The sequence below is a fragment of the Carassius carassius genome, chromosome 43, assembly GCF_963082965.1.
Source record: "Carassius carassius chromosome 43, fCarCar2.1, whole genome shotgun sequence".
NCBI lineage: Eukaryota > Metazoa > Chordata > Actinopteri > Cypriniformes > Cyprinidae > Carassius > Carassius carassius.
In genome coordinates this window covers 11,459,398-11,603,576 of record NC_081797.1, presented here as the reverse complement: position 1 = coordinate 11,603,576, position 144,179 = coordinate 11,459,398, and the positions used below count along the sequence as shown (strand labels likewise).

At 36.3% G+C, this 144,179-nt stretch overlaps 6 protein-coding genes across 19 annotated transcripts; 3 read left to right on the top strand and 3 right to left on the bottom strand.

The window, feature by feature from the left end:
* The first annotated feature begins 2,997 nt into the window (after positions 1–2,997).
* cart2 (cocaine- and amphetamine-regulated transcript 2) lies at positions 2,998–4,156 on the top strand. The gene is made up of 3 exons (XM_059536193.1): positions 2,998–3,267; positions 3,444–3,527; positions 3,825–4,156. The coding sequence occupies exons 1-3, from the start codon at positions 3,097–3,099 to the stop codon at positions 3,930–3,932; spliced, it is 363 nt and encodes a 120-aa protein (XP_059392176.1). The 5' UTR covers positions 2,998–3,096; the 3' UTR covers positions 3,933–4,156.
* Positions 4,157–8,306: 4,150 nt separating this feature from the next.
* On the top strand, positions 8,307–44,966 carry map1ab (microtubule-associated protein 1Ab). Its single transcript, XM_059536895.1, has 7 exons — positions 8,307–8,531; positions 10,796–10,897; positions 32,019–32,101; positions 32,282–32,419; positions 32,543–42,881; positions 43,647–43,876; positions 44,134–44,966. Exons 1-7 carry the CDS (start codon positions 8,372–8,374, stop codon positions 44,287–44,289), a joined length of 11,208 nt encoding a protein of 3,735 aa, XP_059392878.1. The 5' UTR covers positions 8,307–8,371; the 3' UTR covers positions 44,290–44,966.
* Positions 44,967–52,603: 7,637 nt separating this feature from the next.
* On the bottom strand, positions 52,604–88,684 carry ppip5k1b (diphosphoinositol pentakisphosphate kinase 1b). Of its 13 annotated transcripts, none has more exons than XM_059536825.1 (32): positions 88,546–88,684; positions 84,291–84,709; positions 84,009–84,201; positions 83,627–83,717; positions 83,451–83,536; positions 82,273–82,427; positions 82,102–82,203; positions 81,863–82,024; positions 81,621–81,742; positions 80,609–80,710; positions 80,378–80,464; positions 80,016–80,091; positions 79,501–79,610; positions 78,105–78,128; positions 76,600–76,685; positions 76,398–76,523; positions 74,589–74,630; positions 72,707–72,828; positions 70,575–70,757; positions 70,346–70,487; positions 69,985–70,208; positions 69,774–69,901; positions 68,689–68,812; positions 68,490–68,597; positions 68,300–68,416; positions 68,082–68,219; positions 66,866–66,962; positions 65,204–65,311; positions 64,087–64,149; positions 58,825–58,962; positions 58,287–58,397; positions 52,604–52,885 (listed from the first exon to the last, which is right to left on the bottom strand). In XM_059536825.1, the coding sequence occupies exons 2-32, from the start codon at positions 84,453–84,455 to the stop codon at positions 52,791–52,793; spliced, it is 3,627 nt and encodes a 1,208-aa protein (XP_059392808.1). In that variant the 5' UTR covers positions 84,456–84,709; positions 88,546–88,684; the 3' UTR covers positions 52,604–52,790. The 13 variants fall into 13 exon arrangements, with proteins under 13 accessions (XP_059392808.1, XP_059392809.1, XP_059392813.1 ...); XM_059536826.1 differs by having other exon boundaries at positions 68,689–68,803; XM_059536830.1 differs by lacking the exon at positions 64,087–64,149.
* A 7,145-nt stretch (positions 88,685–95,829) lies between these two features.
* acanb (aggrecan b) lies at positions 95,830–109,559 on the top strand. Its single transcript, XM_059536333.1, has 17 exons — positions 95,830–95,993; positions 98,258–98,340; positions 98,419–98,802; positions 98,902–99,076; positions 99,251–99,378; positions 99,467–99,760; positions 99,992–100,288; positions 100,815–100,998; positions 101,123–101,250; positions 102,600–102,893; positions 102,983–103,078; positions 103,185–104,777; positions 106,317–106,475; positions 106,563–106,645; positions 106,749–106,893; positions 107,144–107,326; positions 107,436–109,559. Exons 2-17 carry the CDS (start codon positions 98,262–98,264, stop codon positions 107,519–107,521), a joined length of 4,308 nt encoding a protein of 1,435 aa, XP_059392316.1. The 5' UTR covers positions 95,830–95,993; positions 98,258–98,261; the 3' UTR covers positions 107,522–109,559.
* Positions 109,560–111,877: 2,318 nt separating this feature from the next.
* On the bottom strand, positions 111,878–116,823 carry hapln3 (hyaluronan and proteoglycan link protein 3). The gene is made up of 5 exons (XM_059536784.1): positions 116,596–116,823; positions 116,000–116,169; positions 114,942–115,313; positions 114,334–114,636; positions 111,878–112,882 (listed from the first exon to the last, which is right to left on the bottom strand). Exons 2-5 carry the CDS (start codon positions 116,124–116,126, stop codon positions 112,596–112,598), a joined length of 1,089 nt encoding a protein of 362 aa, XP_059392767.1. The 5' UTR covers positions 116,127–116,169; positions 116,596–116,823; the 3' UTR covers positions 111,878–112,595.
* Positions 116,824–119,389: 2,566 nt separating this feature from the next.
* On the bottom strand, positions 119,390–143,894 carry mfge8b (milk fat globule EGF and factor V/VIII domain containing b). Of its 2 annotated transcripts, none has more exons than XM_059536782.1 (10): positions 143,688–143,894; positions 134,821–134,946; positions 134,584–134,715; positions 128,075–128,188; positions 127,681–127,862; positions 127,422–127,577; positions 125,785–125,929; positions 124,308–124,510; positions 123,232–123,387; positions 119,390–121,109 (listed from the first exon to the last, which is right to left on the bottom strand). In XM_059536782.1, exons 1-10 carry the CDS (start codon positions 143,767–143,769, stop codon positions 120,966–120,968), a joined length of 1,440 nt encoding a protein of 479 aa, XP_059392765.1. In that variant the 5' UTR covers positions 143,770–143,894; the 3' UTR covers positions 119,390–120,965. The 2 variants fall into 2 exon arrangements, with proteins under 2 accessions (XP_059392765.1, XP_059392766.1); XM_059536783.1 differs by having other exon boundaries at positions 124,308–124,492; positions 143,688–143,893.
* Positions 143,895–144,179: the final 285 nt, after the last annotated feature.

Genomic DNA, 144,179 nt, shown 5'->3' with positions numbered 1-144,179 from the left:
CTGACCCAGAATCGAGGAGGGCGGAAATTGGAAGAGACACATCAGCCGCAGTAAGTGTCACAACAGTGGTGAGTGGTTTAATTGAATATCGTGAAGGAAGGATGGCACTCACCACGGGACAAGGAGGACGAACGGGGCACCCAGCTATGGTATGCCCCGGGGCGGCACAGTACAGACAGAGATTCTGGGCCAGCCATCTTTGACGCTCCGCCATAGTGAGGCGGTAGGAGTCCACGAGCATGGGCTCGCTGGCTGGTTCTGGGGAGCTGACGTTCTCTGGTCGGCAGAGCGGAGAGGAGGAATGCGCCTGGCCCTGGTGCTCTTCTAAGCACGACTGCATACGAGTGGCGAAGCGGATGGACAGCTGGATGAATCGCTCGAGGCCGATGGTATCCTCGTATGCAGCGAGATGCAACCGCACTCTGGGCTCCAATCCTTGGCGATAGGTAGTGAGAAGGGCCTGTTCGTTCCACCCACTAGAGGCCGCCAGAGTTCTGAACTGCAAGGCATAATCATTGACAGACATATTCCCTTGTTTCAAGTTGTATAATCTCTCACCTATTGAGGAGTCCCAGGCAGGTTTGCCGAAAACTTCCCGGAAGTGTTCGATGAAGCTAGAATATGACTGGGTTACAGGATTATTCTGGGTCCAGAGAGAGTTTGCCCATTGTAAAGCCTTGCCTTGTAACTGGGAGATAATGAAAGCTACCTTAGCTCGATCCGTTGGGTAAGAGAGCGGTTGCATCTCCAGGACCAGTGAACACTGAAGCAAGAATCCGCTTCATTCCTCCGCCGAACCAGAGTAGGGCGCTGGCCGTGCCATGGGACTGGCGTGCACGGCAGGTGAAGGAGGGATGATGGGATCCGCGGAAGTGCTCGCTGGTGGTGGTGATGCAGGTGCTGACATTAGTGTACGGCGGAGTGCATCTACTAATTCTTGGAAGGGATCCGTGAGGCTCATGCTTGTGTCTCTTGGTGCTGGTCCGGTCATCTGTTACGGATCACTCAGAGACAGAGGAGTAACAGATGAAAGATGTTCTTTATTGAATGGACACAAGCAGAGGAGCGGGAAGTGAGGAGTGGATGGGTGTTGGGATCCGTGCCGGGAAGGAGGGGACCACACACACGCACCGTGGGGTTTTAGGAGGATCTTGGAGGTAATCCTTGGAGAGAAGATGGAAGAAGAGTCTTCGGAGGTTATCCTTGGAGAGAAGGTAAAGAGGAGTTAGTCCTAATAGTTAGCGCAGGAATGATCTTGTCGCGAACGTGACCGGACAATGACTGGGTGCGTGTGTGTGGCTTTTGAGGTGCTGTGGTGGATGATAGGTGATGCGGATCAGGTGGTGATGATTAGTATTCAGGTGAGGGTGTGCGCCGTAATTGTGTGGAGGTGGAACCTGGCGTGTTTGTGACACTGACATGTTCATTGACACAGATATTTATTTTTGAGCGATTAACTAAGGATTTTGAGCAAGAGACTGGCTTTTGCAGGTAATCCATGGTGTTTTGCTATTTGTATGATTTTGTTGTTGTTTTGAGAAATGCACTTACTGTTTTGCAAATTGTTCGTTTGATTCGAGAAATGTACCAAAGCGACTGAGAAAAACTGTAACACACCCCAGTCTGGGTTTTTTAAGCCTTTTTAAGTCAGAGTTGTATGGGCACAGGAGATTGGCTGAATTTTTCTAAAAACACTTGTTTTTTTTGGCATTGATCGGTTATGTTTTGATACAGATATGGACTGAAGAGAGTGAGTCATATGCCTGACGCCCATTGTTGAAGGGTCTTGTTGGGAAATTAAAAAACATCACCTTCGGATAAAACTCTTGTGCATGTTAATCCCCGGCATATAGCTGACAGAGAACTTATTTTATTTCCACAACACTCTAACTTTGAGAAATTCATGATTAATGTGAATGTTGTCGGGCAGAAATTGTTTGATCTGCTAATACACAAATAGCCTATCAAATTCAACCTAAAAATGATTTCCTCTAAAAATGACGTCACAGACGGGCAAAAATATTAGCCTATTACATCTAACCAAGAAAAAAAAAGCTTTTTATTGGAAAACCTTTTTTTATTTTAAATAAAAAATCCCTATTCACATTCCAGTGAGGCTTAGACTAGTCTAGACGTGCTGAAGTAGTGAGGTGTCTACACTCGTAGAGTGCAGATGGCTCTTGGCCCCTTGCAATTAAACACGTAAATGAGAAAATTATTAAGCATTTCCCCAAATCCCTAATAAGAAAACTTCCTCTTCACATTAGCAAGTGCTCATTTGAAGTTTCTAGGAACTGTAAAGATTGAAGTGGAAAATAAATTGAATAATAGACATTTAATTTATGCAACGATATAATATCCTTCACAGTTTAGGCATATGGTTCAAATATAGTCAGATATGCCTATTATCATTACTGTAACGCCAGGAGCCCATTTCTATTATGTCCTTGCTGTGTATATGAAGCATATTTAAAGTCAAGCATCTGTATTTATGTCCTGGTGTACAACAATGATTGCTGAAGACTGCACACACAATACAGAGATAGATAGATAAATAGATAGATAGATAGATAGATAGATAGATAGATAGATAGATAGATAGATAGATAGATAGATAGATAGATAGATAGATAGATAGATAGATAGATAGATATAGAATTGTTATATTTTAATAGACATATATGTACTAAGTCTTATGCAATCGGATTTAAACAGCCATGCATTTTTCCAACGTGCTCCAAAATGTTCAAACGCTTTCTTATACAACCGACAGAGCCTGCAGTAAAACACATAGACGGATGTGTCCTTAGTGAAGTAAAAAAAAAAAAAAAAGATAGAAAAAAAGAAACCTTCCGGTGGCAACATTAACGCATTTGATGACTTGTCTCCAGCGCATTTACGCAATGAATGATCGCGCTTACGTGCGAACGAAATCAATGTTAAAGGCGGGGCGACACCAGATCACATAAATGCATGCAGTTTGGAGCACATAAAAGGGTGCAAGGCTGTCGAGATGGTTATTTGCGCCAAAACTTTGCATAGACACATACAACGGCGTTGCGCTCTCAGGTGCCAAAGCTCCCTAAATTCAGAACCATGGAGAGCTCCAGACTGAAGACGCGCATGGCTGTGTGCGCGCTTCTGATCTGCTTGTTGACCGGAGCCAAAGCGAACGAGTCAGAGCCAGAGATAGAGGTGGAACTGGACACAAGAGCCATCAGAGACTTCTACCCCAAAGACCCAAACCTGACAAGTGAAAAACAGCTTGTGAGTAATGCATCTTTTGCTACGCAATAGATATTAGGCTATACACAAAACTTACAGAACTTTTAAAAGTTTTTGCTTGATTTTTGTGTGAATTGTTATATAGCCTTAATTTGGCGTGATTTGATTTGAAAAAGAGATTGAAAGAAAACTTCTTTCCAAATGTTTTGTCAAACCAGCTCGGGGCTCTGCAAGAAGTTCTGGAAAAGCTGCAGACGAAACGAATTCCACCTTGGGAGAAGAAATTTGGTCAAGTTCCCATGGTATATATTATTATACATTTTAACTTGTGCTGGCAACATTGACATTACGCAATTGCATGGATATGCGTCTTGGCTTTTTTTTGTTTATGCCTGCTTATGATTTACATGTAGTGAATTATCTCCTAATTTGTTTATTTATCAATAAATAGTATTTGTTAAATGGAAATTCTTTTTCTTGTTTTTTAATGATCCATTACGTGTCTCCAACCATTAGCTTTAAACAAGTGCGCTTTTACGCACTAACGCAAATGCTGCAATGGCAAAAGTAACCCGATCTCTCCTGTTTTCTCCTGCCAGTGTGATTTGGGGGAGCAGTGCGCGATCAGAAAAGGTTCTCGAATCGGCAAGATGTGCGACTGTCCGCGCGGGGCTTTCTGCAACTTTTTCTTGTTAAAGTGTTTGTGATGGAAACACACGATTCTGAATGGATTGTAATGGGAATGAGTCCATATATGCATTATATATCATATCTACAGTTTGATTTATATTAATATTTTTTTAAGTGAAGAGACTGAAGACACTGAAGCAAAGTTGTAAAGAAATTGTTCTTCAAATATTTGCGTGATGTAAACGTGAAACTGTCTTATTTAATGTTAATCTGCTGTGCATTAAAGTGCAATATAGTGTTTTGTAAAGTTGTCTGTCTATCAGTTATTTTTATATTTGCATAATACGAATAATAGAATTATGTTTGGGATAATAATATAAGAATTATTTTAAAGATCAATTTAAAAAAAAAAAAAAAAAAAAAAAAAAAAAAAAATATATATATATATATATATATATATATATATATATATATATATATAAATGTTATAAAACTTTAAAATATAAAACTACTATTAAGCTGATTAAGGTTGATTCGAATTATTTGGAAAGTTTCCATAAATCAAAAAAAAATATATAAAAATACAATTTAAATAAATACAATTTAAATATAAAATGTAAATAAATAAATGAATAAAAATTTATTAATAAAAAATAAAATAATAAAAAATAAATAAACTCACAGCCTATAGTTGAATGTGATCCATGCGCTCTGTATAGTTAGTTAAATCATGAAATTTTGCATTGTTAAACTTCTGAACGGCTGTGTTTTAGCTGGATAAAAATGTCCAGAATAAAACCGTTTATTGTTCCTTCATAGCTGGATTTGCTATGAAACATTAATGATGCTGCATGAACATATTCTGTAAAATAAAAAAATAAAAAAAATAGACAAAGAAAAACAAAAAAACCCATCCCTCATTAGTCACTGTCAGTCACCGAAATAAACTGGCCAATAACTGTGAATTGCATTGTGCAAAAATCAATTTCCTCATCTGTATTATATTATATTATATTATATTATATTATATTATATTATATTATATTATATTATATTATATTATATTATATTATATTATATTATATTATATTATATTATATTCATATTTATTTATACATGATATTTACCTTTATTAAATGATACAAAATGCTGCAGGTCCACTGTAGAAACACAAAATTTTGTGATAAGGAGAAGTAAATAACATTAAATTCAATCTGTAGAGACCTGAAAATATTTCTCTATCCTTTGCCTGTAAGTGTTGTATTGATCTCCTCTTTCTCTTTTTGGAATCAATTACTTGCCACTTGTTCCAAACCGAGGCTAAATGTGACAAGTGGCATATGTTGAGACATCACTTTGTTACTTTGCTTTTGCGTAGCGAGCTCTTAGCCATAAGAGTCAGAATCAGATTGTTCTGATCAGGGCCTTCAAAGTGAACCCAAAATCTGAAGCAAAAAGGGGAACAAAAGTTTGTTAAAAAAGCTCAACTTCTGAATTGGATATTCTCTCTGACTGGTCTAATGATGACAAAATTGCCTCTCGTACAAATAATACGTCAGAGATGACAATTAACATAACATGAATTGATGGCTTCACAGAAAGAAGCTGTAAATCTATCTTTGAAGCTTCTTTCTTTGGCTCAGCTGCCAGGAACCGTTTCAGACAGACAATTTGGTGGTGATGGTTATTTGTTAAGATGTGTTATGTCCAACACTGGCTACATCCATCCTCACCTTCTTTAAGGTGCTTATGTGTGCCTTCAGACTTATTGCTCGGCTTTGTCACTGATGCCACATATGTATGCTGCCCCCCAAAACCTCTTTTGCAGATCAATATTTCATCATCTTTTGGATGAAAGAAAAGTGTGATGTTGCCCCCTAGAGACATAGAAGTAAAGTAGAGCTAGGCTTTATACGGCTATGAAAAGCTGAAAGCCGGCAGCGCCAAATTACTTGTACCATGAATGGATTTCTGCTGCCGTCATTGTGGAGGATTGAAAATGCTCATAGCAGTAATCACCTGGTGGTTGTGAGCTTGATTGAATGGCCACTTAATCAGGACAGTAACTGGGAGGAGATCATGCCTCTCGAGTTTAACTGACATTGGCAGAGCTCAATTATTTGCTAAATACTTATAAGGTTCTGCTTCAGAAAGAGCCAATTTGATCTGAGATCAGATATAATTTAACACAGTAATGTAAAATATATTCAGAAAAATATTTAAAATTGTTACGATGTTTATATTTAAAAATAAATGAGGATATATATGTGTGTGTGTGACAATATAAATTGTAAATTTAATTTAGAATATAATAAATATAATATAAAAGTAATAACAATTATTTGATTGTTTAATTCAAACAAAATAAATATAAAATACATTTAAAAACACTAAAAAAAAAAAGGATTCGGCAACATATGCTACTGTGTTTTGGGTGACACATTTACCCATATTTTTTATGAATTCTTAGGAACTTTTTTTTTTTTTTGCTTTGGATCTCGAGCACAACCTTCACACTTTGCTTATTTCTTCCTTCTTGCATTCTGTGTGAGTCTTCCTAATGACTGATAATATAATATAGCTTAAAACATTTGGAACTTGATATAAATAATATGTACTGTACAATATATTAATAAATATCTTAAAAAGTAAAACAACATAAATAAAACATGTAATACAATTATTATTTAAAAATTTAAAAATGACATGAAAAGATCTCAATAATGTATTAAAATGTATTATGTAAATAATTTTTAAATATATATATATTTAATATTTCACTGATGTTGAGATTCCAGTTCTGATGTAATTTCTAATTTTTTTGCTTGCATCGGTTGAGGCTTTCTATTGACTATCTACTATGGCAGCTTGCAACTAAAAAAATCTGAAATTAATATAAATTATATCTGTAATATTATCATAAATAAAATAAAATAATCATTAATTATAAATATATGAAATAGATATGTTTTATTTGAAATAAATTAATACATTTGAACTTAATCATTATATGAAAATAAATATTAAAGAAATAAAATTATTATTTGAATTGTACTGATGTTGAGATTCAGGTTTTGACCTCAAGCACAACCTTCAGATAACTGACCTCGCTTAATTATTTTTGCTTGCATTCTGGGTGAGCCTTTCTTATGACTATCTAATATGGCAGTTTGCAGCTAAAAATAGCAGCATCACCTGATGGATCAGAGAGTAGGACTGCAATGTCATCCTACCTGTCATCTGGATTTCTGAGGTATTTGCTCTACAGCTTACGTGAAAAACTGCCAGATCCATTTCAGCTCCTCAGCTCAGCATTTAAGTTGGGAGGGTGCTGGCCAAACAGCAAAATTTTGGACTTGTCAGTCATAGTGTCTGTACTTTAAATCCCAAAGGTGCTGAGGATCTGAGGAATCAGACAACAAGAGAATTGATGAGGTTGCAATATTGTTCAGTAACTGCTTTGTCCGAAGAACTTGTACCTGATATCTGATATGTTGTGTTTTTAGTCCGTTGATTTTTAAGTGTTCTCTAAATGACAAACAACGAATACATCTATAAATGACCGAATCGGTTTTATTTGAAATATATATATTCAGAAATGTGAGTAGTGCACTTGTCTATAATGTCCAGCAGAGGGCAGTATGAGCTCATTTCTATTAGACAAACAGACTGCTGACTCACTGTAAAATCCAGCCTGTGACCAGACAGGTGCTTCTGCATCTCAACTCACCTTCAGAGGGAAAGCCCAAGCTTTGAATTATTTATTTTTATATCATCTCCCTCCCTTTTTTCTCTCGGTTTTAAATATTTGGTTGCATTACACTAACAAAATTTGCGAAATTACTGATCTAGGCAGATTTAAGGATGTATGAAAAAATGCATATAGAGTATGTTCTTTAAATAGCTTCTTTAAAAATATTTTTTGTAATTTAATAATTTTCATAATCTTAAAGTATTATGAGATAGGATGCAGTCACTCTAGAAGTTTCCTTTCACATATCGTTGCTTTTTTTTTTTTTACTAATTGTAAATAAAGCAAAAACAACAACAAAAAGTGTATACTAATTTTACCAGAAAAGAAAGAAATGAAAAGATGATTAAGAAAATTCAGAGGGCAACAAAACATGGACTATGAACTATTTTTTTATTTTATTTATATTTATATGTTGTTCATAAAATATCCATTAAGAATTTTGATTGCTCAGCAGTGCTGCATTCACATCTAATCTGCATTTCATTTAACTTATATGTATTTTGTGGTGTATATCTTTAAGCTTTTAGCCTTATCTGAATCCGGCAATGAAATTCAAAATAATGGCAACCAGATACATTTGAGATAATAATGTTGCGTCGTATTTGCATGGCGACGCTATTTTCTGGCATCGAGCTGTGACATCACACAGCTGCATGGTCTTTTAGCCAATCAGACGCAGGTAAACAGCGCCTAGTTTCGCACAGTTTGAGCAGCAGCCCTCGCTGTCTTAACTTTGCAGCAGGGCAGGTGGCAGCAGTTGTCATGGAGATAACTGCAGGCCCGGACGAGGACCGCGGGCAGACGAGCACCGAAGAGCGGCTCCAGTCGATCCCCCGCCAGGGAAACTTCTACATGCTCATCGTGATCGGAGAGATCGCGACAGAGCAGCAGCTGCACACCGCCAGACACCACATAGAGCGTGGTGAGCCTCTTACTGAAAGCACGCCTCATCTGACATGATATGGCTTATTTATTTATTTTTACATCAAATTATTTTATTGAATTAATATTTATTATCCACCGTGAATTGTGACAGACAGCCTACCAAATTTATTCTTATGCCTATTTAAATTGTTTTAGTCGTTATAGTATTACATGGTTTTATATTGTCAAAAAATCACGGAGATGTCTTGCATACTTCATCTTGACTTGACTTGACACCTATCTAGGCTGCACGCTGTGCTGCGGGGGGCGTGTTCATCTAATTACTGACGCACTTCAGTCCCAAACAAACGACTAATGTTAATTTCCAAATGATTGCCAATGATATAATTTGCTTAATATAAATAAGTAAGTAACTTCTACAAATCGCCTGTCATGTGTACTTGTTTGGAGCGTTATATGATTATGCTCTGATCAGATCATTGCATACTAGCTCCAGCTCCAGCAGCAGCAGCACACTGCGGCGACCTCGCCTGACTGCACGGAGCACTGCGCCATGAATTGTGCGTTTATGGATGAAATTGATGAAGCTGCGGTTTTTATGGTCTCTATGGACGTTGATCTAGAGATATTGTTGTTGAATATGTTTTTTATTTACCACTATATTTTGAGTAGGTGTTGTAACTTACTATAGGCCGGTGATTAATTATTGCAGTAGGAGTGTCCCTATTAATTTTTCTTTCAAACATAAAATAGTCTAGGAAACTGTGTATTCAATAAAAAATAAAAGGTACAAAGCTGTCACTGGCTGCAATAAAAACCTATGGTACAAAAGCTAAAAGTTATTTATCTTTTTTACCCCTTAATAATACATAGTAGCACTTTAAAAGTACATATTAGTACTCTAAAATATGATTTATTATTTATCTGCCAACTTTTTGTTCTCATAAAAGTTGGTTTGTTGAATGAACATTTTCTTTTCATAACTATACTGGCATTTTGTCTAATGATTGTGAAGCTTGACTTTGACTGTAAAACATAACTATTAAATAACTAATCAGAGCTGCCAACTGCACAAACCTGTGAAACAACCAAATTAGAACCTAATATTCAGGGTAAACTAAACTTGTTATGCTACTCACATTCAGTACATTATCCTGACATGCTCAGTCTGCAGGATTCTCTTAATGATTGAACGTCTAGAAATCTGAGGATTATCTCATTCCTCCTGACAGACTCTTAATCAGAAATTAGCATATCGATGAGAATGAATCAATACTGTAAGGAATGTCTTGTGTTTCTATAGGCTGTGTGAATCTTATTCTGAGAAAACAGAGGTATCGGTTCATCGCTGCGGTCATTACCTGTTTCAAATTCCAATGACACAGCATTTCTGACTGCAGTGTTTGCAAGATTTACACTTCATTTACAAAGCAAAACAGAATCTGAGGAAAATAGTCCTTCATCTCTGTAAAGAACAGAGGAGGAATGACACAGCCGAGGAGAGTTCAGAGGCTTAGAGATTTCATTTCATTCCCTAATTCTTCAATTTAGACTTTGAAGTTCAGCGCAGTAGAAACTTAAGGCACATCTAACATTTTGGGATCTTATATAACACTCAATGAATATTCTGAGCACAACACACTTAATCTTATGTTCAAAACTATATGGCAGTTGTCTGAGACCATGCTTAAAACTGGGGTTGAAAATTACAAATTAAATATAAACTAAAAGTTTATAAAAAAATAAAATACTTTAATTGATTAATTAAGTAATTCATATAAATATTTGAATTATTATTGTCACAATTATGTGATTACAATTACAGATAAAATTAATCAAAATATTAATATGAATAAAATATTACATTGAAATGTATTTTAGTTTTCAACTAATTTTTTACTCAAATTGTAATATAAAATAATAAGTCATATAATTGAAATTAGTAAATTGGTATGATATACATTGTTATACACTATATATGAAAAGAGGAAATCTGTGAAATTTTGATCTCAACTTTCCAAACAAATTGAATAAAAAGTTAAAAGTAATATCATTTGTAATTAATTAAATAGTATAATATATGTGAACATATGTTATACATATGAAAAGAGGAAATTTGGTCATTTTTAAATCAGCTTTTCATGCATTATCAACGAAAATAATTATTATATATATATATATAATAAAATAAGCTAAAGCTCATTATGTGAAATGAGTATGTGAATGAACATTGCGTACATATGTACAGTTCAGGAACTTTGCTCATATTGATCAATGTGGCATGTCTCTCTGTACCTGCAGGTATTCGTTCCTGGGACATCAGTGTGTCAGAATGTGACCTGGACCAACAGCTACAGCTTTTCATAAGCAGACATTCCGCCCAGTTCTCAGCCGAGGTCAGAGGTCAGTCCGATTGAAAGGAAGACATCTTGATCCTGCAGTAGAGTTTAATTCAAATGAAGTCAGAAGTTTATATGAAAATATACTGTATGGAAAGATAAAGCTCAAGCTAAATGAACAATTGCAAGGATAAGACACAAATTTCCATTTATTTCCCAGTATGCCACACATAAATAAATATTTTCATTTGGAGCCAAGCTGCTCATATGGTCAGCCCAAGGACACACTGCAGATCTTGCCTACAGAAAGGCTTACAGATAACACACATGATATGCAGCTAATGCAGCACTGAGATCTCTCCATGGGGAGTCCAGCATGTGTGTTTGCACGGGTCCTGCTTCCACTGTACTGCCTGGCACAATGGTAATCAAAGAGCTGTGTCAGGAGGAGGAGAAGAGCTGCAGAGCCAGTGCTTGAATGCTGCAGTGTGTGTTGGGCGGGACGCACCTTGATCTGTGTAGTGGGTTGAGATGAGGCAGAAACACAAAGGCTCAAATGTGCCTCAGTGTACGAAAGACTATTCATTTCTTAACTGCTGAGAAAGTGCTTTAGTACCTATTTTAAACCCTAAGCTGCTGTCAGAGGAGGTGAATGATACAGTAGCTAGAGACAAACTTAATGTGAATGGAAATGTAATTTAGCACAGATTCTTTTGTTCTGAATATATATAGCCATGGGACTGCATGTGATCACTGATTATGTTCAAACCAACAGTGACTGCCAATTTCATAATGATTTCATATAACAACAGAGCACTGCAGAGATGATGTATTTCTGTAAGCCAAAACCCTTCAGACGATCATTTTAGCATTCTGGTTTCATCATTCTGAAGTCATTTGAATAGGTTTTTGGTAAAATTAGTGAAATAAGGTTTGTGGTTAACACAAGCTCAGGATATTTTCACATTTATTATATGACATAAAATACATTGCCTTGTCATTTTTACTTATCCTTATGAGGGTGGTTGTAAACAAGTGGCCAAATGGGACAACAGTGGGTGTTGGGAAACATTAAACTTCAACGCACCAAATAAGAAACCTCATCTATTCACTAGCTTTCACAGCATTGCGTTCATGAATTACTCACCCTCATGTTGTTCCAAACCCGTAAGACCTTCGTTCATCTTCAGAACAGAAATTAAGATATTTTTGATGAAATCCAAGAGCTTTCTGACCCTGCCATATACAACAAGGGTTCTACCACGATCAAGATCCAGAAAGGTAACAAGAACGTCGATAAAAAAAAAAAGTCCATGTGACATCAGTGGTTCAAGGGAGGAGAATTGTTGAATAAAATAGTTTTTTGTGTGTTTTGTTGCGCACAAAAAAGTTTTCTCGTAGCTTCATAAAATTACAGAGAGCTCTCGAATTTCATAAAAAATATCTTAATTTTTGTTCCAAAGATGAACAAAGGTCTTACGGGTTTGGAAATGCATGAGGGTGAGTAATTAAGGAAATAATAATTTTTTTATGAAACAGTTTCGGTGAACAATTCAGTGACTCATTCATAAAAACAATGGCTGCATCTGAAATCACATACTTCTCTACTAATATAGTAGGCGAAAAACAGTTTGTGAATAGAGTAGAATGTACTCAAACAGTTGACAGAAAGTCCCAGGTCTACATTCAAAAGATTCTTATGTGTGAATCCTATGAACGCTTTACTGTCCTATTAAGCCACAGGAGAGTATTTGTAAATGGCAAACAAAAAAGCAATATTTAACGCTGGTAGGTCATATGACAGTGACAACATGACCAATGAAGTATGTCTGGATTAAATTCATACTAAACACAATCATAGAACAAACCTTTTATGGGCCATAAAGTATTTCTTATTTAAAAGAAGTACTTAGAGATTTTGGATGCAGGCAAAGACTTGTTTTGTTCCTAAATGAACAAACTGTTTAAAAGTACGATTTTGTGACTCACTCACAAAGACAGTCCCTTATCGTCACCTATTGGTGTCACAATGTAACCTGCAGAAAAAGTTGCCAGGGTTTTGCTACAGTTATGTATAAGTGTTTTGAGTTTTTTTTGTGTTAATATTATTGCAAGCCTGGCAGAAAAAACCCCAAGCAAGACCAAAAGCTTAGAAAAGTAGCACATCTCTCACACATTACTTGAAGTGTCATACCTGTCTTTAAGTTTTAGTTCATCCAAAAATGTAAATTCTGTCATTAATTACAAACCCTCGTGCCGTTCCAAACATATAAGACCTTCATTCATCTTCAGAACATAAATTGAAATATTTTTGATGTAATCTGAGAGCTTTCTGACCCCCCATTGACAGTAACGCAACAGAGTATAAAAAAATTATTCTCGTAACTTCATAAAATTAAGGTTGAACCACTGATGTCACATGGACTATTTTAATGATGTCTTTACTATGTTTCTGGGCCTTGTACGTAGTAGTTGTGTTGCTGTCTATGCAGGATCAGAAAACTCTCCGATTACATCAAAAATATCTTAATTTGTGGTCAGAAGATGAATGAAGGTCTTACTGGTTTGGAACAACATTATATATGACATAATTAATGACAGAATTGTAATTTTTTGAGCTATCCCTTTAACACAATATGGGCCTAGTAATACTATGGTTAGAACAAAAGAGCACTAATAGACTGCAACAACAGTTAATGGATGGAATAAAGCTTGGGAGGTGGAGTGATGCCCTCTGACCCTGCTGAAGGGCGTGATGTGTGCTTAGATCAGATATTGATGACTGGTCTGTGGGGTGATACAAGGTTAACAACCACTAAAGGTTGATGTCTCAGATTGTGCTTTTCTATGGCTCAAGGCCTGTCAGACATGAGGCTCCCGCAGTATCATATTCAGCATCTGTCTGTCTGTCTATCTATCTATCTGTCTTTTAAAGAATTCAGTAATATTTTGACCATTTTGTAATTGTAGACACTCCTTGCAATCCACATCTAATTTCTCATCTATTTTGGTAAGTATCAGTTATAATACCTGATTATATCCTCACAGCTCTTGGGTGTGAACTGAACTGAGAGTTACTCCGCAGATTGAAGCCCTTTGAGAACCGAGAGCTGCTCCTTTGCGCTTTTCCTGGTAATGAACAGCAGGTGGCTTAAGATATACTGCTGTCATTCCTATTATGCAGCACATTTTCAAGTTTTCATCATGTATGTCGGAATAGATTAGATGAAATATAAAACTCACTCATTTTAAAGATGGAAATTATATGTATCATGATATTAACTACAATTTTAAAAGCCTGGGGTCAATAATAGTTTTATAAATGAATGCTTGTTCATGTTAAATTTAAGTTATTAATTGCATTTTTTTTTCAAATGAATGTTCTTTTGAACCTTCTATTCATCCTGCAGAGTATCCTGAAAAAAACATGACATTTTCCACAAAAATATTAAGCAGTGAAACTGTTTTCACCGTTAATAATAACAGTGAATGTTTCTTTAGCATCAAATCAGCACATTAGAATGATTTCTAAAGGATCATGTGACATGTGAAGATTGGGGTAGTAATGCTGAAAATTCAGCTTGGCATCACAGGAATAAATTATGTTTTAAAATATATCAATATAGAAAACGGTTATTTTAAATTGTAAAAATATTTCACAATTGTACTGTTTTTACTGTACTTTTGATCAAATAAAAAAGTGAGTTTGGTGAGCATAAAAAAAGTCAATCCCTCCCATTGGGCTAATTTCATATATACATTTTTGTGTACTGTACTTGTATATAGAGAGAGACAGTAAATAAAATAATATGAATCAAGTGCGTCACAGCAAGTATGACCTCGATCAGTTAAGTTTAGCTGTGGCTGGTGGGAAGGTTCAGGCCAAGGAAATGGCATGATCGGTGTTTTCATTTTTACTGAGTCACTCAACCTCCTCTCTTCTTCTACTATGTTTCCATGGTGAGCTGCATCTTGGCATGAGTCAAGGTGAGGGTTGATGTGAGGGCGCTTGTGAGGTGAGAAGTACTATGTGCACATTACAGCGACTGTTAACTGTTGTTACCCAACTAATATGACACTATATGGACTTAATGTATTTTGAGGAATGCCTTGAGACGGAATAGGGGCATGCAGTAAAATGAATTGTTTGGTAATGTCAGATACTGGCATAATTGGCTTTTTATTAAACTGTGACCACCACTGCATTAGCTGCTGACAGGCTTCATCCCCTCAAATATCCTTATAGAGAGACCGAATGAGACGTTTCTACCACCGTTATGCTCTATGAGTCAGCGGTTGGGAAGACCGGAGTAATGGTCTGGAGAATAATTTTCTTATATTTCCAGTCTCGTCTGAGTGACATGTTCCCCATAAGTCTGTAATACCTAGAGAAAACTATCCGTTAGCATTCCCATTCATCACAAAGGCAGTTTTTATCTGGCATATGTGAAGTAACCAGTCAAACCATGCCCTCTTGACCTTGTCTATCACTTCTGTGAATGTCCTGGCTAACAGCACTTAGCTAGCGCTAACCAAAATCTGACCCAGACATTCCCTCTCATGGTGTCTGAAACTATTATCAGTCGGAGACCCCAAACACATTTTGCTTACATTGCTGATGAAATTTAGCACGCATATACAAAATCATAGCTTTAACCATTTAAAAGGAAGAAAAGGGAGTCATTTCCTTTAATAGAGTCACTGGGAGTGCAAGTTTATGTCGGCTATTTGACTCTTTCCTTTTTCTCTCAGCATACACACACAAAGGAAATTGGTACTCTAGAGCTGAAGCCTCAAGCAGGACCTATTTATAATATAAGCACTGAGCCATAATTATGAATTTCTCTGATGCTGAGGGGGAAGTGAACGATCACATGATTTTCAGACACACTGATAATTAAGGCCCAAAGCCAAAACTTCATACCTCTTAAAATTCTAAAAGCTCTTTTGAAGTAGGCTTATGTGTGTGTTTATTTCTGTTCAAAAGTTTAGGGTCAGTAAGATTTTAATTTGGAAATTAATACTTTTTAGAGCAATGAATGTGTTAGTTCAGCAATTAAAGTTAATTAAAGATAGCGTAATGTTACAGAAGTTGCCTCAACATGCCTTTGTCCTAAAATTGCGGAATTTTAGACAATGACATAAATACAGAATACTTAATTAAAAGTGCTCAGGAAAGGGCTGCTGCTCTTGACACCAGTAAAAGATTCAAACACATACATCGTGGCCTTGAGGTGGAGTTCAAGAGGTAAATATATCCACTAAATTTTATTCAGCTCTAAAAAAAAATAATTTATCTAGTTCTGGGCTGTACAATATTTGTAAGTGCTACAAACACAATCCCCTCAGTTGTTTGAGCAATCTTGAGCACGCTTTTGTTTTCTACTGACACAAAAGGCCAGTGAGACGTTCGTGGCTACGCACAGACTCTTACATGAGGAACAAAACAAACACTCAAGCTGATAACACAGATTATCATTTGTGTTTTGACTTAGAAACATTTCTGCACTATGCGGTTTTATGCATTTTTTTATATTTAATTTTATGAACATCACCTAAATCATGTTTCACACTTTTGTGAAAATGTTTATGTGACTGCAAACAAAGTAAGTGAAGTGAGCAGATGCTGTTACAGTTTGGTAACTAGCCTTCACTTTGGAAACAATCACTGATTTTGGTTTATATGGAAGAGTTGTATTACCTACCTACCTTTCAAAAGTTTTATTTTCAAAACTTTTTTTCAGCAGTGATGAATTAAACTGCTCAAAAGTGACAGTAAATATGTTTATCATTTTACAAAAGATTTGTTTCAAATTGAACACTAAGTTTTCAACATTGATAATAATAATAATAAATGTTTCTTGAGCAGCAAATAAGCATATTAGAATGATTTCTGAAGGATCATGTGACACTGAAGACTGAAAATTAAGCTTTTCTATTACCAGAATAAATTATATCTTGAAATATTTTCAAATGATATCCAGTTGTTTTAAACTGTAATAATACTCCAAAATATTACTGTTTTACTGTATTTTGATTAAATAAATGCAGCCATTGTGAGCATAAAATACCTCCAAAAACAGTTTTTAAATCTGCTGAAAACAGTTTTTGTATTTAAGTTACTGACCATATTTTTTGGTTCAAAGAGACATACTAAAGTGTTTTACAGAGCCATTCATTCATGTAATTTGTGCTGACATCCTGAACAGCAGAGGGAGGTCAGTCATGCATAATTGAGGCTGCTCAATAATTTATGATTTGGATATTGATAACACTGCAGATTCTGTTCGAGTCAAAGCACTAATCCAGAGAATAAACAAAATAAAAAATACCTGGCACTGATTTTAGCATTACTTCATGTAGTTTTTAATGAATCATTAGATGGATGCATTGGTAATAAGTTTTCCAGGGCATTTTAACATAATTTAATCATTAATTATATTAGATGAATGAATAAACTACTCAGAGGGAAAGTAAGAGAGAAAATCGTTTGTTTGCTCTATTGATTTCACAATCACAACCCAGATGAATGAGAAATAAAATAAGACATTTAATTTTCATAAATTGAGCCTTTGCTGATTATCTGTGCTGATCTGACTGCGAATTATGTCTGGAAAACATATCAAAATATATCAGGATTGTTCCATAGAGGGGGGAATTGAAAATATGGCCTGTCTGGCAGAATGGGCACAGCAGAAAAAACACTGCACCACAATTCAGTTCTCTTATCATGCCATAAAGCCATGCAGTGCCTACAGCAACCTTATTCAGGTCAAGCACTCATTCAGTAAGGCTGTAATAAACTATAACAAAAACATGGGCAAAATGTATGGCAGAACTTGATTCAGTCCATCAAGAACTGACTAGATTGTGAAAGTGGTCTTATATAACAGGTGGTTGAAATGGAAGGGCTGGAAATAAGAGGGCTTGTTGAAAGAGAGAAGGCTTAATTTTGATATCATATAACGACTTTTTGGCATTTATAAAAATTGAAAAACAGATCATTGGAAGATGCTCAGATACTCGGATGGACACTTTACCATCCCGTAAGGTCAGAAAATAAATTTCAATCTAGTACCTACTCAGACAGTATACAACATCTTTTTTTTTTTAAGTTGCAATTACGTTTTTAATAGTTAAGTGTTGCGTGTTTTAGACTCTTAAAAAATAGCAACACAAAGGTCAAATATGTCGGTCTAGCTTTAGGCACCTTTTGCACATGCTTTGCAGTGGAACAAAAAAGTTTTTAAAGGTAAAAGGGTCATATGACGATGCTAAAATAACATATTTGGTGTAATGCAATGTGTTTACACCATTTAAGGTTTAAAAAAACACGTTATTTTCCACAAACCATACATTATTGTTGCTACTCTCTGCCCCGACTTTATAAAAAACATCAGTTTTTACAAAGCTCATCGTTCTGAAAAGTGCGGTGTGCTCTGATTGGCCAGCTGTCCAGTGTATTGTGATTGGCCGAATACAGTACCTCAAGCGTGTGACGGAAATGTCACGCCCCTTACCATATTTGGAAACTCACAGCGTCTCCACGACATGGTAGCGGTGGAAACAATGCTACAATGAGAAAAAAGTTTCACCGCCTTTGTTCGCATATACATTAGGGTGGTGTTATGCAAATCATCCAACACAGTGATGGAGATTTATGGGGGCGTGTTTGAATGTGGTGTTTTTAGTGACTTAACTTTTATAGAGAATATCTCTTTGGGTTTAAGATTTTAGTCTTTGCAACTTTACGGATCTTATATATGCAGGAACAGCTTGTGACATTCCAAAGACAAGGGAAAACTTGAAATCGCATCATGTGAATCCTTTAAACTTCTTTTAACTAATGCCGCAATTTTAGTATGCAATGTCATCATGAACTAGAAGATGTTACCGCAGCAGTCAAACATGTCCGTCCGTCTTGCGCATTTACATAGAAAACAATGGGAACCTTTTTGTGTGAGCGATCCCTTATTTTACATTGAGCGGGCTGTCTCTTAATGGATGCCACATATTTGCATCACATGACTGTGATGTAATGCGCAGCTGATCAAATTTATCAGGCTTTATATAGAGCTTGAGGGAGGTCGGTGCAATGCAGCTCAATCACAAACTAACAATAAAACAAAAAATCAGTGAGACCGATTCCATGAATGTCAATTATATGCATGAATAGATACAAAACAAAAGACACACAGCTAAACTTAGCAATAAAGCATGTAGCATAATAAAAAAACTGCTTTTGGAATGAATAGGTACCAGCTGGATTTAATGTATACTAAAAACTCAGCTGTATCAGTTCATTACTCACTTATTTAGTTTAGTATGAGAATGGATGACAGTTGTTTATAATGGGCCTAAAGGGGTAAATTGCATAGGCTATAACATGCCTATGTAATGTAATATAATATTAGGCATGAAAGGGTTACTTGCGGTGCATTTAAAGTATCAATAACCCCCCCCCCCCCCCCCAAACCCCCAACCCCTCTTCTTCAGACAGTAGCTGCATCTGTAGTTTAATCCCGCTCTGCTCGAGAACCCAAATCTGCCAACCCACACACACTCTCCGGCCCCTCCCACACACACACACACACACAGCAGCGACTGCGCTCCCGAACACCCATCAGTCGAGAGACACACGACGCTCTGTTGAAGTGGCCCGCTTCAAAACACGGTATGTATCACTTTCTGTCATGCATACTACAGAGACAGCGTTCTAGCGTGCGATGCGTTCTCTGGCGTGACTTTTACGCAGTGTCGCAGTGGTCCGGTGGTCCGGACAAAGAGTCTTGCGATGCAGTCAGTGACACTTGAGACTGTGACGTCGCGGAGGGTGCGTATCCTAATTTGACCGCATATTTGTCTTCTTCTTGACGTTATTAATGACTTTGATCGCGTACTCTTGGCTTATGGGGTGCGAGACATACGCATTATAATGCGTTTCAGTCGCGATAGGCTACACAACGACGAAAGAATTAGGTAATTAAACGTCCAGACAGTCGTTTAAATCTACCGACATATGTCTGAAGGACAGTGTACGATCAACACCTTACTGTGCTTTATCCAAATTAACTGGATTAATTTAGGTGATGGATGGAGGTTGGCGGAGAGCTCGCGCGGACGGTTTAACTTTATATGTTGCGATGAATTTTTTAGTAGCTATTTGAAGTGGTCTTGTTATTTTATTATTTTGTGCTTGTGCTAACTGACCACGAGAAATCATTATTTGCTGCATGACGCACTTCTACATTGAGATATTTTAGGAAGGCTGTGTTAATATGCTAAACGTGTACGTCTTTGTCTGGAGAAATATATTATGCTCAGAAGTTGTGAAGTATGATCTGAAGTGTCCATGTTAGAGTTGGTGAAATTAGATGAACGATTTTGGTTCATTAACGATTCTTTTAGTACTTTTGTAGAATAAAATTGGAAAAAATATATTTAATTAGGCTTTTAGCCTATTGCTGCAGATCGTTTTAGATTTCCACAAAATATTCCTGTGAAAGGTATGTTTATTGAAACTTAGGGTTCACAGATAGATTTTAGATCAATTAAACGCAATAAAATATATATAAAAAATAAAAATATGGTAACATTTTAGTTAATTCCAAAAAAAATCCAATAAAACGTAGCCCATCTTTAGGCGACAGACAGTGAATGTTTCAAGTCTTATTATCTCTACTAATTATTACATAGCACAGGTATACTCGTTATTTCATGATGACATTACATAAAGTAAAACTTGCGGTTTATTAATGAGTCATTTGAGTAGTACATCAACCGCTCCGACTCACTTTGTTTCATCAACCGCTGTATGTTTGGATTCATTAAAGAACCGTCTCAAATGATTCATTCGTTTGAGAATCAGAAAACACTTGTCGCGCGATATGTTCACTAAAAATAACTGACTCAAGATTTTTTGATTGATGAGTCACATAAACACAATGTGATCTTTACCACAATGATTTACATTAAAGACCCAGCTCATAAGGACTGCTATGATTTGATTCAGTAAAAAGAGCCGACTCAAAAGAGGCATTCGTTTGAGAATCATTCTGCTCTGGTCACACGTTTTGTTTTGTTTTTACTTTAAAGAACTCTAATCATTTGTTCTGGTATCTGACTACACTGTTCACACATCCGTTTGGCAATCAGACTGCACTGACTCAAAAGACTCATTCGTTCTACAATAAAATTACAACCAAAATAATGCAAAAAATATTGTCTCGGTCTTAAAATCTAGTAAGATGCCTTTCTTGACAGCATTCCACGAAACCTATAATGCTGCTTGAGTAAGCAGTTTAGTTCAGATTTTTTAAATCAGTTTCGACAGTCATCTCTATCATTTTTATTTATTTTTATTTTTTGTTAAACAGTAATTCCACTAAATTCAGGCTATTATGTACTGTAATTCAACAGTTACAATTATACAAAATCTTGATACATTTATAAACATTTAACAATTAAGTTTTGACAGCCACTGATTCGTTTGCTGTTCTGTGACTCAGCGTTGCTGTCTGAGACTCCCCTTCTCTTCCTTTATGTTTGCTATACGTTTGTGCATCTGGCCGCTTAAGGACCATTCACGAAAAATAATGACTAAATGGATGACTCGCTCCATGTTTGAATATCATTGTGGAGGCCAATTAAACCCACAAACGACTCTTTTGCTTTATTTGGCACAGCTGACGTTTCAGTCAGAACGTTCAACTGTTTTACTCTTAATTTAAATTGAGTACAAAAAACATCAATGAAGCAAATGAGACCTGCTTAAACTAAATGATCTCTAAGTACTCTAATTGATATAATAAAGAGGTGATGGTGTTGTTAACTTTAAAGGAGATACTGGGGACTATTTTAAGTACATTTGTTTGTCATCTCAATGCTGAAATGATTCAGTCATTCCTTAGTTTTCTTTTCCGATGCTGGGTGGGATTTTTACATAGAGAAACACCCACTGACAATATTAGCTGCTGAGTCATTGTCCCTTTGGTACTGCTTGTAGCTTAACGGTGCAGAATGTTTAGTGTTTTGAGTGTCTTTATTATAATATGAGATGAAAGTTCCTTCATAATACATAATCTTATTTAATTGCGCCTGTTGTGTGGCAGTGTGCTCTGTTATAGGCTTTAGAAAGATTCTTTATTAAGCTTTCATGATATCATTGATGTGAGGCTCAGCTTAGGACACTGAAGGGCACGTCCATCTCAGGCACGTCCGACACAGAGTAAAAAACATTAAAGACAGGGCGATTGGGCTTTACCAAACTGACTCATGCTTTGTTCCCGTTTGACATTGGAAAATCTGAGAAAGGAACAGCCATTTTAGTCCTGCAGTTTCCATGTACAACATAAATGAATGGTCTGACATAGAAAATATTAGCAACTCAACTTCAGATTTATTGGATAATCCTTCCGGATTTAGGAACGTCATTTGAGACAAACAACCTCTCATTGGTGGATTACTCAGTGGAAAGGGCCACATCTTAAGTGGGAGGTGCCGTCTGTGGAATTACAATTGAATCTCTTAGACAGGTATGCAGGTTTGTCTGTCTGTGTCCTCAAAAATTTGACCAAAATGATTGCTTTGCTGCGGACAAAACAAACTGTTAAATTGTAATTTACTTGTTTACTCCGAGTCAGCTCAATAACCCATTTAAATATATACTGGTAGAACTCTATATAACGGCTCATAGCAGCTGCTCATTAAGTTTGTATTAAAGCAGCTTTCCATATAGGGAGATTTTGAGCGGTTGACCTGCACAAAAGCGCACACTTGTTGTGGTCGAGTTAAACATGTTGAAAATATGAGATGTGATGTCACAGGCTCTTGGTGTAAACTGGTCACGGTCATAGCAAGGTGATATGATTGTTATACTCTCACATTTGCTCCAAGCTCACCCTTTAGTGACATATTTCAGTCTTTTATTCAGTTTTTTGAAGGCTCTTTATGTTGGCGGGTATGTGGGTGAGTGCACAAACGGCCATCATCCCTGGGAGTTTGCAGATTCAGTGTGGGAGGATCACCCTCTCTTTCCTCTAGTGCTGCAGGGAGAATTCCTCCACTGCTGTTGAATCACTTTGGTCTAAATTGGCCTGTAAATTGTTGCTTGTTCTGGTTTAAGATATTTTACCTCACATTATGTTAATCATACAGATTGCCTTAGGACATGTTCTGCCTTAAATGTTGTTTATTTGGTACTGTTTTTTGTGTGTGAAAATTGTCACTGGGGCAGGACTGGGATATTGGGAATGTGGAATGTTAGAGCTTAATAATACATCTTTAATTTATTAAATGAGTAGTTCTCTTTCAGAATGAAAATTCTGTCATCATTTGCTCACCCTCCACTTGTTGCAAACCTTTATGAGTTTCTTTCTTCTTTCACAAAAGATATTTTGAGAAATATTAGTATCCGAACAGTTGATGGGCATCATTGACTTCCATAATATTGTTTTTCTCCACCATGGAAGTCAATGGTGCCCATCGACTGTTCAGATATTAAATTGTTTTCCATTAAATTGACCTACTATTTACTTTGATATTTAAGATAACAACATGAATATTTCTAGAGAGATTATCAGATGTCACTGATTAGATGCATGTGTTTTCAAAACAACCCATAATCTGTTTAAGGGACTGTGGAAACGAACATTTCAGATCAGATGCTGAGTCACAGAACAGACCCATGTACTCTCTTAGATCAGAACGTGTCCGCTACTTATACTGTACTCTGTTCTACATGCTTTCATTAGCACTCCTCTATATTGCAGTGAAAACCTTTTATTAACATGTGTCCGTTACTTGGTATGTACTCATGACATTTTCTTTTATTTGAACTGCCTGCCCACTATTGCGCTGGGTATATATTATATATTTGCACAATTATCAGGATTAAAAGATGCACCTATCAAGCTTCGAGTTTCTTTATTCTTTGGTTCCTCCCTATTAAAATGCCAGATTTATGTGGACATATTACATCTTTGTGGTAGCCCGACGTTGTTATAAAATGCTGCAGTGTTGTGGAGTTTCGTCAGTGTTGGAGAAACATCCAGCCCTTATTCAGGACCACAAAGATGTGGCTTCAAATGCTAATGAACTGGCTGTGTGGTGGCATGATCTCATAGTTGGCTCAGGTTTAGATTTGAGTTTTCTGGACCGCAAGGAAGCAGTGGTACAGCCCCAACAATCTAATCTTACCTTTTTTCTTGCTTTAAAACTTGCCTAATCTTGCTTAATTTGCTCTTTCCACAATCCTGACACTGAAATCTATTTATATTGTATACATAGATATCTAATGTAAATTTGTGCAAAAATGGAAAATAATGAAGGTGAAAACTTTCACTGTTTATGAAATCTGAAACGGTCCAAATGAGGCATAAAATCACAACATGCACTCCTGCTGGGTCACTGCCAATGCCACACCCTTTACCCAGGTGACTGACCGTCTGAGATTCAGTGACACATCCGTGATAAAAGAGGCTTTCATATGCTTAACAGCAGAATCATTCGGCATTGCCAAATCACAGGACTAGGATTACCAGAAGAAACTAGGACATTTGCTTCTTGTGTAGATGCAACCGGGAGCCAGCGTGTGTTTGTCTTGTTTTTCTCTAGTCTTTTGTTTTGATGGTGCCTAGTGGTGTAATTTATGTAATTACTTTTATTACTTTCTGGATTTTTCAAGTTTCCCATCAACCAGAGGACTGGACTAAGACTGGATTAATGACACATTTATGGGATTACAATAAATCCCTCAAAAGTAACATTAAATCCCTCCATTCTGAAAAGCTAGTTAGATAACAACAAACACCTGTGGTGCTTTGTTTAATGAAAGTTAATTTAGCATTTTTAATAAAAAGAAAGGCCACTGCATGTACATGAAATGGGAATTAAATGGCTTGTTCCACGGGGACAAACAGATTTAGTGTTGCTAATACAGTGTGCTGCAGCAAGACGTGCCGTTCACAAGGTTATTTGCTCCCAAAAGCGCACAAGACGGTGGCATGAGGCGATTCTGTTCCCAAACTTCCACGGGCCTCAATCTCCTGGGTGACCATATCTAGAGCAAAATATCTGGAGCAGTGCGAATGCTTGGTCTGTCTTCTACCATAGCACTGTTTGAGCTTATTTTAACAGAGTGCTCTCATTTTTAGAGTCCCTGAGCAGATATTTATATCAAGCGGGTCAGGTGAGGTAGGACTGGATCGCTACACTGAGACCTTCTTAGAAATGACTGTTTTATGATGCTAATGCGATAAAGATGTTTGTGCCAAGATGTTGTGAGAAGTCATTAAGTAATAATCAGTAGTTATGAAGTTTCTTGTCCTTTAATGGATTTACTGGATTTCTTGGACTACTGTTACAATGCTACATTCTTTTGTGACTGTGGAAAAGTGCCAAAGGGAGTAGTGGAAACTAGAAGCTGGCTAAACACACCGCTCTCCAAAACCATCTGTTTATTTAAAACGGCAAATTAGTTTTGTGGTTTTTAAGTCCATTTGAGATCAATATGCTAATGTACTTGAAAATGTTGTTTCCAGAAAAAAAATCACTATATAAAAATATATATTAAAAAAAAATATGTATAAAAATCGCTATAAAATATATATATATATATATGTTACTCCCCTCGAGTTTAACAAAGGCTCAAGTCGTTCCTGGGTTTTAACGGGCATTTATTTGGTGACATAATCTTCAAACATGTCTTTACATGTTCCTTTATATTGCCATATTGCCGTCAGAACTGGTATAAATAAAGTACAGAAAAAACATAAATTAACAGTAAATTGTAAGCATATTTTGCAGACAATACTAAACGAAATCACATAGAAATAAAGTAATAAAGCATACATTTATGTCATGTAAAATAATATCGCAATTGGCTTGGTACAAACAAAGTATCGTGTAATACAAATAAATGACAAAGAAAGAAAATATACCTCATTGGCCGCATGATCCCGAGAGGGTAATCTTAGATGAGGAATACATCTTCAAACTTTACATACACAACTTATATGGAAACTTTTAAATCTTCTTGGGGCTTTTAGACAGCAGGCTCGCAAACCGAAGCACATTTCTCTCTCTGCTCTTAGCAAGTGCACCCATTTAGCGTCCCCATAACAACAAATAATAATTTCCATGTGGAACAAAAAATAAGTTCCCCCTTTTTTCACAAGGTTTTTAACAAAAGGAAAATAAACATGAAATTATTATGTATTGACCATGATACATTATCATATGATTTTTAACCCTTTTGTATTTTAACCGTGAACCATATTGAACTGAAATATATGTATGTTTTCTTTGATGGCAGCTACAATATATTTTGTGACTCATCCTGCATGTCCAATCAAATTCTCTCTAGAATGAGAATGTCCTACCCCCAATGCCATATGTGACTAGCAAATCATGGTTTGAGGTTCTGATGCAACTAAAGCCTAACTGACTATTTTTAAAAAGTAATGAACCGTTTGGTACATCCTGCCAAACATTCCAGTTTGAATACACAATATGTGAATACAGGAATTCAAATGTGCTTTTTAAGCTAATCAAAGTATAAATGCCACTGAATAAATCTATTTTTTTAAATGGTCTTCTTTAATTTTTTTTTTTTTTAAATTAAATTCAGTGTAAATTCATTACTTTTTTTTATTAGTTTGTAAATTATTTTTTATCCTTGATTTTATTTTTCAGCTAATTCAGACTTTTTCTGAGTTTTCAAAAACGTGTAATTTTCATCACCTACATTTGTTATCCTTTTCATCAGTCAACAATAAAGAGCACACAATGCATTCATTACAAGGCCAATAGACCCATGTAGCTCTGGGCATTATGCCTAACGCCATAGTAGAACAAAAATGGCGGAAAGGTTGGAAAGGCTGACAGCGCGACACCCTGAAATACTCCCTGAAATCCTCACCGTTGTTCAGACGCAGCTCACCCACCAGGCGGTGAAACTCCCCGTACTGATACCTCTCTGCCAGGTAGTATTTTACCCACATGGATCTCTTTTTTTTTTGCTTGCTTCTCCAGTATAGGAGAGCAACAGCAAGAGCATTGACAAGTCTACGATTAGCCATAATATAATTTTATTATAAAATCATTATTTATTTTATTAAAAGTTAAGAATTCAGGTTTGTTTATCAGTACCATAGCAACGCCAACTTCCGCTGGAATTGTCGGATAGGAACCGTCCGTAGCCTTTCGCAAGAGTTCAATTTTTTGAACGCATCCGGATGGCCAACGGACACGATTTTTTTCGCACCGCACTCGTTCGCACCTGGTTCGGACCCATTCGCATGCGGTCTGCGAATCTCCATAGAAAATTAATGACTTCCGGTCGTTTCGCTGCCGTATCGGAGCTGATTTCAACTGCCAGTGTGAAGGCGGCGTAAGGCAGAGCAACTGCAGTGCCTGATACTTTCATACCTCCCTCGTTTCTTTGTACTTTGTTACTTTGCAAAGGGCAGCAGGGTCGGAGCTACCAGTTTCCGTGGCAGCCTGTATTATTTGCATTCAGTGCGCCCTGGTGTAATCTGTCTCACCGGTCTTCACATATGTTGTACTTTCACTTCTGTACTTCCTTCTCATACCATATGGCTCATAGAAGCAAGGCTGGGCTTAGGCCAGCTTGGTCCAAACCCCAGTCATGCTGCGTTCAGCAGCTCTTTGATTATCCCACTAATTCCTCAATACACCCTGCTCCTATAACACTCTTTATACAACTGAAATCACAGGATAAATGTGTTTGGACTGGACTTTTGAGACGATGTAGACTTTTGTTGCATTTGTGTCATGTGGTTTTTCCTTATTAGATTTGTATAGATATCCTCTTATCGTAATTTACACTTAAAACCCTAAACCCATTACTCATGACTGTAATCCAAACATCCATGATGTCTCAGGACTGTCCTTGAGATACATTGCACTAACTCTTTTAGCTGTTATAAGTTGTTCTGTACATCTTGGGAGTCCTTCTCTAAATGAATGAATATTGATGTGAGTGATAGCTATGCCTTTCTGTGTAACTCCTGCTGCAGGGACATTCAGTTTGCATAACATTATTCAATCGTACGACTCCTATGTTTGACTTTCAGGTGAACAAATCAATACAATGTTGTTAAGTAACATGCTTTAAAGGATTAAGCTCTTGCAACACAGCAAATTTAAAAGAGTGAATTTAACTCCCAGAGTAAATATGGGATCCAATGGTAAAGTGTTAAATTAACACTTTTGAAAGAGTTAACATTATTAACACTCTGACAGTGTTAACTAACAAACTTTTAGAAAGTGTAAAATATTAAAACGAGAATGGATGATGAGAACACCAAAGTTGATGTTCACAGTTAACACTCATGGATTAACTGATCAACACTGCACCATTGTTCAGGTGAAAATATTAAACAAATAAACCCACAAAACAATACACGTTCACATTTATTTATTTTCTTTTATTGAAACATTTTTTATCTTTTCCCCTGAACAAAAATGTCTTCACATGCAATTTTTTCAATACCAATTCTCCACACCGCAGACTGAGGACAACTTCACAATGACCGACGCACACTCTTTCTCCTCCTTCTCCCCACTCTCAGAGATGGACGTCTCCAAACTTCTCCTGTCCAATCATCCTACTACTTGTCCACTTGATCCAATCCCCACTCACCTCCTTCAAGCAATCTCTTCTTCAGTCATACCTTCGCTTACTCACATTATCAACTCCTCTCTTCACTCTGGAACATTTCCCTCAGCATTCAAGCAGGCTCGGGTAAGCCCACTGCTCAAGAAACCATCTCTAAATCCAGCGCTTCTTGAAAAATACAGACCGGTATCCCTTCTTCCATTCATTGCAAAGACACTTGAGCGAGCTGTGTTCAACCAGCTTTCTATGTTCCTTGTACAGAACAACCTCCTGGACAGCAACTAATCTGGCTTCAAAAGTGGCCACTCAACTGAGACTGCTCTGCTCTCGTTTACTGAAGCCCTGCGACTAGCAAGAGCAGCTTCAAAATCCTCGGTACTCATCTTACTGGACCTGTCTGCTGCTTTTGACACTGTTAATCACCAGATTCTCCTGTCCACCCTCAGAAAGATGGGCATCTCTGGAACTGCACTCCTGTGGGTCCTACCTCTCTGACAGATCCTTCAGTGTGTCTTGGAGGGGTGATGTTTCAAGTCACACCACCTTGCTACTGGGGTTCCTCAAGGCTGAGTACTTGGACCACTTATCTTCTCCATCTACATGATATCATTAGGATCTGTCATTCAGAAGCATGGCTTTTCTAATCCCTGCTACGCTGATGACACCCAACTCTACTTCTCATTCCAGCCAGATGACCCGACGGTAGCTGCTCGCATTTCAGCCTGTGTGAGTGACATTTCTAGCTGGATGAATGACCATCACCTTCAGCTTAACCTTATGAAGACAGAACTCCTGGTGATTCCAGCTAACCCATTGCTTCATCACAACTTCTCTATACAGTTGGGCTCATCAACCATTACTCCTTCTAGGACAGCCAGAAACCTAGGAGTTGTGATGGATCATCAGTTAAGCTTCACAGACCACATTGCTACAACGACCCGGTCCTGCAGGTTTGCCTTATACAACATTAGGAAGATTAGACCCTTCCTGTCAGAGCAAGCCACCCCAACTTCTTGTCCAAGCTCTTGTTCTCTCCAGACTGGACTATTGTAATGCTCTCCTGGCGGGCCTTCCTGCATGTACTGTCAAGCCTCTGCAATTGATCCAGAATGCAGCAGCGAGGGTTGTCTTCAATGAGCCGGAAAAAGCTCACGTTACTCCTCTCCTCATCAGGTTACACTGGCTACCAGTAGCCGCTCGCATCAAATTCAAGGTACTGATGCTTGCCTACAAGACGACCACTGGCACGGCACCAACTTACCTAAACTCACTGGTTAAATCTTATGTGCCCTCCAGAAGTTTGCGCTCTGCAAGTGAACGACGCCTTGTGGTGCCATCCCAAAGAAGTTCAAAATCACTCTCACAGACCTTTTCCTGGACTGTGCCCAGCTGGTCCTGCCAATCTCAATTCGTACAGCTGAGTCTTTACTCATTATCAAGAAACATCTAAAGACTCATCTTTTTCGCATGCACTTAACCAACTAACACTAGCACTTTTCCTTTTCTTGTCTTTTCATTTATAAAAAAAAAAAAAAAAAAAAATGTGTTATGTGTTCTATACTAGACTAAGACTATGTGTTCTATACTAGACTAATTGAGACTTGTCATGGCACTTGTATACTGTAGTTGTTCTCTTGTTGACCTGACTGCTTCTATTGTTCTCATTTGTAAGTCGCTTTGGATAAAAGCGTCTGCTAAATGATTAAATGTAAATGTAAATGTAAATGCATTCCATTTAGGGTTGTGCCGATAGACAATAGTATCATGTATCGACGATAGTCAGAGATATTGACGATAGCAGAGGTCTCTGTCGATAGTCAAGATGATATTAGGCTCATTCTCCTATTAATGTATTAAATTATAACACTAATTATTATTTTTATAATTTTTTTTATTAGACTGCCTATTATAATTTGGCTATCAAACTGCCCAGTTATTTCACTTCAGCACCGCGTTTCTCACACACACACACACACACACACACACACACACACACACACATACACACACACACACACACACACACACACATGCAAATGAGGATTACAGCCTGTAGCTGGTGAATGAGTCTCCATCCACAAACAAACGTACGTCGTCTTCAGATATAAGGTATTTTATTGCACTTTAACAAGTAATCTGAATGTCAAGTCAAGTCACCTTAATTTATATAGTGTTTTAAACAAAATACATTGTGTCAAAGCAACTGAACAACATTAATTAGGACAGTTCAATAATGCAAAATGACAGTTAAAGGCAGTTCATCATAGAATTCAGTGATGCCATCATCTCAGTTTAAATAGTGTCTGTGCAATCATTTGCAATCAAGTCAATGATATCGGGGGATTTTTTTTTCTCCTCCCCTCCCTCATGTTATGCTGTATTTCTTCCTTAATCCCCTGTCTTCCTGTCCTGTCTACCCCTTGTCATATTGTATGTATGGACAGGTTGATGGCTAATTTCGCTGGTACCTGTGGCCAGTGACAATAAAGGGCTACTACTACTACTAAGGAATTTTCTGAACCACAGACAACGTCAGAGACGTCTTACCTGGGCTAAGGAGAAGAAGAACTGGACTGTTGCCCAGTGGTCCAAAGTCCTCTTTTCAGATGAGAGCAAGTTTTGTATTTCATTTGGAAACCAAGGTCCTAGAGTCTGGAGGAAGGGTGGAGAAGTCGCTTGAAGTCCAGAGTTAAGTTTCCACAGTCTCTGATGATTTGGAGTGCAGTGTCATCTACTGGTGTTGGTGCATTGTGTTTTTTGAAAACCAAAGTCACTGTACCCGTTTACCTGAAATTTTGGAGCACCTCATGCTTCCTGCTGCTGACCAGCTTTTTGAAGATACTGATTTCATTTTCCAGCAGAATTTGGCATCTGCCCACACTGCCAAAAGCACCAAAAGTTGGTTAAATGACCATGGTGTTGGTGTGCTTGACTGGCCAGCAAACTCACAAGACCTGAACCCCATAGAGAATCTATGGGGTATTTTCAAGAGGAAAATAAGAAACAAGAGACCAAAGAATGCAGATGAGCTGAAGGCCACTGTCAAAGAAACCTGGGCTTCCATACCACCTCAGCAGTGCCACAAACTGATCACCGTAAATTGACATACTTTCCAGAAGGCCAACAATTAACTAAAAATGGTTTTTTTATTGGCCTTATGAAGTATTCTAATATTTGAGATGGTGGTGGGTTTTTGTTAAATGTGAGCCAAAATCATCACAATTAAAAGAACCAAAGACTTAAACTACTTCAGTCTGTGTTCATTGAATTTATTTAATACACGAGTTTCACAATTTGAGTTGAATTACTGAAATAAATGAACTTTTCCACAACATTCTAATTTATTGAGAGGCACCTGTATTAAATACAGACATTTCTCTTAAGGGATTTGTAGTAGAAATACGGTTTACGGTCTTTCTAAACCTTAAGCCTCATGCTCATTTCTTTTTCTTTCTGTACAAGAGTATCCTTCTTTACAGGATGACCTGTTCATAGATATTTGTATCTTAATAGCAACAAGAAAAAACATATTTATTTCTTCCAGGTCAAAGGACTCTGCACCACAAAAGTGATGTTCTTGAAACGGTTGTATTAGTGAATCCATCAGAAGATACTGTTATATCTGAGGTAAGTTATTTAAAGAAAATCTCTGGACAAGCTGCTATATGTTTCTAATGAAGATACAGTAAATAATAGCTTTGATGTTAGAATGAATAACCTTGTCAAAGTATAACCTTGCTGCAAACAGAATGACTCTAATAGACTAATGTGTTTTAAATGTCCTCTTTCTCTCTTATCATGTCCTAGATCCATTGTCTTGTATCTGACCCAGCTGTGCACAAGCTGCTAGTCCTGAGTGGGCAGAGTTCTGACCAAGGTGACCTGGTTCTCCAAACTGGAGTGTTCAGTCATCAGACCTTCTCACGTGTGTTTGCTGATCCTGGGGCAAGTTTAGATAATATAATTGTATTTATATTTAATATATATATATATATATATATATATATATATATATATATATATATATATATATTGTGACTAATTTTGGACTTGTTTTTTCTCATGTAGGTCAGTAATTTACTGGTTAAATCCAGCTCCGGACAGCGGGCATCACTAACTGTGTCTTGCCGTGGTGAGGCAGGCTGGAGTTCTCTGGGGCAACAGCAACGCATTAGGGAGTTGCTGAATTATAGGCTGAATCCAGAGCCTATACTCCCTAAGATGGAGGGGGTCACTGAGTTTACAGAATACATATCTGAGACTGTGGATGTACCATGCCCTTTTGACCTTCTTGAGCCTCCAACCTCTGGAGGATTCCTAAAGCTGTCAAAGCCTTGCTGCTACATCTTTCCTGGTGGACGGGGGGATTCTGCACTTTTTGCCGTCAATGGTTTTAACATTCTGATTGATGGTGGCTCTGACAGAAGGTCATGCTTCTGGAAGCTTGTCAGACATTTAGATCGTATTGATTCTGTCCTTTTAACCCATATTGGTGCTGATAATCTTCCCGGGATCAATGGACTCCTTCAAAGGAAGGTTGCAGAACAAGAGGAAGAACAGTCTCAAGGCTCAACCACCTACAGTGATTGGATGAAGAACCTGATATCACCCGAGCTCGGAGTTGTGTTCTTCAATGTACCTGAGAAGCTTCGCACATCAGAATCGAATTTGAAAGTCAAGCGAAGCATTGAGGAAGCCTCTCTTACATTGCAGTACCTCAACAAGCTAGAAATTAAGCCTGAGCCTCTTTTTCGAGTAGTTACTAATACCATTGAGCCCATCACTCTTTTTCACAAGATGGGTGTGGGCAGGTTAGACATGTTTGTCCTGAATCCTGTGAAGGACAGTAAGGAAATGCAGTTCCTCATGCAGAAGTGGGCAGGTAACAGCAAGGCCAAGACAGGGATAGTACTTCCCAATGGAAAAGAGGGAGAAATATCTGTACCGTATTTGACATCTATTACTGCTCTCGTTGTTTGGCTCCCTGCCAACCCTACAGAAAAAATTATCCGAGTCTTGTTTCCAGGAAATGCACCGCAGAACAAAATCCTTGAAGGGCTTGAAAAGTTGAAGCACCTTGATTTCTTGCGGTATCCAATAGCCACCCAAAAAGACATCAATTCTGGTGTTTCACCTTCAGCAGTAAAACAAACAAAGCTAAAGCAAAGAACTGACAGCAAAGAAAGTCTCAAATCATCTCCCAAGACTCAAGCACCAGCTAAGCCTTTTAAGAAAGAAACGGATGAGCATGAGGATGTTTCCATTGTCGACATAAAGAGTGACTTAGTCAATGAGAACAAGATTGAGAAAAAAGAAGAAAAGAAGCACACCAAGCCACTGAAACCAAAAGCAGATGTGACAGAAAAGAAAAAATTATTGAAGGAGAAATCACCGAAAAAACACCCCAAGGAAAGGGTGTCTAAAATGGATGAAAAGAAAGACAAAGAAAGGAGGGAAGTTAAAAAAGAAAAACATGATATTAAAAAAGATGATGTTGTAAAAAAAGATGAGAAGAAGTTTAAAACCAAGGACACTCCAAAACCTGAACTGAGAAAAATAACTAAACCTGACCTGAAACCTTTTACTCCAGAGGTCAGAAAGACACTCCACAAGGCCAAAACCCAAGGGAAACCCAAAACAATAAAGAGCAAACCTACAACTGCCAAGGTAGACAGTGCAGAGATTGTGGTCCAACCAGTGGCTGAAAAGACTGAGCCTAAGAAACCTGAAAAAGGGACAGGAGAAGTAATATCTGCTCCATCTACTCCAGATGATTTAACAAAAGACTTTGATGAAATGAGATCCACTGAAACAACAGATCAATCTAAAGCTCCTAAAAGTGTTCTTACTGTCTATGAATTACCAGCTGAAAAAGACAATGAAACTTCAAATGTTGCAGAAGCACAAGAACAAGATCATGTTACAGAAACTGACATTGTGAAACAAAAAACTACAGAGAAAGAGGTAGCACCATCAGCAGAAATCCAAGAAGTACTATCAGCAGAAGTGAAAGAACAAGAGGATGAGACCCAAACATCAGAATTAGAGAAATTTGAGGATGAGGGTGCTGCAATTGAAGATGAAGATGAGGAGGAGGTTGAGATACAGCCTGTTAAGAAGAGGATAGAGGAGGAGGAAGAGGAGGAAGACATGGGAATAGGAGACGAAGAGGATGAAGGGACAACAAAGGAAACCAAAGATTTAGAGGGTGTGGACAGAAAACATGAAGTTGAGGAAATGGAGAAGCAAAAACAAGTGGAGGAAAGAAAGACTGAAGCTGAAGAGGAGCAGTTTGAAGAAGAGGATGTGATTGAAAAAGCTGAGCTAGAGGAGGCAGAGGATTTGGATGCCATTGCAGATGAAGAAATAAAGGATTTCTCTGCTGAGAAAGTCAAAGAAGAAGAGGATGTATACTTGTCAAATGTTGGAGGTGTTACAGCTGGCATTACCTCTACAGCCCAAGGAGCTGCAGCAGCAGAAAACATATCATACATTCAGGATGAAACCATCCCTGGTTACTCTGAGACTGAACAGACCATCTCAGATGAGGAGATCCATGAAGAAGCAGAGGACAGGATACCACACCTTCAATATGAGGTTGGTAGCTATGATGTCTCGGTCCCAGACCAACCAGGCTCCTTTGATGCCATCCATGGAATGAGAGAAATGCAAGCTGCTGCAATGGGCAATGGAACTGGCAAAGTATTGATCGGTGCACAGGAGCCATCTATTTCCATCTACACCAGCATATTTGCTGCACCACTAGCTGAAGAAGAACATGTTTCTTCAGCAACATCTATAACAGAGTATGACAAACTGTCTTCTTTACCCACTTCCGTTGCTGAAGATCAGTCAGTGACATCTGTCACAGCACCTCAGACTGAAGACACTGGAAAAAGTTCTCTTGTTTTGGATACTGTTCAACCGGTTACTCAGACTGATGCCACCCAAGGAAAAGACTACCTACATTCAGCAGGAACCATCTCACCAACATCCTCCTTAGAGGAAGACAAGTGTTTCAAATCATCTCCCTCTGAGGAATCTCCACCACTTCCCTTAGAAGGTAAAACTGAGGGAATTGAGATGGCTGCCCATTACGGTGATGAAGAGGAGGATGAATATGAGGATCAAACACCAAATGTTGACATTTCACTTGGAAAGTTACAAGAATCATATGCCTCATCTGATAAAATTGAACACAAGGAGAAAGAAATGGACAAACCCAAAAGTCCTGTGCCTTTAGTTCCTGATACTTCATCTGAGATGGAGAAGGCATCAGTATCTCCTTCTAGGGAGGACTCATCTTTTGATGTACAAACAATTCTCTCTTCCCCATCTCACAGTGTTACTAAGCTTACTGTTGCTGAAGCTAGTGTTTTTCCAGATGTGGAAGAACGATGCATTAGTCCTGATGACAGCACTGTAAAAATGGCTTCTCCTACACATTCTGAACCACCTAGTGCATCTCACTCTCCACTCAGAATGTCACCTGTGGAAGGGAAGGATAAAGTTCCTCTTATAGAGACTCATCAAGAACCAGGAGTCCCAGTTAGCCCCATTGAAATTGAATCTGAAAAGGAGAGTGTAAAACAAAAACCTGGTATTTTAGATGAGAAAGAAATACCTCAAGCGGAGGAGGATGAAAAAGAGAGAACCCAGGAAGCAACCTCTGCACCATCTCTACTTGTTGATGACTTGTCAGCTAAAAAAGAAAGTCTACCAGTTCTACCATCAAAAGAAATAAGTGATACAAAGGTAATGCCTGATCCAAGTGTTGAAAAGAAGGGCAAAGTTGAAGAGGACATAAAAGAGAGCAGCAAGGCTGTAATTCTAGAGGATAAACATACCAAATTATCTGATGATCATGACATTGAAGAAACCTGTGATTTTAAATTGTCTACAGACAAAGAAGAGAAAAGAGAGAAGGAGAAAGAAAAGCATGAGAGAGATGATATGGAAGGAAAACATAAGGAGGAAGACCAATTCTTAAAGTACGCAGAGGTTACAGATAAAGGTGATGTAATATCAGAACCAGATAAAGCAGCATTGCCCTATAAAGAGGATTTTGATAAGAAAAATTTAAATGAAGAAGAGTTTCCAGAAAAGAGTTTTCCAGCAGTTCTGGAAAGTTCTGAGATAGAAAAACAGGAGAATGAAAAAGAAGAAATTCAGTCAGAGAAAGCCAAAATATCTTCTAAATTTGACAAGGAATCTAAAGAGAAAGATCCGACTGATATATCTTGTCAGCCCATAGAAAGCCTAGATATAAAAGCAGAAACATCAATATCTCAGGAAGTAGCCAAAGCATATATGGAAACACAAGTCACTGTAGAGACAGATGTGACTACTAAACCGGAAAAGACCTCGGAGCCGAAATCTGAATCAGTTAATTTTACACTTGAACAGGTGGCTTTGGAGGAAACTGATTCATCTGTCTGTATAAGACCACTTAAGGAAGACACAGATGGCCTCAAATCTCAAATACAACAGTTAAGTGAAAAACCGGATGTTACACTGAAAGATGAAGAAAAGGTAGAAAGTAAAAGTGAGGCTGGACTGACATATGAGAAAATGATTTCAGCTGCCAAAGAACACCAGGACTCTAGGGATACAAATGTAGAGAAAGTAAAATCTGTAATGCCAGAGCTAATTTCTCTCTCAAAACCAGATGTTCAGTCTACAGAGATGCATGTAGAAGTTTCCATTATAGAGAAGGATATTTCTGCTAAAGATGATCAAGAATCTAAAGGGATGTCAGCACAAGAGATGAAACCTCATAGTTTAGAGGCAACTCTAAGTGAGACTGAAATTACTAGTAAACAAGATGAAGACTTAAAGGAGAAGCTATTGGAAGAAACTCAAACCACACAACATTTAGAAAAAGCAGCTGTGTCATACAAAGAAGAGTCTCAAATAACAAATTCCATCATTTCACAGGACACAGATAAAACTAGCCAAGATATAGAAACCGTAGAGGACACTAAATCCATAACACAAATTTCCATTACAGACAAAATGGACTCCTTACCAATATATGACCAAGAAGCTAAAGACGAACAACCAGAATTGAGCCATGGTCAAGTTTTGCTGTCTGAATCTGAGAAATTAGATGTGTCCTCTGAAGATGATCAGGACCAGAAAAACAAAGAGTTTGTGAAGCTAACTAGCAAACCAGATGAAGAGTCTACAGAAAGTCAGACTTATGAAAAAAGAGATATGCATACTATCTCTAAATCTGATTTTGATTCTGAAGTGAAGAGTTTACCCCAGACAATAACAGAGAAAGAAGATGTGCCAGCTAAAGAGGATGAAATAAGCAAAGGCATATTTGTCAAATCTGAACATCCAGTCAAGTTTGAAGACATTTCCCCAAAACCGTATGAATCTAAAGATAAGTGTGCAGAGGATACTCAACTTCAGATATCTACAGATCAATCAGTATTCATGATTGCCGCTGCTAAAAACGACCAACAGTATGAAGAAAAACACACTGAAGAGATTGAAACTGAAGAACTTCAACCAAGCATGGTGACAGATGTGCCATCTGACACAAAACAAGAACATAAGACAATATCTGGGGAAGAAAAGCCAGAACAGATTCCAACAGAAACAAAAACTCTGGATTCAAAATCAGATCATGATACTTTAAACACACTGAAGAAAACAGATCTTCCCTTTGCAGAAGATAAAACAACCAATTCAAAAGTAAGCAAAAAGCTAGAGGATAAACTAATTAAAGAAGATGCATCAAAATTGGTGTCAGATGAATTAGACAGCAAAATGGACTTGGGAGCCAAACCAAAATCTTTGGTAGAACCTTCAGAACAAATGTTTGAGACCTCAGATCTTAGTTGTAAAGAAAAAGTGGAATTGAAAGATGAACCTAAAGGAGATATCAAACAAGACACATCATTTCATGAAACACATACATTCCCATCGTCAGACATTGGATTCAAATTAAATTTAGATTATAAAGAAAAATTCATTGAAGAAGCCTCCTCAACTGTGGACAAAACAAAAGACACCAAGTCAACCTTTGAAACTACATTTCCAACCAAATTTTCAGATGAAGATGAAAGTACTGAGGAGGATGAAGGAGATGCTGTTTGTATGGGAGGGGCTGGTTCAAGACCATTATCAGTGGAACCTTGGAAGTATGAAGAACCAAAGGCAAGCAGTTCTGAGACAAGTATGAAAAAAGAGGAAATTGTGGCCAATTTAGAGTTGACTAGAGATTACAGTGGAACGTCACCTGAACCAGAGAAGGAGTGTAAGGTGGATACAGCATCACTTACACCACCTTCTACAGATACAAGTACTAAAGCTGTATCCGAGACTCTAACTGAGAGCAAACCAACAAGTATCACACTGCCCAGCTCTGACAGTCAGGCAAGTGTTGAGGATGACCAACATGAAGCATTGCTTTCTTCAAAGGAAGCAATAAAACTGGAGAAGGAGGCTGAGAGGGAAAGGGAAGGAGAACGAGAGATTTCCTCTCCAGGGCTAGAGACACATTCTGATTTTCAAAAGACTGGCAGTGCTGATGAGAAATGTGCTGAAAAGTCTGATAGTGAGAAAATGAAATCTGATGACAAGATGACTTATGAAGTGGAAAAAGAAAGCTATGAAGCCTCTAAATATGAGCCATATGAAAAGCCTGTTTCAAAAGACACTGAGAAAGGAAGAGAGGAAGAGGACCAGTACCCTAGTCTGGATAGAGATTTAGATGACAAAAAAACAAGTCAGGCCACATTGCTTGGAGCTACTTGTTCAGGAGAGGAACAAAGTGATGAAGAGCCAGTGTCTTTCAGCAAGGTTGATTACCAGACCTCTCCAGGTATTCACAGCAGCCACAGTGCCTATTCAGAGCAAGACAATAAGGAGCGATACCAAGAAGAAGATTTGGTTAGAGAAGATAAACCAGATCTTTTTGTTGACACCAGTTCTACAATTGACAGCAAAGCCACTTCGGCAGCAGGTTCAAGCTTGTTTGCCTCTAGTGATGTGCAAGATAAATCTGAGAAATTGGAGAGAGAAGAGAAGGAGAAAGAGGATACACATTCTCATCTTCAAGGAAAAGATGGTGGAAGTCATGTTAAATTGCCAGATAAAGAGCCATGTACATCTGCTTCCAGCCTTTCAAAAACTGATACACAAGAAAAAGACCAGAAAACAGAAGGAACATTGGCAATGCCTCATTCAGAGGACCTGGACAAGACCAAAACCCATGTGACTGTTGCTTCCTCTCCACAAGGACTTCTTACATCATCACAAGATGAAAGTCTTCAGAGTCTAACAACTTCATCAACATCTGCTTCTGATGAGAACAAAATGGAGAGTCCACTCTCAAGTGAAGGTAACAAAGATAAAAACAAACTGTATTCAGCTGAAAGCCAAAGCGACCCGTTTTCTTCTGGTCGATACTCACCACCTGAAAAGGACATGCTTTCTGCAAGGTTATCACCTGAAGATCCCAACACCAGCACTCCTGGTTCTTCATGGCAGTCCATGAAAGTTGAAGACAATGTTCTTGCTCTTGAGTGCTCTGGAAAAACTGATTCTCTTTCCAGCAAGTCATTAATCGTGAGTACAGAGACAGAGGAATGCTTGGTCAGAAGCCAAAAAATATTTGCAGAAGAAGAGGATGACTATGAGGAGGAGGAAGAGGAAGATGCAAGTGACTTGGACATTGAAAAAGGTGCCAGAGAGATGTCTGAAAAAGAGTCCAAAGTAGCATTTGATAGCATGACTATATCTAAACCACTTGGAACAAAACAAGAAGATACTACTGATTACTTAGCATCTGGAGCATCTGCAGAAGATCTACAGATAGATACATCTGGTGATTCATCCACAAAAAAGTCTAACATAACAGAGCCTTCATCAGTACCTGCAGAGCACAAGGATGTAATCAGCAAGGAGGATGAACAGTCCAAGAAAAAAGATTCTTGTTTAGTCCACTATGGCATACCCAAACCCAGCGATGACAAACTTGAACCACAGAAAACATCTGATAAAAAGCACGAATTGACTGAATTCCAAGCTGTTGCTCAATCAGCCACGTCTGATGCAACTTACTCATCATCTTCATCCTTTAGTTACTCTTCCTCAACATCTGCCTCATATTCAACTGGTCAACATCCTGGAGAAGGCCTAGAATCATTGATTAATATTCCTAGTGTCCAACTACGATCAGATGGAGACAGTATATCATATGAGTATTCATCGCTAAAAGAGGAAGAGTCGCCCATTATGGATTTACCATGTTTAAAAAAAGATGAATACATGGAAGTCACAGACCGAATGACACCTGCTACAATTACAGCTGAATCAGTATCTAGTCTTGCCAAGTTTTCTCCTCTCAGTCCCTTGGAGGAATCCAAATCATTACTTCAAGATCAAACATCATCAACAGAGGAAAAGTCAGAGGAGGATATGTCAAGCATTAAATCTGACACGGATCATGTCTCTATTTCTAAACATGTAGCAGAGCCACATTCCTCAAAATCACCAGAATCAGCAACTTCTGAGGATGCAACTCACCCAACTGAGGTGGCATCTGCGACATCTCTTAAGTTTAAAATTGCACCTTTGGAGAAGGCTGACTCTACAGACAAACAGTTGCAGGAAAAATCCTCTGATGATGAGCCTGAGAATAACAAAAGCAGTTTTGAGGACGGAACCTTACCATGTAGAATTGAATGTGAAAGATCTTCAGCTACTGAAAATTTAAGCACAGCATCTTTACCAGAACAACTTGCTGATGTAAAACCCTCAACCACAATATTATGTCCATTTGATCTGCAAACCACAGATGGAACAACAGAAATGAAAAGTTCTCAGAAGGAGCTAGATACAACATGTGTGCCTCTCAGTACCAACACACAAAGTGAACAAAGTATGAAGCAAGAAGGGGCAGAGAAGTCTGAGAAAATTAAAGACTTGTCTGAAAAAGTACAGGAGGGGGTTGAAATGAAAGAAGCAAAAGTGAGAAAAATGGAATATGAAGAGGAATGTGAGACAGATGAGAAAGAAGGAGTAAACCATATAGCAATGGAGGAAGAACAGATAAAAGCTGAAAAGATGGTTGAAGTGAAGTCAGAAAAGATGGGAGAGAGTCTAGGTGATGGCAAGAAGTCAGAGCAGCAGAGCGATTGTGAAGGGAAAATGGAGCAGTCAAAAGTAAAACAAGAGGTAGAACAAACTGAAACAATTGTAGAAAAGGAATGTAAAGAAAAAATGGAAGAGAAGAAAGAGCAAACAGAAGAAAAGATGATGGAAGAAGACACCAAAAAAACAGATACAGTTGAGTCCAGCCAGCATAGTGCCTTTGGGTCCACAATGCAGCATGAAAATGAGGATGAGAATCAAAAAGAGGTTTATGAGAGTATAAAGGAGGAAAAGGGGGGGGAAGAAAAGGAAATAAAGTATGATTCAAAAGAACATCCACCAACTCCACTATCAGGAGCACAGGCTTGTTATCCTGAGGTCTCCAAGAAGTCAGATGAGGAATTCACTCGACGTACTGATCTTGGTATGGAGGCCACATCCTCACATTCACCTTCGCTCTTTAAACAACTTAAAGGAGATGTCTCTCCATCCTTCATTAATCCAAGCCCACAGGAACTATCGAGTGAGGATGAAGAGGAAGATGCTAGAAGTGATCATTCAAGGGATGATGATGGTGATGAGCGTGAGCAGCATTCTGTCAAAAGGAGATCTCACAAGCAACAGCATCGTCATCCCCACAGTCGCCATGAAGATGGTAAGGAGGGATCTCACTGCATACTGAGTGGTACATCGACTGGGCAAGGCATTATGCTAGCAGGGGAGGAAACTCCTCCTACATCTTTGAGCGAGTCACTACCATCTCAGTCTGACTCAGATGTTCCTCCAGAGACTGAGGAATGTCCTTCAATAACAGCAGAAGGGAACCTTGATTCTGATGAAGATGCAGAACATCTACCTGTGGACAAAATGTCTGCAGCTGGCGGCAGTCGAGGAAGTCATCATTCGTCCTCCCCGAGGAGTCACGATCCCCCGCCCATACCAATGAAAGACACTCTTCCTCACCCTCCGCACCCTGATGTGTGCATGGTGGACCCAGAGGCCCTTCTTAATGGCCAGACCCACACTGAACGACCAGTGAAGAAAGACATAAAAACAAATAGAGGCTTGAGGAAGACGCTAGGAAAGTCTGCATCGCCGGCACGTAAAGGAGATACAAAAAGCAGGAGATCTAGTACCCCTGTGAAGCAGACATCCAAAGACTCCTCACCTCATGATCTTAAAAGAAAAGATTCGGAGAAGACTTTTCGTCTGTCTAAAATGTCTGAGACGCAGGGATCCAGAGGAGACATCTACAACCCAGGAAGAGGACTGGTTAATGGCGTAAAGAGTAATGCAGGTACAAACATGCATAACACATTAGTACCATATCAGTTATTGAGTAATGTTAGAGATTTAAATCAGTTAATATTGAATATTTAACTGTGCATGTTAATTTACCTACCCACCTTTTTCTTCCCGTAAAAATGGGCATAAATTCTATGGGTCTGGCTTCCGGTTTCATCCGCATCCAGCTATTTTTAGCTGAACAGAACAGTTCATTTTGCTGCTTGATATTGAAAATTGGTGTGTCTTACCATATTATTTTAATGTATTATCTTAATTATAAACACACTGGTTTGTAGAGCAAATAGTTTACCGTTTACTGCATGTTGTTATTCTTCTCGTTATTTCCTTATAGCGGATAATGAACCAAAAGTCTTGCCTATAGGCCTACTTCCACACTGAAGAAAAAGGTGGATATCTACATTTAGATTATCTCCACTGTCATGTAATACTCAAATTAATTTTTCAAAAACTATATTTAATGCTTTAAAAAGTAATCTTTGCTAAAATTTTCATCCATTTTCATACTGTAAATTATAATATTGTGATACCTAAATTCACTTGTAGCATTTAAAATAACTTTTTGTTTTAGTGCTTTTTAATTAGTGTTTTTAATTTATTTAGAAAAACGAGTACAGAATTTTAATGTTGTCCATTCAATGGCAATCAATCATAACATGGAAGAAATATCAGTAAAAGCCAGACCAATATCTCAACTCTACAGCAATGGTTCTTCATTAAACCACACATGCAAATAACCAGTGGTATATTCTTTTAGGATCCAACCTGAAATCCACTGCTGGGAATTCACCTGGACCACCCATCTATGTCGATCTAGCTTACATTCCCAACCACTGCAGTGCTAAAAATGTTGATCAAGAATTCTTCAAGCGAGTGCGAGCAGCATACTATGTCGTCAGTGGAAATGACCCAGGCAGTGGTGAACCCAGCCGTGCCGTTCTAGATGCACTCCTAGAAGGGAAAGCACAATGGGGCACTAATCTACAGGTATGATTCGACTTTACACTAAAACGAAATATATGGATGAGTATGTTTTTATGATTGATGTAGTAATTCCCTAAAACGGGGACTTTCAAACTGGTGTCAAGTATGGCAAAAAAAAGGAGGGGGAGGGGGGGTTTGGCCCGGCAAAGTTAAAGTGCACTCAAGATATTAATTAAACATGTTTAATGTAAGGATTTAAAAACAAATAAAAAGCAAAAACTGCAATTCATAGTTAATCTGACCATCTTCTTTTCATTTAGGTCACTTTAATCCCTACACATGACACAGAGGTAACTCGGGACTGGTATCAGCAGACCCATGAGAAACAACAGGACCTGAATATAATGGTCTTGGCCAGCAGCAGCACAGTGGTTATGCAGGATGAATCTTTCCCAGCCTGCAAAATAGAATTTTGAATTGGTTTTCTATTTAGAGCTTTCCATTCATTCCGCATTCATTTCTAATCTTTTAGGTTTAGATGAGTTACTCCACCCACAACATTCCATCTGCTGCCATTCACAGTTTGTATTCTAATCCTTAAAAATTCAACAAAATCCTAGTGCTGTCAAAGGACTTTATTATAAGCTTTGGTCCTGAATCTATTGTACATTTTTGTTTGCATCTGCAATGCTTTGGCAGAAAACTGAATGTTCACTAGCTAGCTGCTATGAAATAATTATATGATGTTAAGTAGGCTAAAGTTGCATTAAACATTTTGTTTTCTCATATTCTTTAACATAACTTAAGAGACCAAGATTTTATCTTGCCTGGAATTTGAATTCAAAGCACAAAAAATGTGCTGTGAATTGGTTAATACATCATCTGATTAATGTTTCACATCCTTTATCATCAATTTTAGCAGACATACCACATATAGACACAGTTGCCTGGGAGAACATACTTTTAACATAAGGTCAGAAGGCCTTAGAGCAAACAAACCTCTGAGAACAGACTCAAAAAAACTTCAGAGTAGCTGTCTTGTGAGCTACGTTTACAATGAGGCTAGACAAGTCTCCCCATGTGATCACATACCAGCAGATGAGTGAAGAAAGAAATAACTGTACTATAAATTGCTAATCCAATGAGAAATTGTGTCAAATCTCAATTCTTTCAAATGACGATTTACAATATCAAACATAATCCAAGATTTGTGTCCCTTAGGTGACAAAGATGGATCTTTTTTCTATTCAAACATCTAAGCAGTCTAGCACTCAATAATATGATAGTAGTGAAGACTGTACATGTATATGTGCATGATTTTAAAAGTAAAGCAAAGTAGATGGCATCTTTACAAACTACTAACCTACTGATATGACAGATTTTGGGTGACTAGACTCTAACATGATTGTGTGGCTCAGGATATAGAAGGTAAAAGGTTATAGAAAGAATAAGAGTTTTGTGTTTTTTCAGTATTGCAAGTGCTGTACTAAAGCATGCTGCTCTCTATCTTGGACTAAATGTTGTTAGTATATTAATCTAGTAAAATGCTTTGGGGATCTGTTGGGGTCCAGATCTCTTCAAAAGCATACTAATAATGAGCAGTTTGAATACCATCTGCCCATTAATTGAGTAGACCACCATTAGAGTTGCCAATTACAAGATGTTCTGTCGATTGAGTGAAAATATGACAAAAATGTAAAGACCAACAACAATAACGCTTCAAATAATCTGTTCTATATTTTGGTGTAAAGGATTCACACTTGTGACATGCTGAATGTTTTGTTTGTGTGTTGTTGATATACTTGACCTGATTTTTTTTTCTTCCCCAAGATGAGATTCTCTGGCTCGCAAGCACTTTAGGTTTAACTTGATTGAAAGGAAACTGGTGGAAATTACACTATGTATCAAAATGTAGCAGTAGAGACATTTGTTATAGAGAGACTAATCAACAGAATTGAATATTTGTTTTCACGGTTGCTGTGAGAGCAGACAGTGAGGGTTACCCTCGTGCCTTTTGTGTGTTGTTTAACAAAGAAAATTCTTAGTTATTACATAGTTATACATACATACACACGCATTTATTTTGGATGAACTAAAATTAGAAAATTCTTCATAGCCTTACTTCTTTAGGTTTAAGCTATAAAAGTTTCAATTGACTGGGAAGTGTGAGTATTATCAAACAGCAGGCATTTATAATTATAATAACTACTTTGTTGCACCTAGTACAAATGCACTTTTTTAAAATGAAGTCAGTTTGGTAGACAGGCATCCTCATGTAAATAATTATGTAACATCTTAATTTATTTGAAAAAACAAATATAAAAATTTCAATTAAAATGACTGATCAACATTTGTTTTTTGGTCTGGCAATGTGGAAAAGAACTAATTTAGCTAGTTATTATCTAAATTAAATTGTATGGTGGTCTGTTATAGAGAACAAATACTCGTAGGCCCTGTTTAATAGACAGGAGCTTAGCCTAAGCCAGGATTAGGCCATACTTCAATTAGGACATTTAATTAATTTTTATAAACATGCCTTAGAGAAAAGCATTACTGGTGTACATCTTTAGACAAAACAAAAGCACTGGCATGTTTTAAGATCAGTCCGAGCAAGTTTCTTTCAGTTGAAACCGCTCAGATTTACATTTTAGTCTGGGCCTAGGCTTAAGCCTTGTCTGTGAAACCAGGGGTTAAAGTACTAGAACAGGGACAGTTTAAAGATACAGTTTTGACTTTTCTTTTGAATTTTGGCATTTTTATTGCTTATATCTTTACAAAGAATAAAAATTCAGCCTAACCTGAAGTTATATAATTTACAAAAAACAAGCTAACAATTAGTGTTTCTGTTTGCACTGGAGGCAAGAAAACAAATTAGCAATCTGTAATTTTCTCGATGTAACAGTGGCTCTACATTTTCAGTTACATTGTGAACAGTTTCTTCGATAGCAAACATCAAGACCTCATTGGTAAATGCACATTTGTTTTGTCCTTGAAAGAACCTTTGCTTTCAAAGGCAGTAGTGCCATCATCCATCCTGTTAGAAAACAAGCTCTGAAAAAATGCACCCCTAACCCTAATCCAGTATATTCCCAGTGAGTGGATAGTTTTTAGACTGCTTTAAGTTTTTGTCTTGTTTTTTAATGTAAAAGTCAGTTTTAAGCATTGCAGTAGAATTAATTTTGTGTTATTTTAATCTAGATTTAAGTTCACTCAGAGAAGTTGTCTTTGAGATGGTCAAAGTGACAGGGTCTTTGTGTACTTTTACTTGCTGAGAACGCACACACAGGTTAGTAATGGTGGTCAAAGCCTAAGAACTTAGCTGTAGGGCCTCAGTAAACCTTGAAGATTACACTAGTTTATTGGTTAGATACAGAATTATTCGCAAAATCACACCCAAATTCCACCGGTGTACGCAAACCCACACTAAGACAAAATTAATTTATTTTTTGCTAGAGGGATTGTTAAAATGGGCTGAATCTGTACTGTACCTCGTATGGTGTAGATATATTTTCATATTTGAAAATATGAGTGTTTTATTTCAAATACCTGGCCTTAGTAACAAGTACTGTATGTTCTTGTTAATTAGCTGTGATTCTTCTGTTAAAGATGAATGCACTAACTTGAAATAATATTTTTGAATGTAAAAGTTGCTTTGCTGGATGCTGCTTGAACAAAGAACTAGCAAAATATGCACAGGGAACAAGTGAACCTCAGAAAATGGGTCACAGAAAGAACTGGTTAGAATCGTCAGTGACTCATGACAAAATATTAAATGTTCAGCTGTTGCTGATTTTAGTACAGATACAGAACTCTTGAAAATAAGATTCAAAAACTTTGGTTTGCAGACGGCTGTTTCAAAACTAACATACTGAAAACGGATAAATCTACAGACGCGAGGTTTCCTTCTTTACACTTAAAAAAGCCAAAATAGAAATCAAAACAAATGGCGTAACCTGTACATAAATCAAAATAGCTGATGCGGTCATCTGTGAGAAATGCTTTCTTTTAAGAAAGTTCTATGGTCATTGTACTTCTAATTTCCTAAAGATAAAAAAGACTGCTTAAAGTACCTCTACGAATCTCTATTAGTTCGGTTTCATTCTACATCAAATGGATCATCGTGATGTATTCATTTGGCCATATGTATATGTATCCATCTTTGCATGTGACCTTATTAGTTATACTCCTGAATGTAATCGTTTAATGTAATCAGAATTAAAACTATTTTAAGAAGATATATTTGAAGCTAACTGTCTTTATGGTACTGAAATATGCATATATTATTGGGCTTGGCTTCTGTTTGCCCTAAGATGTTGTCAAGAAGATGCTGTGATATTTCCTCGTTCTTTGGCGCTGTCTGAATCTTAGTTCTCTTATTCTTTAGTGCAATATTCAACATTCTGTCTTTAAAAGCTCAGTGCAAAAGTAGATTTCTGCTGATTTACTGTAAAGGGAACCCATCATCAATAAAAAACATAAAAAATTGGAGAACTCTTTCTGTGTGGATGTCTTGATTTCATTTTATTTTCCAGTTAAACTTGTTGCACTGTTGGTTCCACAAGTATTTTTTTCCATAGGGATTTTTATAATGAATTCCGCTGTTAAGAACAAACCAGTGTGTTCTTAAGAAAACAGATTAAAATAATATGATAGGACACATCAATTGTCAATATCAAGCAGCAAAATGAACTGTTTTGTAGCCATTTTTACATCAGGAAAAAGGTGGATAGGTTTAGAAGTTATTGTTTAAAAAGTAAATGCTCATTCAATTAAATGTCGGGCGCTACTTTTGTATCGTGCCGAGCACTTGTCTCAGTTATTGATGATTATATTGAAAATTACTTAAGCTGACTGATTATTAATAGAGGATTCAGTATTAATATTACTGTAATGTAACATTAAACGCTCTGAAATTAATATAAATATTTATTTCTTTAACCCTTGTGCATTGTTCAAATTCACTACCCTTTCGTTATGTTCGGGATGAAAACATCCACTCAATTAAACTGCTGTAAAAATGTATCAGATTTTTTTTTTTTTTTTTTGCATAAATCTGTTAATCAACTTCAGTCCTGATCAAAACTAACAAATGTTTTACAAAAACCCAAGATTTTAACTCTTTAATTGCCAAGTTAATAAATGATGTCACTGATTTGGGGGAAAAAACACACAAAATGACTTATTTTCAATATAAAAGTAATTGTGGCTGGATTTTTTTTTTCACTTTTTATAACAGTCTTGTGCATGCCAAAGATTAGTAGCAACATTGGCTTTGATGCATTTTTAGTTTTTGTGCAGCATTAGATTTAAATTTTTTCTCCCTCATTTGTTGTTGGTGGCTGTTTTTGCCCCATTGACTTCCATTATAATGACATTTTTTTGATTGCAAAGCCATGACACCATATAATCATGCATTCTTGATTGTTTGTGGTTTTCCCTTTTGGGAAGAGGAAAAAAATTGTTATTTTTACAGTTGATCACTAGGTGGGACCATTAACCCTTTAGATAGGCCTGTGCAAAAAAGGCTTAGTTTCTGGCTTGTATATGGAGTTATATGGAGTATAACAGCAAATTATAGTGCTTGTGAGATTCTTGATTGTTGGTGGTTTTCCCTGTTGGGAAGAGGTAACATTTGTTATTTTTACAGTTGATCACTAGGTGGGACCATTAACCCTTGTATATGAAGTTATATGGAGTATTAACAGCATATTATATTGTGTGTGTATGTGTGTGTGTATGAGAAAGAGAGAGAGAGTGTGTGAGAGAGACCTTTGCGCACTTACCTTGATGTATTTGAGAAAATCAAAATGTACACCTCAGCTCTCAGAACTACATGGAGTAAACAAAAGTGTATTTATGCACCTGCTGCCTTTTAATGGTGGTGAAAGTATTCGGTTGTTAAGTGATGACGTAAGAAGTGCTGTTTCCGGGTCCAGGCCTCAACTTGCTTCACTTGAGAATACGACCTCAGCAGCCGTTTATGAGCACTGTTTATTCATATTGATAATTTAAGCTAAACGCTTTCAAACTTACGATATACACTACAGTCTCCGTTATCACAGCGTCCCAAACACAAATAATTTTTATATATATTTTTATATTCGGTATGGAGTTAAAGGTTAAGAATATAACTTTTTCGCTAGTATTCTATCACATTGTGAGTTTATATTAGCACCTTTTGTTGTTTTCTCGTGGTAACTGATAGAGCGTTTGGATGCAAAAGCGCTGCTATGTGACGTCAGACTTAACAAGCGAATAGACTAAACAAAAGCAAAGTACGTGGATTTAAACACTTGCATGCCATCGTGCTGGTCATTTAAAGGTAAGAAGAGCAGCAAGCAACACGAGAAAGGGCTTGACTTGTACCAAAGTTTTAGAAATTATTATGCAGCTTGACCCCTCCAGCGAGCTGCAGCTTATTTGAAGTTGGTATTGCATTTTGGTTCATAATGCCGTAATTCCTCAAATAAAAACCGGTAGTCAAATAAACGCCGGGCCTCTTATAGTGGCCGGGGGCGTGGTCAACACGGACAAATAAAGGCAGATTTATGCAAAAGAAAATTAAAAAAAATATATTTATCTGATACATTTTTACAGCATTTTAATTTAGTGGATGTTTTCATCCACGAACATAACGAAAGGGTAGTGAATTTGAACTCTCTTTCATTTGAACGGTTTCTCTTCCTCTCAATGACTTTACCTCACACTAACTGAGCATCCAGTCCACAGCAACCCACACCTCTTCCAAAATCTTCTGGCAGGAGCTAAAGTGGTTGTTAATCTCTTATAAAAGTCTCTGAGCACCGGCCGATGACACACTTCTTAATTCGCCAGCTCACCGTCGCGGGGAACTGGCCTTCTTGTTGCTATGACGATGTCTATTATTACAAGCAGGTGATATTTTAGGACAGAGAGGTGGGAGCAATTTATGAGATTGTCTTTTCAAATTGATTAATTGTCTCAGTAAGATGTCAGAATTTATATGGCGCATAAATTGTGATATGAATTATGCAGCTACTATGCAATTCAAACTAGGCTAAGTGAATATGCACAATATAATTCACTTCAAAGGCCCGACTCATATTTGTCCTCATGTGAATGAAAATGAGCTAACAGTGTGCTATGACTACATCTTCAGCTCACCGGTTGCCTGCGATGACTCGTTGTCTTCACACACACACACAGAGAGAGAGAGAGAGAGAGAGAGAGACATGCAGTTGTGGTTTATGGGGACTTTCCATAGGCGTAATGTAACTGTACAAACTTATTTTCTTAAAAATTCTTACAGAAAACTACTGGCAATTTTTTTAATGTTTTTTTTTTTAAGCCTTTTGTTCTACGGGGACAAAGGAAGTGTCCTCATAAACCATGTTTAAGTTGTAGTACCCATCTCATTATACACATTTGTGTCCTCATAAACTATATATACCAGCACACACACACACACACACACGTTTGTTTTTGCGAAAAGTGAGGACATCCCATAGGTGTAATGGTTTTTATACTGTACAAACTGTATATTCTATGGCCCTACACCAACCCTACACCTAACCCTAACCCTGACAGGAAACTCAAAAAAAAACCTCATTCTGTATGGCTTATAAGCGTTTTTAAAAATGGGGACATGGGTTATGTCCTCATAAGTCACCCTCTCCTTGTAATACCTGTGTCATACCCATGTCATTATACACATTTGTGTCCTCATAAACCATATATACCAGTACACACACACACACACACATTCATTCAGGTGAAGTCAATAAGTGGATGAGAATCCGTCACTATAGCAACACAGCAGCACAGCTGAGGGCAAAGCGTGAGTCATCATTGTTTGGCATCACACTCTTCTAGACTCTGGCACCACAGACTGAATTTCAAAACCTCAATTAGGTCGGAGAGAACAGCAAATCACGGCAGGTATAAATTACAGCGATTCAGTGGAGGCCTTTCATTCGTTAAAAAAATAATAAATCACAAAGACACATTTAAAGCTATTTTATTAAGTAATACAAGTCTCTAAAATTAAATATACTTTCAACTTTACAGAGTAAACACAACAGCAGATTACAAACAGCTGAACACTCTTGAAAAGTCTATTACAGCTCATTTTATGGGATGGGTCCTGCTCAAAATAAAAATTCTGTCATTTACTCATTTTTCAGGTTGCTCTAAACCTGTTTGAGTTTCTTCTGTTGAGCACAAAAGAAGAGATTTTGAAGAATGTGGGTAACCCAAACATTTGACGGTAGCCATTCACTTCCATGGTTTGGAAAAGGAAATATCATGTAAGTCATTGGGTGCCATCATCTTTAGAATATCTTCTTTTATATTTAACAGAATAAATAAATTTATACAGGTTCTGAATGACATGATGGTGAGTAAACGATGACAGAATATTCATTTTTGGGTGAACTATCCCTTGAATCACTCTCAAACAATACCTTTGCAATTCACATAATAAAAATACAGCAATTTTTATGTAAATCTAAAAAGAAATCACATGATCAAAAAAGACAATCATAAAATAATTCTAATATACACAAATTGAAAAAAATAGTGGTACAATTAAAATAACACGATTGGATGTGAATGATTAACTTTTTTTTTGGACTTGTATGCTGCTTTGAGTATTTATTTGAGTTGCATTTGTAGGGTGGGGAAAAAAGATGCACAGACAATTACTTTTGTCTGTAATGTCTCTGTCTCTCTGCCACTGAATCTGGGATCATAATTACTATCCAACTCCACTGGAGCTCAGAAGAACAGCGGAAGAGCTAATTACTGGTTTCAGAGCTGTATTTGCTGAAAGATCAAACTATCAGCTTAATCTCAGACAAAGAGCCTCTGTATTGTTAAGGTAGAAGTGCAGATAGTACAATATTAGCAGCTTCCAAGTAGATAACATGGACCATATCAATCTTAACCTCAATCCTTTAAAACAGACACTGTGAAACTGATCTAAGAGTAAAAGATGTTTCTACTCGCTGTTGAATCTGAAGTTGGATGAGGGCTCGGGCACAGATGGAGACGAAGGCCCAGAACTGGATACAGTACTGGGAGGGCTGCTCGTGTCTGCACACAAACACACACAGAGTTAAAGATCCTTGTCTTACATATTTTTTTTTTGCTTTGACAAAAAAATCCTTTAATCAAATGTACTTTAAATGAAATGTTATCTTATTTGAGTTGAAAAAAAATAATAATAATAAATTATTATATTTATATATTTATATATATATATATATATATATATATATATATATATATATATATATATATATATATATATATATATATATATATATATATATATATATATATATACATATTTAAAAATAAAACATTTATGCACTACTGTTCAAAAGTTTAGAATCAGTAAGATTTTGTTTATATGTGACCCTGGAGCACAAAACCAGTCTTAAGTGTCAATTTGTAGAAACTGAGATTTATACACCACTTGAAAGCTGAAAAAAAAAAGCTTTCCATTGATGTATGGTCTATTAGGATTGGACAATATTTGGCCAAGATAAAACTATTTGAAAATCTGGAATCTGAGGGTCCAAAAGAATTTAAATACTGAGAAAATCGCCTTTAAAGTTGTCCAAATGAATTCTTAGCAATGCATATTACTAGTCAAAAATTAAGTTTTGATATATTTACGGTAGGTAATTTGATAAATATCTTCATGGAACATGATCTTTATTTAAAGGTGCCATGTGCAAAAATTGAGGTAAAAATATACAAAAAATGACCTACACGCATCAAAAGTATGAGAAGAAATAAGGGCGATGATGTCATTAAAAAAATGTCAAGTTATAGTGCTGCAGAGATATCAACCTTAATTAGCAGTAGCATTACTAGCCCCGGCCCGACAGGTGTCGTAATACCAGTTTCGGCCATTGGAGGCGGTATGCGGGCAACATAACCACCAGCCAACCTGCAATACACGAATAACTCGCACGGCTTGTAGGCGTAATCTAACCTGATGTCAATCGTGTGGAAAGTACGGCCCACTACTTAATTTCAGTTCAGGGAAGAGAGCGGAAGGATGACTTAAGCCCTTGGCAAGAGACCACCACCTGCTACAGGGAAACAACCGCGCTCGGAATCACAAATCAAATCCGATAAGAAAAGGAGCCGAACCAGAGTAAACATCGGCACTGCTTTCAATCGCTGGAGACAACTGATGGACCTGAAAGAAATGAGGTTCGACACCGAACTTGCAACATTTCTTTTGGATTGGTAAGTTAGATGCTGTTAGTATTTCGCTAGAAGTTTGTTTTATATGTTTGTGTATTTTTTTTCGGGAAGTTATAACATAGAAATGTATCGAAGGCTGTTCTATAAACGTGCTAATGTTAGCGATGGCTAACCGTAGCTGCGTTTGATAATTAGCTAGCTATAACCAGTGTTGGGAAGGTTACTTTGGAAATGTAATAGGTTACAGATTACAAGTTACCCTGTTTAAAATGTAATAGTAGTGTAACTTTTACAATTACTTTATTAAAGTAATGTAACTAATTACTTTTGAGTACTTTTTGATTACTTTTATAAATTTGTGAAAATTAAAGAATAATAAATAAAAGCATATACATCAACTTAAATACAGTTATCTAATAAGCATGTGACGTATTCTGTGTAATAAACTCCTGAAACTGCTGTCTCTTTGTATATGATGATAGTTTTCTCAAAATAAGTAAAATGCACATGAAGTGACACAGAGCAGTTCTAGAAATTATGTTTATGTGCTCGTGTACTCCTATATTGAGGCAGCAGAGGTTGAAAACACTGCGAGCTTCAGTAGGCCTATGTATAAAAAATTCAGACTGGAAAATTCAAACTCACACAAACAAATTCATGGACAAAACTATTTTTTTGTATGGACCTGACATAAAAAAAGGTTTAAATCTTTAATTTGGGGACATGCAAAATAATTAAAAGTTCTCTCCTGAACTGCACCTTCACTTCCATTTTTCTCTTCAGTCTCTTTATTTTGCCCTGTTATCCATCTCTCTCATGACTTTAATAATCAAGATTGATCAAAACTATACTTTACAATACAATACTCTACAATACTACAATATCTTTATAGAAAAATCCTAATACTTTACACGAGTCATGTTTTTCCCTTACAAAAGTTAAACATGCTTTTATTAGCCTATATAAAAGTAAAATAACGTTTTTTTTTTTTGCAAATGGATTTTTAAATAAATACATTTGTAAAATAATTTTACATTTTTGGTTACCAAAGTTAACCAATAGTAACCATTTTCTCTGGATTTATAGTTAAATATTAAAATGTTAATTTTCGTAAGGGTTGTGTTGTTGTCTGTCGTAGCTCCCCCTAAACCTATTAAAAAAATCTGATTTTTTTTTTAGCTAAATTACTACTGTAACATTACAACTGATAATAATGATGTCCTTTATAGTATTTTGAGTGATGACTGATGAGCAACGTGCTGCTGCTTGATTAAATAAATAAAAAAACAAAGACAAAAAAAGCATCTTTACAGATGAAACTGACCTGAAACCCTGAACAGGAGTTCTGCTTCTCTGCTCCAGCAGTCCACTGTCTCTCTCTCTCTCTCTCTCTCTCTCTCTCTCGCATTGATTACTCTGAGTCTGATCCAAACCGTTTGGCGGAGTCGCGGAGAGCGCGCGAGTCATGATTAACACTTCATGACTTCTCCGAGATTGTATTATTAAATGGCGGATTCACAAATGATCGCTTTAGTACATTCGGCAGGCAATTATACAATAATGATATTAAATAGTGGGGCAAAATCGGCTGCCAGGACTCCGGGAATGGTCCCGGTTCTCCCGGTGTCCAGTCCGCGCCTGATTTCCACAGACACGCAGAAGTCATATATTGCATTTTTGGGGCTTATATTCACAGACACTAGTCCATGTCATATTTTGATTCAAGTGTACTGACCTACTTTTGATTTAGTCATCCAAAATGTGGCATATTCCGTCCGCGTTAGGCATTTTGTTTTTATGACTGGATTCTACGAACCAGACTGTGTTTCCGCATCCCGGAAATTATTAGGGCGGTATGTCTCAGAATAGTCAGTGCAATTTGGGAAATAAATCAGTGAAATCTGTATGTGGATGTGTGTAAATATTCAAATGTAATCCCCTTTGTAATCGTTAAAAATTTCATAAGTAACTGTAATTAAATTACTCATTTTTTCTTAGTAACTGTAACTAATTACAGTTACAACAATTTTGTAATTAAATTACGTAACGCCGTTACATGTAACTAGTTACTCCCCAACACTGGCTATAACTTACCCATTTTTTTATATCATAAGTAACCTGCTCTGTCTAGTCTGTTGGTCTCCATGTCCTCTTTGCTTCGTGGTTTTTCTGTACGTGAGAAAATTGATGTGTTGCATGAAAGCGTGTGAAAAGAGTCAATTGCGTGTGTCTCACGGTGAATGCTTGAGAGTTGGCAGCTCTGGTTACTTTAGTTGGCGCTAGCTAGCTATGATGTTGACAGAATGCTGTCTGTCAAATTAATTTAATTCAAATAATGTGTATATACAACTCAATGTAATATGAACAAAACGAATATGAACATATTCACTGGTAAAGGTGAAGGGGAGTAGCTTGAAGATGTCATGTTTCAAAATCACTTGACATCACCCAACGTTCCTCTGGAGGCAAAACGTCCTCTTATAGCAGCGGTTCTCAATTCCAGTCCTCGCGCCCCACTGCTCTGCATATTTTGCACGTTTCTCTTTGTTAACACACCTGATTCAGATAATCAGCTCATTAGAAATGAACTCCGTGCATGAACTGTTTTTCAAATGTTCATTGCTCCCTACTCTCAGAGCAGGGGAAATCTGTTGAAGTTTACCTCACATCGAAACATTCATTCACTGTTTTGTGCTGTGCAGCGTCTTTAAACATGGACAACTGTGACATCATATACCTCTGTAAATCAATACAATTTAAATTCACGTCTTGCACACTTCAATGCACTTTGATTGGAACATATAGCTACGTTCACTTCGAACTGGAATCATGGCTGAATATCCTGTGATGTCCACTTTGCAGGGCACTTATGTTCGAATAGAACAAATGTCTGAAGCGCTAAGAGAAACGTTCAAAATGTGCAGAGCAGTGAGGCGCGAGGACTGCAATTGAGAACCGCTGTCTTATAGGCTTCAGCTATGCTCTAGGGTTGTTGTGAAGGTAGGGGCGGAGCATAGAGACTATGCCGTTTCTCGTTTGTTACTCTAGAGTAGACCAATTCACTTTATTGAGGCATACTGCCCCCATCTGGTATGGAATGTGGAGTATGACTTGATTTTTTTGCCAGATATGACAGATGGCACCTTTAATATCCTAATGATTTTTGGCATAAAAGAAAAATCGGTAATTATGACCCATACAATGTTTTTTTGGCTATTGCTAAAATATACAATATTATTATTATTATTATTATTATGGCATGATCATGATCCTTCAGAAATCATTCCAATCTCATTTTGTGCTAAAGCAACATTTATTATTATCAATCTTGAAAACATTCAAACATTTAGTCTTGGAAACATCTATATATTATTATATAATCTTTTATATATTAATTTACAGTAATCATCCTGTAACGTAACACAACAACATTGGCTCAAACAATGGCGTGATTTTGGGGTGGGGCTCCAGTATCTGAATAACCAATTGCAATTCCAATTGGTACCGCTTGTGTCACAGTAATCAATCACAGCATTTAAAATTAATTTTAAAAAACATAATATAAAGTCAATTAAACTAGAACCTCTTGGCAGAATCTTAGTATTTGTTTCATAAATCATCTTTTCACATGACCACATATATATAACTGATATCCTGCTGTATTGTCCTTCGTAAACAGCCTCATGGAACTAATGTTACATAACCAAAAACAGAACAATTACACTATTAATCTGAAAGATACTTTTGTCGTCCAGCATGTACCTAGCCCCACTTTTACAAACAACGATATTATAGTTAATGGCTTACAAAGAGGCAGACAACGCAGTGACTTAACGCAACCTAGATTTTTACTGAAAGCTGCCCCTAAAGCCACAGACTGAACATAAATCACTAAACTCTCAGGGGAAACTGCGGCATTAAAAGCCAACAGTAATCTAAATGGTAGAGCTAAAATCTAGAATAAACCTGACAACTAAATTTTGCACCAAATAAGAGGTTTCATGTCTCGTCCAGTAAGAGTGACCATCTCATGGCAGCAACTCAATGAATTTAGGCATCCAGATTTGATAAAGATGATCTGCTCATATGGAAACTCGTGATTGCAGCCGACAAATCTGGAGCAAATGCATGATGCTATCATGTCATTATGGACAAAAATCTCACTGGACTGTATGCCATGGAGAATTAAGGCAGTTCTGAAGGCAACAGAAGGTCCAAGCAATGTGCATCTAATAAAGTGGGTGTCTATGATGTAAAAGTGAAGTATACTCACACCAGAGAGACTGTGAAGCTGGTTGGTTCTGGACTGGAGTTGATATTGGTGTCTCCTGATTATCAACATCTATGGATGGCTGGGAGTGTGACTCAAACATGGCAGACAGGGCTAAAGAGAAAAGAAAAGAACATACACTCTTAAAAATTAAGGTTCCAAAAGGGTGTTTTCACAGTGATGCCACAGAAAAAAAAAGAGTCTTGGTTTCCCAAACAATCTCTTGGTTTAAAACCATTTTTAGTGTCAAGAACATCTTAAAAATCTAAAGAACCTTCTTTTTCCACTATTGAAAACCTTTTGTGGAATGGAAAGGTTTTATGGATGTTAAAGGTTCTTCATGGAATCATTAATGTCAATAAAGAATTTAAAGCCTATTTTAAATGTCATTTAAGCAGTTTACAGCTATACTTTGAAGTTTGGTTTCAGTTCAGTGTAAATACTTTTAAATTTAATGCCAGTGTGATCAACATCGTCATGTAAAACAGATTTCATGATAATCAAGTGTAACAATGAACGTCAAAAGTATTCATCCACTTACATTTGAGCCTCTTGAATTGTGTCTCGCTCCCATTTTTACACAACGTGGTGAGGAACTCGTCCACCTGCTTGAGGGACAGCGAGTTGTGCAGTGTCTCCAGTGGATAGATGGAGGGCACCAAGGAGCAACCTTCAAACCCTGCACCAACACATGGTCCAAAAACACAAACTCTTTCAGTGGCAGCCATCATTACAGATATCCCATGAACACACTTTGAGCTCTTCTATGGAGTATGAAGCCAACCTCTTGTGGCCTACAGGCACTGTATTGCCAAACAAACAGCACTTCGCCAATGGTTCCAGAAAACCTCAAAGATGCAACTGGAATCGCAATGTTCCCTGTTCCCTATTAACAATTAATTTGGTGAAATCGAACAAGTTCTAGAACTTCGGTACACTAACAAAGTGTTTTGCATCTCATTTGCAAGGCATTATCATTAGTTTAATGAAGAAAGAATTAGGATGGACTGCTGCAGACTAATAAACCAATTTGAAGCTTTACATGTTTAACTAACCAATAAAAAGATTAGTGAAACTGTCATAAAAAAAACAAGTGCAATGCTGGAGAAATGCACTTTAATGAGCCCAGTACATTGAAAGTGTATTTAATTATGTCTTTGTTTGCTAATGTGTTTAGGTTAGCGGTAATGGAACTAGATGATGAGAGAGAAAATGTGTAAATGGAAGTGGTACACTTTCCCAGTTTAATAATGACAAAAAAATAACATAGTTACACAGAAGCAGTTTAATTCAGCACTTTATAATATATGAAAGATTTGCATATTGTTAAAAAAAAGCTTTCTTTCTTTATCTCATAAGCTGGGTGCACTGTAGTTATTGCCTGTTCTTTACAATAGCTGTTAATCAGATTGCACTGTGTGGCTTTGTGTAACTTGAGAACTTTTGCAAGCAGGTCATTCAGTTTAGTGAGTTGAATTTCTGAACGAATCCATCTCGATTTATGAAAAATCATTTTGAGTTTCAAAAGAGCAATAACAATATACAGTTTGGATGATGTTATTCATTTGACTTTACTGAAATCAAGTGTACCAGGCTGCTTTGTATAGAAAGCAAATTTAGTCATGCAGTTTGTACACACAATATGGTATGCAATAAACACACAGTAAAAACACAATTACAATATAGAATCTTTGAATGATTTATGAGCTCAAGCAAGGTTTGATGCATATTCTTGTTCCTTACATGGGCTACACAAATATTTGTATATACTGTATTATATCCAGAATTCTTCACATTCACCGAGCCATATGAGTGTGTGTGTGTGTGTGAGTATATATGTATATTCTATGTTTTCTATCTCAGTTTGCATTTTTATATTCTGCACTTTAATAAATAATTTCTTTTATTTTATATTAATTTATTTCTTAATGTTATTATGTTGAACAGTTGTGCTGCTTAATATTTTTTGGAAACCATGCTACATTTATTCCCCAGTATTCTTCAATGAAGAGAAAGTTCAAAAGAACAGCAATTATTTGAAATAAAATTATAAATCTGTAATTTGGTTTCTACAGTTTTTATGCTACTGGAGGTCACTGATTTGATCGTTACATTGATTTTACCATGGTTAAGAAGGTATTAGGGCACAAAGCATGAGAACACTCAATAATGGTGGTAAAATAAATGTAACTACAGGTCTCTTGCCGATCATCTTTCAGTCCTGGAAAATGGTAACATTTCGTCAATTAAGTTACTCTAAATAACATGTAAATAGCTGCAATAGTATTATACTTACTCTATGTAGACGTCAACATAAGCAAGTAATCTTCACATTCACCAAGCCATATGTACAGGCATGCGATAAGAAAAGAGGATCAGAGGTTATGAGATGTTATATAGCAGAAAGAAATGAGTGGTGAAAAGCAAGAAGTCAGATAAAAGAGCTGAGCAGATAACTGTAACACTTTGGCATAAGCTGATGCATCCCACACTTTGCACGTGTACATCAAAAATGAGGTCATTAGACATGAAGCAGGGGAAGGACTGAGCAAGTGACAAGAGTGCTGACCAGAGAGGCATTCTGGGGGTTTCTGGCCAGCACGGAGCAGGTGGAGGTGGTAGGAGCAGCGGTGTAGGTGGTGGAGCCCAGCTAACAGCTTTACCACCTGATGCTCATTTAAGAGTGCTACAGAGGGGAGAGAGAATGATGGATGCAAGAGGTGATGGTTAGCATCAGAGAGGGATAACAAATGTCCAGGGACAGCAATTGTGGGAAGACAGAGGAAAAGATGGAAAGGACAGAGTAATGCCAGATTTTAGTACTATTCATTTCTTATTTGTAATTTTTAAGAAAAACAAATAACTTAATAAAGATACTTAATAAAGGTACAGCAATTCTGGGAAGGTAGAGGAAAAGAAAGGTAAGTAAACAGAAGTAAGGCGTAGAGCGATTTTGAGAGTAAAAGCATTATTAATTCCTCAGAAAGAAAGAAAATAGTCATTTAAAAAACAGGAATTTTGGGAAGATGGAGAATAGAAGATAGTGATACTTTTTAAAAGTACCATTTATTTCACATTTGTGATAATTTTATGAATAAAAATGTTTCAATTTAATAAAATCATAAACTGTGTCATTATTGTTTTGTTTTTTAACTACAGTTAATTATTGAGTCAGATTCATAAGCAGAATTATTCAAAACCTGAGTAACGGGAGGAAAATACTGAGTAACAGGAGGAAGAAGAGGAGAGTAGGAGGACAGGAGGGAGAGGGATGAGGTAAGCAGAGATGTGGCAGAGATGGAGGAGGGATGGTGTGGGCCGTAGGGAAGCCAAGGCTTCGGGGAATCGGGAGGGAAATAAACACTGCAGGTTGAGGAGGAACAAAGGGATGACAGAGATGGAGCAGGAGGAGGAGGACTGCAGCACACAGCAATGAGTATCCACTGCCTCAACCCCTGCTGAGATGTTTCTGCCAGTGACTTACAGCAACATACAATTAATGAGCTGAAATTAATGTTTTTGGTTTTGTCAGGACCTACAACTATTTTCAGAGGCAACTAGGGTGCAATTAGAGTCCCTGTAAGAAGCTAACACTCCGAACAGAGCCTTAAGATTGAACAAAGCTCTTTGCATTATCAACTAACGTTCAAATTATGCTACGGTATTTGTATTTGAATAAAACATTCGAATAGTGCATGCAAACACTCCTGAAGTTTCATAACATAGTGAGTCATTCAAACAAAGTCAGCTGTAACAAGCAGTAATAATCTTGCACTGAAGCATTTTTTATACACTTCTGTGACATGCAACTAATATTTAAAGAGCATATATACAATAGTGCATAATACACAATATTACCTTAGGTATATCCATTTCAGACTGAAAAAGCAGCCCAAATAAATAACAATAAAAAAATTAATAATATAAATAATTTGCAATTAAAACAGCTGTTTTTAGCTTGAAAAAGCAGCTCATTTAAATAACAATTATAAAAATTAAACAAACAGTGATTAATAATTAATAACATCATGGAGATCAATAGTGCAAAATACTACTGATGTCAAATTGCAATAATAAATAATAAAAATTAAATAACTGACATCAACCGTGCAAAATGTTATTGATTTGTTATAACTAATAATAATTATTTAAAAGTATTTAAATGTCATAATAATAAATAAAATAACTAAGGTCAATAATGCAAAAACAATGACTATTTTTTTTAAATAAAACAGCAGGATGCATTGGTTTTCTGGGTTTACTAACTTGATTTTAATGACTTGATTAACTTGGTCTAAACAGTACGTTTTCTTTCCTCATAATCTGCAGCTTAAATGAGTCATTTTAAATCACTTTAAATTGGATCATTGGATCAAAATTGGATAAAAAAAAACGTAAAACCTTTTTTTGTGTGCTGAATGATAGCACGTAAATCTTCCTCGGTCTTGACAGATATGCTTATTGGCTAAAAAAATGACTGACACGTGTTGATAGGAAACACATGGTTAGCCTGTCTCAAGGGTTTTTTAGACTCGTGGCAAAAATGAGTTTCCCTCAAGCTGTGTTAAAGTGTCAAATTAAATAAGCAGTTAGATCATTTCAACTCTTTCCTAGGCTGTACTGTGTGAAGAAAAACACTTCAACCTCACCAAAGCCTGTCTTAACTCAAATCCCTACAGAGACGCCCACATTCGACAAAGCCTTGTGCTAAACATCTGCATCATTTTATAAGGGTTCAGTCCCCTAGCAACAGACTTGATTCAGGAGGAAAACTTGTGAATGTGAATATAATGATCATCTTAAATGTCTCTCAAACGAAGTCAAACACTTGGTAAATACGAATTGAAGCTTTGAAACTTCTACTTAAGGTGTATTGAAACAAGCAATAAGATCATGCTTACATTAACAAGTTTGTTCAAATAAAAATGCACATCATTTTCCTACATTTAATTTCAATCAAGATAATGAATCAGGTAAAAACAGATGTTAACCCTCACCCCATTAGCATCTATGACCATCATGCAAAGTGTGAAGTGTATCCATTATCCCCACTGGCAAAGGTGCTTTAATATATTACAATGAGGGAACTATAAACACTGCAGAAATGCTTTAAAAAAAATAATTTCAGTAAAATATTTAGATGTGTTTTTCCATTATTAATAGTTTTAAAATGATATATATATATATAGTTTTATTCTATATAGTGTATATATTTTATTATTATTTATTGTAGTATATCAAACTAAAATGAATAGAAAAGTAAAATGTTGCCATGGATGAAATAATTTTTTTATGCTTTAAATTTTTGTAATAAATAAATAAATAAAAATATATTCTCTGAAAAGTCTTACTATCATAAAGATTTTCCTCCTCAAATAAATGTCTGTATAATTATTAATTATTTAATATTAAGACTGATTTATTTTGCAATGAAGACGTCATTTAAAGTAATGCATATGCCATGTGATCATTAATGCAGTAATGGTGGTGAAATGGTTAATCATTTCTGAATCAAGTGGATCAACATGAAAGGTGTTCACACGTTTTTCCACACAAACAGCAATATATCCAGAGTGATATATTCGGTACACAACCCATGCATCTAGCCAATCAGAAGGAGAAATGAATTAAGATGGGTGTGTCTTATGAATCTAAAAGAAAAAGGTGAAGAAAAGCCTCCCTTATTCATGAAATAAATTCAACAAAAATCACAAACGGTGCTAAATCATGAAGACTAGCAGCAGCAGAGGGCATGCAGGAGAGTGTCAACAAAAAAACACGCTGTCAAAAACTCCAAACATACCATTAGTCGGATGCCTGGCATACGACACAGAAAATCTCTTTACTGCTGGCATAGAGAGCAGCTCTGAGGAGATAAAAGAAGCATTCAGCATTACTCGTGTCACTGCGGCCCTCGTGAGCTTTCACTTTTACTCAAAACCACCAGCAGTTTTAATCCTCCCACCATCATGCAAAAGTAACAGTGGGCCAGCCCTTGAATGTGGAGATAAGAGTACCAAAAAAACAACAGATGTCACAACAAACTACCCAGAATTCTCTGTGGATGCAGCATGACATGGCAGTATTTTGGGTGCTATTTCAAATGTGTTACGCAAGGTAATCCTCTATATCTCAGAGACACAGCAACACCCTGTGGACAAAACTATTAATGCTGCTAAGAAAGAGAGGGGTGAATATTCATTTCGATTAGTATTATTAATAATAATACAAATAAATATAATAAAACAAGAATAGCTAATTCACTTCAAATAATAATTTCAAATAATGTATTTAATTCTGATGGGGACAGAGAAAACGCATTTGTTTGCACATATGAAATTGGAGTGCAATTTCTAATAAATGTTTTGCAAATAACCATAATATCAGTTAGAGATTGTGGTAAAAGCAATAATTTGTGTTGCTATGGATATTATCCATCACAAACACATTTTCAGAATTGTCGTAGGACACTAAAATGTTTCCCTTTTGCATAAAATAGCTTGCAAATTTGTGCAATTTAGCACATTATGAAATGTGTTTACATGCACATGCAAATAAGCCATTTGGAGGTAGCAAAGGTGACAAATGATTAGTTATAGCATTATTTGGTAACTGTGGAAACCTAATTTTCCTATGAGAGACACTGATAAACAGCTGGACACAAATAGTTTAGGAACAGCTCCTGCTGTGTGTAATGGCTTTTTTGGGATGAAGACTAGACTATAATTTCAAGAATGTTGAAAAACAGCCACTAGGATGGAAGTAAGAAAACTGAATGCTACTCAACATTATTTGTTGCACTGAATAAAGTAAAATGGGAATATCTAGACATTATTCAGAAGAACTGTTTGCTGGGATGTTTGTGATCATTTGAATCTTCAGGTGCATTATGACCCTGTGTGTGTTTTTTTGGGACATACCGGTTTGAGAAGACCGACTCCTGAGCGAGCAGGGCTTTTTGCGGGGAACTCGTGCTAGGTCTCTCAGGTTGGGGAAGGAGGCACTGAAGAGGCCCGCACACTGGGCGCCTGCGTGTGGGAGAGGAGGGAGTGCGTGTGGTGGGGCGGGGGGAGTGGGGGGGGGAGGGTTAGTAGTGGTTAGTTTTCACAAGTGAACATGCAGCTCCTCGTCTGAAGAAGTTAAAAAAGATAGCTCACTCAAAAATTAAAGTAAAATCAGTATGAAAAGCATCATCAGAACAGTCCATCTACCATCAGTGGTTCAACCATAACATTATGAAGCGACGACAATTTTTTTGTATGCAAAGAAAACAAAAATAACTTTATTAAACAATTCATCTCCTCTGTGTCTCCGCATCACCTTAGCGCCATTTTGGAAAATATGAGCTGAATGCAAACTGTGTACGCTTTTCTGTTTCAGCCACGACACAAGGATACATTTTCTACATGTATTTACGCTCTGATTTGAACAAAAAACAGCACATCAGCATGTTATTTTTGTTTTCTTTGCACACAAAAAGTATTGTCGTCGCTTCATAAAGTTACGGTTGAACCACTGATGGCAGATGGACTATTCTGACAACGTCTTTTATACTTTTCTGGACCTTGACAGTGTAATTTACTGTCTATGGGACAGTCAAAAGCCTTCCGGTTTTCATCCAAAATGTCTTAAATTGTGTTCTGAAGAAGAACGAAGCTTTTATGGGTTTGGAACGACATGGGGGTAAAGTGATTGATGACAAAATTTTCATTTTGGGGTGGAGTAACCCTTTAACGTAATCTTTAATATGTATTATTTAGAAAATTATTAAATATTGTTAAAATTAAAGTATTGTATTAAAATAAAATAAAATAAAAGTAAAAAAATATTGTTTAAAATTAAGTACTTCAACTGTTTTTTGAAAATCATATAAAAGTTTTACAAAACCATATTAAACCAAAACAAACGCAGATAACTTTGAACAAGCATTTTAAAATAGATTTTTAAAAGATTTTGTCTTCCATTTTTAACATTCATTTTTGGCTGAACTATTCCTTTAAGCTCAATTCCAGGCATATAGAGAACTTTTTTTAAATAGAAAACCCAGTTAAACTGCTGGTCTTTGGTTGGGAACAAAAATATATTGCCAGTGCAGGAGGGTGAAACTCTAACGAATTTAATTTAAGGCTTTAACTGCAACCAGCAGAGGGTACTACTGGAAAAAAAAAAACATTACTCAAATGAAAGACATGCCATATGCAACATGCACTTAGTTAAAAAATAGTGATCTGCAAATCATGCTTTAAAGGTTTAGTGAGGTGCAAACATTAGCCACAATCTCTAAGCGCCGGGCCTAACAAACACTGCGCATTGTCGCCCTGTAAATGTTCTCTGGTGACAGAAATAGTATAGACAAGAATAGCAGAGAAGGCACAGCCAGCAGCCATATTTAGAGCACTACTGGCAGCATGGACGCATTTCCGATGCACATGATTTAAATAAACTTGAGAAGGGCCCTTGAACTGTCATTGGTGCTAAACAGAAACAAGTGCGTTTAATGGTCAACCAGGATTGGTCACTTAAGAGGTTTTTCCGAAGAGATGTGATGCATGAGAACAACACAAGTGAAATGTAACTCCCACCTAGCCCGCTGGGTTTGATCTCAGGTGACTGACGAGAAGTCGATGGGAAGATGCGATACGCCAGCCCTCGAGAAGAAGTGTTGCTCTCTGAAAGAGCCTGCAAAGAGAGGAAAACATAAAAAATATAAATATACAAACACAAAACAGCATTGCTAATCATTTTAGCACAAACTTTCCTTCTTTCTAAATAAATTCCGCTTGTTATTCAGTTTTTAAATTATATCCCTGTATGATGACCCCTGTGAAGGAATATAAATGTTATTTATATATTTTTAAATATACACAACCGTTTTAAAGATTCAAACATGATCCTTCAGAAATCATAATATAATGATCTGGTGCTGAAGAAACATTTCTTAACGCAAAAAAAAAAAATCGTTGTTGTAACCATGATACATTTTTTCAGGATTATTTAAGTAGCAAGGCAAAAATAATAGTTTTTCTTTAAAACAGAAACATTTTTTTGTAACATTATAATTGTCTTTACTGTCACTTTTGATCAGTTTAAGGCACTCTTGTTCAATAAAAGTATTAATTTAAATATATATATATATATATTACAGAGCGCAAACATTTGAAATCGTTATACTATGTGAGAAAATATTACTGTATGATTTATGATCTATATAAATATAGTAAATAAATATAGCACTGTAATTGTTTTATTTATTCATTTTATACGGTCATTAACGTAAACTATTAAAATATCATCCAAAACATTTTATCAATATCTTAATTTGGTGGTAGCACTTTTTTTTAAACCTTAATGTAGAATGCATCATAAAAGGTTATTAAAGGGTATAATGAGTTATAATTATTCATAATGTACATTGTAATACACTATCTTGTCGTAAATTATTATAATCAAATTTTAAATGCATTATGTAACAATGAATTAATAAGTGTTATAATGCTTTAACTGTGGTTACAATTATTCATGAGATTGTACAATGAAATGTTTTAAAACTACTTTTATAATGCATTATACATAATGGCTCTAGGTAAAATGTTACTCTTAATTTCACATGTTAATTTTCACAGAATGCCACTTATGGATTAGACTATATTGTCCTCACAAAACTCTCGTGCCATTAACCTTGCACTATTATCACCACACAGTTGGCAGTTAAAGTAATTTAATTTCAAGTAAATGTTTGAGTCCATTTTTGGATTATGGCAGCAGCCTATTAGAAGAGGCTATAATACAGTACTGTACCTCCATAGATCCAGCCTTTCGGCCTCGTATGAGTGGTGACTTCCTCTGAATGCTGATTGGCTCAGTCAGTGCAGCTCTGTCAGGCTCGTCTTGAGAAAGGTCTTCAAGACTGCCTGGGTCTGTCTGCATCTCGTGGTTCTGTTACATGTGAAATGGAAGTGTTGGAAGTGGACCAGCATGTATATATGAATAATCCATGGTGCAAGTAAAACACAGACCTCGGAGGAGGCAGGCCGGAAGCCAAAACCCATTGGTGCATTCTCCTCATCCTTGCACCCCTTCACTCCCGGGCTAAAGTGCAACTCCACATGGAAACGTTCCTCTGAAGAGGGGTCCTACAGACACAGATATCAGCATATGAAAGAAGCATAGAAATTGAGTACAAAGAGCTAATGCAACATCTTGTACCTTGTTATTGTCCTCATACAGCATAATAACAATCTGTGTCATATAGTTGAGTTCAGTTACAGCGCTGAGGTAGTCCATAGCCTGCTTCCACTGTTCATCTTTTAGCTCCTAAACAAACACAGATATGATAGAGAAAGAAGTAACCTGCATTAAGCATGATGCGGGTTATCGTGTGCATGTTTGATGTTTGTTGACTCACGTCTAACAGGCCTCCGTAGCGAAAGATGTTAAGCAGGGAGTGGACGTGGCTCTCGCTGGTGAAATACAGCCGGGTTCGAACATGTCGACCCGGAGACATCACGCCCCGCGAGTACCTGAACCACCAGGAGGAATGAAATACATAACCTGATCACTCACAGGTTCTGAGAATTCAGAGCTTCTACAACAGTTTAGCTGAAGAACATACTGCATGGTTTTGATGGAAAAGTGGGAACTTGTCATTTAATTATAATACAATACATTAATTAATATACAATATATAATGAATATAATTTTTATTTTACATTTTTTTATGTTAATTTTGTTTTGCTATTTTACATACATGAAATGTGTGTTAAAAATGTTCATTTAAAAAATCTGTATGGATTTTAGTTTAAATATCAAATCTTTTGAAAAAACGTTTGGTCTGGTTTGCTAAATTGTGGTTTGCTATTATTTGAAAAAATAAAAATGCTGACAAAAATGTTATTCTATTTTAGTGCAGAAGTAAAATTTACTACATTTAACACATTATAACAGATTGCATTTACAATTATTTAATAAATATGGCATGATAAAACATTTTCATCCAAAAAAAAAAACAATGACTATAAAAAAAACCTTAATATCAATATCAACAATATTGAAAATAAATCAATCAATTAATAAATAAACTATTATATATCTTTCAAAATGGTCAAGTTTCGATTGCTGAAGTCTAACAAACATATTGACTTATTTTATGTTTTAACATATATATTACTGCCAACAAAAAACAAAAATGTTATTTTTATTGACAAAAACTGTTCACCATTTTAGTGCAAGTAAAATGGATATCAGTTAATAAATCTGAAATGACAAAGCTTTTCATCAAAGCATTAACTATGGCCAATAAATAAATAAATACATAAATAAAGGTAAAAGTTAAGTGCGAGGGGCTGTGAGTAAAATAACCACAAAAAAAAGGACATGCATGAATGCTAAAGTGAAATGTACTAATAGTAATTTAAAGCCCTTTACAGGATGTACAGTATAGACTTCACTCGGTCAAAGAGTTAGGCACTGTACCCCAGCACAGAGACTCACAGTGGATGCAGCTTGTTGACAGCCTCGTCCTCATGGGTTCTCTGAAGATCCAGCTGAATCTTCTTGACCAGAGGTAGGCAGTAGGCACTGGCAATATCCAGCTTCTCTGCTTTAGTGATTCCATACTCCTGAAAGAGAGCGTGTATGCAGCTAACAGCAAGGTGAACGAGAACACATGAACACTATTTGCCGCATTTAACGATTTCTCTACCTGTGGGATAATGATGTCTGCAAGTGCTCTGGACAGACGGAAAAGCTCCAGCGTGTCCTCCAGCCCCAGAGAAGAATTGTGTTGGGTGTCGTATTTCACACAGTCATAGATATCTGGGATCTTACTGATGTCATAGCGGCCGTTTTTCATGCGGAAGTCACGCTCCAGTTTGGACCAGCGCTGCAGCATGAGCTCCAGAGTCTCACTGTGGTATAGTTGTAGATCTGTGAAAATAAAAAAAATATATACATTTATATATATAAATATTCATGTAGTATATTATATATATATATATATATATATATTTTTTTTTTTTTTTTTTTTTTTTTTTTTTTTTTTAAAGAAGCCATAGAGGGCAAACCTGCAGATTTGGGGTCTTCCAGCCTTTTACAGATCTGACAAGTAAGGCTTTTAATGAGTGTGTGAACTCGATCACAAGTACTGACTGGATTGAAGATTACCCCCATAGAGTTCACCAGAGATGGGCTGCCTGTTGGAGCCAACTTACAGAGACATGACAAATTGAAGACTAGGTTTAGTTAGACTAAGAATATGAGCCTTTTATAAATAAGCAGTTAACTCGCTTCAACCTTGCTGTAGTCCTCCTCATTGAAGTCTTTGTTCTTCTGCATGATCTCATGTAATCGAGCTTTGACTCTCTGCTGGCAGTCAGTGAGAGAGTCGCTGTCGCTGTCCAGCAATCCGTTCATGTTGGCACTCTTCACCATCTGAACGAGGATTGGAGTCAGCTCTCCTTCCAGTGCTAACAGACCCTGAATACAGCCACAAGTAAAATTTCAATGTAAAGTAATTTGTGAAATAATCAGTTGGGGGGTGGATTTAAAACTGGATATAATAAATATGATTTTGAAAAAAAAAATGAAACGCAAGATCCACCAAATAAAAGATAATTTACATATAATAACCATTTTTTTGTTGTTGTAAAAACAGTATTAAATTTTTTTTTGTAAAAACAAGCAAATCAAACAAACAATAGAAAAATAAATAATTAAAAAGCAAAATTCTGAGCGCCACTCTTAACCTGCTGTGGTTTATATCAATCCCATCTAAAAGCATTATACAACCCGAATTCCGGAAAAGTTGGGACGTTTTTTAAATTTTAATAAAATGAAAACTAAAGGAATTTCAAATCACATGAGCCAATATTTTATTCACAATAGAACATAGATAACGTAGCAAATGTTTAAACTGAGAAATTTTACACTTTTATCCACTTAATTAGCTCATTTAAAATTTAATGCCTGCTACAGGTCTCAAAAAAGTTGGCACGGGGGCAACAAATGGCTAAAAAAGCAAGCAGTTTTGAAAAGATTCAGCTGGGAGAACATCTAGTGATTAATTAAGTTAATTGATATCAGGTCTGTAACATGATTAGCTATAAAAGCTTTGTCTTAGAGAAGCAGAGTCTCTGAGAAGTAAAGATGGGCAGAGGCTCTCCAATCTGTGAAAGACTGCGTAAAAAAATTGTGGAAAACTTTAAAAACAATGTTCCTCAACGTCAAATTGCAAAGGCTTTGCAAATCTCATCATCTACAGTGCATAACCTCATCAAAAGATTCAGAGAAACTGGAGAAATCTCTGTGCGTAAGGGACAAGGCCGGAGACCTTTATTGGATGCCCGTGGTCTTCGGGCTCTCAGACGACACTGCATCACTCATCGGCATGATTGTGTCAATGACATTACTAAATGGGCCCAGGAATACTTTCAGAAACCACTGTCGGTAAACACAATCCGCCGTGCCATCAGCAGATGCCAACTAAAGCTCTATCATGCAAAAAGGAAGCCATATGTGAACATGGTCCAGAAGCGCCGTCGTGTCCTGTGGGCCAAGGCTCATTTAAAATGGACTATTTCAAAGTGGAATAGTGTTTTATGGTCAGACGAGTCCAAATTTGACATTCTTGTTGGAAATCACGGACGCCGTGTCCTCCGGGCTAAAGAGGAGGGAGACCTTCCAGCATGTTATCAGCGTTCAGTTCAAAAGCCAGCATCTCTGATGGTATGGGGGTGCATAAGTGCATACGGTATGGGCAGCTTGCATGTTTTGGAAGGCTCTGTGAATGCTGAAAGGTATATAAAGGTTTTAGAGCAACATATGCTTCCCTCCAAACAACGTCTATTTCAGGGAAGGCCTTGTTTATTTCAGCAGGACAATACAAGACCACATACTGCAGCTATAACAAAAGCATGGCTTCGTCGTAGAAGAGTCCGGGTGCTAACTTGGCCTGCCTGCAGTCCAGATCTTTCACCTATAGAGAACATTTGGCTCATCATTAAACGAAAAATACGTCAAAGACGACCACGAACTCTTCAGCAGCTGGAAATCTATATAAGGCAAGAATGGGACCAAATTCCAACAGCAAAACTCCAGCAACTCATAGCCTCAATGCCCAGACGTCTTCAAACTGTTTTGAAAAGAAAAGGAGATGCTACACCATGGTAAACATGCCCCGTCCCAACTATTTTGAGACCTGTAGCAGAAATCAAAATTGAAATGAGCTCATTTTGTGCATAAAATTGTAAACTTTCTCAGTTTAAACATTTGCTATGTTATCTATGTTCTATTGTGAATAAAATATTGGCTCATGTGATTTGAAAGTCTTTTAGTTTTCATTTTATTAAAATTTAAAAAACGTCCCAACTTTTCCGGAATTCGGGTTGTATAATACCAACATACCCAGCAGACAAAACCCAACAAACCTTTGCAAAAGCTGCTGCAGTCATCTGAACACGACCCTCATCTGATGCGTAAATTTTGAGGTCATGGCGGTAAGTGCTGTGTAAACGGAGAAGGCCACAACCAGGGAAGCCGGCATAGTCGCCTGCAAAAAGGAAGAATGAGCCTGAGTTTACACACACATTCACATTACATAACCACCATTTACAAACCTACATAACATGCTGTACAACCAACTGGCTGAATATTTTTCCACAAAAATAAAAAAATAATCCATGCATTTCAATGCATCCACACTGTTGAAAGCATCTGGCAATATGGGTTTAGGTGCTTATCAAATGAGTGTTGCATTGCACTACTGAGTAGCAAACAGAACTCTGATTTAGGATTCCAGAAAGCCATTTATGTAGCCCATTTAACATAATTATGAAAAAAGCAGAAATTGAGACAAAAACTCAAATTTATGAGATGAAAAATCTATGGTAATTATTACATATTAAATCATAATATCAAAGTTTACTTTTTAATGTCTTAAGATTTTTAACTCATTTTGACTGTCATAATTATGCTTTACAGTTATATGTAATAATTAGATTTTTGCATCCCATAAATTACTTTTTTATGCCAAAAGCATTTTTTTTTTCTTATGTGGTGTTAATACTAGCAGTCCTTCATTAAAAAAAAAGTTACAAAATCTGGATGACACGGTCTTATTCCACCTGTTTAGACAAGATATTGGACTGACGTGTCTTAAAATTGACGTCACAGATTCTTAAAATAATGGCACAGTAGTTAATAAAGTAGTAGTAATAAAAGTTTTTAAAGGGTCATGAAACCCCAAACTACTTATTCTAAGATTTTAGCAGAGGTGTTTGTGTTGCACTTCATAGAAGACAATGTTAGCATCCGCAAATTTTAACTGTTGGAGAAAATTGGTTAGTTTTAAGCTTTTTTGCTCTATTTTCATCTTCCGGATTTAGAATCTACATTGTGTTGACGTCATGATTTTTGACGTAACAATGGACTATAGTACATTGATGACGCGTCGGTGTATATTAAATTATTCATGAGATTGCGTGTTTATCCTATGAGAAGACGCTTCGCTTAATTATTCACAACAGCATGTGTTCATTTGCTATGAAAGACTCATCAGACTGTGAAATGACATCGCACACATTAACAGAGAAACATTCATGGATTGCAGAAGAGTGTTTGTTTTTTCTTTGTAATAAGAGTTCGGCACAAATGCGATTCATTCACTTGGTGAGTGTAACCGTTTTTATAGCTCTGTGACACAACCTGTCAGAGGGCTTATATAAACGCCACAGAACAATATATTTGTCTCATTTGTGAGTCGCTTTGAATAAAAGCGTCTGCTAAATGACTGAATGTGTAATATGTTTTCGAAGCAGAGTGCAAATGGCTGTGCATTTATTTGCGCTTTTAGCTCGATGGGAGCGAAATGAAACTTTCTGAACGCAAAGCTTTGTGTGCTGTCTGTCTCCCCTCTTTCTTCCCCCTCCCCCGGTCCGCTGCACACCACGCCCACTTTTTTAGCATTTTTTAAAACCGTGGTGAGAACTAACCTGTGCTGAAATGGGGGGTTTCATGCCCCTTTAAATAAATCTCCAAATAAAGAAATTGTAAACTCTACGCCGAAAAAAAATTAACTTACTAACTAAAAATAACTATGATTTTTTATCTCAGTATGTCAAAGTATGACCAATGTCCATATCATCTTCCACACAAAACCGTGGCAAAAGTGAAGCATGGAATGTTTTTGTTGCGTCCTCCAGTTTGGATTAGTTTAATGAGATGGATGTTAAGCAATTAAATTGATGAATGGGGCAGATGATGCATTAACCCAATATCAAGACCACGCACAAATCCAAAATCTCTTCTTACCACAGTCAATAGGGGACTCACAGCCGAGGGACCTGCAGCTGTCTAGTTAACAATTCAGGGTAAAAGAACACTACATTAACCAGCATTGCAATATGCTGCTGACTCAGTCTGATAAGAGAAAATGGTTTGGTCTTTGGAAGTCTGTGAACTCCGAAATGTAATGAGTTACACTCAATTACGGTAGTTGCAGCATGCAAATATGGACTCAAAGGTCTGGGGGGAAGTGATGGAAAAGAATCCATAGCATGACTAAGAAGTTTCTGTGCTGGCGTATTGAAAGTTAAAGGTGCTACTTGAGGTATAAGTATTCATGCCTCCCCGAGTCCTGCCTCTACATGCTTTTGTATGCCAAGCCCACTGAACAAGCAGGTGGAACTGCTTTCCTGCCCAAAGCTATGAGCTTTGAAAAACTGCATCATTGCCCCACTACCTAAAAACAGACACAATATCTTGTCAAAGCATCCAATTCATCAAGATCTCATGCAAAGGGAGCAAAACAACTGTTCCTGTAAACAGCTTAGGCTGGATTCACGGAAATTTTCTTGAGGCAAAAATTAAAGGAAGAACAAGCATGATTTGTTGGAATTCTTAAAATGTAAAATTTTTCATAACATTAATCTCTCAATATATCTTCAATATTTTATACTATTTGTATAATTTTAAGTATACATATTTTTTGATTTAGACCTGAGACTATTCTGACAATAAGAGGATATTTTAATGCATTTTTATAGTTAGAGTTATAGTCAGAATTGCAAGATATATACTCGCAAATCTGACTTTTTTCCCAGAATTGCGTGATATAAACTCAGAATTGTGAGTTATAAAGTCAGAATGGCAAGTTTAAAACGTTTTTGCGAATACAAGTCTGTATCTCGCAATCCTGAGTTTATATCTCAAAATCCTGACTTGTGAAAAATGAAAATTGAAAAAGTAAAAAGGGACATGACATGTGGCCAAGTATGGTGACCCATACCCGGAATTAGTGCTCTGCATTTATCCCATCCAAAGAGCACACACACAGCAGTGAACACACACACACACCGTGACTTCCCCCCATAAATTTGATGTTTACCTGCTTACACCCAGGGCATCCAAGATGTAAGTGACTTTGTTTCTTCATAGAACACAAACCAAGATTTTTAGCTCAAATCATTGCAGTCTATCAGTCTTATAATTTAAGTGGATGATCACAGCTAAAACATAAAATAAAATAAAAAATAAAAAAACAAACTAAACCAAATTAAACCCTGCGGCTCGTGGCAATACACTGATGTGTAAAGACACAAAACGATCAGTCTGTGCAAGAAACTGAACAGTATTTATATAGATATAAATTTATATATTTATATTTATATATTTGAGCTAAAAATCTTGGTTTGTGTTCTGCTGAAGAAACAAAGTCACCTACATCTTGGATGCCCTGGGGGTAAGCAGGTAAACATCAAATTTTCATTTTGGGGTGAACTATCCCTTTAACTCACAATTGCGTCATTAAATGAAAAAAATAAAAAAGTCAGAATTGTGAGTTTATCTCGCAACTCTGACTTCATTTCTCAGAATTGCGAGTTTATATCATGCAACTCTGAGGAAAAAAATCAGAACTACAAGATATAAACTTGCAATTCTGACTTCAGAACTGCAAGATAAAAAGTCGCAATAACCTTTTTTATTCAGTGGCAGAAACAGGCTTTCATAGCTTTCTTACTGTTATGCAACGAATTATTTTCAAACTACTTTTTAGGGTCACTGTATTTCTAATCCATTTATTAGTACAGCTTTCAGTCTGGTGCAAGCATAGAGTTCTACCTTGTCCTCCAGGGTACATGCAACGAAAGGCTCGTCCAAGCTCCTCAGCCTGAACTCTACCCGCTGGCGTCAGCTCACCGCCCCACTTCAGCACCAGCAGTAGAGATGGGCCCTCCTTCAGAGCGTCTGCCATAGACACAGAGATGTCAAAAGTGATGCAACAGCTATTTTGAGTCAACATATATACATACTGTACACATACCTTCCTCTTCACTGGATGCTTTGGGCTGCCCATTTGGGAGGTAGGTCAGCTGCACCTTCCTGTTGATCCCTGAGAAATGGCCATACCTGAAAGACAATACACGGGGTGGGGGACATAATCATACCATCCCCTCTTAATGAGCATTCTCCCACTGAACAACACAAACAGCAAACATCAGACATAGCACTGCACTCAAACCACTAGCAGGTGCTCTGTGGCCTCCATGTTTCTGGAAACATTTATCTGAGTGACCTTCCCAAGCTGGCAGGGGTTAATCTGGGACATACCAGGACTGTCTCTACAGGAATGACAAGCTTTGGGAGGCATAAAACGTGTCATCTCCAACAGTGTCACGTTTTTAAATTACACAATACAGCAGAGAATGGGGAATTTTGGAGAGTTGGTCTCTATAATTTACTGAAAAATGTTTTAAAATATATTTTATATAAAGTGTATTTTCAAAATATGTTCAAAAGTTTGGGGTCAGCAAGACAATTTTTAAGAAATGAATACCTTCATATGGAAAGGATGCATTATACTGCCCAAAAGTGACAGTAAAGACATTAGAAAGACATGAAAGACATGAAAATTCAGATTTGGCATGACAAAAATAAGTAGCATTTTAAATATAATTTAAATAGAAAATCGTTATTTTACATTGTAATAATCTCTCACAATATAACTGTTTTTACTGTATTTTTGATAAAGTATAATCAACCTTCTTGAGCACAAGAGACTTTAATTAAATATTGGCATCTGGCATGCTTTTAGGTTACATAATACAGTGGAGAGACAGAAATTCTGGAGAGTTGGTCTCTACAATTTATCTCCACAATTTATTACACACTATTATGGGTTATAACCGACAACTGACCAATATTTTATATATATATATATATATATATATATATATATATATATATATATATATATATATATATATATATATATATATATATATATATATATATAAAAAATATATATATATATTTTTTTTTCTTTACAAAATAGTCAATTATCGATTATCGACTCATTAATGTTGGCCAGATTTGTAATATCAGTGTATCCGTAGTTTAGAATATTTCTAATTGATACGACTTGGTCTAAATGAGGTCTAAAGGTGGTTCTTTATCTCACTGGCCAGAAACGGGCTCTGGAGTGAATTTGCTCTGCTGCATTATGTTTAATCAACCCAAAGCAAAGCACTTGCCCAAGCACCTGTTTCCTAGTTAATCCGTGACCCCGAACAACCGATAAATGTGTTGATTAGGTGCTTTATTTGAGCTCGGTGAGGGGGTCTGGAGGAAGTGAGGGATCGTGAGAGATTAGAAACAAAATGGCATGCAGATGCCACACAGAATTGCAAAAGGGATTCATCTCCAAGGTACGGTCAATTTTGGAGCCCTCATTAAAGTGTCAGTAATTTGAACAAGATTTTGGGTTAATGAGGGTTATGATCCACTTTGCCTGCTTTCTAAAGAGACAGGGGATATGAGGGTGCGTACTGATTATCATTCAGGCTGGATTCCCTTTGAAGAGAATGGCCAAGACACAAAGAGGGACACAAAAAAAAGAGGAGAAGAGAGACAAAAGGAATGAAGTTTAGAAACTCATCCATATGAGGACATCTAAGGAAGCAAATGAGTCAAGGTCACACTAAAGTCAGTTAAATACATTCAGCTGTTCATGAGATATCATGTTTCTCCTGAAATACGCATCCATGATGCTTAAGACTAGAAGATATGATAGCAATGTTAGTTTTGCGGTGTGTGTCATGTTAACAACAAAATCAAGTCTGATTAGGCTTGCCCTGATTTCCAAGAAGGTCAGGAAACTGAACAAACTGATTTTAAACTCAAGACATTAAAACTCTACATTTAAAACCTAAATTTAACTATTAAAGATTTTTTTTTTTACATTTATCGGTAGCGGTCAATATTGGACATTTCATTATACATGCTCATTTCCACCGTTTTTACTTTTTGACCTTGGAACAAAAAAAGTTAATCCTTTAAAAAAAATCTCAAAATGAACATCTATTCATGTTGTACATTATAATGTTGTAATACCTTCCATTTTTAATCAAATTAAATTTCAAAACAGGACATAATTTTTATATTTGCAATTTATCAGGTACTGCCCATAAAATAAACAATTAATTATAAACTTTTCTGCACTGAGAAAACTAAAATATCGGTGCATATCTAGTTACAGTTAAATGCATTTATTTAGCAACCATTAACAGTGAAATATACATTTCAAGTACATCAAACTCATTACTTGTAAGTTTTTTAAGATTTGTAATGACTTAAAAATCATTAATTTACATTATTATTATTTTATAATATTATTTTATAAAAAAAAAAAATAATAATAATAAATATATTTTGGCTATTTTTGACTTGTTTATGATAGGACAGCATGGAGAGGACAGGAAGTGAAGTAGGTGAGAGATAGGGGGCGGGATCGGGAAAGTTCCTCGAGCCGGGATTCGAACTCGAGAGACCGTAGTACAACAACGCTGTATGTCGGTGCACTGCCCATGAGGATATCAGTGTGGAGATAATATTATTTTTTTATTTTTAAAGTAACCAATAATTAATAATGTTCCAGTTATTCCATTGTGGCTAAACTCATAAAACTGTGTGTAAAAAATATTTAAGCATTTTTGCACATTCTGTGAGGGCCTACTAATATCTATAGTGAAGCGAATCAAAAATACAACATATGTCTGGAAATTATTATACTTTCAGCAAGACCTTGTGCCCGAAGATGTGAAAAGAGAACATGTATTAGAAATTATTGAGATGAGATGATGGTGTGTGTACAGTAGCTTTCCATAACCTCAGTGTTGGAAATGGAGGGTTTCGGTACTACTGAACTTTTGAACAGTTTACTTACATCTCCAGAACCGTCTTCAGTTGTTCTAGCTTGGATTTCTTCTCCTCAATCTCACAATCATTATGCAGGACCAGTTCTGCCAACAGCTGACGAGCAATATCCAGCACTTCCTGTAAAACATCAAATAAAGTGTTCAGACTTTTATAATGATGTACAAATCACAACTGCACATTATTACAGAAAAGATCAAATAGGTCAAAGTTTAAGCCAACTGTCCACATGGTTAATTTTCACACAAAACCCAACAGATGCATAACACACCGATGAGCCTCAAGGCTGCAGCATTCCAGACACAACACTACATCGGTCTTAAAAAAAGACAGCTCAATTCTCTTTGACCTTTGACCCTGTGGCACAAATTCCTGGCATTCAAAGTAAATCACTAGGCTGGAGGCAAGCCTATTATGAAACTGCAATATTATGTTAGTTCTTGCATCTACAGAGCAAGTAGCACTTAAGTAGCACATAAAAATAAATTAACTGCATAGATCACTTGTACTTTAAAACCGACCAACCTGGAGCTGTTTTGGTTTCTTCAGCTTGAGTTTTCCAGACTTATAGCCACCATACTTCTCAAACAACTCAAAAAACCTGAGAGAAATGGTATCAGACATAACCAGCAGATAAAAGACTTCAATCATAGACACAACTTTGACCCTGCCACGATGTGACAACCACTTTAAATGCAGAAGTGTGTTCTCTAAACTATCGTTCAGTTAACAGTTTAATTCATTTGTTTAATTCATGTTGCTTAATGTATGTTTAACTGAGCTTTTAATCATTTAAATTTACATTACAAAAAATAAGCATTCAGATTAAAAGTGATAAAAATATGTAGCTGTAGTCTAAAAGCAACCTGTTAGAATTTGTCACTTACAGGGCGTTCCTGACCTCCATCTTCATCTTCTGTTTTGGCGTACGGTCACCATGGCGAATTACAGCAATAACACAACGCAGCTCCATCCTACAGACAAGAGATGACATGTTCAAAAGCAACAACACACATAGTAAGCATTTCATCTACCTCATGGATTTTAATAATCCAGAATCCATAATAAACAGCTTTGAGACAGAAAATATATCCTTAGGACAAGAATGGTACACCCACATGGTCCCTGAGGTAGTCGGGACGATAGGGATGTCTTCTGCTTCCATGGGGATTGACCAGGGAATATGGAGCTGAGGAGCCAGCTCTCGCATCACCATGTTCCTGTAGGAAAGACATCAAATATGAGCTAAAATATCTAGAAAATTACCTTATACAACAGGAACGAATACATTTGTGCTGAATAATGACACTATTGCCTTCTACAGAGCTGCTTTGCAGTTGAACTGAGTTCACTTGATAACTAATGAACTTTGCAATATACACCAGATTAAAGAACTGAACTGATTCAAAACTGGACTAAACTGAACTGGATAATGACACTATTGTCTTTTAAAAGCAGCTTCAGAACTTTCATAATTGAAGAACTTTGTAACATTAATGCTGTTATTTTTTGGTTTACTACTGCTAAGATGATTTAAAATTACCTGAATTGCATAAAGCACTATAGAAATAAAAAAAAACTTGCTGTTTTGCTGGTCTTCACTGGCTCAAGCTGGTTTTAGCTCCAAGCCTGCCAAGTATTTAGTAGGTTTAGCTTGGTCAGCTGAAAAGACCCCAAAACCACTCTAAAACCAGTCAACCGATCAGCCTTAACAGCCTGGAAGACCAGTAAACCAGTTTAGATTGGTAACAGATTCGATTTTTTCAGTAAAGATGTGTTTTCAATTCAAAGTTTAGATCAAAGAGAAATCAAATAAAAAAAATGTTTAGTGTTAGTTTAGTGTATGTGTTGAATTTTAGAAAAATGGCAAAATTATTTGACATTATAATAAAAAAAAAGAATAATAATGTGGCAATTTACACACTGAAATACCAAGTAAATTTCACAAATAATTACCAAGAAACAGAAAGTAACAGATTTAATGAAATCTAAAGTATAAAGGCCCTAAAATCTTCATTCTATTTACAAATATGGTGTGAAAAAATTACAGTGTATGCCGTTATGTAGTTGTAATATGTAAATATTTACAAGTTACCACCGACAACAAGACAGCAACACGGCCTCACCTACCCCAGGACTTTGGCACAATCATCATAGTACTTCATGGAGTTCTTTACAAAGCTGAAGCCATTAACGTCACAAACGAAAGAGTGACCATTTGCTCGGAGGAGGTCAAAACCACAGACTGTTTGCTGGTTTGGAAAGACATTATGAGACAACAACAAAAAAACTTTCATTATCACTCATAACCTGAAGCTACAGTCAAAAAACGTTATTTTATTTATTTTTTTGTATTTTTTTGTGAGAATCACCTTAAATGCAAGACACACTTTTCTGGCCACAAGCTTCTCCATTGCGGTGAGCATCACAGGATAACGGATCTCCTTCCCCTCACTGTCTCTCTCCACTTTCCCATCCAGAGCAGGAGACTTACGGGCTTCAGCGTGAGCATAATCAGGTCCAACTGTGTAAACCTACAACATCCATCAGGAATAAATAAACTACCCAGCCACCACATACAGTAGAATCTTGACATGAAACACAGGTTTACCTTAACATCAGTGCCATCTGTGGGCATGAACTCCTCGTAGATATAAGATCCAGTCTTGCGAACAGTACTTTCAGGAGAATACACACTGCTCCGACTGCCGATCTACAGAAAGGACGATTTGAGCTCCATGCCAATCAAATGTAAATTTATTAGAAGTTATCAGTACTGTACCTTTCTGAAGAGACGCTGGCTGCCGCCGCCAGCAGAGGTTGGGTAATAGATGTAGACATTGTGGTCCTCAGCGGAGACGGGCTTCTCCACAAAGGGTTTGTGAAACACTTCCCCGTTCACTTCCACATGGTCCTCGCTCTCCACCAGGTTACATTCTGATGTTGCGGAGTCAAAATGTCACAATCTCTCACAATATAGGGAATATTTATGTACCCACTATGAGGAACTTAAATGGCACAGCTCAACCAAAAAAAATAAACATCATACAGGTTCGAAACGACATAAGTATATTAGGGCTACATGATGTTGCGAAAATATGTAATTGCGATTTCTCTGATAAAAATTGCAATAGCGATTTAAATCTCTAGGTTTTCTCTGCTTGTTTGCAGGGCTACACAATTAAATAATAATTTATAAAATAAAATGGTAATGATATTTGTTGTTGTGGTGATTTGTAATATTACTAAACAAAAAGAAAGTAAGAAATATTGCTACTACAAAAATATGTTTTCAATAAAAATAGTAATAATAATAATACAAGTTGTATTTTATAGTATAGCAGCTGTAAAAAAAAAAAAAAAAAAAAAAAAAAAAAAAAAAACATTTTTTTTTTTTTTACGTTAAAACTTCAAGTTTTATTTTCATGAAAACCGCAAGGAGTCATTAAAGCTTTTATTTTATTTTTTGTTGCCAGGTTATAAGCGCTCCTCATTACAAGTTTGTGAATAAGGTGTTTTCATTAGCTTAAACAAAAATTATAATAATAATACAATTAAATAAAACATAAAAACACTTATTTACAGCTTATTTTATTAAGGTAAACAATGCAACATTTCTCATTTTCTTTTTGTTTAAGATGAAGTGCTAAAATAATTAAAACCAAATAACCTAAAACTAAATACTAAAATTTAATAAACAGACAAACATTTTTTAAAAATATTAAAATGACAAAAACAACAAAATAACTAAAACTTTTACTATTTAAAAAAGAAAATTAATAAAAAAATATTAACAAAACAATAACAGCATATCAATGACACTAAAATAACACAGAGCCACTCTAAAACACTGAAAACACAGGATCATGAGCTGCACGCTTGCAAATGAACAGTGCCACGCTTCACTCTGAAGCATGCAGAAAAAATCTTCTAAATTATGACCACAGTAATAATCTTTACCCTCTGGTCTGTCAGGGTCCCGGTTCAACACTGCATAGCGAGGAAGGTCAATGCCCTCTTCCTGTAGAATCCTGTACACTTCCCTCCTAAAGCCATGAGCAAATACTGTATGTCCCAGTCAACTCTCATAACAATGTTTACTTGTCAAGAATATTTCAGATAATTATTTACCACACCTGTCTTGAATGAAATACTGCATATCGAGGTCGTTGATAAGGAGGGGGTTTCTTAGTTTGGAATAACTTACAGCTTTGTCAAGGGCAAATCCTTCAAGATGAGAAAAAAAAATATTGCATAAGTTTACATCCAATTCTGGTGGTTGTCAGATTTTGAAATGTTTTTCTATTATTATTTTAAATACTCTCTCTTATGCTTACTGAGGCTGCATTTATTTGATAAAAAATACAGCAAAAAAACTGAAAAATTGTGAAAAATGTAATTAGATTTTTAATTGGAATTAATTTCTGTTTTAAAGGGCAGCATTAATAATAATACTGAGACAGTATGGCACATCAAGATTTCAAGCTGACTGCGTGTGAACTGTGTGATGTCAGATACCTTTGGAATGGAAGGAAATGAGGCAGTCACACAACGGCCACTTCTCCACCGGTTCGTTGAGTATAACCTCCTCTGGAAAAATGACCACAGTGATGTACTCAAACTTACAGAGCCTCTCCAGAATCTCAGTCATTGGTTTGGATTTGGATTTCTTCATCATGGAGCAGATCCCCACTACAATCTGACGCTCTGACTGATAGAAGAAGATATCGCATGAGCATCAGTTACAAATGAAAAAAAAAAGAAAGCTTACTAGAGTCGTGCACGAGTAATTTTCTGTACCTGATCCTCATCCTCCTCCTCCTCCTCCTCCTCCTCCTCTCCGTAATGTCCTGAGATCTTCCTCATGTCTGTGTCATCCAGCTCTCTGCTCTCACCACCCTCACTTCCAATCAGGAACTGGGGAAGTTCACTGTTAAACATCCCCTGTCCACTTGACTTCGACATTTCTGTCGAGTCTCTGTCAAACAGCCAAGTTCCCAGCACACCATCTCGTGCTGAAGCTCAGTGGTGGAAACATTAGGCAGATAAGGTGCGTAATCCAGTCAGATGAGGGTCCAGAAGTGACTTAATGCCAAGGTAGTCTTAGAAACGTATGAGGTGTTTATTCCTCAAAGATTTGGTGTCATCCTTCCAAAACCAGGAACATGTTGTGAGTTAATCCAGATCAATTTCTCTCACAAACCCATTCCTGTTCTTACCTGCAATAAAGAGCCAATGGACAATATACGATAAACTAATACTATGTAAGTATGCATTCAATTCATCAAAAGTGACAGTACAGACATCTATAAGATTTCAAACGCAGTCCTTTCAAACTTTCAATTGATCAATAAGTATTATATAGTATTATATATTCCAATAATATAAAAATATTGACTCTTGAGCAGCAAATCAGCTTATCAGAATGATTTCTGAAGGATCATGTGACACTGAAGACTGAAGTAATGATGCTGAGAAATCAGCTTTACTACCACAAGAATAAATTACATTTACATACAAAAAAGTTATTTTGAATTGCAATAATATTAAACAATACTAAAGTTTGTACTGTATTTTGATCAAATAAATGCAGCCTTAGTAAGCATAAGAAACGTATTTATTATAAAAAAATAAATAACCGATAACAAACATTTGAACCATAGTGTAAAATATTGTAACGTATGCATGGAGCATCATTAAGCACCTTTGCAGTTTTACCTTAGCATATTTTACTAAACACAGAAAGCATGAACGAACAATAAAAAAAAAAATTAAATCATTATTTATTATCAGATCATTATTTAATGTTAGCTACTGCATTAACTATGTTTATATATATATATATATATATATATATATATATATATATATAATTATTATTATATAATTATTATTATATATATCTCCATTTATAACCTTATTCTAAAGTGCTAACACTATTTTGTACCACATTCATTCATTTTCCAGATGTTTTAAAATAATGCAAATAATACTAATAAAAATTCTACAACATTTTAACAAGTCTTGCAGTTACACTTAGTCTACATTTTCCAGAGTTAAGCCACGTCTCCCAGTATGCTGACTGCTAGGGAAAGCATGCACTGTTGGAAATATATGCTGGTCCATATCACATTTCCATATCCATGCTGATACAAGGTCATTCTAGCCATGCCTCTAAACAAACACTGCACTGCTGCTTAATCCAAACTATCCCCGGGCTACTTTTTACACAATCTATAAACTCCCATCAAGCCACCCAGATATAGAATCAGTGGGTTCATCCGATATGTTTCACGGTTTGAAAGAATACTACAAACTACAAACTGTTTGCATGTAATCAAGGGCCCAATAATAGCCACGGGCCCCTGGCAGAGGTCATTCTGGGGGAGGGGTGAGACTTGGATCAAATGCTGAGGTCTATGGCTTCCAAAGATAACTCATCACGCTGTGGATGTGTTGACAGGGAACATTAAGTTGAGAGGAAGCCGTCTACAGTGACCCAGGGTCAGGAAAAACACACACACACACAGATAAAATACTCATAAATAAATGCTACCATCACTTACAAAAAGCCACAAAGCAACCAGAGTCCAATATCCTTGCAAGATAATAAGAAGATACAAGTCTTTCGAGGGTTTTTTGAACATCTTAACTCACGCTGATCACAAACTCATTGCCTTCTTCTGCAAGATTGCTGTGTTGCACAATCTTGACTTTGTGTTAAGCAAACATGTCAAAGTAAGTATGTCCAAGTATGTAACATTTAACGTGCACTATGTAAATGTCTATATCTGTTTATTCATTTTTCAGCCTTAAGTGGACAGATTTCATTATGTTTATGTCCATACAGCCTTGTAAAATGTGAAGTCATTTCTGGTACTGCAAAAAAAAAAAGACTTTTAAACATGCCCTTATCTGCTATTGGTCGAAAATAGAAAAAGATAGCTCCTCCCTAATCTCATGCCATTGGTTGAGCCGACATTGCTGGGCTGGAATTTTAGTAGCATTTGCTCACTCTTCCAATTTCAAACCTGAAAGCATTTCTTTATTCTGTGTGACATAAAGGCAAGAGATTAAAAATAAAAAAAATTCTATGGAAAAGCTGTTTTTGTTCATACAGTGAAAGTCAATGGGGTCCAAAGTTGTGTGACCCCATTGACTTCCACTGTGTGCGTAAACAGCTTTTCCACAAAAGTCAGTCAACTAGACCAAATTTATCATGACTACAACTTTGGGTGAACTTTTTTCTATTTCCAAATCAGAGCAACGAAGAGCCAATTTTCATCTGACATCATAGGAAACACATCAGAGTCCAGTACATATCAGCAGCATGCCAACATGATCCTGTGAAGATGAATGTAGCAGTCCAGCAGACACCAGCGGAGAGAGCCAACAACCTTTGAGATCATATCCTGTGAAGTGCTTTTATTATGATTGGGAGAACTGCCACTATTTAACAGGTTATTTCTGTCATAAATGATTATCATTAAGATAAAGAGGTTAAGAGCAGCTTTGCAACAACCTTGCAATTGAATACCAATGACAGAACGTGGCTATATGATTCTCAAATAATTCTTATTTTATTTATTTACTCATTTTTGTTTTTGTTGACAAAAATGTGGCAAATGTCAAAGGTTTTAGCAAATAAACTAAATTTCGCAACATTTTGAAAAAGTTATTTATTTATTGAAAATTTTTAAATATTTCTGTTTTCTTTTTTCTTCCTTTTTTTTTTTTAAACAATATGATAAATGCCAAAGACTTAAAGAAACCAAACCAAATTTTACAACATTGTGAAAAATAAAATGATTTATTTAAAGACATAATTATTTTGGCGTGCATTCTTGTTTTTTATTTTATTTATTGATTGTCAAAGGACTTAGCAAACCAAAGTACGTTTCAACATTTTGAAAACTGTAATTGCTTATTTATTTAAAGTTAATTGCAAGAAAAAGCAAGCATTAAACTGAATGCCTTACAGTAATTATTAATAATTACACAATAATTAATAATGTGCACAGTGATAAAATTGAGTTTATCAAAATAGCTTGCATTTGCAGAATATAAAACATAATAAAAACTGCCTAAGTGGTTCCAAAATGGTAAAAAATTAACTAGAAAGTTAATCATCACCAGTCTATAGTAAAAAATCATTACTATAGCATTATACTGCTAAATAAATAAAAATGTTGAAGGTAGAATCAAACTAGGAACATATGGTGAAAAGCCTGTCCACTGAAGAAAAAGAAAGAAAAAAGTTTTCCATCATTTACTCACCCTCGGGTCAAACTCAGTAAGACTTACTTTGTTTTGCAGAGAAATGAACAGAATGATGTTCAATATCCCACAAAAGAAAGTAAGTCATACAGGAAGCAATTCTCTCTCTGTGTGCCTGTGTGTGTTGTTTAAACTATCCTTTTAAGTGCTTCTTTGGACCACAACATTGAGAGTTGTAAACATTTTAAGCCACTTTTCACTTTCACAAGCATACAAGTGGCACATACTAACCTCACAAATTAACCATAATGAGCAAACATGTCACAAAAGTAGAGCATGATCTACAGAAAGTGTGTCAGACTGTGGAAAGTCACATCTGCAGCTGTCAGACTGCTGGCAGCATCGTAACACTGCCTTAAAAGTAGTCCCTAGAGGCCAGGACACACAGAGCCCAAATGCCAGGCTGCTGGAGGATGGACCAACTGAAAGAAGTCGAGCGGGAGTGCAGTGCACTAATGTTACACCTCCTAACTAACTCACAGCTCTTATGTATATTTTTAACACAAATAAAACACAATGACAACTAAATAGGGAAGACAAATTTGAGCTACATACATAAATTGGTATATTATATTGCGCAAAACATTATGAATACAACATCCTTCTCTCATCGTATCATCAGGCGATTCGGTTGACTCAAGTCAAACAAAGCATCACTCAACCGACTTCATTTAAACTCACGCAGCGGACTAACGCTACAAACACACACTTTACAAAGCAATAAATGATACACAGAAATGACTGCGACATGTCATGGTCCACGCTGCAGGATACTCACTCGTTCTCGGACAGAGTTTGACTTCCTCATCTGCTGTCAGAGTGAAACTAACTGGAGCTCCGCGTAAATTACCTTCACAGAACCCTTGAGCAGCGCCGTCTTTCATGATCCATGACATGGAAACTGCACACAGAACACTGCCGCCTGCAGGACGGGCGAAGAAACACGCCCCTTTAGTATTAAAGCCTGACGTTTTTAAAGAGCAGTTTGTTTATTAACAATCTAAATCAAATGTGTTTTATGTTTTGCATTATATTTCATACAACACAATTTTAAGGTCAATATTGTGAGAATATGGAGCTAGTCACACACAACAAGGAGTAAAAACACATGCAAGAATATGCAATTTGTTGTATTATATGGCCAGATAGAATGATGGAATTCTGAGCTTTGTAATGTAAATGAAAAACATTTTTATAACACTATTAGCTGACTACTTAATGCATATAAAGGCATGTAAAAGATCATAAATGCATATAAATATCAGTTGTCACTCTATACCATTATGCAATGTACAAATAAACAATCTTAATATCATATTGATAGATACATAAAAAATGTATGGATACAATGATTGGATAACCAAATATAATAAACTTGAAGGGACAGTTCAGCCAAAAATGAAAATTCCACCATTATTTACTCACCATCAAGTTATTCCAAACCTGTATGAGTTTCTTTTTTCTGTTAAACTCAAAACAAGATATTTTAAAAAATACGGGTAACCAAACACTTGATGGTCCACAGATAAAAAATAAATAAAAAAGTACTATGGAAGTCAAAGAGGACCATCAACTTATGGTACTATTGTATATATATATATATATATATACATCTTCTTTTGTGTTCAATGGAAGAAATAAACTTATACAGGGTTGAAACCTGGGGATGAGAAAATGATTACAGGATTTTTATTTTTCATGGCTAATAAGTTATAAAGGATTACTTGATGCATATTATCAAGTATAAACTGTCAATCAGACAACAGAAGGCATGTAAGCAGATTGTGTACAACAGGTTTTTCATTCAGTTATGATAATGTTGACAATTTAGAGAGGCCTTAGAAATTCATTTATCACATTTGTTACAGTAGATTATTATTGTAGTTAATCTGACGTGTGAACTGTAAAGTGGTCAGACACAATGATATTATGTTGACAGGCAGGGCCGGCCCGCGGCATAGGCGGTATAGGCAAATGCTAAGGGCGCCACTCATCCATAGGGGCGCCAGAATGAGTGAACGAGTGAATTTTTTTTTTTTTTACATATTTTTTTATAATATGCTACTATTTAAAAACCATTAATTCGAAATACTACCAAATAAAGCAAAAAAAAAAAAAAAAAAGTCCGGCTCTTCAATCTTCCCCCGCCCATCGAGTGCTTGAAGTGCGTCAGAAACAGAGCGCGCGCACGATCAGTTGTTGGTAATTTGTTGTGTAGCGTGTCCGACGCCGCATCCAATGTAGACAGCACTGCTTTTGTTAACACACAGCTCGTAGAAACGGGCCTGGCAGCTCGCGCCAGTTCTAGACACGGTGAAAGTTTCCTGATTGTGATGGAAGGCCGAATTTACATGACACATTATAAATGAGCATATTCTGCGATAGATACAGTGCCAAAAAGAAGAGAAGAGGATAAAAGACAGAGTTAAAGAGATGTAGTGAAAGAACAATTTATTGCATAGGAGTAAGATACTATAATTTCATGGCAGTTATTTTTACCTTAAACTTAATGTTAGCAGTTGTTCTGAGTTCTGAGTCCCCAGACTGTGATTTTGTACAATCATGTCAGTTAAGACGCATTTTTTATTATCACTTTTTTATTAATGTTTTACTCTACAGTTGTGCAGTTTTGGGGGGATACAGTACAGGCCAAAAGTTTGGAAACATTACTATTTTTAATGTTTTTGAAAGAAGTTTCTTCTGCTCATCAAGCCTGCCTGCATTTATTTGATCAAAAATACAGAAAGAAATGTAATATTGTGATATATTATTACAATTTAAAATAATTTGTTTTCAATTTATTATACTTTAAATTATCATTAATTTCTGTGATCATTCAGCATCATTACTCCATTCTTCAGTGTCACATGTGACATCCGGTCTATCACATGATCCTTTAGAAATCATTCTAATATTCTGATTTATTATGAGTGCTGGAAACAGTTCTGCTGTAATGTGTGTGTGTGTATATATATATATATATATATATATATATATATATATATATATATGCTAAATCATGAACACAATGACAGGGTGAAATGGGCTGTGATGCATGGGGCGCCAGGTAAAATCTTGCCTAGGGCAGCAAATTGGTCAGGGCCGGCCCTGTTGACAGGTCAGTCCCACCCTTAAAATTACCATGGTATACTGCAATTATGCATTTTACAATACAACTGAGCTAATATTAGGTTACATTCTCATAAAATGTATCATAACTATTGTATTTTCTCATGAAAAATTATAGTTACAATGGTGCATGGTGAATTGGCCTTATACAAAAAGTATTAGGTTTCATTCTATGCTTGTCTTTAAAATGCTTTTCAAAATAGATTTTGTTCCAAAATGATAATAAAGGCTAAAAATAGAGAAAATAGAAAGTAACTAATTATTGTTTTATCTTAAAGTAAAAAAATAAAATAAAAACATGCACCAAAGAAATAATTCAATATTTAAATGTCAACTAACTGTATTGTGTACAATTTAAATGCAATGTGGGATATTTATCTTTACAATAAGATAAAAAGTATGCAAATACAATAGTATGCTACCATAAAAATAAATAAAAATATTCATAGGCCAAATATGAACTATACCTATATATTATTTATAATGGCAAAATTAAATTAATGTATAATTAAATTAAAATAAAATTCTTAAAAAGGACACTACAATAAAATTATTATTATAAACAAAAAAACTGCTTATCTGTGTAATTCCTAAAGAAACTACTTTAGGAATTAATTATATATATATATATATATATATTAAAAAACAATATTTAATATTGTTTTTAAACATTATGCTATATGCTAATATTGTATATAAATCATATTAACTATATGACTCTATAGTACTTCAATGATTATTTTAATAGCTGTAATATGCAATTACACTATGCAGATTACTTTGGTCTGCTACCGTAATCAAATAAATAAGATCAAATAAAAATAAAAATAAATAAGACATCAACAACAGTAAAATAGTAATCAATTAATTAAAGAACTCAGTAAATCTTAAGCAGTTAGCTTATTAAATCATGGAATTGTGGAACTTTTGCTGCATAAATGTCACTGTATACATTTAAATTAATACATAAGTTTAAAAAATAACCTCTCTGTAACCCGTCAGTTGGTCACTGAGTGCTTATATAAAGCAGTAGGGGTCCGTGGCTGTGACATCTCCATAATGCCTTCATTCATTTAAATGAAGCCCAGTAAAAAAGGCTGCTTCCCCCCTCAACGGACGCCCAAAACCTGTGTCAATACCCTGTTGAGCAGGTCAAATGGGAAGTGAGTCAAAGCAAGCTTGTTCAAATTCAGGCCCTGCGTCATATTGAGGCGATGATGAGAGTTTGGGTTCGAGACCTGTGCTGGGGTCAAAGAGGACAATCAGTTATGTGTGACTCTCTACAGCACATATGTCATTCAGTTCACCACAAAATACAGAGAAAGAAATCTGTGTTGGAACATTTACGCTTGTTTCCAATCAACACACACACAATAATTAATCATTTTAAATATGATCTCATTTTTTTCAGCTTGAGATGTCAAGAGATGTCAGAACACTGATCAACAATTACATGGTCTTTGAACATTTCATAGGTAGAAAGGCCAAATTAAGACATGAAGCAGACATCAAGTATATTTTTGTGCACTATGAATCATGTTTCCATGTGTCATTTGCCAGAAGCTTAATGTGAAGATAGGCCGGCTCAAAACATTGGCACTAGGATTGACCAAAGAGGAAGAATTAATCATAAATAGACAAATATTTAAGTTTGGCGGTTGGCTGAGGTCTAATATTACCATTTGTGACATGATTCAAATATGACCAATTTGGGGGCTCTTAGTGCACTTCCTCTCTTACACTGTGTCCTTTATGTCAGTGTTATAGTGTTTTTTTTTTTTTTTTTGAGTGCTGGACTTCCATCATATGTAAAGCAGTCATCAAGGAACATCTTGATCATCAAAATACAATCACTGATGTCAAGGGCAATCAAGCATGATTCTGGAATCCTAGTCATGTCATTAGCCAATTTTTCTCTCCTTTGTGACATAGAGGTTCTGAGCCATATTTCAGTAATTTGTGAGCATTAGCCACTAAAAATTATTCTATCCCATGACAGAAAATGAAAAATTAAGCATCAGCAGTCCTTGACTGGCTTGAAAATTGTCACCTCAAAGAAAACTCTACTGTTTCCCATTCCATCCACACGCTGGTCTGAAAAAATAAGCAATCCAGCACGTACACTCTGATGAATACGTGTTTCTCTTTTTCATTTTAGAGAGGAACTTGAGCAAACATTACGAGTTGCAGGACTCCTGCTGTGAACAATGAAATACTGTCATCACTGTCTGAATGAAATCTCTTTTAGTATTAAAGTTGTGTTCTGAGACCCACTGAATCAGAATCACGAAGAATTATTGGATTCTCTACATACATTTACATTCGATAATGTATAACTCTATATTACCGTTTTTATGTACATTATTACATCTTGTACATATCTTAAAGCAACGCTCTAACGGTTAATAAACAGAACTGCACGCGCCCGCGGAAGAACATTCTAACCGGAGCTACTTTTCCAAGGCTATTCACGAATGTAAGGTGTTACTCCGCAGCGGTAACAGGCTACAATAGTCCAAAAATAATCACTTATAATAAATGTACCGTAGTTATTTGGGATAAGACAAAAAGGCGGTTTGGTAGATGAATTTATGATTTACTCGCTCATTATATAAACTTTTCTAATTTTGAAAACAGAAAAAGTTACATAGTGTTACTTTAATAAATATCAATGTTGTGAACAGTCTTTGCTGCTCAATAGTTTTGTGGAAACTCATATATTTTTTCAAGATTTTTGATTAACAGAAAAGACTTATTTATTTATTATCATTATTATTATTATTATTATTATTTAATTATTATTAGATAATGATTATTAACGTCTTTACTGTCACTTTTAAATACAATAAACAATATACAATTGTTTATTTTCCAAATTTTGAATGGTACTGTATCACAGTTTCAACAACAACAAAAAAAATACTAATTTTACAATATTGGAGTTTTTACACTCTTTTTCTTTTAATCAAATAAGCCTCAGTGTGGAGTATAAAAGTTTGAATATAAAATATTTATTTTAACAACATTAAAAACCTTAACTTTTACAAACATTTGACTTGTCTACTCAAGAAATTTTCCTTTTACATAGAATTATTGAAGAATAATTACATTTAAGAGCATTTAAACATGCAGTACAACACATGTACTATTGATATTGCTATTTAGATGATGTCATGGCTTTACCCATGGCTTTGCTCATGACGTTAACTAGTATCCAGGGACGTGTAAAATCCTGGCCCTAATGAACTCCATCCTCCACCTCATTCAAACTCCTCACTGAACTACAACTGTTATAAACTAAGCATGTCATAAGGGTCAGCTTTTCACCGTTAAGAGCAGACAATACCTGCAATTCTCTGACTTCTCTGTATATTTTGAAATATACCTCAGTGGTCACTCGTAAGACTTCGAAGGTTGTTAGTTTGATTCATAATCTACGAACTAGAGCAACAATGTGCTAGTATGAGAAATAACAAGCACAGCTTGTGTGACACAATATGTTTTCATTTGAGGCGTCCATGGTTTTCCTGGTAATTAAATTTCTGTTTTACACACATGGTTTATAGTTCACACATGTGAATATATTGCAGGTTTTGTTTATGTTGCCCGTGTAATGAGGTGTACCGGCTCATTGGAGGTCCCTATTCAAGACACTGTAAATATCTGTAGAAAGTAATGTTTACTAGAACAGTCTAAGTGGTTAAAACAATATAATTTCACATTTCCTTACCATTATATAACCTTAGTATGGGTGATGGATTCCATCCCATTGTTAAACTGAATTTATGCTTGATAGCAGGCAAGTTGAGTTGCGTAGCCAAGATAATCAACTATGTAAAGGACATTAACTGCCTATTGAGCAAAGCAAGTTTCTTCACATACTGCATAAGGACAGAAGAGTCTTAAAGGTGTATCTCACACTTCAAAAACATGCGGAAAAACAGCTTCTGTTGGCGAGTCATCACTTTAAACTTTGAACTGTGAAATTCCAGCACCATCAGACGTAGACTGATATTTGGTTGAGAGATTCTTGCAAGATTCACCAGTGTCTCTAAATATACCACACCAAAGGCCCACAATAGAGCTATAAAACCTGTACTAAACAGGAAACTTAAGCACAGACCGATATTTCCACATAACTGATGCACAACAGATGATGAAGACTGATAAACTATACACATTTCATAATATTAACTACTCTAATTGTTAACAAACACAAAGTAATAAAGCAATGACCCCTATGAGCTCTTCTGGTTTCTTGTAGAGTTGAATTAAAAACCTAATGAAAAAGACCTATAGGTAGAAAATATTAGCGATCTAAAATACTGGTATTATGGGTACTGGTTAGATTTTTTTGTTTATTTATCTCTGATGAAACAAACATAAAAGCAAACCAACTAACTGCAAAAGAAAATGAAATGAAAATGAAATTGAAAATGAATAACCAAGACAGATTCAATGACAGTAATATTTCATAGTTTTTATTTTTATTTTATACAAATAAAAAATATACAAAGATAAATAAAATCTAAATATAACAGTTTCCTGTATTTATTCATTAACATTGATCTAAATATCTCGCTGTAAATTCTTTTTAAAAACATGTTTAGCTGAGAGGAAGGTGTGCATTTTTCTCGAAGCAAAAATGCCCATAAAAATCAAAAAGTCATCCTCACTTTGACACATTTTGAGCTTTTAATGTATTTATAGAATCAATGATTGTGGGTAAAGAGGGCAAAAACATTACATTTTTGTGACAGCACCATGATAACAACTCATGTGTCAATCAACTCTTGCAACCTAACAACCCCAGTCTACCCTAAAGTTATGATTTGAACATTTAAAATGCCACTCAGGGGCACTCAATAGTCCCCACTCCCACCTCTCTGCCTCCCTCTGCCCTTTTCTGTCTCTCTCTCTCCTACTCACTTTGCTAAACTTGTGCCCAATTTGAATTAGATCCCTTTCTGCTCCTGACTCACACAGGGAAGGCAAGCAGTCTAAAAACGCAGGATTTTAGACATTTCCCAGATAACAGATTAATGCAATACACAAGGACATTACAAAAAGCAAACAAGAAAAGACACTACTAGTTTGGTAAGAGTTTTTATTTATTTATCATATGTTTTATTTATTTGTCAATTAAAGTTTGGAATTTTGTTATACAATTTTATTGGTTACATGTCTAGTATTAATATTAATATTAATTAATATTAATATTTTCTATTAATTATATTATTTTATTAATATTCATATTTAGGATTTATAAAGAATGTTAATTAGTATCATAAAATAATTCAAAATTCAAATTAAACTGGATGAATGGATAAAATGTATATATTTTATTAATATATAACCAATATTATATTGGCATGCTTGCCGTTTAAATTTAGATAGCATCTACTTTTTTCTCATTTTGGGGAAAGAAATTACATTGAAGTTTCACAAATTCAGTGCAAGATGAATGTTGCAGTTTTTTAAATATAATTTAAAATATAAGTTATTTCCTATCTTTTCATCTTGAATGTAAAAATCTCCTGATAAGGCTGGGCAAGGTGTGTTATAGGTAAATATACATTTCTAAAATGCTTGCAAGTGAGCATGAGAGTCGTGATCTATGACCAAATGCATGCCTACAGATTACATGTAGTATGCCCATGATTAACATGACATACGTTCACCGTACCGTATTACAGTACAAGAGTTACCTGCCACTCTGTGTTGAATGTGGACAGTGTTCTGGTCCTGTGGCTCTCTTGGGGTTTTGGTGATTTAGGGCCTCCTTTGGAATACAGCAGAGTGTTTACATTGGCTTTAATGCAGGTCTGCGTCCATGAGCACAAACCACAGCAGAAACAGAACTCTGCTTATTGGCCTGTGCCTGATGGGAAGAGAACATACCACACTGGCTGAATAGAGATACTGTGGAAGTCCTCTCTCCACCCCTTCTTGACAAGACCAGAATATAGCTGTAGACATCAAGTCACAGTTTTTAAACAGCGTCTCAAAGACACATGTGACTGGTCATTTTAAAGAAGGCGGTTCACTTTCACAGTTCACAAGACTAGAACTGAAGCTAGCCAGTAGGCAGATATACTTTATAAAGACCGAATTTGCATTCATATTCAAAAAATGCAGTTGTTCATTTTGGTGGTAAAACAAATAATAAAAATTGGCATAATGTTTCTGGACTGTAATCTTGTCTTCATGACAGAGGAGATCCTCCTTGACTCACCTCAGACAGCTGAGTTAACATATTTCCATCTATCAAGCATATGTTGAATGTGGCGCTTCTCACCACACACTTTTTTTTATTTGCGTGTGTGTTGGTGTGTGTGTGTGTGTGTGTGTGTGTGTGTGTGGACATAAAAACATTTTCTTTACAGAATCTATAAAAAATTGAATAAACAGTATTACATATTAAAATATTTGGACTGTTTTTGTCTGAGCACAGTGAAAGCAAATTTAAGCTCTCATTTACTTCTATAGGAAGTGGTCTTTTGTTCTTACTTCTGATCCTACTGGCATATAAACGAGTAAAACAGAAGTAAGTAAGGCATTAGAGGTGGGAGATAAAAAGCTACTTCAGGACTGTGCCAGGATGGAGGTCTCCTACAGTCACTCAGTGCATTTAAAACAGCTTGATTCAGAAAACTTGAGCAATAGCCAAGAGGGAAAATTTCAAGCAAAGTAGTGAATGATGCACTGTGTTCATTATCAAACTGAACTTTAGAATTTATAAATCATGCAGGGAAATTTATATATTTTTTCCCAAGCAGATTTCACAGTAACCATTGATTAAAATTCAACTTAACAAGCCCAGAACATTTCCTGTGGCTCAAACAGTGAACTATTCTTCTTTAGAGAGAGACAGGGAGAAAGAGAGTGTATGTGTGAACATTTAAATAGGAGAGTGAATTAATGACGCCATGTTTCCAATCTATTCCAAATTTCCACCAGGAGTACAGTAGCTCAGTCAGGCCATGTAAAGCCTCAGAAACCGGGAGAAAATCCTTTTGGAATGGCTTGAGTGATTTGCTCAGTCCAGTGTGCCTTACATGCCACACCTTTAGGGGTACAACAGCTTGTTAATGGGCCAGTAGTCTTAAAGTGAAATCTATGTACCTTATTTACCCCTATTTACCCCCTACTCCAAGTTTCTAACAGGGGTATTAGAAACAAAGTTGTGCCTATAAGGGTACCAGCCCTGTGACAATTCTTAAAAGTATAACTTTAGCTGAGTTTTAGTTGCTTAGGATTTATTTCAATGTATCACTGTTGAATACTCAAATGTGTGTGGTACTACATATATATATATAATAATAATATAAAGAATCCACGCTTTTTCTATTTTTCCTTAGGTCAATGATGTCTTTGATTTGGCTACTGTTTTATGCATACATCCATGCCATTTCTGGCATGATCTTATTTGGGGACATTGCTGGTACGTAAATCTTTTAGATTGCTAAGATTTACTGATTTTAAGTAAAAGAGAATATCAAAATAAAATTATGTTTTACAGATCAGGACAGCCCCATTAGTGTGAGTATCCCTGTTGAACCACCACTGCGTCCCCTATTGGGGGGAAGCATGATTATACCTTGCTACTTCCAGGACAACACTGTCCAGGACCCTGGCGCCCCAACGACTGCCCCACTTCCCCACCGTATTAAGTGGAGCTACATCTACAAGGGCAGAATATCTCTTATTCTTGTTGCCAGTGGGGGCGTGGTGCAGGTTGAGACAGACTACGTGGACCGGGTTCATTTGGTAAACTACCCCATGGTGCCAACTGACGCCACCATTGAGATCTCAGAACTCCACTCCAGTGACTCCGGGACCTACCGCTGTGAGGTTATGCAGGGGATTGAAGACAACTACGATTCTGTAGAAATGCAAGTCCAAGGTAATGCACTTTCAAACAGTTCAGACACAAAAAAGTACATTTATTAAACATATAAACAACTGAAAGTAAGAATTAAAAAAATGGGTCAAATCTTTACAGGCATTGTATTTCACTACCGAGCAATATCTACCAGATATACCTTGACATTTTTGATGGCAAAGGCAGCCTGCATCCAGAACAGTGCTGTTATTGCAACTCCCGCACAGTTGCAAGCTGCCTATGATGATGGATACCATCAATGTGATGCTGGTTGGCTTTCAGACCAAACTGTGAGGTAATGTGAAAATGTCAATATCTAATAACAACATAGATAAAAATCATTCACAAACATGGGTGGTCACAAGCTGGTGTATAAGATGCATTGAACACAATGGAAACAATACTAATATATTTAATAAACATTTAGTTAAGTTAAAACTATAATAAGATTATATGCAATTCTCCATAGGTATCCTATTCATGAGCCAAGGGAGCCTTGCTATGGAGACAAAGAAAATTTCCCAGGAGTACGAACATATGGAGTCAGAGACATCAATGAGACCTATGACGTGTACTGTTTTGCAGAGAAAATGTCAGGTACCCCAGGCAATGTTTCCAAACTGAAATGTAACTAGTTGGTGTGTTTTGCTGTGTTTTTACTTTATGGATTCTAATCATCACCCAGGCAGTGTGTTCTACTCTATGTCTATGGAGAAGTTCACCTTTGCAGAGGCTGAAGACCAGTGTGCAAATTTGGGGGCCCAACTGGCCACCACAGGGCAACTCTACCTTGCATGGAAGGCTGGTATGGATGTGTGCAATGCTGGCTGGCTGGCAGACAGGAGTGTGAGGTACCCCATTAACATAGCTCGACCCCAGTGTGGTGGGGGGCTTTTGGGAGTGCGAACAGTGTACCTGTTTCCAAATCAGACTGGTTATCCATACCCGGACTCCCGCTATGATGCAATATGTTATGCAGGTAAGCACAAAGAATGTAATTCATATTTGAGCTTTTTGTACTTTGTTTGCTAAATCACTTCACAATTACACGCCTTAGAACAATCATATCAAAATGTCACTAAAGGAACAGAAACTCAAAAAAGAAAAACTTATTTACTCACCATTTTATTGTTCCAAACTTCCGCATTCAAGGAGGTCTGTGTCATCTTATGATTCAAAATTCTCCCAAATTTTGTTAAATATTTTTCAGAAAAAGAAGATAAGGTTTCAACAAAGACCTCACCATTTCCTAAAATATACACTACCACGGATTCCATGATCAGTGTGGCTACATTCACCTCGAGCCCTTCAGACTATACTGAAGAGGTGACCACAGAAGGAGAGGTCCGTGGTCAGCTAGTGACAGAAGAGCCTCTTAACACCACAAGCATAGAAAGTCCTCTACCTTTACTTCCCAACATAACTGAGGTTGAGGAGGACATTATTAATGTGGCCACGGCTCTGCCTTACTTGGGACATGAGATTCCCATGGACAATGACACTGCTGGTAAGTAAACTAAACTGGATCCAGTGTATGATATCACAGCACATCAAATTAGCAGTGTAAACACCCAAACACCACTGAAGGTAACTGAGCCAAAGTAAATGAGCAAAAACAAGGATCTGCAAAGAGTTACAGGGACAAAATCTAGCCCTTACGAAAGGAAAATATATTTACCAATATATTTCTTAAAATATATTGTGATATATTGTAATATATTATTTACCCTTTTTATTTTCTAATATATTATATATTTGAATACATTTAATAATATATTGATGATACATATATTACATAATATATTGCAAAATATACAAATGATTGCCGCTTTCAATATATTGCAATATATTGGAAAAAATTAATATATATAAGAATATTTGCCTAATATATTACCTGATATTTTCCAATATACTGCAATATATTTTTGTTTCATAAGGGAGTTAACAGGTGTTTCAACTGATTTTCAAAGCAGATGTTAATACCACATCCAAACTGTAAAATTTAAATATGGCCAAACCTTTCCTTGCCCTAGAAACTAAGGGAGTGGTATTCCACTATCGTGCTGACTCCAGACGCTATTCTTACACCTTTGAAGAAGCACAAGTAGCATGTCAGAAGCTGGGAGCAATCATAGCCACCCCTGAGCTTCTTCAGGTGGCTTATGAAGCTGGCCTTCATCAATGCAGTGCAGGTTGGCTAAAGGACCAGACTGTCAGGTAAGCTTATTTTTTACAAAGTGCTGCCCTACATGTTCATAACTGCATTTGTTTCTGATGAATTAACTAGAATCATGGATAAAATAATGTTGACACCTTATTTTGCATTCAACACTTTTGTCAGATATCCAATTGTGAATCCTCAAAAGAAGTGCGTCGGAGATCAGAAGGACCTCCCTGGCATACACTCTTACAATGTCAGGCCTGCACATGAGCGGTACGATGTGTACTGTTATATGGATCAGATAAAGGGTGAGTAAAGGTACAACCCGAATTCCGGAAAAGTTGGGACGTTTTTTAAATTTTAATAAAATGAAAACTAAAGGAATTTCAAATCACATGAGCCAATATTTTATTCACAATAGAACATAGATAACGTAGCAAATGTTTAAACTGAGAAATTTTACACTTTTATCCACTTAATTAGCTCATTTAAAATTTAATGCCTGCTACAGGTCTCAAAAAAGTTGGCACGGGGGCAACAAATGGCTAAAAAAGCAAGCAGTTTTGAAAAGATTCAGCTGGGAGAACATCTAGTGATTAATTAAGTTAATTGATATCAGGTCTGTAACATGATTAGCTATAAAAGCTTTGTCTTAGAGAAGCAGAGTCTCTCAGAAGTAAAGATGGGCAGAGGCTCTCCAATCTGTGAAAGACTGCGTAAAAAAATTGTGGAAAACTTTAAAAACAATGTTCCTCAATGTCAAATTGCAAAGGCTTTGCAAATCTCATCATCTACAGTGCATATCATCATCAAAAGATTCAGAGAAACTGGAAAAATCTCTGTGCGTAAGGGACAAGGCCGGAGACCTTTATTGGATGCCCATGGTCTTCGGGCTCTCAGACGACACTGCATCACTCATCGGCATGATTGTGTCAATGACATTACTAAATGGGCCCAGGAATACTTTCAGAAACCACTGTCGGTAAACACAATCCGCCGTGCCATTAGCAGATGCCAACTAAAGCTCTATCATGCAAAAAGGAAGCCATATGTGAACATGGTCCAGTAGCCCCGTCGTGTCCTGTGGGCCAAGGCTCATTTAAAATGGACTATTTCAAAGTGGAATAGAGTCCGGGTGCTAACCTGGCCTGCCTGCAGTCCCGATCTTTCACCTATAGAGAACATTTGGCTCATCATTAAACGAAAAATACGTCAAAGACGACCACGAACTCTTCAGCAGCTGGAAATCTATATAAGGCAAGAATGGGGCCAAATTCCAACAGCAAAACTCCAGCAACTCATAGCCTCAATGCCCAGACGTCTTCAAACTGTTTTGAAAAGAAAAGGAGATGCTACACCATGGTAAACATGCCCCGTCCCAACTATTTTGAGACCTGTAGCAGAAATCAAAATTGAAATGAGCTCATTTTGTGCATAAAATTGTAAACTTTCTCAGTTTAAACATTTGCTATGTTATCTATGTTCTATTGTGAATAAAATATTGGCTCATGTGATTTGAAAGTCTTTTAGTTTTCATTTTATTAAAATTTAAAAAACGTCCCAACTTTTCCGGAATTCGGGTTGTAAATTAATGACATAAAAATTGACACTTTTATTTAATCCTCTGTGATCTCACTGTTCAGTCTCTATCCCTTAGGAGAGATCTTCCATGTGAGCTCATTAGCAGGCTTCACCTACTATGAAGCTGTTGCCCATTGCATAAAACTGGGATCTACTCTTGCTTCAACTGGAGAACTGTTCGCCTCATGGAATGAGGGTTTCCACAAGTGCAGTCCGGGCTGGCTGTCTGATCGCAGTGTCCGCTATCCTGTCCGCAACCTAGGCTTTGGTTGTGGTGAAAACAAGACAGGAGTACATACTATTTATACTCAACCAAACCAAACAGGCTTCCCAAACCCATACTCCAGATATGATGCATATTGCATCAGAGGTATAGCAGCTTTTAAGCCTGTATGTATGAGTTTGCAATGAAAGGTAAGACTGGGTGTTGATCTTGGTGATTCTTTTTTTATTTTTCAGCAAATCTGTCTATCCTGCTTGATGAAGATTTGATGAACACTACAAAGATAGGGATGGATTTTAACATGACAGATATAACAGAGCTGCTGAGACCAGGTATGAGATATGTTGGATATCGCCACTTGCTACTGCTAACCTTTACTGCATTATTTACTGCATACTCCTATTTAACTATGCTAACTTTCTGTAATGTGTGTTACAGTTCGACCAATTGTCCCTCCCTTGCTTGTGGAACTGTCTGGATCTGGATCGGGTTCGGGCTCAACATCAGCATCAGGTGATCCTGATTCCAGTTCTGGGTACATGTCAGGGAGTGGCATACCCAGTGGGAGCATATCCAGTTCTGGCCAAAGTGGTGATGGATCAGGTCACCTTGTGAGGTACCAAGAAGGTGCAGATACACTCATGTGGCAAACTTCTGCCTCGGGCAGCACTATGGAGGCAAGAGAAGATAGTGGCAGTGGCAGTGGTGTTATCATTACTTCAGTATCATCAGGGGATCAAGAATCTGGACAGGAATCTGGACTCTTTTATGAACAAAGTGGCAGTGGACCTTGCATTGGATCTAGTGGTTCAGGAACAAGTGGATTCTTCAGTGGTGAGGAATCAAGCCTTCCATCAGGATTTGGCAGTGGATCTAGTGGTTCAGGAACAAGTGGATTCTTCAGTGGTGAGGAATCAAGCCTTCCATCAAGACTTGGCAGTGGATCTAGTGGTTCAGGAACAAGTGGATTCTTCAGTGGTGAGGAATCAAGCCTTCCATCAGGACTTGGCAGTGGATCTAGTGGTTCAGGAACAAGTGGATTCTTCAGTGGTGAGGAATCAAGCCTTCCATCAGGATTTGGCAGTGGATCTAGTGGTTCAGGAACAAGTGGATTCTTCAGTGGTGAGGAATCAAGCCTTCCATCAGGACTTGGCAGTGGATCTAGTGGTTCAGGAACAAGTGGATTCTTCAGTGGTGAGGAATCAAGCCTTCCATCAGGACTTGGCAGTGGATCTAGTGGTTCAGGAACAAGTGGATTCTTCAGTGGTGAGGAATCAAGCCTTCCATCAGGACTTGGTAGTGGATCTAGTGGTTCAGGAACAAGTGGGTCTTTCAGTGGTGAGGAATCGAGTGGGTCGGGCTTCTCTGGTGTATCATTTATAAACACAGAAATGATAGATCTGACTGCAAGTCCTTCTGGAGAACAGGAATTGTCTGGTGTTTCTCCATTCGACTTGACTGATGTTAGTGGTTTCAGCTCTGCTTCCAGCTCTGCTTTTGGATCTGGTTCTGCCTCTGGATCTGGCTCTGCCATTGGCTTCGGATCTGGCACCATCATTGACTTTGCATCTGGTTCTGCCATTGGCTTTCGATCTGGCTCTGCTTCTGGAGCTTCAGGTTATCCCAGCGATCCCTCAGGTGAGGTATCTGGCCACATTCAGAGTCAGGATGGAAAGATTGTCATTCTAACGGATGATGAGGTTGAGTTGATGTTTAGGCCTACAATTGGAACAGAACAGGGTCGTGGATCCGTGGAGATCAGTGGAGAGGGCAGTAGTCAAGAACATTATGCTGAGGACCTCTCCATATCTCTTTCTAATAGTAGTTCATATGAAGATTATTGGAGTGTCAATGAAACTGTTGATCTCCTACCAGAAGGACAAAATCAACTTAATGTCATCACTGAGGCATTTGATGTGACTGATCAGTCACCACTGAACACAACACCATCCACGACTTCTATACTCATTACTTCACCTTCAGCTGTACTACAAACACCAAAAGCTATGGAGGAACCATCTTTAACTGATGGTAATAACTGAACAAAACTATACTTTTTGTGTTATTTAACTGGTGTACAACAACATACTTTTTAAAAAATGTATCTTTATCAGCTTCTGCTAACCCCTGCGATCCAAACCCCTGTGGTCAAGGTTTATGCTCTTTACAAGGTGGCATTGCAGTATGTAAGTGTCATTTAGGATTCAGTGGGGAAAACTGCTTAACACATAAGTGAAAAGTAATGGAACATTTAAACAAAGATATCATGCTATGCATTTATTGTGACTTAAAGGGATAGTTCACCCCAAAATGAAAATGTGATGTTTATCTGCTTACCCCCAGGGCATCCAAGATGTAGGTGACTTTGTTTCTTGGGTAAAACATAAAACAAGATTTTTAGCTCAAACCATGGCAGTCTGTAAGTCTTATAATGTAAGTAAATGGGAATTATGGCTGAAACATAAATTAAAAATAAAATAAAAACATACACAAACAAAACTAAATTAAACCCTGCGGCTTGTGACAATACATTGATGTGAAAAGATACAAAACAATCAGTCCGTGCAAAAAACAACAGTATTATTTAGTTTTATACCTCTGACTCGAGCAATGTCTGAATTGTGAGAACTTTCCCGAGCACGTCCTGTTGTTCGCGTTCTCAAGCAGGCGCTGAGGTGCCATCTTCTTTTTCTTGCTTTATGGCCGATCGCAGACTTATAAGTGCATTACCGCCACCTATCTCTCAAGTGGACCATTGACAGTCATAATTGCGATTGTAGATAGACTGTCAATGGTCCACATGAGAAATAGGTGGCGGTAATGCACTTTTAAGTCTGCGATCAGACATAAAGCAAGAAGAAGAGGACTCCTCACGGCCTGCAGCTGAGAACATACACAACAGGATGCACTCAGGAGAGTTTCTAACAGTTCAGACATTGCATGAATCAGAGCTAAAAAAAAAAACCTATATAAATACTGTTCAGTTTCTTGCGTAGACTGATCGTTTTGTGTCTTTACACATCAATGTATCGTCACAAGCCACAGGGTTTATTTTAGTTTTATGTTTGTTTGTTTTTTTTTTTTTTTTATATGTTTCAGCTGTGATTCCCATCCACTTACATTTTAAGACTGACAGACTGCAACGATTTGAGCTAAAAATCTTGTTTGTGTTCTACTGAAGAAACAAAGTCACCTACATCTTGGAAGCACTGGGGGTAAGCAGGTACACATCAAATTTTTATTTTTGGGTGAACTATCCCTTTAAAGACAATTTTAACCACCTTTGTCTTGCTGCCTTGTTAGTTCCTACTGACAAGTAATGGAATAATCAAACTGGACTTCACAGGGTTTTTGATTATCTTGCATGAAATTATAAATCATAGGGTAAATTAATGAATGATGAATTTCTAGGCCATTTGAAATTAAAAGATTTTGCCAAATGAAGTATACAGACATACCCAGTTCTGCAGGTAGGGAGCCTGTCAGTCTTGCTAGTCTTTCATAACTTGCCACCCATAAAGAACACATAATAAAAACTTGTAAAATTAATTGTCTCGTCTGTGTTGTCAGCGGTACAGGGATGTGCTGAGGGGTGGATGGAGTTCATGGGCAGCTGTTATATTCATTTTGATGTGCGTGAGACCTGGACCACTGCTGAGCAGCACTGTCAAGAGCTAAACTCTCACCTGGTTAGCATATCCTCCCAACAAGAACAAGTGTTTGTAAAAAGTGAGTTTGATCTGATAATCTGAATAAAAGACATGTACCTGCTTGTTGATCTAAATGAAAGTGCTTATACATTTTAAACCTACCTAGATCAAGCTCGTGACTATCAATGGATTGGACTTAATGACAAGGATGTGCAAAATCAGTTTCGCTGGACAGACGGAAGCCCTTTGGTAAGAACACCTTCCTCTGAGATTCCTTCCAAATTGAGCAATGACTGTGTTCTGAGGCATTTGCAGTAAGTCGCTGTTTCAACCAGTGCTACTTTCTCTGCAGGAATATGAAAACTGGAGACCCAATCAGCCAGATAATTACTTCAGCACCGGAGAAGACTGTGTTGTAATGATATTGCATGAGGATGGCCAGTGGAACGATGTACCCTGCAACTATCATCTTCCTTTTACTTGCAAGAGTGGACCTGGTAAGAAGAAGTGACAGACATTAACTTCAGCACCAAGTCAGCCCTACCCAATTAGCTAAGTGATCTATTAGCCTATAACAACAGCTATTTATTGTGTATAATATATTGTGTATAATTTAAGGAAATTATAGTTAAGATACGTTTGTTTAATTATCAATGAACCACAAATACTATAAACTTAAAGAAACTTCTATTTTCTTGTTTTAATAGCAAGATAAATGTTTTTGCTGTTTTACTCTTTTTATTGTAGTCACATGTTCATCACCTCCTGAAGTGAAGAATGCCAGGATGTTAGGCAACAGCAAAGATCGCTACCCTGTTAATTCTATCATTCGATACCAGTGTGACAGTGGATTCACACAGCGCCACCTTTCAGTGGTACGTTGCTTACCTGACGGGCAGTGGGAGGAGCCTAAAGTGGAATGCATAGGAGGTAAGTATACACCACACACACTAGATGGCACAGTAACTATGTTATTCTCTGTAGTGTAAAGTTCCAACAACAAAAGTATTTGTGTCAATGTTATTACCTTTCTCAACAGGTGAAACAAACAACAGGCTACGGAAAAGATCCCTCAAGACACATCCCAAAGCAGTCAATAGTCGGACGTGGACGAAAGTCCTCTAAACAAGACAAAAAAAAACACCTCAAAATATTCAGAGGACTGTTATTAATAAAGATCATCTCAAAGACAAGGGAATAACTTATGTAATGACAAACTTTACTTAGTCCGTCTGGCTGATTGGTTTACTAGTGCTACTCAGAGCTCTGTTTTGGGGAAAAGAAAGATTTTATTCCTCCCACTTACGTAACTTCTGGGCCACAGGACGATAATCTAATCTAAAAAGAATAGACTTAATTTCACAGAGCCCCCCTTGAGTTTTCACTTTAATTATTACATAATCACTGCTTAGTCCCTAATATTACAAGCAAAGCACAGAAATTTACTTTACCATTAGTGCCAGTCTTAAAAGGTTTCCTCCAGGCCACAAGGTAACACTAATGTGTGAATATTTTCCCACTTTCTCTCTAACAATTTGCACAATCCAAAACTGTGATGTGGCCATGTATGTTCAGAAGGGAAGACTACTACTTAGTGAATATGGCTAAGTAGTACTGCCTACAATTTTAAAAATAAATAAATAAATGAAACAAGTGAAAGAGTAGGCATTGACATGACTATCACATGACTTATTATTACTCTGCATATGAGCGACGGTGACAAAATTTGCATACAGTACTCTGCACAGTATACATTCTACAGCAATAGTACAGGTAGTGTAGAATTATGCAGAATAAACATAGCCTCTACAATCCCCAGTTTTGCCCCTTCATACTTAACAATAACTGATGATTGGAAAATGCATTTTTGAATATGTAGAAACACAATAACAGTATTGGGGCATTTTTAGAGTTTAGTTTTGTCACATACTGTTTGCATTTGAATGTAAGTGTTTGTATCGAGCTCCATAATTACCTTAGCTTAACTTTTAGGTTCATGCATTTACATGTGGCAACATTGGCCTTGCATTCCTTTTTATTTTATTCAATTTAAAAGGAGGACACAAGGGGTTGTGGGCAATATTAGCCCAAACAGCACAGATGAACTTTGGAAATCTGCCAGAAATAGTGTACCATGCTGGCACCTTTGGCATACTATTTTCAACATATTATGATTGCAAAAAAAAAAAAACCTTATCTGGCATACTATTCACGGCAGACAGTATGCGAAGTGAACATCTGTGCATTAGATAGCACAAAGGTTATACTGTCTGTGTACCTCTGGGTAACAAAAAAAACAAGACAAAAGGCTTTAATGACCACAGCTGGACACAATTACATTTAAGTACATTAGTATTTCAAATTCTTTAATTAAGATGTGTCTTTTTATGTATATTGTTGTTTGTTGTAGTTTAAATGTCTAGTTGTATTTCTGTGAAACTGTGAAAGATACATTCCCCAGCGTTTTGCTTCTGATTCTAGGTCAGCTTGCAATAGTATACAAATGTTTACTCCGATTAGAAAGATTTATTAATTCACTAGCTCATATGATTCGGCTTGGCCTACAAAACAGATTTAAGCTCATATATTGCCTATAGAGACAAACATACATTTGCAAAAAAGACAGGATTACAAGATGAAACTTTTTTAATTGCCTAAAAGAGTTTAAAAATCCATAGTAATAGCCAACACACATAGTCTGTGCCACAATGTTGATGGATAGAGCAATTTCTCATTAATTTTGCACTGTCACTGTCAGCCCTTCGCTGAGCTCATATCTGTCTTAGTACCCCTAAAATAAACAGACTAAATGTGTGAATAGTCGATTTTTCTTTTAATACCAGAGAGTGGTATTAAAGCTGAAATGTGTAATTTCTTTACCGCTAGCATCAACACACTGCAACTAATAGATGTTTTCAAAAAGCTTTTCCAAACATTCTCACCCTCTGCCATTGGTCAAACAAACAGACAGTCCCACCCAAAATGACTCCTATTGGATGAGCCAATGTTGCTGTTGTTGGGCTGATCAGGATGTTTAAACACACAGTCACACTGTTCACACTTTTCTGGGAAATAAACCTACCAGCGACTTACTTTTAGTTCTTTCTGCATATTAAACTGGAATGGAAAACATTTTAGCATTAAAAAAAACATGCACTTCACATTTAAGTGGTTGTATGGTGAGAGAAAGAGAGTAATGAAATTTGCACACAAATTTACATGACTGTTCTATTATTTTTAGCACTTTCATTAATTGTCACTATTTCCATGTCTAAAAAAAATATTTACATTTTCATGCTGTAAATTGTGAACCCAAATAATGTTTAGACAAGAACATCACTGCTTTAGATAGAATATAGCCTATCAAAGTCAAATATGGATCAAAATTAAAGATTTTTCTTTTATGCCAAAAATCATTAAGATATTAAGTAAAGATCATGTTTAATGAAGATACCAGAATTTTGTAAATTTCCTACTGTAAATATGTAAAAACTTAATTTTTGATCAGTAATATGCATTGCTAAGAACTTCATTTGGACTACTTTAAAGGCGATTTTCTCAATATTTAGATTTCTTTTTTCTTTCTTTTTTTTACCCTCAGATTCCAGATTTTCAAATATTGTCATATCCTAACAAATTATATATTAAATTGAAAACTTATTTAATCAGCTTTCAGATGATGTATAAATATAAATATCGAAAAATGTACCCTTATGACCAATGGGTCCCTTATGGTCCAGGGACACATATTACACTGTATACACATAGAGCCTTTTATATAGTACATCTATGGAACGTATATTGTTGAGAAACGGGTCAAAAAGGACAGTTCATGTGAATATGACCAAACATTACTCAACATGCAAGACCTAAATTACACAGCAGACAAAACAGTGCCTACTTCATAACATTTTCTCAAGGGAAAAGAAAAAACCTAAAAGCTCATGAATATACCTCTCTTACCTAACACTGTGCATCTTTATGAGCAGTTAGCAGAGTGAAAAAGCCAGACTGAGGAACACTGCTAGCTTTTCATGTGCTACTCCTCCCCAGCCTTCCATTTATGTTTGGGAAGCAGGTGAAATAAGGAACAACTTTGACGCCAAGGGATCGTGAAATCCTGTGGAAAAGGGTGGGGTTACTACTTGCTATAGTGCATTTATTTCTCTCTGGTCAGCTCCCAGTTAAAAAATAGAAAAATTAAATAAAATAACAGGAGAAAACATAAAAAGAAAACAAACTTGAAAAAATAAAGTTACTGTTGGGAAAATAACTGATGCTATGGCCTTAAGTGGATCATTTTTGTAAACATTATTATTATATTAACCTATAATTTTAAGTGATTGTTTATCTTGTTTAACAGGTATATATAAACACATTCAACACGTATAACTAATTATTATAATGTATTCCTCCCTCCCTGACTGCACTTACCAACACTTGATTTTTGCCCCTCATGCCAGCCCTGACAACTCCGGCAAGTAGACCAGCATGTGGCAAGGCTGCAACGCTCTATATGCCCAGACTTATAATGATTCTCGCCCCTCTCTATGCTCACTCACACACACACACACATATATATATATATATATATATATATATATATATATATATATATATATATATATATATATATATATATAATGTAATGTGGATTAAAATTCATCCACAGAGTAAATAATTATCATGGAAAATGTTTAAGTAAGTGCAAAAGTTGTGGGAGGCGTGGAGGTGTTAACGTAAAAGACGAGCGACCCTTTGTTGTAGTTCATTTATAGCCTAAAGTTAGTTTTTTTTTTTTTTTTTGGTTCTGGCGCTTGTATTAAGGCCTCAGAATTTATATTATTTTGTGAAGATTATCTGAACACAGAGCTTATTTTCTGCGATAATTTAAAAACCTATGGAAAAATCCCATTGACTTTTTTTTGAGGGATCCAGTTTGATGCCAACAGCCGATCCGCCTACAAAGTGACGTCATAGTTTCCAAAAAAGAGGCCTCTGGTCTCCTTTCCCATGTTCTGCCAGACCGTAATTTTTATTTTTTTTTGCAGGCTTTTCTTCTAGTGCAGGGGTCTCCAGTCCTGCTCCTGGAGAGCTACTGTCCTGCAGATTTTCACTCCAAACCCAATCCAACTAACCTGAACCAGCTAATCAAGGTGTTCAGGGCTACTTGATAATTACAGCCAGGCGTGTTGGAGCAGTTTTCATACAGTCCATGGTTTTACAGTCTAAGGCCCAATCCCAATTCTGTTTTATATGGGATTGGGCCTAAGTCTGCAGGATGGTAGCTCCCCGGGAGCAGGGCTGGAGATCCCTGTTCTAGTGACTGTGTCACGCCTCCTGCTGGTCAGGGTAAGAACTTACCTGCAAGTCACGCTTATCTACGGGGACAAGGCTGACTTGTTCCTAAACACGAATAGCCACAGATTTATTTGGTTGTCTAAACATTTGAAAATATTTAAATAAACACGTACAGAATAGTTTATTAAGAAAAAAACATTTATTGACATGAAATTGGGCTTTTTGAATGACGACGTCTCATATAATAAAGAAGTCATGCATACAAATACCAGGAGATGGCACCGACTAACTGATTATTTGCATTAAAATGCTACATAATACAAGCAATCAGATCATAAAAGTGTTTAAAGAAATCACCCATCACCAATTTCAGGATTTAGCCCTGAAACATAGTATAACTGTACATGCTGTATAAAAAGTGATGACCACACAGTTAGTTTTAACCTTCATTTTGTTTTTAGTGTTAATATCTACGTTAGCTCTTGAAATTAAATTTTCCAACAGAATATTTTAGACCTCTTTACACAGCTGAGTTAGGGCTGTTCTATGCCTGCTCAAAATTGTGTGTAAAGACATAATGCTGCATTAAACTAAAGACTAAATTAAGCCAGCTCTGACCTACCTCAGCTCTGAATACCAAACAAAAAATTGTATTTGCAGTGTAAATGCATTGATTCCACCTCTGAGCAGCATTAAACTGTGTAAATGCCACGTCAGAAGCACCTCTATGACACCTTTACAGTGTAAATGTGGTAGGAATAACCTGGACATTTCAAATCAAAACAATACACAATACAAACACATTATTACGATTTGAATATCAGTAGTGTAGAAAAAGATGTACTATTCACTGTGGTTTTCACAAAAGTATTTATACATTTAAAATGAGGTGTATATTTTACCAGCGGACTTTGTAGCAATACACGCCATGTTTTAAATGCTTTGGAGGGAAGCCAAGGCTGCGCACGCCTGGTTCTGATGTACCACAGTTCATCCTAGGTTGGGTGATTGGGTAACGTACACTACCATCAGCCAACCAGCCTGCATCACACTGGTCCAATCCCACAAACCTCCAGGCAGCGTATAACTGGCCAACTTTAGCAATACGAGCTCCATCGCTCTGACAGGCCTCCATCGCCTCTGTGAAATTTAGTTTGATGTGATGTTGCAGGAAGTAGACCTCTCCTGACATTGAAGAAAGACATAAAATAACTTGTCACATCAATATTTGGCAACTTAAAAATAAATACGACTTAACCTCAGAAATGAATGCCAATAATTGACCCAGGGTAAAAAAAAAAATACAACTGGCATATCAAGGCAATCAGCTTTAAAACATATGCATGACTGATGGAAACAAGGAAGAAGGCCATTTTATAAGTAATCCTTGTTGGCAGGTACACCCAACTTTTCATCCTCAACTTATATTTTTAAAACAGGAACGTTTTCCAGAATGAGCAATTGCAGACATATGTATTGTACCCTGAGCTGAAATAACCATTAATTCATCTTTGTCCAATTTAAAAATCTAAGACACCTGTTAAAAGCACAGCTATGAAAAATTTGAAATGTTTGTTTGACAAGATTTCATGGAAAGCAATCAGCATAAGTCAGGATTTGATGAAGTTATATGAGGATCAGAGGCGTCGTGCCCATTCAAAGTGAGGGGGCACGTGCCCCCTCAGATTTCTGAGCCAAGTGGATTTTAAATGCAGCTTCCAAACGAAAAAAAAAAATTGCAGAATAATATTTTTTATATATTTGATACAATCACAGCGGTGTGATTAGATCGTTCAGTGCACAGCATCAGCTGCTAAATTCAAATCTGCGTTCGCTGGCTGGCGCTGAGCCAGAGACAGACGCGTTCGTACAACGCTTCATGATAACCAATCAGAAACTATTCTGTTGCGCTTATGGACGCAATGGCCAATGAGAGACGTCCAGAAGAGTCATCATCACTGAAACGCGGTGTTTTGTTCACTTGCTCGCTGACTGAATTATTTAGCGAATTCTCTCATCAGAAACAACAAAAAGTGCAGATGTGCGTACAAATGTAAGTAAGATATTCGTTTCATAATGTAAAGTGCTTCAGTGATTTTAATGGGAGTTTTTGAGAGTGCCTGAACTCTGGCTAGACTGAATTAAAATGTTTTTTGATAATGTAAATGTTCTTTACTCTCTGTAAAATGAAAGTGTTAAAATAAGTATCTTACAATATTGTTATTAAAATTTACATTAAATGCAAATTCAGTCGTATTAAAATATTTTATGGCATGATATGGCACTTAAGTAAAAAGTCAGGTTTTTATGTGTAGTTAATAGATTACACTACATTTCCATATATTGATCAAATAACAATCTATAAAGGTGCAAAACGCGTTTACCTACACATATTTGAGAAACGAGATATTTCCTGATATATTAAGCATGTCTGGAATTGTTTTGAATAAAAAGGAAAAAAATAATAATAAAAAAAATAAGCCTATATCAGTTATACAGTGCTTTCGTAGAATGACTTATACTCACGACCCCCCCCCCCCCCCCCCCCCCAATGTGCCCCCTCAAAAATCATGAATGCATGACGCCCCTGATGAGGATACATAAAAACTCCAGTTGATATATATAAACATTATTACCTCTGATGGTTGAAATGAAGCAAAAGGCATCAAACCGGTCCAGACTTTTGTCCCGAACGCCGTAGCTCCGTACACCAGGTGCCAGTTCGGTGCCACCACAAGCCTCTCGTGGCACTACGACGGGATACTGTGCCGTCCCATCCATGAGCCACCCAGCATTACACCAGTCCAGCCCTTCCTCCCAAGAAGCATAGAGCTGTTCAAAGGTCGCCAGGTATGCACCCTGCTTCTCACATGCCTCCTTAGCCTCATGAAAGTTCATCAGGTAGCGCCCCCTAGAGGAGTGATAGGGGAACACCACACCTGTGGAGCAAAGGAGCACAATACACCAATAAAGATCAGCCACATTTAGTTAAAATAAAAGAAAGTTAAAGATAATTAGATTTTGTTTTAAAATTAAAACTTTTGGGGGGGGGGGGGTTATATAATAAATAATGTAGGCTACAAATATAGATTGTGTAGTTGTTAATACAAGACAATAAATTGTTAATATAAACATATAATTACTATATGAATACAATATATAATACTACATCTTAAAATTATTAAATTATGGTGTTTAGGTAACTTTAACGAGAGGAGTTAATCTGTAAATTAATCTGACGCACCTCGAAAATTTAGCTGCACTGTCACGCTCTCGTCTTCGAGACCATCAATAATTTCACACCGGTACCGGCCCGTATCGTCGGACTGTAACGGGTTGATGACGAGGGACGCATCGCCCGGGGCGCTTCGGTGGAGCCGCACTCGTCCTTTGAAGTCTCCGTAGCTCCTGTGACGTGTGCCGATGGCCACCATGACGTCGCGCTCCTGTCCCTCGCCGCTCACCGGCTGCCAGAACCACTTGACGCGCGTCCTGCGCGGCGCGCTGAGCGCAGGCTCGTAGCGGTAATGACACGGCAGTGTGGCGTTGCTCCCCTGCACACCCGACACTAGAGTTTCAGGAGACTCAACGTGAAGACGGATCTTGTGGAAGTAAACTAAAAAGAAACATCAAGTAGGTGAATAAACTCTTCAAAGAGTTAAAAAAAAAATCTTTAAAAATAAAGCATAAATAAACCTGGAAATAAAACAGTTATCGAACAGATAAGGATGTGTCCTATTCTCCTGAAACAATGGTGTCTCATATTTTAACCCCCTTTAACATTTTTATAAGTCACAGTAATTTAATAACACATTTGTTCTCAGTAACTGTAACTGGTTACAATTACATTTATTTTGTAATGTTATTTTGTATGTAACTAGTCACTCTCCAACACTGATTATTACTATAAAAATATATACTATATAACTATAATTACCACAGAGCTTATAATAAATATGCTTGTTCAGGAATTTTAAACAATTAAAAAATATGTACAAATAAAACTTGACATTTTATATACATTTTATTCAATGATAAGTGACAAAAGTTAGTTGAATTCTATGTAGGCTACATGTGTACATGTTATGTATCAGCAAGCTAGCTTCTGTTTGCTGGTTTGTTACAGTAGTCAACAACTGAAGTGGATCAAAACCTTTTATCAAAGTGGTCCTAAAACCTAAAACCAAAATGTTTTCTTGTGGATGTAAAAAGTACATCTTTGATGAATTGTTTTTATCCACTTCAAATGTTTACTACTGTATTTTGCACACATGAAAACATGAAATGATTAGGCTAACTTACTCTCCCCATTGCCATTTCCATTTCCATTAACTATGTCCTGATAATAATAGCCATTGGAGAATTTCTGTGCAAGGCTTCCGAGAAACAGGTGCATTAAAAGCACCAGCAGATGGCGTAAAATCCACATATTCACGACGATTCCCTGTATCCCACAGCTTTCCAGCAGCGTCCTTGAATTTTAGACAACCCAAGATGAGTAAAGATCAGCAATCAAATATAACGCATCATATATTTAGCTTTAAGCATCTTTTAAATCTGAATTATTAAAAAATGTATATAGAGTTTGACTTGCTCGCCATAAACGACATAATCATCAGATAAGCTAGCTTTAACCTTTACACGAACTACGTTAAGTTTCTGTTTAGTTAAATTAAACGATTGCAGAAGCGAAAGCTAAAAGGATAAAACTAGCTATACAATTAAGCCCATAAAAAAGTTTTACGACAACAGAAAAACGTATGTAATAAAAAAAGTTATATAAAAACAGACTTAAAGTCGCAAACGCGTTTGTTGTTGTCAACTAATTAATTGTAGAATGCAAAGAATCTGCTAATTATGCACATTCATTAAATAATACAAGCATTTTCGCAACTTACCAAATGTAAAACACTTTCTCAGGCTCCTTTTGCTACAACTACTCTGTTCATCGTCCGAGGTGAGGAATAATAGCTCGCTCTCTCTCTCGGTCTGTAATAATGATGTGGGACCATGAGGTGACGTCACTCAGGCATCTCTTTTGAAGTTCTCCAGCTCGCGAACAATAATAATTGTGGGGTCTACACAGCAGTCGAGGGCTGCTGTCCATCAGCACGGTATAATTTTACACCATCAGGTTTGTTGATAACTTCTCAAAACCGAAACTGGAGCTTGTGTTCACGGTGCCAGCGAGAATATATTCCACCCAGGTCTCTTGTTACGAGGGTTTGTCACAAAAACAATAATTCTTAATAGCCTTAGAGGCTGCCTGGCCTAATAACACAGTTGGTAATAATAGATTGTCACATACCGATTTTCTTTTACATTACAGAGTGTTAGGAAGAAAACAAACCCTAAAATCCGTTGTTAATAGTGTGACCAGTTCAAATAATTTTTTTTAATACCACTGGATATGAAATTACACACCAGAAACATGACTTGACCTTTGACCGAAGTCTCAAAAAAGATTACTATGAGAAAGTCAGCGGTGGAAATTCCTCTTCTCCTCAGCAAAAGCCCCCAAAGTGTGCTAATTTTCCAAAGTCAATAGCAGAGGAAAGTATCCGTAGCCTTGCAGATGTGAAATTTTCCTCGTGACCAGCAGGGATTGAAACGTTTGTTGTTCTCTGTCAGCACACCTCTGTGCAGCTGCCAGTAGCCATAGTGTTCATCTTTTATCTTTATCTTCCTAAATTTTGACCTTTTTTTCGTTGTTATTAAGCGATACGGTTCATGTAAATTCTAAATCGCAATATTTAAAGAGGAAAAGACTGTTAGGCGGCCTTTGGAGGCACCAGGATGTTGTATTGACAGGATCACTCAATATAATGATCCCAAAATGTGCCACCCTTTCTCTTTCTCGGCCATATTTACTTTTATCAGTGAATTTTCTCAGACAAGATCCAGTCATTTCAATAGAAACCTTGTGTTGAAGTTGTTTCTGTGAATTCATCATGTTGACCAACAGATCGCTGCTTGGTTTGAACGTATCTTGAGCTGTTCTTCATCATACATCATGGACACTTTAAAAGACAAGAGTGAGCACATTTACATCACCTCTCTCACAGATGCTCACAACATTAGCGACGCATTTGAAGATCCCTTTCAATTAGTCCCCACAGCCAAGATGAAAGCCATCGCCTCAAGGCAAGGACCGCCGAGACCCTTTGAATAGCTGTGGGCTTCACAGAAGCACGGTTTTGGCAGCTATCGGGTTGGAAGAACATTGTACACTAACTGTTTGCCCAAACTGAATAGGTCCAAAATGGCTGGATGTAAATGTTTTAGATTCTCCCAACGCACTTGTGAGTCTTAGTTACTGCAGCCTGCCTGAGAAAACTGTTTGTTTTAAAAGGTTATTGGAAAATAATCAATTTTTATGATTTTAAATATTATATCAAACAAATAAAGCGTTACAAATGTTGATAAACTGCACAGTGCATTTCCCTGAAAAATGTATACATTTTATACTTTCATTATGGTAAATGAACACAATATTTACATCGTCTCTTACTGAGAAATGTTTGGGGTCATTAAGATATTTTAATGTTTTTGAAAGATGTTTCGTCTGCTTGCCACTGTATTTAATAAAAAAATTAATAAAACTGTATTATATATATATATATATATGCTGCTCAAGAAACATTTATTATCAATATTTAAAATAGTTAAAAGGGTGTTTATCTAAGATTGTGTTCCCTGTGAATAACTGTGCTGAGAGGGCTTGAACAATATATGTAAGTGCTTCCAAACATCATCTTCTGAATGACTGTATGCGTGTGAATGAATGGAATTTAGCCCCACAGTTTTGTGGGTTTCTGATTTATTTATGTTGGCAGTTCCAGTCAAAAAAAGCTTGCAGTGAAACTCTAGTAATACTTCTGTTTATACTGATGATTTTGACAGTGAGGGTGAATTTAAAAAATGTTGACCCAGTTTACAACCCCTCATAAACTTGTCAAGCAATGAGGCAAACGAGGCGAGATTTCCTTTGTAAAGATGTTATTAGAAAGCAAAGAATGTTTGCTCCTGACAAAATATTTGCCACAATACCTCATCCAAAATAGCCTTGTTTTTCCAGAAAAGAATCCTTCCTGGCTTTGCCCATCGGGTGCTGCTGTTTTCCTGCCATTCTTTAGACTATCACTTGATTCTCTCCTGCCTTCCTGCTTTGAGCCTCTAGAGCCTCTATATTAGTGTGTCCCAGTCAATCAGAACCAAAGGGAGTTTGTATGAAGGGACTATTTGGCAAAGGTACAAAAAATGATAATTTAAAAAAAATTCTCAAATATATTTTTCAATATACACACTTAAAATAAAATCTAAAATGTATTAGTAAAATAATGTTATTAATTATTTTTAAATATTTAATTATTTTATATTATTTTAAAGGTACAAATAAATACATAAACACATAATACACTAAAATATTAAATTCCTATTTTGTTTAATTATATTTTTCATTATATTATTAATTATATTATGATAAATACATCATTATTATAAAATATAATATTATTTAATATGAAAAATATTAATATTTTATGTTTAATGTGTGCCTTTTTAGAAGATTTAAAGAATGTGGATGACTTCCAGTTTGTTTAGTTGGGGAAATATCCAAAGATTTTAACCATTTCTGAAAAACATATTATGGAGGTTTCATAACAAAACAAAACATTCTTGATAGGCAATAAGTATCTATTATATTCTTTATTTGTTTCTACAGTTGAAAACATGAGGAAAACATTTCAAGAAATACTAAGGAAATGCATCTAGTCTAAACAATCTGAACACAGGAAGAGTGCTACAGTATGAGGCATTAAAAAATGACAAAAGACAAAAGGTTTAAGAGCACACTGAATAGAAATTACAAAGTCAATGTGTCTTTACTGCAATGAAAACAACTCTCTGAGAAAAATCAAATACTAACATCAGTACAGAATCCATACCAGAGGAAATCAAAACGCATGCAGCCTAAATGCAGAGATCATGCTGGATTATTAGAATATTCTTCAGTGTTTTATTACCTTGAATACCACTTCAAATCTTCTCAGAAAATATCTCAGAGAAGTACTGCCCATATATTTTTTCCTAAAGCTCTATTAATATTAATTCATATTAATACTCGTATCATATTGCACAGGCCCAAAATTGTAAATTTATTCGAGTGGATGGGTTGAGGTGGGGGGTGGGGGGGTCACAATGCATCATTTTGAAAACATTATGTAGATTGGATGGTCATATCAGAGATTCAGAGCCACCGTAAAAATTATTCTAAATTAGATATGCACCCATCCTGAATCTCATTAAGCGACAAAGCTTGTGACAGGGTACGTCAAATCTTATAATGCAAGTGTGGCCCTATTTAAAAAAATAAATAAAAATTACACATTTGCTGACATCATAATAAAAAAAAACACGAGACCACTTTTGTTTTTAAGTCTTTTTGTACCATAAAAAGGTGGTTTATTACACAATTATGGTGGAATAAAAAAAGAATTAAATTCAGTAGCACACTGCAAATGATTGAAATGCACCTGAGATCCGTGGCCATTCAAATTAAACAAAACTAATCAAATAATAATAAATGATTGGCTGTCACATTTTATGACGAGGCCGTGAAAATGCATCAGCCTAGTTAAAAAAAAAAATATTGATTTAAATCAAATGTTATACAAGAAACAAATGATCAAATTGCTACTTTCATTACATAAAATACAAATGACCATAAAGCACAACCATATTTTGTGACTTCATCACTTGCTAATTTAAACTACTTCATAATATAAGATATAAAACAGCTTGGCTGCATTTACAACCAACTTAACACACTGATTCCTGTGTAAATAAATAATTTGTGACTTGTTTGGTATGTACAGTCTTTTTTCCAACTGATTGTAACTAATTTGAGTTTTATTTGACAGAAAAGGAAATAAAATTGTTACAACTCATTTGTAACACAACAAAAAGTAAAAAAAACTTAAGCTATTTCCTAATATGGTCATCTAAGGTAAATAAACATTAATACACATAAGCACTGACTTCATCTTCAAATGGCCACTGCATCAGACTATAGTTAGTACAAATGATTGAATGCTAAATGCGTCACGCTGTGATTTTGAGCTTCTGTGACATGGGTCCCCAGTGTGCAGGGTGGTGTGGCGATGGTGCCCTCTGTTGCTAAGAGTGAGGCAGTGCAGGCATGGTTGAGGGAATGGAGGCAAGTATAAAAGAGGAGAAGGAGAGAGAGAGAGATGGAGAGGGAGGAGTTCTACTCATCGCAGCCCAGCAGCTCCATTCGCAGGGTAATTTGTTCATGCCACGCCCACGGCAGGATGCGGACGAATCGTGCATAGAAGGGGGGCTCGAACACGTTCTTTTTGTGCACGTTGTTGTCGCTGTTGCCAGGGAAAATCTGCAGGTGAAGCAGAAGGAAATAAAGATGGGGTGAGACAAGGAAGTGATAGAAGGGTAGTGGGGGAAAAGCAGATTGTACATAAGATGTGCGGCCAACGCTGTGGCCAGTTCGGAATTTCGGAAACCGTCGTACCGACTTATTTTCATCTGTGGAATGCAAAAGATGATATTTTGAGGAATGTTTCAAGTTTTTTGTCCATTTAAAAAACAAAAACATTACATTTCCTCAAAATATCTTCTTTTATGTTCCACAGAAGAAAGATAGTCATACAGGTTTGGAATGACATGAGGGTGAATAACCTGACAGAATTTCACAGTATTATTGATACAGAAAGTGAAAGTCGTGACATTTACCAAGTATGGTAACCCATACTCGGAATTGGTGCTCTGCATTTAACCCATCCAAGTGCACACACACAGCAGTGAACACACACACACCGTGAACACACACCCGGAGCAGTGGCCAGCTATATATCCAGCACCTGGGGAGCAACTAGGGGTTCAGTGTCTTGCTCAAGGGCACTTCAGCCATGGGTATTGAGGGTGGAAGAGAGCGCTGTTCATTAACACCCTCCCACCTACAACTCAGAATTCACAGATCCTAAAAATAGACCAATGCTGAGCACATAAACATAGTAGAGTTATTTTATTTTATTAGTTATATGCTATTATAGTATGTATTTATAATTTGAAATAGCTTTAATTTGAATATTTTCAGTTGGTAATTTAAGTAATTTAGTGCTTTTGACTTTTTATTAGTTTTATTCTTAAATTCATTTATTTATTCATTTTTACTTTTAGTAATTTTAGTACTTCGACTTAAACATATTTTATTTCAATTAAGGCAACATTTCCTAAATTGAATTATTTATAATCATGAATTATTTATATTTCATTTGAATTTAGCTTTATTTTAATTAACAAAAAATATTTTTAATAGTTTAGGTTAACAACACTGAAAACTGGCACTAAAACATACAAACAAACATAATATGAAACATAATATTTAATCAATAATTCAGCCATGAGATGACTTATTATAATTGTTTCATTCGATGCAATGTTTCCAGCCATTCAGATTTATATACTCATTACGGTTTACCTATATAACCAGGACATATTCAAAGAATACCATGTTTGCATGCTATGTAGGTCCTCATCTCAGCCCACCTCTTCCCCAGCACCACCTGTCTAGATCTGCTATGGGGATCTTCCTCTCTCTAGCAGCAGCATGTATTCTTTTCATTTTATGATCCGAACATTTAGCAGAAGCAAGTCTGCTAAATGCTCAGATCATAAACTTAAAGGGATAGTTCACCCAAATATGAAAATTCTGTCTTTATTTACTCATCCTCATGTCGTTCTAAACCCGTAAGACCTCTGTTTATCTGCGGAACACAAATGAAGATTTTTTTGATGGAATCTGGAAGCTCTCTGACCCTCTCATAGACACTGCACTGAACGTAAACAGCGTGTGCTATTCTGTGTCAGCTGCGCAATGCATCTTTTGCACACAAAAAGTATTCTCGTAGCTTCATAAAATCATGGTTAAACCCCTGATGTCACATGGACTGTTTTACTGATGTCCTTGACATGTTTCTGGACCTTGATCGTGTAAGGACACTTGCTGTCTATGGGAGGGTCAGAGAGCTCACGGGATGCATCAAAACTATCTTAATTTGTGTTCCGAAGAAAAACAGAGGTCTTATACGTTTGGAACGTCATGTGGGCGAGTAATTAATAACAGTATTTTCATTTTTGGATGAACTAACCCTTTAAGATCTAGTCTGCCAAAAACCAAACCTATTTACACTAATAAATTTATCCCGAGAGTTGTCTTGACTATAATTATGTTACGCAAGTTTTTCCATCTTATACTATTACTTCAAATGTTTTTTAACAAAAACTATTTTTTATAGTTTTATTTAACAGCAACACTGATCACAGCCACTAAAACAAAAACAAAACTGTCAGTTAAATCGACGAAGATTTTCAACCCATTTGTGTTCTGAGTGAAACCTTTAATGAGTAGGTCAGGATTGATTCAAAAGGAACTAGGTAATTAGGGGTCACATTTGATTTCAATTCAAGTGAGAATCAAAGCATAGTTAAGAACCAACCTTATCTGTTTTTGTCTTGTTGTCTTTGAGTATGGTCCAGTACTTGCCATCATCACTGTGAGCCACTTTAAAGGCGGACACAAACTGCACATTGCCAAAGTCTTTGGCCCCTTGCGTGATGATCCCTGTGATGCGCTTTGGTCTGAGCAGGTCCACCTAAAAGAAAGAAAAAAAAGGCATTTAGTTATAATGTTCTGTGTTATGACATATTCACTACTGGCCTCCAGATAATTGTGTAATTGTAAGAGGTTTGCTGTTTGTAAATGATAGCCCCTCAGGACAGTGCAGATTGAAAATCAGGGCGATCTGAATGCGTTCAGCCTCTGAAAGGTCATCCAATGTGTAAATGTGCTAGGATCCCAAAGCAACGATCAAGAATGAGTTCATTTCCTACGCAAACAGAAGGGAATACACTCAAACTCATCTCAGGTCATACTCCCGCTTAATAAAAAAATACTTTTGTTAAAGTTGGAGTGATTTTATATATATATATATATATATATATATATATATATATATATATATATATAATCTATATATATATATAATCTCTCTCTATATATATATATATATATATATATATATATATATATATATATACACACTATTGTTCAAAAATCTGAGATTTAGTCAAATTAAAAATGAAAAAAAAAAGAAATTTATCAAGGACATTAAACTGATCAAATCTAATTTAAATATATGCCACTTTTGTTTCACTTTTTGTAAATGTATCACGATTTCCACAAAAATATAAAGCAGCTGTTTTTAACACTGATATGAATAAATTCAGGATATTAGAATGATTTCTGAAGGATCATGTGACACTGAAAACTAGAGTAATGATGCTGAAAAATTCAACTCTGTATCAACAGAATAAACTACATTTTAAAATATAATCAAATAGAAAATAGTTATTTTAAATTGTAATAATATTCCAAACTATTATTGCCCTTGCATTGCCTCTTTAGACTACAAAAATCTTTAAAATGCAACTTCATTCAGTTAAAGACTCACTTCAGATGTAACACATGACTGTAAATCTGTCTCTTCACAGGCTTACAAGTTTGTCATCTCACCTGCAGCCACTCGGAGCGGTTATTGGTGGCTGCTGTCCAGGCGTTGATCTTGCCCTGCTTGTCCAGACGAGCGTAATGCGGGTGCCAGGTGAACGACTCGATCCCCCAGGTGCAAAAAGTGCTGGAAGCTGTCAGCTGCCTGTCATCGATCAGCCGTGACTTGATACCTAGCGGCTCGGAGCAACCTGTCGTGTTCAAATACACTGTGAAGTGAGACAACAGAAAGAGGAAGGGGACGGGACAGGAAGTGGCAGAGAGATGGATGGGAAGCGTGTCAGCACAAGCGGCACAAACCACATCAGTGCTGAGCAAGTTTCATGCAGGTGAGCTCAAGATGCTGTGTGTGACGGGGTGTGTGTGAAGCGCATGCGAGAGAGAGCCGGCGGTGTGTGAAGCGTGCTGTGATGGACGGCCTGAGAGACACAGATGGAACAGTGAATGAAACATTGACATGTGCACCATTTCAGTGATTAGAAATGAGATTTCATGAAGGGATGCATGATATAACGTACCATATCAACTGATACTGGACTTTTTTTTGTTAATTATTAGTATTATTAGTAACTTGCTAATTTCATGTTTTTACATTTAGATGCACATTTCCATGATGTAGAGCTCACTTAAGTTAGTCTTTAAAAACAGTAATCATTTAATAACAGTGATAAATGTTTAATCTCAAAGAGAATATCTATTGTTCATAACTGTACATTATAATATTGAGATGCCAATTGAGATCATAATTGCACACAGGGGTTTAGTATTATTATAATATACTAGTTATTTTTTTTACAGAATATAATATAAAAATTGGCCAATTACATCATTTATACATTAATTTTAATTGTATAATTCATTATGCAGTTTTTATTCATTTATTAAATTGTACATAGATTTAGAAAAATATTTTTATATTATAAACAAATATTTTTTTCAATAAATTGTATAATTATTCACTAATTTATTGGCCAAAACATTAAAATAATTATCAGTTTATCATATCAGCAAAAATATTCAAATGTCTATCACTACTATTACGTTTTATTAGAATAATATAATATAATATAATCATATTTTAAACAAATATTCAAGAAAAGACTTGATCTTTCTTAAAATGCGTGCACAAAACTAGAACGAAATGTACCAAGCATATACCACACAGGTTAACCAGTGCTGTTCATCATCACTATATGCAGCTCAAAACCGTGTCAAATGTCTGAGAGGTTTCTGCTCAGAATGTTTACTGGCTAGGGTCCCAGTTTGGGAAGATGTGACTTTGTTCCTTCAGCCAAACAAGCTGCGGTCCTTAACTTCACCACTAACGAAGACTAGCAGGAAATTGTGATGCTGCTTGCTCACTTTTTCTTCCATAAAACCACAGCATTATAACCATATTCTAGTGGAGTTGTTTTGTCTTTTGGCTTCCATAAATCTATTCTTAAGAATGTATAAACATGCAAAAATATCATTGGGGCTTTACCGTTGAGTTCACAGCCCACCAGCTCCAGTCTCAGTGTACAGGCTTTACGGCACACAACAGGAATGATTCGTATGTACTGAGCTATGATTGGAGGATCGAACAAATTAGTCTTTGTCCCATCGTTGTCCACATTACCAACAAAGATCTAGAGAACAGAAATGCATACAATCATTAGTTATTTAAAACTTGTAATATAATTACAGGATTTGAAACATTTGAAACACACACACACACACACACATACATATACATACACATATATATATATATATATATATATATACACAGTACAGACCAAAAGTTTGGAAACATTACTATTTTTAATGTTTTTGAAAGAAGTTTCCTTTGCTCATCAAGCCTGCATTTATTTGATCAAAAATACAGAAAAAAAGAGTAATATTGTGAAATATTATTACAACTTAAAATAATTGTTTTCTATTTGAATATACTTAAAAAAAATAATTTATTCCTGTGATGCAAAGCTGAATTTTCAGCATCATTACTCCAGCCTTCAGTGTCACATGTAACATCCAGTCTATCACATGATCATTTAGAAATCATTCTAATATTCTGATTTATTATGAGTGTTGGAAACAGTTCTGCTGTCTAATATATTTGATGAATAAAAGGTTAAAAAGAACTGCATTTATTCAAAATAAAAAAAAATTCTAATAATATATTTTCTTTACTATCACTTTTTATCAATTTAACACATCCTTGCTGAATAAAAGTATTGATTTTATTTAAAAAAAAAAAAAGAAAAAAAAATTACTGACCCCAAAATACTGACCAGTAGTGTATATTGTTATTACTAAATATTTATATTTTAAAAACATAGCTTCTTCTTTTTTTTTTTTACTTTTTTTTTATCAAAGTATTCTAAAAAAGTATCACATGTTCTGTTAAAAAGCAGCAGAACTGTTTCCAACTTTGATAATGAATCATCATATTAGAATGATTTCTAAAGGATCATGTGATAATGATCCTAAAAATTCAGCTTTGCATCACAGAAATAAATGATAATTTAAAGTATAATAAATTTAAAAACAATTATTTTAAATTGTAATAATATATCACAATATTAAATTGGTTTTTGTATTTTTGATCAAATAAATGCAGGCTTGATGAGCAGAAGAAACTTCTTTCAAAAACATTAAAAATAGTAATGTTTCCAAACTTTTGGTCTGTACTGTGTGTGTATATATATATATATATTTATAAATTCACATTAAAACCAACTTGGAAACATTTTATAATGTCTTAATTTTTTTATTTTTTGACAACTTTTCAAATTATTATATTATTATATGTATTAATATATGTGTAATAAACACATATACAGTAATCAATTATATAACAAATGTAGCAATATATGATTACTATATTACTACTATGTATCAATTGTATAGTTTTGTCCCAGACCCAAAATTATCTTAAACCATGAAAATCCAATTCTAAAAATACAAATTACTATTACTTTTAAAATGATGGTGATCCAAACAAAATGAAATATAAAAAAGTGAAAATTATTTGACCAGAAGTGCTCACAGTTAAACAAACACCCAAAAAGTTCAAACCAAAAAAATAAAATAAATAAATAAATAAACAAATAGAGAGAAAAATGAGTGACTCATCACCACATCTTTGCTCTGGCCCTCGGGTCTGTACATGGTGTAGGTTCGCCCATCCAAACTGGATGCCACCTTGAAGGCTTTGATGAACTCGGCTGCGCCCATGCGACTGGCACCCTGGGTAATGATGCCAGTGAAACGCATCTTCCTCTGCAGGTTGATCTATCATTAAATAAGTCATTAAATGAGTCATTTTTGGGTCAGCACAAATTATATTTGAACTCCAAATATGTATTTAACCAGTAAACCAAACAGACTTGTTTACCTCGATCCAGGGGTTCTTGTCATGTGTCGCAGAGGTCCAAGCATTAGCGAGTCCCTTGTTATTCAGTCGGGCTAATTCAGGCCCCCAGCGCTGCAGTCCCAGAATGCCATAGTACACAGAAGAGGCAGAAATATGAGATTCGGCGATGCCTCCTCCTTCCATTCCCAGCAGAGAGATGCATCCTGGGAACCAGAGCCAGACATTAGCAGATATTCAAGAGCTCAGGAGGCTTACTGTGCGACAGACAGATGGATAAACAGTGTGATGACCGCATTCACAGGAGAGACGTAGCCACTGTGTGCTGAATGAAGTCACCAAATAAAAAGCCAAATACGTGATGGAAATAAAGTGAAAAACAGTTTGTGGACGTGTGTACTGGCAGTGTCCTACTTACGCAGATTGCAGTGCTTTCCCACATAGGGTGAGGGACATTTACAGGTGAAATCGCCATCAAGATCTCGACAGGTGCCTCCATTCTGACAGGGCTGGCCGGCACAGTCATTCACATCTGTGGGAATCATAAGGTGTCTGTAAAACTCATCAAAACTGGTCTGGACAGGCAAAACAGTTGTCAAAAATAAAGCCATTTTCTTTGTGACCTCTAGATGGCAACAAGCAACTTCTACAATGGTCTGAGGTACACGAAGATCAAATATAAAGATACAATTCTTTGCTTCAAAAGCTAAAATGATTTTAAATACATATTTATTCTGCATAATGGTTTCTAAATGAATTTAATAATTAATAATTAATTAATAATTAATTCTAATAATTCATTTGTAACATAAAATTTATGTATCGGCCATAATAAACATATAAACACATTCTTATTGCTTAAAGTTTTTTAGTTCTAAATTCCCTCAGAGATTTCATTTACGATACACGAGTCTCTAAATAAAACTTTTCTTTTTTACATAAAATTATTCAGTTGAAATTTATTTACGTTTAATAAAAATCTCTTTATTAAAGCACAAAAACTCAAAGCATCTCTCATGAATATCACATAGTAACAAAATCAAACCAAGTGGCATTCATTTTAAATATATATATTTTTTAAATGTTCAAATTTTAAATTATAAAGTATCAAACATTATTAGTAACATTTTGTAATGCATAAATGTAATAACATATTACATGCAATGTTTTTAAACATTTTTAATGCAGGCACTAAAGTGTGTCTTATATTCAATATTACTGCATATAAAAAGTCAAACAAAATAAAAAAAAAGGAAAAAGAAAGAACAGAATTGGGGAAGAGGCAGATGAGGTGGTAATATTATATATATATATATATATATATATATATATGGTTTAATATTTGCTTTTACAACATAATCCATGCTGTCTTTTTTAGATATTGTTTTTATGGAATTAATTTGTCCAAATACGGTATTTTATTTATACTGTAAATGTTGTTTAGCTATACAGTGATGACGTACTACTCAATATGTACTACATGTGCACTGAATACATACAATCCCAGCTGTATCATTTGGTTTTGACTGCTACGTGAAGAACTGACCATGTTTTTTTTATTTATATTCAGATTTTGGAAAATTGCTGTTCCAAGAAATGTTTTCTCATCCAGTTAGAGATGTATCACTCAGTTAAATACAATAATGTTTGTCCAAATTAACGCCAGAAATACTTGTCAAAGTTTTCTACTTACAGTGGTTACGATGGCAACCCAGAATTGAGGGCACATATAAGGAACCCACATATGACACCGCACGACTGGATCTTTAACAGTTGTTCATTAAGAGGATATAGGAGGCTGAGGCAGACCTGCTGAAGTTTCTAATCCACTTATGAGCAACAGTGTCACGTCAGATCACCAACATGCTTCAAACACAAGTGTGTCAGAATTATTAAAAGGTCAACATGATGACGCACAGAAAGGGTGCATATTGGCCCTCATGTGCCTGAAGGGCATTTTATGTTGTGGGGAAAAAAATCTAATTAAACAGAGAGAAAAAAAAGACAAAGAATCTGCAAATGAACATTCCAGCAAAACTGAAGGAAATCAGTGGGATTATCTGGTGTGTGCAGATGGAGCGTGACTGGGTGTGACCGGTCACAGTAGTCCAGTGCCAACGCAGTGCCCAGTCATACTGAAACACTTCCAAACCTCCAGAGGTCAGCGAGCAGTACTTCCCCATAAGTGTTAAGAGCGGCCACTTTGTGCTGGACTGACATAAAATGACTGCTGGTGAATCGGAGCTTCAAGATGCATTTTTTGCATAATCCATGTATCCTCTATATTCATAAGAAAGATTAGCACATAGATTTTCTTTGGCCCTCTAGTGCACAACACAATGAAATCTCCACAACACAACGGAAACAACTCACAACACAACGGAAACAAGTCACAACACAATGGAAACAAGTCACAAAACAACGGAAACAAGTCACAACACAACGGAAAAAAGCCACAACACAACGGAAACGAGTCACAAAACAATGGAAACGAGTCACAAAACAACGGAAACAAGTCACAACACAACGGAAACAAGTCACAACACAACGGAAACAAGTCACAACACAACGGAAAAAAGTCACAAAACAACGGAAACAAGTCACAACACAACAGAAACAAGTCACAAAACAACGGAAAAAAGCCACAACACAACGGAAACAAGTCACAAAACAACGGAAACGAGCCACAAAACAACGGAAACGAGCCACAAAACAACGGAAACGAGCCACAAAACAACGGAAACAAGTCACAAAACAACGGAAACGAGCCGCAAAACAACGGAAAAAAGCCACAACACAACGGAAACGAGCCACAAAACAACGGAAACGAGCCACAAAACAACGGAAACAAGCCACAAAACAATGGAAACAAGCCACAACACAACGGAAACAAACCACAACATAATGCAAACAAGTCCCAAAACAACAGAAACAAGCAAACAACTGAATGGAAACAAGCCACAACATCATGGACACAAGCTGCAACACAGCAAAATTAGCACAAAACAACGAAATTAGCAAAACACAATGAAATTAACAACACAATGGTAACAAGCTGCAACACGACAAGATTAGCACAATACAATTAAACTGGTCCTGTGTTATGGTGATTTTATTGCTAGGCCATCACACTAAATAGTTCCCGGAAGTATGTCAGCGATCCAAATGCAAACTGCTAATGTTAACACTCTCAACTATAGAATGGGTTAAATGGGTCATATGATGCAATTTCAAGTTGTCCTTTCTCTTTGGAGTGTTACAAGGTGTTCGTGAAACGATAAGATCCCTAACGTTTCAAAGATTAAAGTCTCAAACCCAAAGAGATATTCTTTATAAAAGTTAAGACTCGTCCACACTCTCCTACAACACCTCGTTTAAACATGGCCCCGCGTCTAAGTCACTGTGTGGAAAGATTTGCATAACATCGCCCAAATGTTTACGCAATTAAACGCAGCGTAACTTTTATTCTTGATGTAGCATTGTTGCTGCTGCCACCACCATGTCGTGGAGACGCTGTGTGTTTCGTTATAAAAAGGCGAAACTACTTTGTTAGGCCTTCCAAAAGAGGACACAACTTGAAATCATTAGTTAAGTTGTATTTATAACACTGTTCCAGAACAGTTCAAATCCAAATACTCAGATGTGTGTTTCCCGAACCTGGGCGAGTAGCCAACAGGTTACACTGACTCACACTCTCTAAGTAGGTTTTCATATGTAAAGGATTTGCCACTGATGATTCAAACGTGTGTTTTGAGAAGTGAAGAGTAGCACTTGATGCAAATCTCATAAGTAATTTTAATCAGTAATTATGTCCCCACCTTATGCAAATATTGCCTCGTTTGTAATGGGTTTTAATGGTTTTGTCTTGTCGTGCAGGGACACAGACATGTACTTATAATGTAGGGGACTTATAATGTACTTTTAGGTAAAACTTTAGAAATTATTACAAAGTGCACTTTTTAGAAGTGGATTTATTTGTGTCATGAAAGTAGCTACACTCTCTTTAAGTCCATTTCAATGGTTTTTTATTTCATTAATATTATATTATCTGCAAGTACAGCTTAAAAAAAGAACTTGCTTTTAAGATTACACTACAAATGCACATTCAATACAATAAAGCACACTTCTTTTTCACAAGGGCCTGACATTTCAAGTTTCCTAATGTTAATGTAAGAAGCGGATCATTGCTGCCCACCGAGAAGCAATTCAACACAGTACTGCAGTCTATTATTCTGAGAACATCAATATCTAGCTACATAATGTGAAATGCAATCTTATGTCAGTTGCAACATAATAAATCAATAAAATGCAAGATAGGAGGTCTCCACTTCTACATGTGACAGTGAAACTGGGGCATCCAAGAGAAAAAAACTGAAGCAAGCTGGGAAGGAACAAAAGAAAGCATTTATGATGACATTTTATGCTTTTTCTTTTGTCTTATTATCTATTTGTGAAGATGGCTGCACCATACATGTATTTTTTCCATGTCTACTTGTTGTATAATCTATAATCTTTATTCGCTTGTCACTAAACAAGTAAAAACTAAACTAAATGCTATTTGGTTGCTTTCTGTGTTAGTCATACTGTCTCTTCCTGTCTAATCAGGCGACTCTTGACCAAAATAATTAGCAATTTGGACTTTTGCAAAATTATCTTTCTAAAGAAGTTGATCTGAACAGAGATATGTTAACACAGTCAAGGAAATTAGACAACAAAAACATTAATAAGATGATGATTTAGTCAATAAATTCGCTAAATATGCTTTTTGTCATTTTATTATTTCATTTTATTTTATTTTATTTGCCATGATCTATGGACCATATTGTTACAGTTAACTACATTTATTAATATTTAAATAGTTATCCTTAATTTTAAAAACTTCAAATAAAATAAATATAAATATTTAAACTAAAAAAGTAAATAAATAAACATGTATAAAAACCCTAATATAATATAACCAAAATAATTTAGTATATTTACTAAATTTAAACAAACTAAAATGAAAACAAAATCTAAGAATAAAAGCTAATTTAAAATATTAATAAACACCATAATAGTATATAAATACTACACTGCAATGGACCAGTCTGAGAAATGCTTTGCGTTCCAGCCAAGCCATTAAAATCCCTTGACCACAATGCAGAGAAAGATTAGTGAGAAAAAAAACAGAAAAATAACACAAATACAGCAATTAGAGGTGAGAAATTCGAGTGAGAAAACTAGCTCTTATTAACTGGAAAATAGGGAAATTACACCGTAGTGGCAGAAAGGCAGCACCAATTTAGCTAGCAAGCTTTAGATGCAGGAATCAAGCGCTTCGTTAACTCTTTGACTTGCTTGCAGACACACAAGAGAGGCACTGATTCTGCATTTAAACCTTCCAGCAAGTTTCTATTTCAATCAGCTCAGCTAATGTGACCAGTGCTCCACTGCGTAAAAGCTTTTTGACACAGATTTCACGGCCTCTTGCGGGGCTTTCAGAACCAATTTCATGCTGTCAGTGAAACATTTCTGCCAGCCGAGAGCCGAGGATGTGTGCGGACTTCATTTACTTTGCCTCCTCCACTTGCATTTTACCCCAGCAACAGGGCTAGTGTGCGACAGCGTGGGTGTGCTATGCTACAATCATATTTTAATTTGTGCTGCCACTATGTTTGACACTAAACTCCACAATCTTTGCCATCATCCGAGCTTGATTTAGACGTCTCTCTGAGGGATTAAGAAGCTTCTAAACAGTCAATTCAATGTCATTGCCGTTCTTATCTAGCCACATTCCCAGCCACACTGAAGATGAGCCCGCATGTTTAACTAAACCCAGTCTAAACATCATAACCCTTTTATCAAGCGAGGGAAAGATGGCTATGAAGCCATAATGTCCACCGTAATCAGAGAGAACGTGAGGGAGTCTCTGTGGTGAACTAAACAATCCATGCTGTCTCAAATGTATAGCATGGAAAAGCAACGTTCAATTATGGAGGGATTTCTGGCTTTTCATTGGCCAAATTCATGTCAATCAAATTATATTATATAAATATATATTTTTTTTAAGTTTGTCAAGCCTAGTCACCTGCATTTGTATAGAAAACAGCAGACATTGGACAATGTGGTTATTGTCTAACTAGGTTTTGAAAGACATAAAGTGAAATGGTTGTCCAATCACTTTAATACATGATTTAGATCATAGATGCATGACATCAATAAGCCCCGGTTTTTAAACCCTGCCTCTCGAATTATATACTGCTTCCAAAAATCGAGTTCAACACCATGTATTCTCCATGGAATACGTCCAATTATGGAATAACATTTTTGTAGATGCATGTCATGGATGCATGGAGCATTTTAGCATCATGATAATGTGATTTATCTCAACTGTGGAACTATGTGAGGGGTCACGCAGTCATGGCTTGGCTGTTTGTTTTGGTGTTTTGTGCTGAGGGCTGTAGGTCTGTTCGCCCCTCAGCCAACAGCCGACGACAGCAGAGACTAGAGCGGTTCTCTGCTGTCTTAACAGTTGCATCTGTTAAGATAGCAGAGATTTGACCATCTGTCCGCATTACATCCAGAGAGCTCCTGGAATTGACGTAGACCATGGTACTTGGTGAAATAATTAGTCATGCATTTCTGAAGAGAACAGCTGCATGTGATATGTTGAAAAAAAAATACACTTTCTGCAATACAGTATCTAATTTATCCTTGCATGGGATCTATGGCCAGACACAATTCATAAGACATATAAAAGCTAAAGAAATCTTGTATGAACATATAAAATGTGTCAAACAGCATGCAACATTGAAGTTGCTAATGCAAATTCTCTATGCTGACCAACAGAAAACTGCTTTCACTAATGTGAACACATTATCAACAGCTAAATCTGACTGAATCCAGAATACAAAACTACAATTGGCCATCTGGGTAAAAGCGACTCACTGTTCTGGCAGTGGATTCCATCGAAGCCTATTTGACACTTGCACACATATTCACTGAAGACGTCTCCTCTTCGGGAGTTGGTGATGATTTCACAGAAGCCATCGTTTTTACAAGGGTTAGGTTTGCAGGGCCCTGAGAACAAAGGTCATGCGAGAAATGATAAACCAAACATGCATACAAGTATCCTTTGCACATATGTTCACATATATCTACATAAATAACTGATAAGACTGTTACCAAAATCAGTCTCGTTGCAGATGTGTCCGGTGAATCCTTCAGCACAAATGCATTTAAAGGCATCTTTTCCATCTTCGGTCACACATGTTCCTCCGTTCAAGCATACATTTACTTCACAGCTGTCAGCTGAGAAAAGACAAAGATAGTGGATTTAATATTAAATCCATTATTGATATAACTTTCAATAAAACTCAGAGGGGCTCATTCATTAAGCATGAACAGAATCTCTTTTTTAATACACTTATATAAATTGTTACATTCAAATCCATGCAACATGAATTTACGAAGGATTACAGAGAAATTATTCTTCTCGTGTTTCATGAATAAAGCTCATTTGGGTTTAATTCAGTGCCATCAGCAGTATTTTCTGATTCTAGAATTCTGTTTCTTTTAAAAAGGGAAGTGAAAAAGACAATGGGTTCACTGTTTGGTCATGTTTTTATTAGGGTTGGACAAAGTGGACACGACCCAAACTGCTGACGAGGCCGCAGCATTACAAATGCTTCTAGAAGTTTCTCTGCAGTCCTGTGGTCTACATAAAAATTGTTTGTGAAGGTCAGGAATGTTTACGTGGGACAGCGATGGACTGAGGAAAAAAGTATGAAAATTTAGAAGAATAAAAATAACAATAATAAAAAAGAAAATGCTAATTAATGTTGAAAAAATTTAGTATTATCCTAAAGGATCAATGTAAGTAATGATAATAATAAAAATAAATAATTAAAAATAGAAGGAAAAATAAGCAATATATGGATTTGGTAATACATAAGAGGGAGCAAACAAAATTGCAGAATAAATTTTTTTTGCTACGTTAAGCTAAAGAAACTGCACCGCTTACATTTTATGGATATGCTGAAATGGAAACCAAAAACCAAAAATATCCCACTTCAGTTTGTGGAGCTGTTACTATCTTTAACTGATAATTTTAGCCTAACACATATAGGCCTTGAATTTGCAGAGTTGTAACTTTTCACAATCTGTGCTGGCTTCACACAACTGTGTAAATGACACATCCGTGAGAGACTTCCTGCGCATCGTTGTGTCCTCCCCTGGCGCCAATCCAAAATACCACAACGGAGACACTCAGCAAAGTTTATTCTAGGTGAGCGGCACTCCAAATGATAATTAGCCCGTGTTTCATGCAGCTCCACTGCAGGTTTCAACTGTGTGAACTTGTTTCGCGCCAAGACATCATTTGGCGAACAATCTCCTCTAATTGTGATAAAAGGCAATGGCCTTCACGCTCAGGGCTGAAGCTTCTGGGATAACGATAAAGCCCCGGCCTGCATAAACAGAAACCTTCTTATCCAAACGATTGCAATGTTTATCTTTGGAATGGAATGCATCCTTCTTTTCGCGCTATACCAGAAGGCTCAAAGCACAATTCCCTTTAATCTTCAAGGAAACTAATTTCAGTTTTTGGGGAAAAAAAAGAATAAAATAAAAATTCCCTTGGAACTGCTTTTGATATAACACGCCAGGAACAAAACGTTTAGCAAGTCAGATCAACCCATCCATCACAGATAAGCACAGAAAACTCCACGGGGAACAGAAACTGTATGTGGATAGCCTGAAGGATTCAAAGTCAACAAACTTTTCTTGCTGAACAGTTATGACAAAATTGACAAGAAATTGAGAACTGAAAGTAATTAATTGCAGCTTAATACCTCTTTAGAAACACAACTCACTGCTAGTCAAAATTCTGCTTTTGTTGCCATAGAAATGTAATTTTGAACAGAAAACGTTGCTGTCCATCTGCGTGCAATGTCTTTGCCTCTTTTTTGAGGTGCTGGCATGGGCATGTGTTTGTGGGCAAACTCTTGTATCCAACAGGATAAATTACCCATAAAATTCCATAATTTACCCCATCTTCATTTACCCACTTTCCAAACAATGAAAATGAAAGTTAATGAAGCTCAAATAAATGAATAAATGCATAAATAAATAAAGTAAAAAATGTTATTGGTAAATTCTCTTCTGAAATTCAATTTGCAAAACAATCATGAAAGTTATTCGTTTTATTTCAATTATTATCATTTTTAATAATAATAGCACTGTCAAACAATTAAATCGCAATAATATATATATATATATATATATATATATATATATATATATTTATATATATAAAAATGTTATTTTGGATATGATTAATCGCGATTAATCATTTGACAGCACTAAATATTTATTATAATAATAATAATAAAATTGATTGGAAAATTTAAAAGGAATTGAAAAGGAATTGAATTTAAAAACTTATTTTTATTTATTTTAAATGTATTGCATTCACTACCTTTTAAACACGAATTACATTGTTTTAAATGTGTATTTATGTGTCAAAATAAGTTTAAATATTTAGTTTTATTGTTATATTTAACTACGTTAAAAAAATGAATTTTAACCATTTTTATGTCTTTTTAAATTGACAGTTTAAAAAGTAATTTATCAATTGATGTTTTTATGTTTAAATTATTTCATTTAGCATTTATTTATTGTTTTAATAGCACTAGTAGTAGTTCTCTAGCCATCATTCACTTTCATTTTATAGAAATGAGTGCCATAATTATCAGAAGATAATTTTTGTTTTCTTAGATAATTTAATTTTCTTTTGGGAAGAAAAAATAGGCCTACAGATTTTGAATCACATGAGTTGGAGTAATGTTTTGGGTAAACCATTGGTATAACTATACTTGAGTGTGTTAAAAATGTAAAAGATTGGATGACAAATAATTTTCTCCAATTAAATTCGGATAAGACAGAGATATTAATTATTGGACCAAAAAACACCACACAGAATCTTGTAGATTACAATCTGCAACTAGACGGATGTACTGTTACTTCCTCTACAGTCAGAAATCTGGGTGTTATATTGGACAGCAATTTGTCTTTTGAAAATCATATTTCCAATGTTACAAAAACCGCATTCTTCCATCTTAGAAACATTGCCAAGCTACGAAACATGTTATCTGTTTCTGATGTAGAAAAGCTAGTTCATGCTTTCATGACCTCTAGACTGGACTATTGTAATGGACTTCTAGGTGGTTGTCCTGCTTCGTCAATAAACAAGCTACAGGTAGTCCAAAATGCAGCAGCTAGAGTCCTTACCAGGTCAAGAAAATATGATCATATTACCCCAATTTTACAGTCTCTGCACTGGCTACCTATTAAGTTCCGTATCTGTTACAAATTATCATTACTTACCTATAAGGCCCTAAATGGTTTAGCTCCTGCGTACCTAACTAGCCTTCTACCACGCTACAACCCATCACGCACCCTAAGGTCACAAAACGCTGGACTTTTGGTAGTTCCTAGGATAGCAAAGTCCACTAAAGGAGGTAGAGCTTTTTCACATTTGGCTCCCAAACTCTGGAATAGCCTTCCTGATAATGTTCGGGGTTCAGACACACTCTCTCTGTTTAAATCTAGATTAAAAACGCATCTCTTTCGCCAAGCATTCGAATAATGTATCTCTTAAATTGTGAGTGTAGTTGCATCTGCATTTTTATTCTTTAGCTTGGGTTAAACTAATTTTACTTTGTTGGATCAGCAGCTATGCTAATGATGTCTCTATTTTGTTTCTATGTTTTGCCACGGGATTTACATCCCGTGGTAACTAGGATTTACACAAGCTCCAGTCTGGATCCAGAACACCTGAGAAGAGATGATGCTGACCCTCAGAGGACCCCAGATGATGCTAACCTTGAATCAACAAACAGAACTAACAATTATTGCTACATGTGTGACTGCATCCTATAATTACTATTAATTAATAATATTGATAGTTCATCATCTAGCTGACTACGTCTTGTATTATTATTATTATTTTTATTTTTCTAAAATCCTGTCAAACGTGCACAAACTACTAGCTACTACTAAATATTGTAGAAACATAATTTTCTGTAAAGTTGCTTTGTAATGATTTGTATTGTTAAAAGCGCTATACAAATAAACTTGAATTGAATTGAATTGAACTTGAGATTATATTTATGAAAACTAAACCGGGTGGATAATATTTCATGTCAAGGATTCCACTTCATGATGTATTACCTAACATTTACTAGCTATTCTTAACCTAGTTTAACTGTTCTCAATGTTAGCCTAATACGTTCTGGATGGCCATTAGACAGAACTGAACACATCAGCTAAATGCACAGTTGTTTGATGAAGTGAAACATTTGATCAGCGTCTCATCAGCTGAGCTGGCCTTTTGATCAGCAAAAGCTCTGAAATGGGAGTGAGAGCAGATTATTCCCACAGGCTTTCGGATAGATGGCTTTACACACTATAGTATATCACATGGTCTTTCTCGGAGTTAAACGTGTAGAGGCAGGCAACTGTGGGAGTGTTCACTGCTCTCTCACAAATGAGGCACGCAAACAGGGACAAAGAAAGCAGAAATGAAGTTTGGGCAGACAACTGTGACCCTGAAAAAACAAGCGGGCATGAGTAATAACCAACGTGCAACTGACCCAATCCCAGTATGGTCAAAACAATCTTACTGTGACTGCACTGATATTAAAAATGTGCAGCCTTAAAGCGATACACCTAAAAATAAGAATTTTGGAATAACAGTTGAACCAATTGCAATTTGGTGATACTAGTGGCACAAAAATGACAAACTTCAGCTTTAAATTTGAAAGTAAACAGTCCAATAACAAACACATTTGATGTGCTACTATTATGGTTTGCCAGAAAAATACTACATTTTTTAACTTAAAAAACCAAAATGAACAGTTTGAAGCTGAAAATAACAGAACAGCTCAAAACCATAAAACCACTCGCTCCTTCATTTCATATATCTGGAACGTCACTTGAGTCCTTTCAGAAAGAAGCATGACCTGATCTGCAATCGTATGAGTACAATAATTATATAATAACTAATAACGCTTAAAAAGTAGGGAAGGGCTTTAGAAATGAGTCATCAGCATGAGGAGTCATTCAGCTAAAATCTGCTGAGCGGATCACGCACACTTGGCCAACAAAAGAACCCTTGACTGTCGTATTAAGAACAGGTGCAAAACAAAAACAACAGACTGGAGGACAACCAAAACACTGCACATGTTCATGTGAGAGCACGCAAATGCAACAACACACCTACACACTGAATCCTAGTTTGATTCTAGGGGATTCAAGAAAAGAAAGAGATGCAGTGCACTCAGTGTTTATAGGCTAAAGACGTTTATAGGACTGATAATGGTAATTTAGTGACATTGTTAGGACTTAAAATGGTCATATATGGGTATTCAAAATTTCCTTGATTTTTTGAAGACAGTTTATAAAATAATAGTGTAACATTCACAACTCAAAAACATCCTTCTCATAAAAAAATGCATTTATAGAAGATATGCTGCCAATATTTATTTTCATATTATTGCTGATAACCTATGTACGGACAATGTAAAATTTCTATATTTTGTCTAAACAGAAAATTTAGAAATGGTTTAAAATGCTACAAGTGTTTTACAAAGAAAATCACAACCTTAAAACTTACAGGATGAAAAAAGTTTTATGAAATAGATTTTGAGATTTGCACATTAAGTGTTATTACATCATTATTGGCAATAGTTTTAAAGATTATTTGAGGGTTAGATGATGGCACGGATAATCGAAATGTTAAAAAAAGAGAAAATTTATATTCATAATATAATAAGTCAATCAAACATAAAGACTGCACCTACAAGTCACAGCAGCAAGGAGCTCATTTTGACTAGTAGTGCTGTCAAACAATTAATCGCGATTAATCGCATCCAAAATAAAAGTTTTTGTTTACAAAATATATGTATGTGTGTACTGTTTGTTTATTAAATAATTATATATATATATATATATATAAATACACACACATTCAGTATATATTTTGAAAATATTTACATGTATATACAAACAACATTTTCTTAAATATACACACATGCATGCATTTGTATTTATAAATACATAATAAATATGCACAATACACACTCATACTCAAATATTATGTAAACAAAAACTTTTAATTTGGATGCGATTAATCGTTTGATAGCACTAATTATAAGTGGGCTTGAAATGAACAATTTAAGAAAAGAATTAGGCAAAAAAAACTAAACCTTTTTTTAGACTTAACACCGATAAAATATGTATCCAACATCCAAGTAATGTAACAGAACCTTTTAAGTTGTTAAAAATAGGTGATGTGTGTCTAGGTGCTGATTTGTGTTACAACCCCTGTATATATTTAGACTCCTAAAGTCTTAGCTCAAGACTACCATGAAATTACTTTAAGGCTTATTGCTTCACACTTTATGCTAAAGGTGTCCTGGAATTGTTTCTCCACATTACTACTGGTGTGAATATGCATGTGTGTAGGTGTGTGTTAATGCACAGTGTGTTTTCTCAGCTATGCGGTCATTCGCACATCATTTAAGATGCCTTCATACGGCCCTTGAGAACTCGGTGTTCCAAACCTCACATTCCTACGTCACTGAAACCCATGTTAAATCTCCCAGAACAGCTCAATACACTGAGCCGCTTGGCTTGCACCTCTTAACGACAAACAAATGATCCATAAAGATATGGTCTGCACATAAGAAACATACTGTTCTTTGACCAATAAACTGCTTTTTTAAAGTAAACTGTCAGTGAGCTTGCATCTTCAGGTGAGATTTCTGTAAACTAAAGGGATTTCTCTAGAACACCAAAGCCATCTGTTCTTAAAAATAACCCACAAAGACTAAAAATACACTCTGATGTACAGAGAAAACAGCCATTCTCTAAGGCAATGCAAATATGCTTATAATTAATCTTACTTGGAAATTCAATAATGCACAGCATACATTTTGGCATTCACACAGATTCAAAATTGACATAAATCCACTGCAGCGTATTTGTTCAAAAACTGGTAAAGAAGGTTTTCTGACAAGTGTTGGGTTATGCGATTTTAAAAATTAAATACAGCAGATTGGAAAATGGAGCATGAGACCAAGATGGAGCGAAATGAGAAATGCCATGTTTCTCTGCCTGTGAATGAAACATTGATTAGGGCTTATTGAAAATTAATCACAGGAGAAACAGTCTCATTGGACCACTATTAGGAGTGGAGTCGGGACAAATGAGCCCATCCCCGGAGGGGAAGACCCTGCTGCCAGATGGCATGGGCCACGTAACAGCTTTTGAACGGCTCTCAAACACATTCTTGCAGAAGCGAGCGAGTGAAAAGCGGGAAGCTGTGAAGTCGCTATAATTAGTGTACTCTCCATCAGCTGATCTAAGAGGCCTGGGTTGTGTTGATAAAAGTCTGCATTTGCTGAATTTAAGCAGTTTTTGCTAGATTTTGATGGATGAGTGCTGAGCTTAGATCAGCTTGAGGGTACAGCTTCTATCCAAAGCTGTTTACCTTCTCAATCCGATAAGTGAGACAAACAATTCTCAACTTTTAAAGGGAGAGTTCACTCAAAAATGAAATCATCCTCAAGCTGTTCCAGACCTGTATGATTTTTTTTTTCTTTCAAGGCCATAATATAGACTTGTGTGAGGAACAGACTGATATCAAAATCATTATTCATCGAAAATTTTCTTTGTCGATCTCATTCGGATTCCATGCCTTGTGAACTGCTACTAGATCCCTTAGTACTAATGATGGGTGGCACCAAGTTTGACAAGATTATTCTTACTTTGTTGAAGCTATTTTGTTATAGAAGAGTTGGAATATATTATGGTGCTCTTTGTCCTGCATGGTCACCATTCACTCAGCTGCTAAACATCTGCTTTTAAGCTCCATAGAAGAAAAATTAAATAAATCACACAGGTGTTAGATAGCCATGAAGATAAGTGAATGATGTGCAAAATTCACTTTTCTAATCTATTTGTTTAACATCACAGAGCGCCAATTTCATGTGAATGAACAAGATCAAGGAGGCGACAACTGGACCATTTGAAAACTTCAGAGAAAATCCTTTATCATGGAAAAGACGATGAATTTTCCAAAAGTTTGCACAAACCTGTCCTGCTGCACTGGTCGTTCGTGGCAGGAAGTGCCCTGGCCTCATTGGGCTCCGCTGTATATTAAAAAGTGGCCACATTCATTGGAAGTGACTCAGTGATTTGGTCACTTGAGCCACACCTACAGACTGGAGCCAGATCATGGCCTGAGGCTCAACAGCAGATGGGGAAGTGTGTTCTTAAACAAGTAACAACATCCGTGGAGGCTAAAATGAGTAATTCGGCCAATTGAATAATGAATACTGAAATCCAGACATTAAAAACAGCACTTGGAAGTACAACAAATGTAATATCGCTCTTTGTTTGTTCAGGGTATATGGAGGAAATTCATTTATATATGCGGTCAAAAAAATCTTAACAAACATGAGTAGCAAAGGCATGAAATTGGTGCTCAAATGGTCTTCCACATCTGACCATGCAGCTATAAAATCTGTCCAAGCCTGTAGGTCACTGGTAATGGATTGAAATCAGGACATGATGTTTTGTATAGACAACAAAAGGATAAAGTAGAGAGCCCAAGGAGTTAAAAATGCAAGTACAGACAAAAATAATATACATTTTCATCTAAAAGAGACATCAACTAGATAATTTCAGATTTTTTTTTATTCAGACATTTAAACATTTAACAAATGATTAGGCTACATAAATCAACATAAAGTCTGAAAAAGTCTAAACATCATTCATTCATTACTAAATTTAGCAAAGTAAAAACACAAGCTATATTACACATAGAAAAAAGTATTAAGAAAAGAAGCTGTTTGCTGTCTTGACATTTACAACGTATAGCATCAAAATAATAAGGACAGTAGACTTTGACTTGCTTTGTTTATTACTGTAATTTGCCATGCTGTTTCTATAGCGCTCAACGCACAGACGAAAACAAAAACACTTACCGCTCGCAGTGGAGACTGAAACAGCAAGAAGACAAGCCGCAAAAAGTGGGAAACTAACAAACAAGCTTGAGAAAGTTCTCATGTTGGCGAACTGTAGTTACTCGGTGAACTTCTCGTCGGTCTCAGGAGTCGCTCGGTGTGAATCCGCTCGCCGTTATGACTACAGGCAAGATTAGAGGCGAATGAGGGACAGTATGTGCGCTCCCACGTGTATCTCTGCTCTCAACCAATTACATCCTGTTTTTAAAATATGGACCCGCCCCCAGGGTAGTCATTAGTGCGAATAACAGTGCACTGCTTGATTGACTTGATACAGTAAACAAAACAGCTCGGTTTACAGAAGGAGAAAACATTTGGTGGTTTCAGGCATTTGCTATGTTTGGCAAAAATTGAAAATATTTAATTATGTCGTTTCAAACCTGCATAACTTTCTTTATACCGTGAAATACAAAAACCTACGAACCAACAGAGAACTTTTCCAAAACCTTATTT

Excerpts from the sequence above, each read along its gene's own strand:
- cart2 (XM_059536193.1), top strand. The coding sequence starts at position 3,097 with ATGGAGAGCTCCAGACTGAAGACGCGCATGGCTGTGTGCGCGCTTCTG. Across the intron at positions 3,268-3,443 it reads TGACAAGTGAAAAACAGCTT|CTCGGGGCTCTGCAAGAAGT; the intron begins GTGAGTAATGCA and ends TTGTCAAACCAG. Across the intron at positions 3,528-3,824 it reads AATTTGGTCAAGTTCCCATG|TGTGATTTGGGGGAGCAGTG; the intron begins GTATATATTATT and ends TTCTCCTGCCAG.
- map1ab (XM_059536895.1), top strand. The coding sequence starts at position 8,372 with ATGGAGATAACTGCAGGCCCGGACGAGGACCGCGGGCAGACGAGCACC. Across the intron at positions 8,532-10,795 it reads CAGACACCACATAGAGCGTG|GTATTCGTTCCTGGGACATC; the intron begins GTGAGCCTCTTA and ends CTGTACCTGCAG. Across the intron at positions 32,420-32,542 it reads GTGTGTTTGCTGATCCTGGG|GTCAGTAATTTACTGGTTAA; the intron begins GCAAGTTTAGAT and ends TTTCTCATGTAG.
- ppip5k1b (XM_059536825.1), bottom strand. The coding sequence starts at position 84,455 with ATGTCGAAGTCAAGTGGACAGGGGATGTTTAACAGTGAACTTCCCCAG. Across the intron at positions 81,743-81,862 it reads AAGTGTGTCTTGCATTTAAG|CAAACAGTCTGTGGTTTTGA; the intron begins GTGATTCTCACA and ends TTTCCAAACCAG. Across the intron at positions 66,963-68,081 it reads GAAAGGCTGGATCTATGGAG|GCTCTTTCAGAGAGCAACAC; the intron begins GTACAGTACTGT and ends CTCTCTTTGCAG.
- acanb (XM_059536333.1), top strand. The coding sequence starts at position 98,262 with ATGATGTCTTTGATTTGGCTACTGTTTTATGCATACATCCATGCCATT. Across the intron at positions 101,251-102,599 it reads TTATATGGATCAGATAAAGG|GAGAGATCTTCCATGTGAGC; the intron begins GTGAGTAAAGGT and ends TCTATCCCTTAG. Across the intron at positions 104,778-106,316 it reads GGAACCATCTTTAACTGATG|CGGTACAGGGATGTGCTGAG; the intron begins GTAATAACTGAA and ends CTGTGTTGTCAG.
- hapln3 (XM_059536784.1), bottom strand. The coding sequence starts at position 116,126 with ATGTGGATTTTACGCCATCTGCTGGTGCTTTTAATGCACCTGTTTCTC. Across the intron at positions 115,314-115,999 it reads TGGAAATGGCAATGGGGAGA|TTTACTTCCACAAGATCCGT; the intron begins GTAAGTTAGCCT and ends GTTTCTTTTTAG. Across the intron at positions 114,637-114,941 it reads AGTGCAGCTAAATTTTCGAG|GTGTGGTGTTCCCCTATCAC; the intron begins GTGCGTCAGATT and ends TTTGCTCCACAG.
- mfge8b (XM_059536782.1), bottom strand. The coding sequence starts at position 143,769 with ATGAGAACTTTCTCAAGCTTGTTTGTTAGTTTCCCACTTTTTGCGGCT. Across the intron at positions 134,947-143,687 it reads TTCAGTCTCCACTGCGAGCG|CTGACAGCTGTGAAGTAAAT; the intron begins GTAAGTGTTTTT and ends GTCTTTTCTCAG. Across the intron at positions 134,716-134,820 it reads CTGCAACGAGACTGATTTTG|GGCCCTGCAAACCTAACCCT; the intron begins GTAACAGTCTTA and ends CTTTGTTCTCAG.